A 141,454-nucleotide genomic window follows, 5' to 3' on the forward strand; every position below is an offset into this window, starting at 1 on the left:
ATCCCAGGCTCCCTGCTAGGTGGGGAGGAGTCTGCTTCTCCCTCTGCCTCTCCCCCTGCTTGTGCTCTTTCTCTCTCTGTCAAATAAAGAAAGAAATAAAAAGCTTTAAAAGAAAAAAAAAAAAAAGGAACAGAAACAGATCTTCAGCCACCGAGAAGTTTCCATGTGCCCCATCCCAGTCACAGCCTCCTTATTTCCTCCAAAATACACACTGACCATACATTTATAGTAATGACAAAAATTGGGCATAAATAAACTTCTTTATGTTCCTTTAAGGTTTTATCACCCAAATGTGCATTCCTAGTCCTACAGTTTAAACAGATTCATTTTTTTAGTATTTTCAAAAGTCTCTTTTAATATCCAGCTTTGAGGAAGCATTTTTTTTTTTTGAAGCATTTGTTTTGTGTGAGACACTCAGTGGGCACTGGAGGAATTACAAAAAGGAGTAAAGTCTGAGTCTTTAGACCGGTCTGGGGAAGGGCCAGCCTTGGCTCAAGAGTCGAGGTCAATTTAATGCCAAGCAGGGACATACGAAGTGTTGAGCGATTCAAAGAAAGCAGAAATCAGGCCTGTGGGGCATGCCTTCCTGTTTATCCTCACGCTGGTGCTGGTTAATACCCAGATCGAACAATCACCTGCTTCTTCACCAAGAGGGAATAGCAGGGACCAGAATTACCCTCCCATGTTTTGTGTTCATTTATTTTTCAAATGTGATCCTGCTCTCTCAGATATGTTGTAGAGAAAGCAGGGTTGAGAATCCCTGCTCTAGTATAAATTGTATCCACCTTACCTGAGTACGTTCTCAGTCCCCTTCCTACCTCCCCTCTTTCCTCCTTTCCTTCCTTCCAGCAAGCTCTCTGCCCAGTGGGGCCTGAACTCATGACCTTAAGAGTCACGTGCTCTGCCCACAGAGCCAGCCAGGTAGGTGCCCTCTGACTCTTATTTCCTCACCATCCTAGTTGCTACGATGTTTTCTTAGGATGGGGATTTTGTTCAGGGAGGGAGTATCTGAACTCTTCGTCTGCTGTTCAGTGTCAGGCATCTGTGGAGGCCAAAATGGGGAGTTCAGCCTTAGTGTTCAAGTTCAGATTTTTTTGTGAATAATTATTAATTTAAAAACTTTATAAAATTTAGCAAGTATGAGTAAAGTTTGGAGAATGGTATATCGTATATCCTTGTGTCCACTACTCAGGGTTATCAAATCTTAAAATTTTGTTATATGTATTTCAGATCTATCTATACATTCTATATATCATAATATCTATTATAAATATTATCTGTTATTTTATTTTATTTTTTTTTAGATTTTTATTTATTTATTTGACAGACAGAGATCACAAGCAGGCAGAGAGGCAGGCAGAGAGAGAGAGAGGGGAACGCAGGCTCCCCAGTGAGCAGAGAGCCTGATGCAGGGCTCGATCCCAGGGCCCCGGGATCATGACCTGTGCCGAAGGCAGAGGCTTTAACCCACTGAGCCACCCAGGCACCCCGATATCTGTTATTTTAATAATAGATATATATGTATATAAAATCTATCTATAATAGATATCCATGTATCCAACAGATATCATATCTAAAATAAATATAATAGATAATAGATTACTTATATGTAATTGTCTATACACGTATACACTAGATCAAACTGGTTGGTTATATTTGTGTTTTTCAGATCTGCTATATCTTTATTTTTTTCCCATTTGTCAATTACTGAGGTAATTTTTTTGAAATCTCCCTTTGACAGTGTATTTAAATTTTTTCCTTATAATTTTACCTATTTTCATTTTGTATTCTGAGACTATTATTATGTGTGTACCAGTTTAGAATTTTTATATGTTCTTAGTTGTATTGTATTGTTTTGTTCTAATGATGTGATCCACTTTTCCCCCAATAAATTCTTTCAGACTTACATGTTTTTACATCTTCAGTTTTAACATTTTTGTCTCTCTTAAGCAGCTTATACCTGCATTTTAACAAACCTGATGCTCTATCAATGAATTTCTTCCATTTATATTTATTGTGATTAATAACATATTTGGATATTTTCCCATTATTCTCTTTTGTGCTTTATATTTGCCATGTTTTTCCTTGCTCTTTCTGTTGTTTGTCACGCTTTTTCCCCCTGTGGTTTAAAATTTTTTTTCCTTTGGCATTGCATTAGTGTTAGGTGTACAACATAATGACTTGATATAAGTGTGTGTTGTGAAATGATCGCCACAGTAAGTTTAGTTAACATTCATCACCACATAATTACAAATATTTTTTTCTTGCGATGAGAAGTTTTACGATCTACTCTCTTAGCATCTTTCATATATAATTTGAAGTGTTATTAACTATAGTCACTATGCTGTACCTTACATCCCCAGGACTTGTTTATCTTATAACTGGAAATTTGTACCTCTTGACCACTTTCTTCCACTTTGCTCAATGTCCCTCCTACCTTGACTCTGGTAACTCCCAATCTGGCCTCTGTATCTATGAGCTTGTTTTTGTTGTTTTTTTCTTCAGATTGAACATACCCATTCTAACAAGCACGAGGTGACATATCATTGTGAGTTTTTTAAAGATTTTTTTAAAGTTATCTCTACACCCAGCATGGGCCTCAAAACTACAACCTGGAGATCAAGAGTTGCACACTCTACCAACTGACAGACTGCCAGGCACCCCAAAGATTTTATTTTTAAGTAAGCTCTACACCCAATGTGGGGCTCAAACTTACAACCCTGAGATGGAGAGTTGTATGCTCCGCTGACTGAGCCAGTCAGGCGCCCCTATCACTGTGGTTCTGATTTGCATTTTCCTAATGATTAGTGACATTGAGCACCTTTTCACATTCCTGTTGGCCATTTGTATGTCTTCTTTGGAAGTATGTCTGTTCAGGGCCTTTGCCTATTTTTAGTTGGATTATTTGTTTTTTTGTGTGTGTGCTATTGTGTTATATGAGTTCTTTATGTATTTTTGGTATTAACCCCTTGTTAGATATATGATTTACAAGTGTTTTTTTCCCCATGACATGGGTTGTCTTTTCATTTTTCTGATTGGGGGTTGGGGGTTGGTTTTTTTGTTTTTGTTTTTTGCTGTGCAGAAGCTTTTTAGTTTGATGTAGTCCCACTTGTTTATTTATTCTTGTTGTTGACTGTACTTTATGTTCATATTAAAAAAAAATCATTGCCAATAACCATGCAAAGGAGCTTTTTCCCTATGTTTTCTTCTAGGAGTTTCATGGTTTCAGGTCTGACATTCGGGTCTGACATGGTTACGGGTCCTCCTATTAGAGGAGCACCTGGGTGGCTCAGTTGGTTAAGCATCTGACTCATAGTTTTGGCTCAGGTTGTGATGCCAGTGTCATGGAATTGACTCCCATGTTGGGCTCCGTGTGCAGCACAGAGTCTACTGGAGATTTTCTTTCTCCCTCTTCCTCTATCCCTCCCCCTGCTTGCATGCACACTCTCTCTCACTCTCTTATATAAATAAATCTTTAAAAAAAAAATAGAAAAGAGGGATGCCTGGGTGGCTCAGTCCGTTAAGCATCTGCCTTTGGCTCAGGTCATGATCCCAGGGTTCTGGAATCGAGTCCCACATCAGGGTCCCTGCTCAGTGGGGAGCCTGCTTCTCCTTCTGCCTGCCGCTCACCCTGCTTATGCTCTCTCTCTCATTCTGACAAATAAATACATGAAATCTTTAAAAAAATAAAACAGAAAACTAAAAAAATTTTTTTTAATCCAATTCGAGTTAATTTTTGTGAGTGGTATAAAATAGGGATTTAGTTTCTTTTCTTTTTTTTTTTTACATGTGAATATCCAGTTTTCCCAGAACTGTTTATTGAAGACACTGTCTTTTAAAAAATTTGTTATTTTATTACTTTTTCTTTTTTTAAAGATTTTATTTATTTATTTGACAGACAGAGATCACAAGCAGGCAGAGAGGCCGGGAGAGAAGCAGGCTCCCTGCTGAGCAGAGAGCCTGATGCGGGGCTCGATCCTAGGACCCTGGGATCACCACTCGAGCCGAAGGCAGAGGCTTCAACCCACTGAGACACCCAGGCACCCCTATTTTATTACTTTTTAAAGATTTTATTTATTTATTTGGCAGAGAGAGAGAGAGAGAGACGGTGAGAGAGGGAACACAAGCAAGGGGGAGTGGGAGAGGGAGAAGCAGGCTTTCCGCGGAGCAGGGATCCCAATGCAGGGCTGGATCCCAGGACCCTGGGATTGTGACCTGAGCTGAAGGCAGACACTTAACAACGCAGCCACTCAGGCACCCCTCAAAATTTTTTGAATTGAAGTATAGTTGACCCACACTGTTACATCAGTGTCAGGCATACCACATAGTGATTAGACGAGTCTAGATGTATGTTCGGAAGTGTAGCCTCCCTCTGTCACCACACAGCGCTGTTACAGTACCATTGACTGTACTCCCTATGCTCTTCCTTTCATCCCCATGAATTCCTCCATAACTAGAAGACTCCCCTTCACTCATTTTGTCCACCCTCCTACCACCTTACCCTCTCAGCAACCATGTTTACTATCTTATTTAGGAATCTGTTTCTCTTTGATTGTGTGTGTTTTTTTTTTTTTGTATTTGTTTGTTTTAGATTCCACATATAAATGAAATCATACAGTGTATGTCTTTCTCTGTCTGACTTATTCCACTTAGCATAATGCCCTCTAGGTCCATCCATGTGGTCACGAGTGGCGAGATCTCATTCTTTTTTGTGGCTGAGTAAGAGCCCACTGTCTCTATACACCACATCTTCTTTATCCATTCTTGTATCAGTGGACACTTGGGTTGCTTCCATATCTTGGCTATTGTGAATAAAGCTGCAGTGAACTACAGGGGTGCTTCTGTCTTTCTAAATTAGTGTTTTCATTTTCTTCAGGTAAATACCCAGAAATGGAATTACTGGATCATATGATACCTCTATTTTTAGGGTTTGTGGTTTTTTAAGATTTTATTTATTTATTTGGGGGAGAGTGGGGGAGTGCACAAGCAGAGGGAGGAGCAGAGGAGAAGGGGATAGGAGGGGGAAAGAATCCCAAGCAGACTCTGAGCTTAGCATGGAGCCAGATGAGGGGCTTGATTTCATGACCCAGAGATCATGACCTGAGCTGAAACCATGAGTGAGACACATAAGTGGCTGAGCCACCCAGGCGCCCCTGACTGACTTATTTCTCTTAGCATAATACTCTCTAGCTCCTTCCACATTGTTGCAAATGGCAAGATTTCATTCTTTTTAAACATTTGATTTTTAAGTAATCTCTACACCCAGCGTGGGGCTTGAACTTACAACCCCCAGATCAAGAGTCTGCATGCTCTACTGACTGAACTAGCCCGGTGCCCCTATTTTTAGTTTTTCTAAAGGAACCTCCACACTGTTTTCTACAGTGTTTGCACCAATTTACATTCCCACCAACAGTGCGAGAGGGTTCTCTTTTCTCCACATCCTTGTCAACACTTGCTATTTTTTGTCTTTTTGAGACTAGCCATTCTGATAGGTATGGGGTGATATCTCATTGTGGTTTTGATTTGCATTTCCCTGGTGATTAGTGATGGTAAGTATCTTTTCATGTATCCATTGGTCATCTGTATGGAAGAAATTGTCTTTTCTTCACTGAATATCCTTGGCTCCCTTGTCAAATATTAGTTGGCCTTATATGCATGGGTTTTTTGTGCTCTTGATTCTGTTCCACTGGTTATGTGTCTGTTTTTATGCTGGTACCATACTGTTTTGATACTCTAGCTTTATAACATAGCTTGAAATCCGAAGGTGTGATGCTTCCCACTTTATTCTTCCTTCTCAGAATTGCTTTAGTTATTCAGGGTCTTTGTGGTTCTATATAAATTTAGGATTGTTCTACTTCTGTAAAAAATGTCATTGGAATCTTGATAAGGATTTCATTGAATCTACAGATGGCTTTGGGTACTATGGTACATTTTCTTGTACCTATTGGCTATTTGTATGTCTTTTTTGGAAAAATGTCTATTTAGATCCTCTGCCCATTTTTTTTTTTTAAAGATTTTATTTATTTATTTGACAGAGAGAGATTACAAGTAGTCAGGAGGCAGGCAGAGAGAGGAGGAAGCAGGCTCCCCGCTGAGCAGAGAGCCCGATGCGGGGCTCGATCCCAGGACCCTGAGACCATGACCCGAGCCGAAGGCAGAGGCTTTAACCCACTGAGCCACCCAGGCGCCCCATCCTCTGCCCATTTTTAAAGTGGACTGTACTTTTTTCCCCCCTGTCGAATTGTATGAGTCCTTTATGTATTTCAGATACTAACCCTTTAACAGATTTATGATTTGCAAGCATTTTTCTCCCATTCCATAACTTGCCTTCTCATTTTACTGGTTTCCTTTGTTGTTGAGCCTCACCTGTTTAACAAGCAAAAACCTGGGCAGGATCTATGAAACAAAGATGTTTAAACATTGGCCATCAGACAGTGTAGGACAGCGATCCCCCCACCCCCCAGACTGAAAACAGCCCGGGGAGCTTTTGTTTACCGCGCCCATATATTGCCTACAGGTTTTCTGGGTTTCCAGGCTGAGCCCAGCTGTCCTCTGGAGCTGAGGAGGCAGAGTGGGAAGTCCATGGAGGCCAAGGTAGCTGGTGTGTGGAACAGAGCACAGGACAGAAGAGAGAGCTTTGGAATCTTCAGAGTGATCTCTGTGAGGGTCAGCTGGGCACTGATCAGCACAGGTGTGTGAGGAAACTTGCTGTAACAGGAAATGAGCCACCTGAAAGCAGCAAAGTGAACAATTTCTATAGCTAACACAACAACGCAAAAAGTGCCTGTTCCCTCGAACCAATGTGGGAAAACCTCATAATTCATGGGGCATGAGGTAAAATATGCTGAAGTCTTTTGCCTCAGGGGTGGGGAAAATTATCCCTAGACTAGAAGCTATTAGGTTCCACCTAATAAAGCTTAACAAGTAAGCCTTAATGGATCAAACTGTTTCTGAGTAAATTAGTTGCATTCTAGAACAAACCTTAAGAATATTTGCTAAATTACAAAAATATTTTGTACAAACAAAAACACAAACCCAACAAAGTAAAATTCTCACTATTTGGCATCCAGTAAAAAAAATTATGGTATGGAAAGAAGCAGAGAAATATAACCCAGAGTGAGAAGAAAGATCAATTGAAAGTGGTCTAGAAAGTATTCAGATAATAAAATTTGTAGGCAGGTACATTAACATGGTTAGTATAAGTATTCTATATACTTAAGAAGTTAGAAGAAAAATCGAACATGAAAGATTTTTGAAAGACCCAGATTGTGGGGGCCTGGGTGGTGTAGTCATGTAAGCATCTGACTCTTGGTTTTGGCTCAGGTCATGATCTCGGGGCTGTGAGATCGAGCCCTATATCGGGCTCCACACCCAGTGTGGGGTCTGCCTGTGACTCTCCCTTTCTTCCACTGCCCCTCCCCTGGTTCATGCACACACACTCTCTCTCTCAAAAATAAATCAATCTTAAAAAAAAAAAAAAAGAAAGACACAGATTAAATTTCTAGAGATGTAAACTAGAATGAAAAATACATCAGATGGGATTAATACCAGCTCAGTTGCTCTAAAAGATAAAACTAATGAACTTGAATACTTATCAGTAGACACTATGTAAAACAAAACACAGTAAGAAAAAAAAGACTGGGGAGAAAAGGAACAAAGCATCGGTGAGCTGTGGAAAACTTCAAGTGGGTAATTGGAGTCTCTGAAGGAAAGGGAAGGCAGAAAAAATATTTGAGAAAATAATGGCTGAGATTTTTCCAAACTTGATGACAACTATAATTTCACAGCTATAAGAGCTCAACAAACCCTAAGCACAAGAAACATGGGGAAAAAAAAACAACAACACTACCTTCGGGAGCCTGAGTGCCTCAGTGGGTTAAGCCTCTGCCTTCAGCTCAGGTCATGATCTCAGGATCCTGGGATCAAGCCCCGCTCACTCCTCTCTGCTCAGCGGGGAGCCTGCTTCTCCCTCTCTCTCTGCCTGCTGCTCTGCCTGCTTGTGATCTCTCTCTCTGCGTCAGATAAATAAATAAAATCTTAAAAAAACAAAAAACAAAAACCAACAACCAACCAACCAAACAAAAACTATATCAACTCGGGGCTCCTGGGTGGCTCAGTGGGTTAAAGCCTCTGCCTTCAGCTCGGGTCATGATCTCAGGGTCCTGGGATCGAGTCCCACATCAGGCTCTCTGCTCCACAGGGAGCCTGCTTCCTCCTCTCTCTCTGCCTGCCTCTCTGCCTACTTGTGATCTCTGTATGTCTAAATAAATAAAATCTTAAAAAAAAAAAAAAACTATGTCAACTCACATCATACCCAAATAGCTTTAAAACTGGGATAGAGAGAAAATCTTTAAAGTATCCACAGGTGTAATGGATATTACATACAGAGAAACAAAGGTAAGGATAATTGCTGATTTTTCATCAGAAACAATACAAGCTAGAGTGACAATCTTGTGGTTCTGGGGGCAAAATTGTCAACCTAGTATTCCAACTCAGTACTCAGATCAGGCTGTGTTCTTCAGTGATTTCCTGTCGGAAGGTCTAGTTCCCCTGACATTGACTCTGAGATAGAGAGGATCATACAAGAAATTGACTGGAAAGTATTCTGAAGATCAACATCAGTAGAGGAGTGAAGAAAGCAGGACTATTGAAGATGCAGCCTCAATAGGAGTCCCGGCTGACCGTAGCAGGAGTTTTGAAAATGGATGTCCCTTCAGAAATATCCCGAGTTGGGGTGAGGAGGCCAGACCTTTGTCCTCACAGGCTGATGATTATTGGTTGGATATAGATCGTGCCAGAAAAGGTTCATGATGTTGAGTAGGGCAGTATCCTTGGCCAGGGGCAATTTCCAGAGAGGGAGTCAGCTCAGAGCACTCAGACTTCAGCACCCAAGGCAGCTAAAGGAATGAGTATCTAAATTCTGGAGGGGGATCTGGATGGCTCGTGACATTTTCCATTACACTTCCAAAAACCAAGTGTAGAAAATCCAGTCTTCTTAGCATGGCTCCAGGGCCCTATGTAATCTTGAGTATGCCCACCCCCAGCTCACCTCATGCCCTCTTCTCAGCTTGGAAGTCTCTCCCACCTTCTGGCCTGGCCCCTCTTGACTGTTGCAAAACTCCTAATCCTTCAACTTACGGTGGAATTTACCTCCTCTGAGTGGTCTTGCTGACTCAGTGGTCCTTCCTCCCAGCATTGTGGTTAGGAGCATGGACTGTGAAGCCAGAGTTCGAACCCCAGTTCTGACACTTGCTAGCTGTGTAACCCAAGGCAAATTACTCAACCTTTCTGTACCTCAGTTTCCTCCTCTATAAAATGGGTGTAACATTAGTACTGCTGCACCTTAAGGTTGTTATGAGGATTAAATGAGTTAATAGGTGTAAAGTTAGAACAGTGTCTGGCAAGAATAAATGGTTGCCATTTGTCATTGCTAATGGAGGCCTCTATGCATTTGTGGAAGGCACAAAGGATGAGAGAGACAAAGTGTAAAGTACGTTCAGAGAATGTTGAGTAATTAAACTGGTCAAAAGGGAAGAATTTTTAATGTAACAGTAAAGAGTGTGCATTTTGAGCGCCTGGGTAGTTCAGTTGGTTAAGCATCTGCCTTTGGCTCAGGTCATGATCCCACGGTCCTGGTATGGAGTCCTGCATCAGGCTCCCTGCTCAGTGGGCAGTCTGCATCCCCCTCTCCCTCTGCCCCTCCTCCCCACCCCACCCCTGCTTGTACTCTCTGCTTTCTCTCATGCTCTCTCATGAGACATTATACATTATTTATGTATAAATACATAAATAAAATCTTGTTTAAAAAGAGTGTATCTTGGGACGCCTGGGTGACTCACCTGGTAAGGCGTCTGCCTTTGGCTCAGGTCATGATCTCCAGGTTCTGGGATCAAGACCCATGTCTCCCTCCCTGCTCAGTGGGCAGTCTGCCTGTCCCTCTGCCCCTCCCTCTGCTGCCCCTCTCCCTGCTCCTGTGCGCAAGCACGTGCTCTCTCTTGTTCTGAAATAAATAAATAAATAAATAAATAAAATCTTGTAAAAAATAAAAATAAAAAGAGTGCATCTTATTTGTAATCAGTAAGAAACAATGACAAAATTTGCCAATAGATGGAAAGAAGGGCCAAAGACAGGAAGAGGTTGAACCAGGAGGTAAGGCCTCTGTGTGGGGAGGTGAGTTCTAGGCAAGGGATGTGTGAGAAGGAATAGGGGACGGAGGGACGCCTGGGTGGCCCAGTCGTTAAGCGTCAGTCTCGGCTCAGGGCATGATCCCTAGGGTCTTGGGATGGAGCCCCACATTGGGCTCCCGGTACCACGGGAAGCCTGCTTCTCCCTCTCCCACTCCCCCTGCTTGTGTTCCTTCTCTTGCTGGGTCTCTCTCTGTCAACTAAATAAACAAAATCTTTAAGAAAACAGAAACAAACAAACAACAACAACAACAACAACAAAACCCTCCTTTCCCCATGTGAGGGGAAAGGAGTTTAGAGGAAAGTAGTATGAGCGCATGGAAGGTGCAGTGGGGCAATCATTTCAGGCTGATAGAGACAGATAAGGAGTGACAGGGACATGCTGGGAGGGAAGAAGATAAGGGATGATCAAGACAGATGAGGTTTGTGGGGACAGGTAAGGAGGGATGGGGTCCTGCCGGAGTGAGAGGTGGCGGTCAAGTGAATGGCAGAAACCAGCGAGGAGAACCGAAGAGCTGGAGTGGGACCATCTGAAGGAGACCCCTAAGGCTGCAGGCGTGGAGAGAGGAGCGGAGTGGAATGTGATGTCAGAGAAAGGGCGGTGATGTAAGAGCCGGGCGGTGGGGCGGTGATGTCAGGGTTGGTGCTGATGCTGGCGGCGCAGTGCATTGTGGGCAGCTCCCCGCTCCGCCGCTGCCTCCGCCGTCGCCCGAGGAGGATCGGGGCCGGGCCGGGCCGGGCGGGGATGATCCCGGGCGGGAGGCCGCCGCCGCCGCCACCGCCGCCGGAGGGAGCGGGCCGCCCCGCGCCGCACTGAGCCGCCCCCGCCCCCGCCCCGCCCCGGCCCCGGGGGATGCGCCGCCCCGAGCCGCTGCCTCCGCCGCCGCAGCCGCAGCCGCAGCGGGCACAGAGCAGGTGAGGCGGGGCGGGGCCGGCGGCGGGCCGGCGGGGTCGGGGCGGGGGCTCCCCTGCGGGCTCCGCGGGCCTCGGGCCCGGCTCGCCTCCCAGCGCAGCCTTCCCCAGCTCCCCCTCCCTGGGCCGTGTCCGCCGGAGCCGGGACGCCCGCCGCTGGCCTACACAGCCTGGGCCGCATCCCGAGGCCTGGAACGGCTCCCTGCCCCCCGTCCCCCACCCCCCAGCCCCAGCACACACACTCGCCCTCGCCAGCCAGTCCCCCACGGCCTCTGCCCCTCGCTTCTCACCGCTGCCCCCGTCCCCACGGCTTCACCCTGCTGTCACCCTGACAAGCCTTCCCAGCTGCCTCCATAACCTCTCTCCCTCGTCCTCACTCCCTCCGTCCCTGAGGCCGGTTGCCTTACCTACTTCCTCACCCCTTCAGCAGTGCCCAGAAGCCCCTCCCGGGGGCTTGCCGCTCCCTCACCTGTCATCAGGATCGCTGCTCATCGCCTGCTTCTGTCTTACCCAACCCCCTCCACGGATCCTGTCACCACCACCCCCCATCCTTCCCTTGGCCTGTGCCTCCTTCCTCATCTCTTTTCACCTGTTCCCACTATCCCTCACTGGGTTCCTTCACCTCTCCTTACCTGCGCTCCCAGATTCCCACAGACACCTGGCTCACACCTTGCATAGTTACACATCAACACCTCTACTCACACACCATGATGAGCTCCCTCCCTCGCTGTGTCTCCCGTCTCCCCCCCCCCACAATTGGCCCCACACTGTCTGACAGATACTTATAAAAACCTCTTCCACAAGCCCCCTCCCATGGCACACCCATACCTCCACATACCCAGAGGGTCAGCTAAGTTCCTTGTGGTCTCTCGTCCAGCCTAGTCTAAGCTGAGGGCAGTCCTCGGAGGCAGAGAGTGAGGATGGTGGACAGGAAGAGGCCGGGAACCCCCATTTGGCCTCTGGCCGCCGCTCTCTTTCCCCACCCCACCTGTTCCTTCTAGGCTTGTCCATCTCGAAACTGGTTGCTACATCCCAAATTTCCACACCAACCTATAGAATCTACCATCACGGGACTGGAAGGCCCACCAGGGGTCACCAGCTGCTCCAGGCTCTCTCCCAACTGGTTCAGTGTCTTCTTCGGTCTCGTCCTCAACCTGTTTCCACTTTTAGTCCAGAACCCCCGCACCCCCTGCCTCTCCCTTTACCCTGTCATTGCCCTCACTGCCCTCTGGATTCCTCATGTCCCACATGCCACTTTGGCAGAAGGTGGGCAGCGGCCTATTTGATTGACATCCCCATGGTTCTGAATCTCTGAAGTTGGGTGGCTTGGAGAAAGAGTCAGCTGAGTCACTTGAAGAAAGATAGGACAAGAGCGACAGTGTCCCTCTGCACGAAGACCTCTTCTCCACATGTCCCTCATGGCCCTCTATGACCTGTTGAAGGTGGTTTTTATGCCTTTACTACCCCATACTGCCCCCTTGTATGAGGATGACTAGACACAGGAGCCTGGGGGAGCTATCCCCACCCCAAGGAAAGACAGGTTTATGGAGTTTTTGTCCCATCCATGCATACCTTGGTCACTATCTTCCTCCCCATCTCCATTCCACCCCACCTCGTCCTCAGCTAGAGCGACTGCTTTCCCACTGTGACTCTCCAGGTCGCTATGAGGGCACAGTAGTGTGCTTATCCAAAGCGCAGGGGGAAGAGGGGGAAGAAAGAGAGGAAATGGCCTTGGTTCAAATCCTGCACGGGGTTGACAGAAATCTCAAAAAGCGGCCCGCTGTCTGTACACATGCACATCACAGACAGACACAACAACATGCATAAGCACCTGTGGACAGATGGACAGGAGCAGACACAAAGACACACGGACACACAAAGACACACACATACTCATGGAAGGACACATGCACAGATACACACACAGACACATACATTTATGCACACACATTTGTTTCCCTGGATAACACTGGTGGGCTTTCCAAAGCCTCACACATAGGACACTCTCTTGGACATCCAACTTCTACCTCTGCGGCCTTCTTGTTCCGGAGCAGACAGAAAGGTGTGGTCAGAGCTCTCAGTGCACGCCCACAGCGACCTGCTGCTCCTTGGCGTTCCTCCGGCCTCTCACACCTATCCCACACCCTGTTGTCCCCAAGACCCTCCCCCCCCCCACCATCCGCCCAGTTCAGCCTGTCTCTCTCTGTGGGAGTGGCTGCAGGTCTGTGGTCCCTTTGAAATCCATGTGCTGAGTCCATCACCTTTGTTCATCCCATGGATCACATCCTCCTTGCTTCTGAACCCCATGGTTGTCAGTGAGTTGGACTCACCCCTGAGAATGGTGTGTGCCTCACACAACAGCAGCCTCCTCACTTGGCACCATCCCCAAGGGGATGCTGTGCAGCTCCTTTCCTTGATTATCCCACCCCCTGTGGTGGATGAGCAGGTCTGCATCACTCCTGGGCGGCTCTCCCACGGGTCACCCCTCGGTCAGCAGGACTCCCTATTTTAGTAAGCTTCAGATGCTCAGCTCCATGGACATTTGGTGTCATCTCTTCATAGGAATGTGTGGGTGCGGGGGGGCTCCCATCAAGTCACTCAGACAGGTCCTTTTCAGCCCAAGTGTCCCCTACGCAAGCATGGGTGGGGGGTAGCAAGTGTCCCCCACATTAGCATCTCTCTCTTTGGGAAACGCTGCCCCCCCTAGCCTGCTCACACAGCATTTTCCTCTCCTTTTTTCAACATGTGTGTCCTGTTGCTGGGTTTCCCATCCCCAGTTCCTAGTTTGTGTCTCCCTTCCCGTGGATAGTATTTCTGTCTTCTCTTGTGACCTCCACCAGGGCGTTTACACAGTGCTTCCCCCAGTAACCCCTGGAGCATCTGCCCAGCGGGCCCGGGGAGGATGCCTGCCAGGAGAATGGCGCTCCCCTCCTCCCCTTCCTCCGTATCTGCAGGAGGGTCCTGGGTCCTTTGCTTGCCCCACTCACGGCCCCTCCCCACTCCCCCAGGTAGATGGCCCCCCCAGGGCAGGCCCTGCGGACACCCCTCCCTCCGGCTGGCGGATGCAGTGCCTAGCGGCTGCTCTTAAGGACGAAACCAACATGAGTGGGGGAGGGGAGCAGGCCGACATACTGCCGGCCAACTACGTGGTCAAGGATCGCTGGAAGGTGGTGAGTGACCCGGCGGGGCCAAGGGAGGGGTGGGGAGAGGAGGGGAGGAGAGGAGCAGAGAGGACCAGAGACCTGTTAAAACAGTTGCCCCCAACTCCTCTCCCCTAAGAGGGAGGTGCCCCCAAGTTCATCTGCATACTGCTTGAGGTCACTATTTTGGCGTACACTTGTGGACAATCGCTTTCTCCCAGCGCCCTCTCTCACCCCTTTCCCTGCTGGGTCACGTTGCTCGGGCCCAGCCTGAAACAACTCCTGGTTGGACGTCGGAGCAGGAGCTGCAGAGCTCTGTGGGGGAGGCGGGCGAGGTGGGGGAGGGGGCTCTTTCGTTGCCGGGCCTGGGAGAAGGGCAGTGAGTGAGCATGTGTCCCTCCGCTTCCGCAGAGGACGGAAAGGCCTGACTTCGGGGAAAGAGGCCCTGCGGGCTGCTCCCACCGCAGCCGCACTCCATCTTCTCCTTCCACCCTCCTCCCTTCACTGGTTCCTGCGGCAGGTGCAAGACGCCGAGACTCCATGTCCCAGCGTGCCTTGCTCGTCCAGCCCAGGACTTCGGGCTGTTCGGCCTGCTGGGAGTTGTAGTCCGAGCCTCCTCGGGGTTCGGGCCTGGACGGGAGGGGGACCTGTGAGGGGTTGGGGGAAAGGCAGTGTCTGGGGAGTGGGACCTATCGTGAATCAATCCCTGTCCACCCCCTTTTCCTTCTGTCGCTTAAGAACTCTCTGTTGTCCTCTTATTATTGCGGGGGCAGGATGGTGTAGGGCTGATTGCAGGGTGATGTTGTGTGAGCTTGTGGGGATCCTGGAGGAGAGGAGGGAGAAGAGAGCAGTCCTACACTGAGGCTCTGTGTGGGGGTGTGTGGGAGTTGAGGGGAGAGGCTCAGCTCACCTGGGCTGCAAGGTTGAGGAGAGAGTGGGACCTGGGTGCTAGCTGGTATCCATGGCAACAACCACCCCTCCAGCAGGTTCCCTAAAGGCCCAGGGATAGGGGCAAAGGTGGCAGTGTTGTCTGAGATGTCTGAATCTCTGGGACTGGGAGAGGTGGTGGCACTTGGAGGGCCAGAGAGCTGAGGGAAGGGGCCATTTAAGTCCCAGAGAGGACTTCCTGAGAGGGAGAGTGACAGGACAGAAATTGGGGAGGAGGAGCCAGGGCAGTGATCAAGGGAATGAGGGTCTGGCAGAATGAGGAGTGTTCCTTCAAAAACACTCTGGGTCCCCTGACAGGAGAGCTTAGTTTCTGACAGATTAGAGGCAGAAGGACATTTGCCCTGGAGAGGTGAGAAAGAGATGGTGTTCACACCATACTGAGTTTGGATTAGAACTTTTTACTGCTTTTTGAGGGAGGGGGTGGGAGATGAGTAGGGAGAGAAATGGCGGTGGGGGAGGGGTTGTTGGGGGAAAGGGAAAGTGTTTAATCTCTGCCAGGCTGACATCTCTTAACCATCACTCCTTCCCTGGCTCCTGGAGAGGTAGAGAGGGTGGGGTACCAGATGCCTCCCCTCAGCCATCTCCCTGTGAGGGGCGGGGGACAGAGACAGGAGGCAGAGCTCAGGAACTGAAGAGAAAATGAACCAGCCAGGATGAAGGGAGGGGTGGTGGCACTAGTTGGAGTATTTACAAATAAGAACCTTTGACCCTTCTTGAGGGGTGCTTCTCAGAATCAGAATAGAAAACACCACCACCACTAATAAAAACAGCATTCGTTTTGAGCACTTATAGTTTCCAGACACTGTGCAAAATGCCTTACCTACATTATTTCACCAAACAATGGAATAGATATTATTACCCCCTTTTCACAGGTGTGGAAACAGGTACAGAGAATGACTCACCTCCCACGTTCTCAGGACGGCTGGGTGGAACCAGGTCTATCTGACGGCTGGGTCACCGGCCACTAAGCGGTACTGCTTTCCAAGCATTAGCCCACCCAAGAATCAAGAGAACAGAGATGAAGGAGTCTTTGTGACCAGTTCTAGAATAACTTTTTCATTTTACAGAGGAGGAAACGTGGAGGAAAAAACTTAAGAAACTCACTCCAGGTGACCCAGAGCTGGGCCAAGAAACCAGATTTCCCTTTTCCTAAGTGAATGATGGTCTTATTTATCATATTTGCCCTTCAGTAGCCCTCCTTTGACAGGGGACGGGATCCTGAAAAAAATTAGGAGGGAAGGAATAGGGTCTGACAAAAAGAGGTTAAGAGAACATTCTGGTTACCTGGCTTGGACAGGGCTGCATTATGACTTTCATGGGCCCTGGGAGCTTTTGCCTTCACGGACCCCTTTCTCTCTAATAAAGTACTAAAAGCTATATTTTATGACTGCATTGGTATAAAGAGGAATGAATTAACATAATATATTAAAATGTTTTGATCCAGGAGGTCATTTGTTTTCCTTGTGATTTAAAAATATTGAAACATTTTTATGGCCCCCTAAAAGTATTATGGGCCACTGTGCCTGCTATGCCCGATGGGTGAGTGGCGTCTGTAGGGCCTGGGGAGGAGGGGTGTTAGGTGAGTGGGTGGGTGCAGACCCCCAGCTTGCTGCCTCAGGGAGGTTCGGTAATGGGTGTGGCAGGGTATGGAGGGGGTTAAGGGAGGAGAAACAGCTTCTGTTTGGAAGTGAAGATGACAGAGAAATACCATTGGCCACCCTCGGAAATTGGGGAGCAGCTATTGGAAATGTCTTGGTGCCCTGAGCCCTCCTTACCACCTCTTAGGAGGGTTTCGGAGCTTGGCAGATTCGGGCTTGAATCTCAGCACTCACACCTTTAAGCCCTGTGCTGTCACCAGTTGCTGTGAGATTGTGGTTAAGAGTGTGGGCTCTGAATCAGAGTGCCTGGGTTTAAGGGAAACTTGGTGTTGCTGCTTACTAGCAAGTGTGACCTGGGGCAGAGTACTTAATTCCCTGCGCCTTAGTTTTCCTTCTGTGCAAAATGGTGACCCTTATGACCTTCTGCACCTGTGTTGTCAGGAACCTTAGGGGATGAGCTGAGATGATGTCTGTGAGTCTGGAGCACAGAACCCGAGATGGGGCTTTTGTTCTCTCCCTTGCCCCCTTTCTTTTATGCTGGCACACAACAAACCATAAAGGATTCTAGAAGATACTAGACTCTCCCCTGAGTTTAAAGTTCCCCAGAGGGAGACATGCCCTTTCTTCCCTTGAGTCTGCATCTATCGCCTCTGGATTCTGAAATTCTTCGAGGAGGGGCGCCTGGGTGGCTCTGTTGGTTAAGTGTCTGTCTTTGGCTCAGGTCATGATCCCAGGGCCCTGGCATCATTGCCCCCCTCCCCCCCAAAATTGGGCTCCCTGCTCAGCAGGCGGCCTGCTTCTACCTCTCCAGCTCCCCCAGCTTGTGCTCTCTCCTTCTTTCTCTGTCAAATAAATAAATAAGTCTTTAAAAAAAATTTTTTTAAATGAAATTCTTCTAGGAGGGGCGCCTGGGTGGCTCAGTGGGTTAAGCCTCTGCCTTCGGCTCAGGTCATGATCTCAGGGTTCTGGGATCGAGTCCCACATCGGGCTCTCTGCTCGGCGGGGAGCCTGCTTCCTCCTCTCTCTCTGCTTGCCTCTGCCTACTTGTGATATCTCTCTGTCAAATAAATAAATAAAATCTTTAAAAAAAAAAAAGAAATTCTTCTAGGAGTCTGACTTAACTTTTGTCTCAAGTACAGAGAGACTCTGGTTTCACATTGTCTTTCCTCCTTTCTCTTTCCCTGTCTCCTTCCTGGGCACAAGAGCCTTCAGGACACAGCCAGAGGTGCACTTCTGTCTAAATCTTCCTTTCATCCTCTGTCTCTTCCTGGAGTGGTGTCAGCTGTCACCCGCTGGGAGCTCCCAGCCCTGGGCTCTGGCCTGCCCCCTTCCCCAATCCATCCCCATGCTTCAGCCACCATTAAACATTTAATGGGACCTGAGTGCTGAAGAAGTGCTAAGGGGCGGGCTTAGAGATGCATGGGGCTCAGAGTCCCTTTACAGGCTGGCTGATCAGAGCAGCCTCCGCCCAATCGCCAGCGCGCCCAGCTGTGCTGGTGAGTTAACAAGCCAACGGGAGGCGAGTGAGCTTTCTGGAAGATGTTCAGCGAGGGCAGGCCACCCGTGAGGTGAGCCGTACATCTTTTTTAACCAACTGAGTCCGGGCTTAGAACTCAGCGTCTTTTCCTTGTCCCTCATCATTGCCAGCAGCACACTCACGGCGCCTCTGACTTGAAATGATTTTAATCCCTCCCCATCACTCAGCTTTGCTCATCTCCCCTGGCTGGCTCTTCCTCCAACTCAGTTCTACCCTCTGCCTTTTCTCACTGCCTGCCCTGGGACGCTGGAGGAGGAGGGCCTAGAGGGTCAGGTCTGTACCGCCTCGCCCCCTGGGGGGGAATAGACGGACTCTCCAAACCTGCATTCCCACCAGGGTCCCCGCACGCGCCCCTGGCCCCCAGAGGAGGCTCACCCTGGTTTAGGGCATCTGACTAGGGGTCTAGTCAGTGAGCTTCAGCAGCAGGCATGGGCAGTGAATACCCTTTGGTGAGAGTCCTCCCCAAATACCCCCTCCCCCCATCACTCTCTCCCTTTAATAACACCTGTACTGCCCACCTGAGGAAGGGCCCGCTTCTCTGGAAGATCCACTTTGAAGCTGGGAGGTTCTGGAAATTCGTTTTCCTTCTGGATGGTGGTGGTTTAGTCTAGTCGAGGAGTACGGGAACGGTGGTATTTCTTGTCCTTCCAGAGAAGAAAAGTTTCACGATGGCCCATGATCTCTTTAGAACCCTACAAGGCTCGTCTCCATGTCTCTATGGAGTAGAGGTCTCATACCCTCTCCCACCTCCCACTCTGACATCTAGCCGTGTGTGTGTGTGTGTGCACGCGCGTGTGCGCACGGATGCCCATGGGCTGAGCTGTCTCTGGCACTAGGAAAGGAGGTGGAGGCCCTGGCGGGTGGGGCAAGGAAGACAGACACAGGGTCCTCCTGTTCAAGGGTAGCCCTACCCCCACCAAGGAAGGGCTAGCAATGGATGGGACGCAGAGCTGCTGAGCCTGATCCCTGTGTTTCCTGTCCTCTTCTTCCATCTATGTAGCTGAAAAAGATCGGAGGCGGGGGCTTTGGTGAGATCTACGAGGCCATGGACCTGCTGACCAGGGAGAATGTGGCCCTCAAGGTGGAGTCAGCCCAGCAGCCCAAGCAGGTTCTCAAGATGGAGGTGGCTGTGCTCAAAAAGCTGCAAGGTGTGGGTCAAGGGCAGGAGGATGGGCAGAGAGGTGAAGGTTGGGATCTGGGGTCTGGGGCTAAGGGAGAGCTGATGGGGGATACGGAGACAGGGCGGAGTCTAAGGGCGGTGGTGGGGAGAGGGGCAGGCAGAGGGAGTGGGAGAAGTCATGGGACCAGGAATCAAGGACTCACTGGAGACCCCTGAGGATTGGAAAGGAGGAAGAAGGGGTGGGAGTTGGGAGACCCCTTTCTGTGTCCCTCAGGGAAAAGCCACGTGTGCAGGTTCATTGGCTGTGGCCGGAATGAGAAGTTTAATTACGTAGTGATGCAGCTCCAGGTGAGTCCCCTTGGGGTCCTCCCTCTACTCTCCCACAAAAGCTTGGGTTGTGACCATGGGCGTGGGGAGTGGGCACAAACCTTTGCGGATGAGGCTGGGCGGAATGTCAAGTGGTGCCTCAGGGAAGGGGGCAGGGCAGCCAAGCCTAGCCAGCCCCCACCACCACCCCCAGGGCCGGAACCTGGCCGACCTGCGCCGCAGCCAACCGCGAGGCACCTTCACGCTGAGCACCACGCTGCGGCTGGGCAAGCAGATCTTGGAGTCCATCGAGGCCATCCACTCCGTGGGCTTCCTGCACCGGGACATCAAGCCGGTGAGGGTTGCCCTCCCTGGCCCCTCCTCCAAAGCGCACCCCCACCACTTCTCCCTCTCCAGGTCCCATGGTTTCTCCTCCAGAGCTGTGGTTGGGGCAGGAATAGCCTCTTCTACCTGTTCCTTCCTCCTGCTCTCTGCCCCAAGCCCTCCTCCTCCTCTCCCCTGCCTGCCAAGAGCACACACCCCTGCCTGTCCCTGGCCCACATCTCTCCTCTATTCTTCTCTTCTTCTCCCTTACCCCTGCCCTGGGTAGTCCTTGAACTTTGAAAGGTGCAGGGGCTGGGGAAGCACGGAGGAATCTAAAGCGAAAGGGACTGAGGGGCTGGGCTTGGTAAGGAATTCCCAGTAGCTGATTGTGTGGCGTCTTGGATCCTGGTGTTGGAAGAACCTCCAATTCAAATAAGGACTGACAACTGAGTCCAGAAAGATTGGCTGAATGGCCCAAGGCCACACAGCAAGAACAATGCAGGTCTGCTGCTGCCTCAGAGCAGGACAGGGTCACTAAGCCACTCGGCCCTGCTGGGGCGTCCCAAGGATTGAGGGCTGGATGCATACCTCGGTTCAACCCCCAGCTGGGTCATCATCTGCTGTGTGATCTTGGAGAAGCCCCATAAGCCCTTTGACCTTGGGGATGCTCAGCTCTCAGATAAGGGGGATCCCACCTGTCTCTCAGATGGGATGTGATGACCTGCGGTCCAAGGTGGTGTTTACACTTAACCATGGTTCTTGGCGCCCCTTGATGTGGGCCGGGTGGGGTTGGAGCCCTGCGGTCACAGCTACTGTCTTCCCCAGTCAAACTTTGCCATGGGCAGGCTGCCCTCCACCTACAGAAAGTGCTACATGTTGGACTTCGGACTGGCACGGCAGTACACCAACACCACGGGGGACGTCCGGCCCGTGAGTACCACTGCTCGCGGGGACCCCCGGCCGCCCCACCTGGCTCCCCGACCCGGGCACCCTTCGCCAATTCTTCCTGCAGCTGCCTAAGTAGGCCCGGCCTGGGATTCAGTAGGAGCAGCACCCAGCTCGGTCTACACTCGGCTCGTCCCCCTGCTCCCGGAGCTCTTGTAGATGCATTAGCCTCACCCTGTGATCCGCACCCTGTGATCTGGCTGCCCACCTGGGTCAGGGATGGACACAGGGGCAATGAGCAGGGTCAGGAGGCGGGGGTAGGACTGGGGTTGATGTGTCAGGCATGGGGGAGGAGGGAGGCAGTCCTGGTTAAAGTAGGCAGAGTTAGGCTTAGTAAGCAGGATGGAGATGCTGCCAAAGTCAGGGGCGGCGGGTGAGGGCCCTGCTATGTGTTCTCCTTTTTGCAGCCCCGGAATGTGGCCGGGTTTCGAGGGACTGTTCGTTATGCCTCAGTCAATGCCCACAAGAACCGGGTGAGTGGCAGAGCTGGGCCTGAGGAGGTGGGGGCAGTGGGGCCCAGGTCAGGGGCGGAGTGTGCAGCTCAGGAAGAGGGACAGACGGGCAGCCATCGCGGTGGGGACAGAAGTATGAGGCAGGGGCTGGGAGCTGCCACACCAGAGACCACGCCTAGAAGAAGGCTCCGCTGCCATCTCCCTGTGACTTCACCTTCGTCCTTGTTTTTGGAGATTCCCTCCTCTCTGCTCACACCATCTACCTAGGGGGAAGAAGCATGGATGGAAGTTTTGATGTTGGGATTCTATGTGTCTTGGAAGGTCAGGGAAAAAGCCATGGTTTCAGGGAGACCTCAGCTCTGCTTGCGGGAATTTGGGTGTCTGACCTCCCTGAGGCCAGGCCCCCTCAGGAAGGGTCAGTCCTAGGGAAAGACCCGAGAGCTGTGGGTGACTCCCCTCACTGCCCCCCCCCGACCCCCCCAGGAGATGGGCCGCCATGATGACCTGTGGTCCCTTTTCTACATGCTGGTGGAGTTTGCAGTGGGCCAGTTGCCCTGGAGGAAGATCAAGGACAAGGTAAGCCCTGTGGGGCTGGGTCTGAGGAGGTTGAGGGGACCTGGGGGCACAGGGGCTCCGTCACCCTGTGCCCTCTTGCCTCCAGGAGCAGGTAGGGATGATCAAGGAGAAGTATGAGCACCGAATGCTGCTGAAGCACATGCCCTCCGAGTTCCACCTCTTCCTGGACCACATCGCCAGCCTCGACTACTTCACCAAGCCTGATTACCAGGTGGGAGCCTGCCACCTGGCCCCCGCATCCCTGGACGTCTCCATGGGGGCGACCATCCCCGGCGGCACCCACACTGCCCGGACCCCACTCCCCTGCTGGCTGAGCCCTGGGCATCTTCCCTGGTCTTCCAACTGCATGACACTGTACTGTGCTCTTGTAAACGGTATTCATAGCTACGAGTTTTCAACAGCTGACCCTCTTCTCGGTACTTTTCATGCATTAACTCATTTAAACTTCAAAACAAGTCTTTGGTGATAATGTGTGTTCCTTATGTGATTATTCTAACACTCAACAATTAATGAAGCCAAATGCTTTCAAATATTTCACACCAGAATTCTGCGTTACCCCCATTTCACAGATGAGGAAACTAGGACCGGATAGCATGGCAGGGTGCAGGGCTGGGCCCAGGCACATCTCCTGACTCCCAGATCCAGAGCTTTTTCCAGGGTGCCGCCATCACACTCCTAGGGGACTCACTTAGATCCTGACAGGAGAGGGGGGATGCATTAGCAGTGTCCTGCCCAGGACCCACAATGTGCCAGGCACAAGTCTCCACACCCCAGAGCACAGCGACAGGCACACAGGGGGCCCTCAGTAAAGTGGGTCCTGCCAGCAGAGAGACCCTGCCCTGCATTCTGGAGAGAGCTAAGTCAGAGTTGGAATGGTCTGTGGGCCTCTGATGGGCTGCGGGTGTCCACCACATCCTGAGCCTGGAGCCCTGGTGGTTGGCACAGATGACTCACTTGAGTAATAGAAGGCCCTTCCCCCCCAGTTCTCCTCCTGGGGTTCCCCAGACCAGACAGCTGCAAGCAAGTGAACATACAGAGTGCTATGCTAGGAACAGAGAGCTGCGGATCAAGGAGTGTGTGGGCGGGGGAATCAGGGAAGGCTTCGCGGAGGAGAGGACGGGTGGGTTAGGCAGTGCCGCTAGAGGCAGCGGTCTGTGCAGAGAGTGACCCCAGGTGGTGGCTTTGGGAAACTACCAGAGCTCCGGGGCTGCTGAGATGGTGGGAACGGCAGACCAGGCTGGGTGGGGATGGTAAGCTGGGTGGGGACGGATCCCAGAGGGTTTGGTGTCCAGCCAGTGGGGCTCAAACCAAGATGGTGATTTGCATGCTGATTTGCATATCATGTGCATGTTTTCATTTAAAATCAATGTGCCCTTCTCCTTCCAGTGCCCCCTCTCAGCCCATCCCTGTCCTGGAAGGTCCCTCTCTTCCCCCTGCAATCCCAGCAACTGCCCCCTCCTCCTGGCTAGCCCCAGGGTCACCTCTCTGTCCTCCCACCACCCCCACCCCTGCAGTTGATCATGTCGGTGTTTGAGAACAGCATGAAGGAACGGGGCATCGCTGAGAACGAGGCCTTTGACTGGGAGAAGGCGGGCACCGATGCCCTCCTGTCCACGAGCACCTCCACTCCACCCCAGCAGAACACCCGGCAGACGGCAGCCATGTTTGGGTGAGTCTTGGGAGGGATGATGGGCCAGTGGGGGGCCAGGACTGTCACCCAGAAAGTCAGCTTTCTCCTCCTCTTCCTACGTGGACACACCTGACTGTCTTTCCTATTCTTGGTGCTCAACCGCTGGGTTCTTGAGCTCCAGGCAGTTCTGCCACCTCTCTACCTTCAATGTGGGGACACTGCGGGTGTTCTCCTTTGGAGTTTTTGACCTTACTGGGGAGTGGGAAGCCCCGAGGGAAATTACCTGAGCCCCACACTTTGTTTCTGTTGTTCACACACATTCCTTTAGGCAACATGTCCTGAGCCTGTGTCCAGGGCTGGTGGGGTCAGAGAAAAAACTTGCAGCCCCTGCCCTCAGAGTGCTCTTGGGTCTGGGGTATTTGTCATGGACTGGTCCGTGATATCTGAGCCCGGAGACCGGCACAAAGACAGAGGCACGGGGCGGGGGGGCGCAACGTGAGGCAGGGCCCCTCACCCTGCCCCAGGGAGGAGCCAGGGAGAGACAGGGGCAGGGCCTCCAGGAAAGAGACTCCTCAGGGCCTGGTGGCACATCGTGGTGCCGCATTCTGCAAAGATACCGCTCGAGGAGTTCCCAAGTGATTCTTCTCTTTAGACCCCTTCCTGGTCTAAACGAGGCCAGCCAGCAAACTGCACTGGAAATCTGGCGGGGCGGGGAAAGTAACAGGTCTCCTAAAATGATAGGGTGACATGGCAGTCACATCTCCCTGCGGCCCCCGGGGCAAGCTTGGTGAGCCGGGGATGGTGAGGGGCCCAGGGACGCCCCCACCCCTGCCAAGGCCTCTCCTGTGCCTGCTCCCGGGATGGCAGTGACCCACGGGGCCTGCGCTGGGAGGAGAGAGAACCCCTGTCAGCCTTGCCCATGGTCCCTCCCGGCCTCTCCAGGGTGGTCAACGTGACGCCGGTTCCCGGGGACCTGCTCCGGGAGAACACTGAGGACGTGCTGCAGGGCGAGCACCTGAGCGACCAGGAGAATGCACCTCCAATCTTGCCTGGGCGGCCCTCTGAGGGGCTAGGTCCCAGCCCCCACCTGGCCCCCCACCCTGGGGGTCCTGAGGCTGAAGTCTGGGAGGAGACGGATGTCAACCGGAACAAACTCCGGATCAACATCGGCAAAGTAACTGCAGCCAGAGAGAAGGACGTGGGTGGCCTTCCCCCGCTCCCACCCTGGTTCCCAGCCCACGGCCCCCTTCCCGTTCCTCCTGTGTGCCCTCTCCCCAGCCATCCGCCCTCGGGCCCTGCCTCCGTGGCCTCGCCCCATGTCAGGATCACCAGCGTCGACCTCCCTCTGTCTCCTTCACCCTGGGAAAAGCACTTGGCCCACAGCCACCCTGTCGGCCCCCGTTCATGGGACTCCCCTCTCCTGCAGACCCCTTGTGTGGTGGAAGAGGAGCAGAGCCGAGGTGTGGGGGTCCCTAGCTCCCCGGTGCGTGCCCCTCCAGACTCACCGACAACCCCAGTCCGTTCTCTTCGCTACCGGAGGGTCAACAGCCCTGAGTCTGAGAGGCTTTCCACAGCGGATGGGCGGGTGGAACTGCATGAGAGAAGGTAGGTCTGGGGCTGGGCGCATGGCCAGGGGTCCCCTGGTCCCTTCAGCCTTCACATGGTTGCTCTGCAGGAAAGAGCAGATGCAGCGTGGAGGTGGGCAGGGACCCTGGGAATGTTGAGGGGGTGTCCTTGGGCTTGGGGTCGACCTTGGTTAGTCAGTGACAAGGCCTGGAGAGGGGGTAGGGGGTACCGAGGTCCCAGCTCACGTCGTCACGAAGGGATGGAGGGGGGAGGCGGGCTGTTGGAGGGGGAGGCTGGGTCCCTGGGCCCAGGAGGAGGCAAGGGGTGAGCCGGTAGGTGGGTGTGCTTCTAGAACCTCTCCTTAGAGACTAATTACTGATGCCTCCAAGCAGCTGACTAGGCTCTTTTCAGCTTTGGGGGAGGGGCCTGGGAGGAGAGACCAGGAAATGGTCCGCTCCAAGAGGCGGTGGATCAAGTTTTAGGGATCGGGGCGCAGGGATCTGAATGTCACGGGGTTACCTGGTTGGTGGGACAGAGAGTTTAGAGCCAAAATGTGAGGGTGGCCCTTGGCCATCAGAGACCAGAGTCAGAACCTCCCTGAGGCCTCTGAGAGATGCCCCCACCCTCGTGTGGCTCTGAGTGGACCTTCACCACACAGCAGGGCTACGGTCTTCTCTGCACCAGAAAAGGGGCCTTTCAGGAGGCTGGATTGCTTCTTCCCATCCACGTGCCTCCTCTTCCCCACCCACGGCCCCTCCTCTGGATTCTGCTCCAAACTGCACCCTGCCTCTGGGGTGGGACACGGTGCCCTTTGCAGTGTGGCAGTGCTCAAGACAGGAGAAGCCTGTGCCAGTCCCTGCGGCAACCCCAGGACAGGGGGACACGGGCCCAGTGCCCAGGTTGCCAACAACCCTCCCACTCACAGTCACACTCACACGGGTTGGCCTCCCTGGGACTGAAGACCACATCTGCATCCATGGTAGCCCAGCCCAGAGGGCTGAGGAAACAAGGAGAGCCAAGGAAGAGCAGTGTGGAAGGGGTGTCAGTGGAGAAGAGAGATGGGAAGGCCCCAAACGGACAGTCCTGAAGAGCAGACTGGATACTTGACCCGGAGTGAACCCTTGTTTCAGGGCTAATGGGAAGAGGAGACGGCTGAGGAGAGACTTTCTGGAAGGGAAGGTTCAGGATTTTGTAGGGCAGGGCAGAGGGTTTGGGTGGGTTCTGGGGCTCTTGGGAGCAGGAAAAAGTACGAAGCCGCTGGGATTGGATGCCCACCTTCCTCCTTTCCTTCACCTCCCTTTCCCCCACCTTCAGCCCCTCTCTTCCTTGGGCGCCCTCTCCTTTATGTCCATCAAAACAAACCATGTGCTCAGGAAAGGAAGCCACATCAGCCATTTTCATGGCAGGCCCTGAATCTCCCCCCTCAGGGATGTGTGTATTTTAAGCCTTATTAAATCAGTAACAATCTCATGGAGAGGAAGGAGGTAAGTCCCACAGACCAGGGCGGAAGGACGTTGAGAAAGCCCCACAGTGGCTCCGAGCTGCACCCCTTTCTGTTACAGGCTCAAGGCTGGGGGAGAATGAAAGTTAGCCCCCTGCCCACAGCCCGAGTGGGAGGGTGTGCACAGCCCAAGGCAGCTAAGCCTCCCTGGATCTCATTGAGGGGGTGCCCTTCCTACAACCAGCAACACCTTCACCTCAGGGCTGGTACCCAGCCCCCTCCTAGGCTGGGAGCCTCTGGAGGTAATGTGAGGTTCCCCGCAGAGTGAAAGAGATGTCCTCCAGCAGGGTCACTGGCCCAGCGTGAAAAGTCAGGTGGGGCCCAGGCCCTGCCAGGGGAGCTCACAGCCTCTGGGGAAGACTGATATGTAAACACACGTGCTCCACTCTGTGGTGAGAGGGGAACACAGCGCTGGGAAGGCACACTTGCCCGGCCCCCAGCAGAGCAGGATGGAAAGGCTCCCCAAGGAGGTGACATCCTTGCGGGGTGGGACAGCAAAGGGTGTGCAGAGAGTGACAGGCGTAATGGCACCGAAGTAAGAGCATGCGGGCAGTTCGGGGAAAAGCCAGTGACAGAGATGAGTCTGCCTTGGAGGATGGTGAACCTGGGACTTGGCCTGGCCACCTGAGTGCCCAACTAAGGAATTTGGACTTTGTTCTCCAGGCTGGGAGCCACTGGAGTTTGTTGGGGGTGGTGACACCAGCTAGGCAGGCCTGGAGGGTGGTGGTAGAAGAAGCTAGAAAAACCATCTGCCCCCTTGAGGGCCAGGTGGGTGCGTTTGCCTTGATGGCAGTGGGAGGGAGCCTCCAACAGGGTATGAGCACCAGACGGGGAACATAGGGTTGGCTTTTGGGAGATTAGGTTTCCTGGGTGGTCCAGAAGACAGCGTTCCTTGGGCACGGGAGCGAGGTTTCATTTTCTGCTTGTTTGTATTCCTGGAAGGCAGTAAGCATCCAAATCCGTGCGTTGAATGAATGAATGAATGAATGAATGGGATCTCTATGGGGAGTGGGGTGGGAGGGGGTTGGTAAGCCAGGTGGTGACCAGGCCTGGCCCTGGGTGACAGAGCTGCTCTGGCCAGTGGGTTCCAGGAGGCACGGTCCACCAGGCCACCTTCTCGAGTCCCTTGGAGAGATGGAGAGGCTGGGCACTGAGCCTCACTCGGGGTGGCTTTGCAGGTCACGGATGGATCTGCCCGGCTCCCCTTCGCGCCAGGCCTGCTCCTCGCAGCCGGCCCAGATGCTGTCAGTGGACACGGGCCACCCCGACCGGCAGGCCAGCGGCCGCATGGACGTGTCAGCCTCCGTGGAACAGGAGGCCCTCAGCAACGCCTTCCGCTCTGTGCCACTGGCCGAGGAGGAGGACTTTGACAGCAAGGAGTGGGTCATCATTGACAAGGAGACGGAGCTCAAGGACTTCCCCCCAGGGGCTGAGCCCAGCACGTCGGGTACCACGGACGAGGAGCCTGAGGAGCTGCGGCCACTGCCTGAGGAGGGCGAGGAGCGGCGGCGGCCAGGGACAGAGCCAACGGTCAGGCCCCGGGGCCGAGGCGTGCACACCCTGGCTGAGGAGGATCCTCGGCAGACTCCATTCCAGCCCCCACCACCCCAGCCGAGCCAGGCAGAAGGCCGGTCAGAGACGTCGCAGCCCCCCACGCCCGGCAGCCCTTCCCACTCGCCACTGCACTCGGGACCCCGCCCTCGACGGAGAGAGTCGGATCCCACGGGCCCGCAGAGACAGGTAAGGTTGGGCTTGCACCCCACTCCCCGCCCCTGGATGCCCACGGTTTTTGCCTGGAGTGTTCCCTGTGGACTCCCCATGGGCTCCTTGGGGGCTGCTGACTAGCACCCACCAGTTGCAGGCTTTGTTGAAGGTAGACAGGTTTAAGGGTCCAAAACCATGCCTGGGGGATGGTCAGAGCTTCCCAGAGGAAGTGCCCTCCATGTTCTGAGTTGAGTCTTGCGAGATGAGCAGCCTCAGCCAGGTGACAAAGCAGGAGAAAGGCCTCTGGGGCCAAGGGGACCACGCGTGCAAAGGCTGGGGGGCGGCAGTCAGAAAGTGCTGCCGTGATGGCATGTTGCAGAACAGGTGAGGCTGCGAGGCAGGTCCCCCAGTCCTGGCCCGGAGGGCCTCAGGGTGAAGCTAAAGGGTTAGGGTTTGATTCTGAAGGCTCGGTGAGCCACCCAAGGCTTTTAAACAGGGGTGTGTCATGATCCCCTCAGTGCTCTTGAATGATCCTTCTGGTTGCTAGGTGAAAACGGATGAAAGGGCCCAGAACTACAAGCAGGAAGGCCCCACGGCAGGCGCCAGCAGGAGAGCGGCCTGGTGGCTTGAACCAGGACCAGGGCTCTGGATGTGGGGCAGGGTGGATGGAACCAAGAGGTGTCGGGGAAAGAACTGAGGGGCTCTGAACGGGGGTGGTTCTTGGCTGGTGCCCAGAGTTCTGTGTGGAAAGCAGTGCCATCACTGAGTGGTTTTGAAGGGAGCATGGCTCCTCAGAGGGGCTAGGGAGAGCCAAGGAGGTGATGCTGGAGGGCTCCAGGGCTGTTCTGTGTTCCAGTCAATCACCCCATGTCAGGGCCCTGCGCCAGGTGGCTCTGGAAAGTGCCAGGGTTCAGGGCCAGGGTCAGATCAATCCACTGCATGCGCCGATTGGGAGGCCTGGCCTGGGAGCACGCAGGAGCCTGGGAGAAGGGCAGCCCCAGGCAGGGCTGTGTTCAGGGCCCACTCCCTTGTCTAGAAAAGAGGGCCTTCGAGCTGAAATCTTCGGGGGTGTGCATCCTCACCATGCTGTGGACTCTGGGAATCTAGGGGCTCAGAAAGTAGAAACTCTGGGCCCCCACCCAGAGTGCTCCTAGCCAACCTGAGTTGGAGGCTCAGGCAGGGCAGGGTGTGGGCCAGCATGACTGGGTTGGGAACCTTGTTCCCACCAGGGCCAGCACTGGAGAGAGAGCAAGATCTGTCTGGCTCCCCTCTCATTTTCTCCTGCATTCATTCATCCATTTGGCAGCGATAGTCTTCCTGAGCACCTCACCTGTCCCGGGCACCAGAGACATCAGAGGTCATGTGCACGCACGGGAAGTTCAGAGTCGAGGAGGGGAGAGTGACAGGGGTGGTGTAGGGTAGAGAGACAGTCCAGAATCAAAGTCAGGAGGCTGAGGCTCTGGACCCGGGCCCTCTGTTTGTCCCTTCCTAGTGATTGCAGGCCAGGTGGGTCTCAGAGAGGGAGGTAAGCTATCTGGGAGGTTTTCCTCACCTTCCGATTCCTCCTGGGTGTGGGGAACAATCCTTGCAGGGGGGATCTGCAGCCAAGGGGGTGAGGGGAGAGAGTTGGGAAGGTGGGTACGGGCCTCTTGTACAGTCTCAGTGTTGGGCTCAGGTCCTGCTGGTGCCATGAGCTGTATGTGTCTGGAGGGCGTGTTCGGTGTTTGCGGGCCTCGGTTTCCCCCCAGCGCACTGCAGCGAAGTTGGTTAGCCTTCTGCCGCTGTGATCGCATGCGCTTCCGTGTTCGCGTAGCTCAGGAGGGCACATGGCTGTGGGTCTGCGCACACAGCGGCGTGTCTATGCAGCATGCCCTGGGTCTGCAGGAGCGCAGAGAACCCCGGAGGCCAGGCTGGGGATGGCAAAGCTGAAGGGCTGGGAACCATCAGAGCAGTAATTCCACTGACGGTAACCAGAGCTGCACTCTCTCAGTGCCTCCCTAGGGCATGTGTGTCTTCCTTCCAATAGTGACGTGATAAGGCAAACCCGCCCTTTAAAAGATAAGGAAACCGAGGCTGGCAAGATGCTGGGTCACCGGGTGGTGGGTGTGGGGGGGCTGTGGGCAGAGGTAGAGCTGCGTGAGTGCTGTCTGAGGCCCATGTGTTTAGGAGAGGAGCAAACACAGGACAGAGAGAGCCCGAGTGCGGGGTGGGGGTGGGGGGCCCTTGTCAGCAGGTGTGCCTTAGGCACAGCAGTGTGCACGGCGGCCTGTGTGTGTGTGTGAGCACATGGCGGGTGGGGTGACATGGTTTACTGAGCGTTTCGGTATAGCCCAGTACTGGCGAAGCAGAGACCTTCCTTGTCAAGGGCAGAGGAGGATGGGGGGGTGGGGGTGGGGCGGGGACTGGCGCATTTGTTCCTTCTTTCTTTGGTCTGGAGGGAGTCCTGATCTTAGATCTCAGGCTACATGGGGGCTCCCAAGCTTGGCTGACCTTAGAATCACCGTTTGCGGACTCCCCACCCTGCCACCTTTCTGCAGGGATCCCCTCCTAGATCTTGCTCTCTCTGCTAAGTGTCTGATGTGTGAACTTCTTCATGACAGTGATCCTTAAAGATAAGAGCCCTTGCACTGCTGTCGTCCCCACCCCACCCCCTCCACTCCACGCCCCTGACCAAGATAATGTGGAACCGGGCATCTGTTGTTCTTTGGTGTGAATGCCATGATGCCTTCAACTTTTTCTTTACATGCTCCTCACCTTCTCCCCCAGGGAACTGAAGGTGCGGATTAGAAGGGGCTAGAGAGCTAGGCAGAGGGGAAGGCAGCGGACAGAGGGTGTGATTTGGGGGAGGGATGTTTGCCATCCTTTGCCGGCTGTCTCTGGCTGATAACACCGCAGGTCAGCGTTCTCTGAGCAGGTGGACATCCGCCTGGCAGCCATGAGAGCATTTCTCTGCCACGTGCCAGGAGGTGTGCTGGGGGCAGGGGGACACAGATGAACAAGGCTCTGCAGTCCTGCCCTTTTGGAGTTCATGATCTAGAGAGGTGGGGTGAGGATGCCAAGGTGTGGACGTGAAGGTTTATTGGCAAGGGCCATAAGGTAGATAACAGAGAACGCTTCTTTGCTAGAATAGGGAGCCTGCCTGGGAAGCAGGGTGGTCTCGCAAAGGCGGTACTTCAGCTGGGCGTGGGGGGTAAGTGAAGGGGCAGGAGCATGCTGGGATCGAGTACCCCCCCCCCGAAGCTGACCAAACTCTGGCTGGGGTGTTAAGCTCAAGCCACGCACATGCGCCGTGGGAGGAACTGTGGGAGGCTGCTGGTATGCCTTTCTTTTGGACAGAGGGCCTCAGGCCCCTAATCCTCAGCGCAGCTGGGACCAGGATCCTATGCTTGGCTAAAAAGAAGGCGAAGGGAAAGCAGGGTGAGGGCAGTGACAGTCCTATCAGAATATTCTCTCTCCTCCTCTCTATTTGGAGGTCTACATTGGGTCCCTCTGCCCCCATTTGACATCCACAAGGGAACACTGAGTGTCCTGGGCCCCCTCCTCTTCAGCTCTCTGGCAGCTGTCCCAAGCCATCCTCAGCACCCCCCTCCCCCCAAAAGCTATTTATACTGGCTTCAGTCACAGGAAGAGCTAGGGGTCAGGGTGGGACAGGTCTGGCGACACCCAAGCCACCATTTCCATCTCCACAGGCCTGAAACACACAGGTCCACTTTCCCTTTTCCCTCTGAGGGTACGAGGGCAGGAGGACACAGACAGGATTCTTCCTGATGTCTGTGTTGTGGCCAAGGCCCTCCCAGCAGCTGCCTTGTGGCTGGGCTGGGAGAGGACAGGGAAAAAGCCACTTTGGAGAAATGGTTTCAGTCTGCTCCTCCCTCTCACCCTCTCTATTCCTCTCCTCATTCTTAAGAGTGACGTAAAGGATAATCAGACAGCTCACATGACATAGCATTTACGCCAGGGCAATCCTAAGTGCTGTGCCTGTCATAACATCTAATCCTTATAACAACCCTATGAGCTGGGAAACATGGTCAGCCCCATTTTACAAGTGAGGAAGCTGAGGCACGAGAAGTGACTTGCTTGTGTTCTTGAGGTAGTAAGCGGTGGAGCTGGGGTGCAGACATGAGTAGCTGGACTCTAGAGTCCTACCGGTCTGCTACATTTTGCTGTGGAGTCCTTGCCATCCCCCCCACCCCGTGATAGGGGCTGAGGGCGTGCAAGGAATGTTCTCCCGACCTCCTGAGGAGTCAGGAAAACAGCTGGGGAGACAGATGGCAGGTAGCAGTTGCAGAAGGGTCTTCCTGCCGGGGAGGATTCCTCAGCCCCGAGGGAACTCTGAACTAGGAAGGGCTAAGGCAGGAAGGCTGCCCCCGGGAGGCGAGTGACCAAGGTCTCTGCAAGGAGACCACGGTGTGAGGAGTGCCAAAGAGGAGGAGGACTGGGAAGGGATTTGGCCGCCAGAGTCTAGGTGCTGGGGCAGAATGGGGCTGCGTGCACGCCCTCCGCCTGCCGGACCCTGCCCGGGACGCCAGCGCCGCAGGGGCTGTGAGCGGTGGGCGGCCCCCCGAGACGGAGCTGTCGAGTCTGTGCCTGACACCTCTTTTCCCTCCACTCTCTTGGTCTCTTTCAGTTGGAGGAGGACAGACTCTCGGGGCACTCCCTCCCGCGGTACAGCCCTCTGCGACGACTGGCGTCCTCCGTGTTCTCCTCCTCCACGCTGGAGACCGAGCATTACCCTCACCCTGGCGGCGGCGGCTCCTCCGGTTCCCTCATTCAGCGCAGCCGCTCGGCGGAGAGCAGCCCCGTGCGGGCGCCCCACCGGCGCCACGCGCCCCTCGCCGCCGGCAACCACAGACTCGTGCCCTCGGTGCTCCGCATCTCGCGGTCCCAGCTGCAGCAGGTGTGGGCCCGCTTCACCCACAAGACCTAGGCTGGGCTCCCCCCCCTCCTGGAGGGGGCAGGTGGGGGGGGGTGGGGAGCAGGCAGAGACCATGGTTCCTTCCCAGGACGCAATAATCACACACTCACATACCCCATCCCACCCCATCATGCAATACAGCCCCCTGTAACGTTGGCCCAAGGTACTGTAGTGACCAACCCCCCTCCCCCACGTCTCCCTTTGCTTGGTGCCAGCCAAATGGTGCAGGGGGAGGTGGGGCTGTCGGTGCAGCTTCAGGAACAGGACAGAGACACTGGGCTGGAACCACCAGTGGGGTCCAGAGTCCGGTGGAAAGCAAGGTATCAGGGAGACAAGGCATGCTGGGTCAGAGTCAGTCTGGCACGGAGGTGATTCTGTTTAATCTGTGATTTCCTGGCATGTCAGGGCCTGGTTTGCCCCCAAGGAGGGTGGCAGAAGACGGACACCCTCCTGGGGTGTGTTTGTCTGTCTGCATGGGGCAAGACATGTGCCCCTGTGTATGAGACGCGGGCCTAGTCAGCCAGGTTTGGGGTTTGGTAGGAAGGGCCTCCATAGTCAGGATGCGGGGGCGGGGGGGAGGGCAGTCCTGTGGCCCAATGGGCCTACCACATGCCACTGTCACAGAGGACAGAGCTCCTGCCTCCCTCATCTGACTGAGGAGGCCTGGAGCTCAGTCCACTCTAGGCTGCCCTTTACCCAAGGGATATATGCCATCAGCCCCTGCTGGATTTGGTGGTTTAGCCCAGCCCCTTAGGATCTGAGGATGGATGACTGGGGGCCTGGCATCTGCCCTTCAGAGCCTTGGGGTGAGGGCACCCATCCTAGAAGCACTGGCAGAGAAGCTAGGTTATTAAGGATGAGGTAGCCCCTGTGAGTTCAGGACAAATCCCAGACAGCAGCAGCCCCACCAGTGTCCCTCTCAGTGAGTGACTCCTTCCTGTAGGTGCTCAGCCGAGCCAGTGGGCCCCCAGGGGGCATGGTTAAGACAGAGAACAGGGTAGGCAGATCTGCCGGGGGATATGCAGATGCAGGGGGTGGGGCGGGTCAGGATGCCAGATCACTATGTCCTTTCTCATCATTTCTCAGCCCCCAACCTGTCACTGCAGGGACCGCCAAGTTTCCTTTTCCTCATTCCTGTCCCTGTCAGCCAGCACCTCTGTTTCCCTAAGCAATGGAGTAGTGGTGAAGAGGGGTGCCAGGAAGGGTAGCCTATACAGAAAGGGAAGGAGAGGTTGAGACCTGAAGGTTTGCAAAATATTTATTGCAGTGAGACCGTATCTGTGTATATGCTTGTGTGCATGCATGAATACTTGTGAGTATGAGTGTCCTTATACATAAGCATTTGTGCATGTGGCAGGCCTGCCATGGATAGATGCTCAGGCTGTGCACTGCACAATTCCAGGGAGTACCGTTTACGTTGACCGCAGTGCGAATGACACCACTGAATTTGCAGTGCCGCAGTCCTATGTGTATGGGTGTGTGTGAAGCTGTACTTGTGTGTGTCAGGGAGTCAGAAAAATATTTGTGCAGTCCTTGGTAGTTTCCTATGTACCTACTCTCATCTTGACTCCTCTCTCTACTGCCTTCTCCCTTTGACTCTTCCTTCCCAACTCAACTCCCTTCAACTCCCCAGCTATCTCTGGTTGGAGTAGAGGCCTCAGGGTCCTTGCCCCAGCTTGGGGATGTCATAGGAAGGTGGGCAGTGCTGTTTGGCTAAAATGTCCTCGTGGCTGGTTGGCACTGTGTATAGCTCACTCACATGAGCTATGCCCACACTCACTACATTCTTTTCTTCAAAATCTGTTCTTTTTGGAGGATGTCTAGGCCAAGAGCACCGTCCTCATCTAGGAATGAAAGCCAGATTCGTGCCCTAGTACTGGTGCCCCACCCCCACCTTATCCCAGCTGCTTACTTCTGAATGTCCCCAAGGTCAAGCCTCTGTTGCTCTCCAGTCTTTCTTGGGTGGTGCTGTATCTGGCTCTGGCAGAGGGTAGAGGAGAGGTCAGGGTAGACCCTTTGAAAAGAAAGGACAGAAAACACAAAGCACAAAGGTTAGGGGGTGGGATGAACAGTAGCCCCACTCCCGCCTTCCACATTCCGCCACTGCCCCCTTGGCTACCCCCTTCCTCTCTGGCCCTCTTTCCATCCACCCCAGTGAGTGGCAGGGGGTGAAGTGAAGGGGAGTCTGTCCACCAGCAGCTCCAAAAGTCAGCAGCCATGCGGCGGGGGGGTGGGTGGGGGGGGCAGGGCCCATGCTATCTGGGGTTAGCTGAGACCAAGCACTCAGTTATCCGGCATTCCCTTCCAGAGGGTTCCACTACCTGAGCATGGCTCCCACTCAGTGACCAGAACCCTGAGGTACTCTAAGATCCCAAAGTGCCTTGTGACTTATCAAAGATGATGGCACTAGCTTCAGCCTCGTTTTAGCATTAAGTACATATTTCTGTTTCCAAAGCCATTGGAGATGGGGAATCCTGTTAAGCATTCCAAAGGCGGCTGAATTTTCACACAGACACAGACATAGACACAGACACACACACACCCCAAAACTGATACCTGTGGGACAGGGTGTGTCCTTTAAAGTAAGATCATGATTCAAATATTTTGTCCTTTGAGGGACATCCTTTTGCATACCCTCGTTGGTAGTGGGAGAGCATCTTGTTGGCCATAAAGCTCTAAGCCAACAAGAGAGCATCTTGATAACATGATTATCCTTTGAGGGTGGCTCCGATTTCTGGAATTAGAGAAGGCCATGTGAAGCCACATGAGTTGGGTCAAGTTCACGTGCAGCTCGGCAGAGCCATGCATAGTTTGGACTTGAGTTCCTTGTTTTTAGGGCCCAGGCTGGGTAGGGAAGCTGTGCGTCTGCAGTGTTGTCAGGCTCTTTTTCTCCAGAAGGGTTCCCCAAGGAGGAGGTCAGAATGTTTCAAGAAATGATTCCCCGCTGGGGGAAAATACACAGCCTCCTCAGGGTCAGCTGTGAAAAGAGGTAGCACTCTTTGCTGTACTTGGAAATGGTGTTTTTGTACTTTATAGTCACCCTCTGCATATAGTGGTGGCTTCCAATTATTAATTTTTTATTTTATTAAACAGTCACTGGCAGTAGTGCTTATTACGTGCCAGGCAGTGATCTAAGCACTTTACAAAATTAACTCATTTAATCCTCATAATAGCTTATGAGGTTGATCCCAGTATTATTTGCATTTAATGGATTAATCAGATTATTTAACTTACAAAAACATAAAAACACCCGCCAATGCCGAATAACTGAGGTCTTGTTGGATAGAAGTTTTAGAGTGTTTTTCTGTGTAGTGATCTATTTACTGTCCTTCCTGCTTGGCCCGTCCTCACTCTATCTAAAAGGAAGGGAGTTGTCTCGGAGCCAGACTCTCCTTCCTTTTCCATTTCCACCTGATGGTGTCCCGGGGGGTGTGGAATGGCATAGGGCGGGAGGGGTCACTCCAGAGTACCAGGGTTGGTTGAAAAGACCCACTCTGTCTCTCCAGAGACCCCGCCCTCTCCATCCCACAACCCCAAGCAGCTCTGGAGATTCAGTGGGTGGGGTAAGAGCTACAGTGAGAAGGGAGTGCTCAGAACCATGACCTTGAGGTACTGGGGTGGGGGGTCCTGGGCTTCCGGCTCACAGATAGGGCAGGTACTGGCATTGGTGAGCCAAGAGTCACCAACTCACACCTCAACAGGGGCTAAGCCATGTCAAACAGTAGCAGGTTTGGGGACTGTGGTAAGTGGGAGATGCACTCCCCCTGTTGTCAGCTCAGCCAACTGTTGCCACTATCTTCCAATTTTTATGTGAAATCTCCCAATTTTTAATTATTGGCATCAAATTAAAAAAAAACACTGCTTTTTAAAGAAAAATCACTGTGAGCCAAACAAAACTGGTTTAAGGGCAGAGACTTTGAACTCAGTTTGCAATCTCTGTGAGCCTGAGGACTCCCCACTCCCTTCTTCTGTCCAAGGCTGCGGCACTTCAAGGGGGATGGTGTTCTTCCTGGGACCTCAAGTTAGGTGGGCTTCTTAGAGGAGGCAGCTCACAGTCAGTGGAGATGTGTGGTGTTGGTGTATGCTGTGTGTACATGTCAGTGACCTCGTGGTTTGTGTGCCTGAATGCGTGTGTCGGCCAGTGGACTTGTTTGTGGTAAATGGGGTCCTCATGGTAGGACCAGTATTTTCTCTGACGGCACAGGACCCTGGGTCAGTGAAAAATGCTCTAGTGAATTCTCAGTAATGAATAGACATCCCCACGCACTCAAGGCAGCTTGGGTCACAGCAATAACCACTCAACACTCATCCCAACGACTAGTATCCTGAACCCATCAATCTCCCTCTGCATTTCCAGTTTTAGGGAAAATGGGCACAGCCTTGCCCAGCACATGGGGGAATGATGGCACCTTTGAGCCATGCTGGCATATTAATCCTTGCTTCCCCAGCCAAGAGGGGTGGGCAGACCCCTTCAATCCCAGGGAAGTAGGGGTCCTCTCTGTAGAGGGTCCCAGGACCCTCCTTTTCTCTCCTCTGCCCTGCCTAGGTCCCTTTTTCTGGGGAGGGGTGGTGCTGTCTGCCCAGGCAGTGGTGGGGGGAGCTTGGGCCACTGGATGGCCGGGGAGCTGTGGCAAATGTGTCTGTACTGAGTGGCCGGGGAGACCATGCTTAGGAGTGTGTGGGGACCTCTGGCTGTGGGAGGATGGAATATTCTCTGCTGTCTTTGGGTTGCTTTGGTACCTGAGGAAGGAAGCATGACCCCTAAGGAAGGCCTGAATGTCACCCCACCCTACCCTAAACCCCACTGAGATTCCAACCCAAAGGGCAGGAATCAGCCCACCCCCAGAGGCAGTCCTTGATAACAAGGAGTGTGGCAAATCACTCTCCTTAAATTGGGGGGCATGTCCCCAAAATTTGCATTATTCCTATTCGGGCCAGAGGTGTCCCCTAGGACTAGTGGGTCAGTCTCTGAAAATTTTAAAGCATCCTTCTCCCTAAGGGAGAGGCTCCCAGCCTGAGGACCACATCCCTCAAATATCCCCAATGGTTCCCCCATAGCACCCAGTGGGCTCTCCAGCTCAGGGCGCCCCGGAGCCTGAGTGGGCCCCTTCCCCCAAGTAAAGAGTTGAGAAGTAGTGGGGGAGGAGGGGCAATGAAGCCCAAAGGCCTGTGGGAACTTTTCTAGACCCTCCTTCCATTTGGCTCCGCCGTCAGTCCCACCACTTTACCCTCCCTTCTACCTGCACAGGCTTTGCGGGTGCAGGGGGGTGGGGTTCACCTTGCCGCGACTAACTGGCCCTCACACATATACACGCACACGCACACTCCATAGCTGCGCGCACATTTCATCCACTCTCCGGACAGCAAACTAACAGCCCCCGGCTGGGAGAGCACAAAGGCCGCGTTTCCGGGCACCTCTCGCAGGTTTCTAACTCTACTGTAACAGGACCCCAACCACCACTTCCCGCCCCCTGGACCCGCCCCCACATGCCTGCCCCCGCGGCCCGCGCGCCACGAATGTACGGTCGGTCGTCTTAACTAGCTGCTACGCGCGAGACCAGGGTACCGGCCGGCCTCCGAGGCCCGCCCCCGCCCCGCCCCTGCGCGCGCCCCCGCCGAGCTGCCTGCTGCTAAAGTCCCCAGTTCCCGGGTGAGCCCCCTTGCCGCCCCGCCCTCGCGCCAACTTTGTGTTTGCTTCCCCCTCCCCGGGTTCGCGGCCGCTGGGCCCCCGACCCCGGGGCACGGGCTCGCCCCTCAGTGCTTCCAGGGCCGGGGTGCAGACGAGGGGCTGGGCGGGGGAGCTGGCCAGTTCCCCAGGCTCGAAGGGCCCCCGTCACCCCACCCCATCCCTGTTACCTCACCGCCCGCAGCCTCCCCCTGCTCCCATAATTGGCCTTGCAATTGGATGCCAAAGAGCCCAGAGTTGAGGGGGAGCCAAGCTTTGAGCCTAGGTCTCTCAGAGCCACCCAACACCCCCTTTTTGCCCACGCCTCTACGTCTGTCTCTCCTGCCCGACCCCACTCCACGACTGAGGGCCCTGGGGGCCCCCAAACACGCCCCCACTTCCAGCTCTTCTCCCTCCCCACCCCCCGAAAATAAAACTCAGGGACCAACATCTGCTTCCTTTGCACTTGCTCCGTCGACCCCTCCCCCCACCCCCCACTGGAGGGGCTTCCGTGGGGGAGCAGGCGGGGTTGGGGGCCCTAATGTTTGACAGTATTTCGCAAGGAGAGGGCTGGCCCCTGCCCCCTGAGAGGTAGGACTGGTGAGAAGGAGGGAAGCTCAGCCCCGGGCCCAGCTGAGCCTCTTCCAGGGACCCCAGAATCCCCTCCCAGCATGGGGAGATGCTTCCTAATCGTGGTGGGGAGGGGAGCGAGGGATGGGAAGGGGTTGGGGAGAGGACCCTTCCGGAAGTCCCGAATTCCAGCCAGTTTATTCCTAAGTCTCCCCCTCCCATCATTCCCCCCACCCCTTTTTGTACTGCAATAATACTGTATTATAAGCTTGCACTATTCCCCGACCCGGCCAGCGTAAGCATGCACGAAAAACTCAAACACACACGCACACGCACACACACACACACACACACACTACACACACACACAGATGGGACGCTTTTTTCTTCTTCTTCTTCTTCTTCTTCCTCTCTCTCCGGGGTGCGTCCTCAGTGTACATAGCGGCGTCGGGGGTGGGGGGGCCTGGGCCCGGGTGGAAAAGCATGCACTGAGCCCCCACCCCTAGACTGCGAGTACTGTACAAATCCAACACTTGAAACCGACACGCACACGCGCGGCGCCGCCACGGGGGTGGGACACGGACACGCACCCATGCGCACACGGCCGCGCACGGGCGGGGGTGGGGGTCGCCCCGCCGTCTCGCGTCGTTGTGCGAGGGATCTTGTGCCTTTTTTAGTCCCTGTATGTTAATGCAGACAATCCGGAGAGCTTGTGTACTACCAAATCCTGATTAAAGACGCCTTCCAGGAACCTGCGACTCGCCTTCTTTCTTTTCATCTTTCTCCTTCCTAACCCACCATCCAACGGGCACAGGGCAGGGGCTAGTCTTGCTGATTCTGGGATCCGGTCCGGGGGCAAATTCCAGATAAATGGATCCAGCCCCACAGTCCCTAAGACAAGGATGGGGAGGGGAAGGGGGAATCCTGAGAGGTCTCCCCCGAGGTGGACTCCAGGAGCCCTTGCCCTGCTGGCAGTCTCCTTTCATCAGGAGGAAGGTGATAGGGATGGACCCTGGTCTCTGGGGCTGGACTCCTAATTACCAACTTGCTGGAGGAGGGATGGGAAGTAGAGGGGTGGGCACCTAGATCTGTTCTCTGTGGATCAATCTACTGAAGCTGTGTGTGTGTGTGTGTGTGTGTGTGTGTGTGTAAGGAAGCCAGAGAGCCCTGTTGAGGGACCCTGGGAGTCTTTCCCTGACCCTCTGCTCTGATGGGGGAACTGAGACAGCTCTGGCGTGGGGGAGAATGGTCTGTCCAGGGGGGTCAGTGAGAGAGTGGATTGTGCAGAGCTCGGGGATGGAGTGCTCTCACCGGGTCACACTTTACTCCTTGGGGCCTAGAGCAAGTGTCGGGGCAGAAGAAGGGCAAGCTACAGCTGCATTTCTTGAGCTAGAATGTTCCCACGCTGTCAGCTCCTTGCCCGGGGCAGGTTTGGATGGGCTGGAGACACCAAGATCTGGGAGTCAAGTGTGCGAGGATCTGTAGAGACCTAGGGTAGGCAGCCACCATCTTGGGTCATCTTAGCCCTTCCACCTAGATGACTGTCAATGGCCAGTGTGCCAGGGTGGGTGGCACCCCTGGGTGTGGGGTGGAGGAGCAGAGGGAGGGCTGGAGGGGTCCTGGTTTGGCAGATGTGGTTTGAGTGTGCAGACCCAGACAGACAGACAGGTGAGAAATCTGGGGAAGCTGGTGGTGGGCAAAGGGTACTGCACTGCCGACGTCTCCGGTTTTCAGGTGGGGAAATTATGGCAATTGGGGGCTCCCCTGGGGAGGAGAGATGGGAAGGGTGCCGGGGTGGCTGCTGAGGGAGAAGGAAGGGGAACACTGCTGTGAGAGGCTTGCTGGGGAGGGGGAAAGGGTCATGGTCCATCCTCCGGCTTTGGTCACTCAACAGTCCCCCTTCTTTGACCTTGGGACTGTGGGCTGAAGTGCAGTGTGCTGTGTCTGGGCTTGGCCAGGGTCCAAGCAGGAAAGCTGCTCTCTGTACTCTGTCTGGGGAATGGGGGTATGTGGACAAACCCATCCCTGGGGGTGTCGCTGGTGTCAGGCAAGTCAAGGCTGAGGAGAGACCAGTTTTGGTGGCAGGGAAAGATCAGAGGCAGGTCCATCCACCTCCCTCCACTTTTCCTGCTGACTGGAGTAAACATGGACTTGGCTGGGCTCTGAAGTTGGTGAAGCCGAAGTCTTTGGGTCTGGACTCCGTGGAGGCAAGGGGAGGGCTAGGGTTTTCATTCTCTCTGAAGGTCTTGGCTCCAGCAGCCTGCCTCCCCTCCTCCATGACTCACCCTTACCGTATCTGCCATTCCCTCAGAATCATCAGGGAGCTTTAAAAGATTTTTGGGCCTCATCTTGGACCTGAATCTGGGGGCAAGGGGAGTGGGACTCAGGGCTCTGTAGGTTTAAAAAGCGCCCCTAGATTATGCTGTACCAAGCCAAGCTGGAGAACCACAAATATAATTAGAATCATAAAGGATTGCTGCTCTGGAGACGGAGTAGGAAGACGTGAGTTCCCCCAGGCCCTGATTTTCCCTTGCTGAAATGCAGTACGCTTGCTGCCCCCTGAGCTGGAATGGGAGAGCGTCACTGGTATCCCCCTCCCGTGGTGTCTGCGAGACTTCTGGACCAAGCACACAGAGGCTGGCTAAGGATCGAGGCTGAATGAATGAGCACAGGATGGCATGGGCAAATGCATGAATAGTCACTGGGCACGGGCATTCAGGAGAGGCTGGGCAGGGTGAAGGAGGACTTCCCCCTCTCTGAGGAGGGAGGAATTTGAGCCCAGGCCTGCCTTCCCCAACAAGGAGCCGCATGGGGAGGTGTGGAGGGATCCTGAATTGGGAAACACAGCAGGTCCAGATGTCAGCTGGCCAGTGAGCTTGTCAGTGATCCTTAGGGCAAAGCTGTCCCCACTCTGAGATTCATGGCTCTTCTTGCTAAAGGGCATAGGATACCACACTTCCCTGCATGGGAGGGTGGGAGGCCAGTGAGGTGATGGAAAGAATTTGGGGTTCTGAGCCACCTTGGTTGATGTGCTTTGTGAAGTGGGCGTGCCAGTGGCTCTCTCTAGGCCTGTGTCCTATTCTGACCTTGTCACTACTGCCTGATTTCAGTTCTTATTCCCCCTCCTTCCCGTGAAGTGGAAGCGGAGGGCTTTGAGATGGAAGGGAGAAGGTTCGAGCTATGATGATCTAACACAGACACTGTGAGTGGAGGGTCTGTCCTACAGATGGGATTTTCTAAAGAGATCCAGGTCCTGGCCAGAAGGATGCTCAAAGTGTCAGAGACAGGACAGAGAAAACAGGCAGAGACGCTGGGTGGGACGCATCTGGTGTTGGGTGGGTGAGTTCTGAGCTGGACAGGAGGGAGACGTGATCAGAGCTGTGTCTCTCTATAGGTCCTTGGCACCTACACCACAGTCACGACTCACCCAGGATCTCACAGCACCCCTCCACCTCTGCCCAGTCACCTTTAGCCTTACTGTTGGTAACTGAGCATGGCAGAGGGCCGCAGCACACGGCCTGGCACAGAACCAGGGCTTAATGTTTGTTGAATAAATGAATGAATGAATGAATAATGGGAATGGTGTAGAGAAAGAAAACAATTGCCAGGGACTTCCGGCCTGGATGTGAAGAAGACTGAGCTCCGAGGAAGTCCCCTGCCTGGCTCAGACAGGGTGGGCAAGTGTCCTGCTGGGGTCTGAGGCTACCCCATCTTGCCTTACCCTTCCTCAACTGCCATGATCTTTCTCATAGTCAGACCACCATTATCAGTCCTCATAGATGGCCTGACCATGAGAAAGATTATGGCAGTTGAGGAAGGGAGAAGTCACAGCCTTGGGCAGAGCCTCAGCTTGGGGGATTCCCACCTTCCCCTCCGCCTGCCTTCTGGCTGCTTGCTCAGAGACCTCAGCTGGGAGACCCCTCCTTTTCTCACCACTCTCTCTCCCATGGGTGCGGCATCCGGGCATTGCTGGGGTTGGAGAGGGAGGCAGTGATCTCGACCAGGCAGCAGGGCAGAGGGCAGGAGGCAGGCTGGGAAGGAGCTGACATTTATTGAGTATCTGAGTATTGAGCTATATGCCAGACCCATTGCTTATCTGACCTCATTTATGATCACAATCTCTGTGGAGTGTGCATTATCCCAATTTCACCCCCCCCTTTTTTTTGGTCAAATGTAGTTTTAAAAAAATTTTAAATTAAATTAATTAACATAGAGTGTATTTTGGGTTTCAGAGGTAGAGGTTAGTGATTCATCAGTCTTACAGAACACCCAGTGCTCATTCCATCCCATGCCCTCCTTAATGCCCATCACCCAGTTACCCCATCCTCCACCCCCTTTCCCTCCAGCAACTCTCAGTTTGTTTTCTATGATTGAGTCTCTTATGGTTGGTTTGTCTCTCTCTCTGATTTCGTCTTACTTTACCTGTCTCTCCCTTCTCCTATGATTCTTGTTTTGTTTCTTAAATTCTGCATAGCAGTGAGATCATGTGATATTTGTCTTTCTCTAATTGACTAATTTCACTTAGCCTAACACCCTCAAGCTCCATCCATGTTGTTGCAAACCCATATTATTTCCTAATAGAGAGACTGCGCACTCTGCGAAAACAAGGAACCACATCTGTCTCGTTCAGTATGTGATTCACGGATTCATGGCCTCTACCATCTTGGCCAGGACAATAGACATTCCAGGACTTCTTCTAGAAAGAAAGAAAAAGAGAAAGGAAGAACGAGAGAGAGAAAGAGAGAGAGAGAAAGAAAAGCCAGGTCAGGCCCTAAAAGGGCGCGGTGAAGTGTCTCTAGGGGGGTGTGAGAAAACAAGTAGAAAAGGGGGGTGATGACGCCTGCTTGGTGGGTGGACAGGAAGGTTTTCTGAAAGATTTGTTGAGCTCAGTCCTGGAGGAAGGACAGGTGTTTGTCATGTGAGTAGAGGGAGTGACAGGATCCCCAGGCCTCGGGGACCACCAGAGGGAAAGATAGCGGTGTGAGAAGCGACTAGCACTTAGGGAACTGCTGGTGGCATCTGCAGGCAAGCACATAGGGCAAGGATCCCAGGGCGCCGCTCGGAGTGAGCTCAGAGCAGAAGGGGAGGAGCCAGGCCATGGGGGCGGGGCAGCGTTGCCAAGTGCCCAGCCTAGAATTGGAACTGTCCCCTGAGGACTGTGGGGGCTATTGTAGGTTTCTGCAAGTTGGAAGCAGAGAGATAGGATCAGATTTCAGTTTCAGGAAGATCCCTCTAGCAGCTGTAGGGAGGATGGTTGGGTGGGCGGGATAGAACAAGCCCGTGGCTGGGGAACTGCCCCCCACCCCCCCTAATAGGGCTGTGCCCCTACAGCTGAGGCAGCAGACGCAGAGGTTGAAGAATACTCAGCAGGACTCCCTGCAAGTCTGGATGGCACCTGGAGGTGTTGGAGATGTCCGATCTCTGGGGCTTCTGATCTGGAGGGGCTGTGTTTAGGAAGACAGGGCCCAGCATGTTCAAAAAGGCTGACAAAGCACTGGATGCTGTCAGCCCCAACCCTACCTGAAACTAAGCTATGTCAGCCCCGATGGGGCCTGGTGCACTGGGGGTGCCGGAGATGCATGCGTGAGTGTGCGTGTGCGTGTGCGTGTGTTGACTAGATCAGAGCTGGAGAAGATGCAAGGCTGAGGTCCTGACAGGGTGATCAGGCCTTTCTAGTCTGAAAGGATCCTTAGTCTGGAAGGCTAAGGGGAGATGTAGCAGGAGTCCAGAAAACCAAGAATATAGGCCATCACATTGCCAAGGGCTCTGCCCAAAGCTTCAAAAGGGAAAACTAAATCAAGTGGAGAGAAACTGCCTTTTGTAAGCTAGCTGCAAATTCCTGGAGGAACTGTGGTCTCAACACACAGCTGGGGAGGGCTGGAGAATTCCTGAGCAACAGGCCAGGAAAGGGCAGGAGGAAAGAGGGCGCTGGAGCTCTAACGGCGCCCAGCCTGCATTTTGGGGTGTGGAGGACAGCTGAACTTTGCCCTGCTCCTGCACAGGCTCTGATGGCCCTGGTCGCCAGCTCCTTGGCTGCAGAGAAATCCTGTCCTGTAAGGAGGCAGCAAGGGCTGACCCAGACGCTTGCCACTCCTCTCTGGACCTGGTTTCGTCCTCTGTCAAAGGGAGACTTGATCCACACCATGCCTCTGATGCCTTGCCACTGTCATTGTCTTCTATTGATTGAACTAAAGCTGGCTCTGGGTGTCAGAGGCAGGGAGGAGAGTGAAGGAGGTGGGAGATGGGAGACAGAGGAACTGCCAGCATCAGGACCAGGGGCCTCGGGGGAGCTGGAGCATGCACACAATCCTTCCTCAGAGACTTTCTGAGCACTCACTAGGTGCCAGGGATCCTTCTAGGCCTTGGGGGATAGAGCAATGAACAAGACAGACCCAGTGCTCAGCCTCAGGGAGCACACTCTCTGGCGCATGCACCTGGGCACGTGGGCCTCCTAGCTTGTGGGCGCAGTGCTGGTGTCATCGGGCCCTGCAGGGCAGGTGACATCAGCGAATTCCTGTGTGTGCCCCTTGCAGGTGTTCTCCGTGGCGCCCCCATTTGAGGTCAATGGTCTCCCTCGAGCTGTGCCTCTGAGCCTGCCCTACCAGGACTTCAAGAAAGATCTCTCTGATTACCGAGAACGGGCTCGGTTGCTCAACAGGGTCCGGAGGGTGGGCTTCTCCCACATGCTGCTCACCACCCCCCAGGTACCACTGGCTCCTGTTCAGCCTCAAGCTAATGGGAAGGACGAAGAGGAAGAGGAGGAAGAAGAGGAGGAGGAAGAGGAGGAAGAGGAGGAGGAAGACGAGGAGGAGGAGGAGGAAGACGAGGAGGAGGAGGAGGAGGAAGACGAGGAGGAGGAGGAGGAGGAAGATGAGGAGGAGGAGGAGGCAGTGGCTCTAGGGGAGGTGCTGGGGCCTCGCAGTGGCTCTAGCAGCGAGGGGAGTGAAAGGAGCACGGACCGGAGTCAGGAGGGTGCCCCATCCACGCTGCTGGCTGATGACCAGAAGGAGTCCAGGGGCCGGGCCTCCATGGCTGACGGGGACCTGGAGCCCGAGGAGGGTTCCAAAACGCTGGTGCTCGTCTCCCCTGGTGACATGAAGAAGTCGCCCGTCACTGCCGACCTGGCCCCCGACCCTGACCTGGGCACTCTGGCTGCCCTCACTCCTCAGCAAGAGCGGCCCCAGCCCACCGGCAGCCAGCTGGACGTGTCTGAGCCGGGCACCCTGTCCTCTGTCCTCAAGTCTGAGCCCAAGCCCCCTGGACCTGGGACGGGGCCGGGGGCCGGGGCAGTGACCACAGGGGCGGGAGGGGTGGCCGTCACCTCCTCACCCTTCACCAAAGTTGAGAGGACCTTTGTGCACATTGCGGAGAAAACCCACCTCAACGTCATGTCTTCCGGTGGACAAGCGTCCCGGCCTGAGGAGCTGGGCGCTGGGGGTGAACTGGGCCTGGAGGCGCCCTCTGATGGGAGGGCTGTGGAGGAGGGGGCTTCCCTGCCCCTAGAGAATGGCATTGCCCAGTCAGGGCTGGAGAGCTGTGCTCTGGCTGGCCCTCCCGGGGACAACCCCCCGGAGGTGGCCACAGACTCACTGCCCAATGGCCCAGCCCTTGCCAACGGGCTGACTCCAGTGTCCCCGCTGGAGCCAGGCCCCGAGAAACTGGCCACCATCTCCCCCAGCCGCCACGCCATAGCAGGCGCTCGCCCCAGGAGCCGGATCCCCGTCCTGCTATCTGAGGAGGACACAGGCTCGGAGCCCTCAGGCTCCCTGTCGGCCAAAGAACGGTGGGGCAAGAGGGCTCGGCCACAGCAGGACCTGGCGCGGCTGGTGATGGAGAAGAGGCAGGGCCGCCTGCTCTTGCGGCTGGCCTCCGGGGCCTCGTCCTCCTCCAGTGAGGAGCAGCGACGGGCTTCAGAGACGCTCTCTGGCACCGGCTCCGAGGAGGACACGCCTGCCTCGGAACCTGCTGCCCCCAGGAAGGCCGGGCGGGCAGCCGCCACCCGGAGCCGGATTCCCCGCCCCATCAGCATCCGCATGCCCACGCCCGCCGCAGCCCAGCAGCCTTCTGCTGCCAGCAGACCCCATGGCGCTGCCCCCACCTCCGACACAGCCATCACCAGCAGGTGAGAAACCACAGCTGGCCTTACGGTGGCCAGACAGTGACCGCAGAAGGCCTCCAACCGAGGGAGCTTCCCCAGAGCCAAGGTCAGGGCCTAGCAAGGATGCAGGAGAAGGACACTTCCTGTTCTCCACCTCCCCAACTACGTGTCTCCTCCCAATCAGGTTCCAGCCCTGTCACTGGGCTCAAGGGAGTGGCTACAGTGAACATGTCTAGAGGGGTCGTCAGGGACGCCAAGCTTGGAGAAGGTGAATGGGGGCCAGTGCGGCTCACACACCTCCTCTGGTGTGCCATGAGGCATTTGAAGCCAAAGGATAAAGACCAGAGTAGTTGGGAGAAAACATTATTCATACCGATGTAAACACGGGTAGGTGGTAGAGTAGAATGTAAAATCCATGAGAATTTTAAAGATGAAACAGAGAGGCCAGGTAGCAGTCCCAGGAGCCTGTGGCCCCTGGAGGTTCTGCCCGGGAGGACGGAGCACCAGTCCTGGTTTATCCACCTGTGCCGTGGTCTCCACAGCCTCACCCAGGTCTGAAGCCGCAGGGCTCCAGGGCTCAGTGCTGAGCGATTTTTTAAAAAAAGATTTTTATTTCTTTATTTTGACAGAGAGGGAGCACAAGTGGGCAGAGCAGCAGGCAGGGGGAGAGGGAGAAGCAGGCTCCCCGCTGAGTGTTCAGCGATTCTGAAAATGTCTCTCCCTTTTTGTTTCTTTGCCCTTCTCTTTTCTCTTGTCTTCTGCCCCGTCCCCTCGTCCCGCAGGCTCCAGCTGCAGAAGCCTCCAGGGTCGGCCGTCGCTGCTGATCTCCGCCCCAAACAGCCCCCTGGCCGGGGCCCGGGGCCCGGGAGAGCCCCAGCCGGCACCAGGCCCCCTGCCCCGCGCAGTCCAGGCCCCTCCGCCTCTGCCGCGCCGCGCCACCCCAGCGCGTCCCCCCGGAGCCAGTCCCTGTCCCGCAAGGAGAGCTCCTCCCCCTCGCACCAGGCCCGGCCCACGGGGCCCCCGCCTCGGGGCGCCCCGCAGGCCCGGGCCCAGCCTGATGGCACCCCCTCCCCGGGGGGAGCCAAGAAAGGACCCAGAGGGAAACTCCAGACTCAGCGCGCAGCAACCAAAGGCCGGGCGGGGGTCGCGGAGGGCCGGGCCGGGGCCAGATAATGACGCGCGCGGCTCTCCGCGGCCCCCCACCCTCACCCCGGCCCCCCACCCGCAGCCGGCCACACTGAAACAGCTCCCAGCACAGCCTTACGCGCCTGACGCGCGCCACCCGCGGCCCCAGCTTCCCGCCTGCACCCGCGAGGACGCGCGCCAGCACTCGCCGCGCCCGCCCGCCGGCCGGGCCGGAGGGGGACGCCGCGCCACGGGGGGAGGGCCTGGCCCCCGTCCTCCGCCCCTTCTCCGTGACCCCTGCCCTCCCCCTGCCGCCCTTCGGGTGGGGCAGGCTCACCCTTGGCCCCGGGGAAGGCTCAGACACTTTTTCACCGAGGACTCCAGTAATGGGGACGCCCTCCCCCACCCCTTCGCCCACCCGCCAGGCCTCTGCTGCTCTCCGTGCTCCTCCAGGGACCTCTGCTTACACCTCCTGCAGCGCCTTCCCCTCTTCCCGGCCTTCTTCCAGCCCAAGCCCACCTGCACGGAAAGGCAGCCTCAAATTCCAGAAGTGGAAGTTCCAGCCAACCCCACAATCTCCTGGGAGCTGTGGTGGTCCCCTTAGCTACCAGGCTGGGGTTGGGGAGCTGGGACCTAGGGACCAATGGTCTACTCAGGTGTGAGGGGGCAGGTCTGACCAGCCCAAATTCAGCTCCATCCTGGACACCCCTGTGGGAGGTAGTGGGCAGGTGATTGGGGGGCTGCTCTCCTGCACCCCCAGGGTGCAAAGTTCTCCTCCCCATAAATTTGGGTGGGTCCTCAGTGGGAACCGTAGAGTGTGTGTGTGGGCTGCCTTCCTGGGCACATGTTTCCCAATGGGAAGTTGGAGGGGGGCTTTAAAAAAGGTTTCACCCTCTCCCTTGGCCTCCTGATCTAGTGCTCAGGACCCCTCACCATCAGGAATTCCTTCTTGCCATCTAACCTCAACCCTGCCTGCTGCAGTTTCAGCCAACCTCCCTCTCTCTTGAGTTCAGTGGAGGTGGAGAATGGCTGGTTTTCATCTTCTCTGCACTGGCCATTTAGAGATTCAGGGACTCAGTTCTGGCCGGGTCACACTTTCTGTCCTCCTGGGGATGGGGAGGGGGCTGGATCAGACCATCATCTTCCCCAGTGGGCAGAGAAAGCAGAAACAGGCAGGTAGACAGCTGGCCCCTGGACTCAAGGTGGAAAGGCCTTTCTAACGTCCAGATTGTGTGCTTGTGTGATGGGTCCGGCCCAGGTCCCCTTCTCCCCCAGCTAACCCTTCAGCCTGTCCCTTCTTGTACTAACCCCAGCCCATGCAGCTGAGCTGTCCCTGCAGAGGGTGAGGGCTGTGGTGTTCCATGAATGGATATGGGGCTTCCTTCTGGGTCTGGCTCCTGCATAGCTCACCCCACCTCATCACGCGCCTCAACGGCCTCTGTCTGGGCCAAGCAGCACCCTGGCTGCGGAAGGGACAGCCAAACTGTCTATCTGGGACAGGTCCCCTGCAGGCCTCCTCAGTCCTCAGCACCCTCAGCCTCTGTCCCCTGGCCTGGCCCCTCTGTTCTTCTCTGGGTCCCAGAAACAAGGCAAGGCAACCAGGGGAAGAGGAAGAAAGACCCTGACATGCCCCAGCTGTCTGGCAGCATCCAGCCACCATCACTTAGAAGGACGCCCGTGAGGAAGTTTGCTCTGGAAGCAGCCTGGTGGTTGCTGAAGCCTCTCTTGGAGAGTCAGCAGGCTTGGGCAGCTCTTCCCACACCAAGGTGGTGGCTTCTCTGCAAACGAGACCAGGGGAGGACTCCAGGTTGGACAAGGTCCATCTCATGCTGACGCAGAAGCTCCCAGAACACTCAGGAAACCTCTCCGGACAGAGCCCTCTTTGTCAACCCGAGACCCTCCCAAGGCCTCTACTGCCCTCTTGGGTCCAGCAGAGGGGGTGGAAGAGGGGCCACTCCCTCCCACCTAGAGCTTCTCCGAATGACAATCAGCTCGTGCCAGGTGGGGACCAGGGCATGACCCCCAGTGCCCAGGTCCTGGGCCTGCTCCTTGCCACCAACCGAACCGTGAATGTAGGGCCCCCAGCTTCACCCCTGCCCAAGGACCAACAACACCCTGGTTTGGTGTTGGAAGGAAAAGGGGGCGGCCTGAGAGAGCCCCAGGCCCATCTCACCCCCAGCTTCACCCAGCACTAGAGCTGGGCAGAGACGCAAAACCCTGTCTGCTCTTGGGATTCCAGACCTCCCTAGGGCTCCCATCTATCTTCGGGCCTCTGCGTCATTGAATGTCACCGAGGGAAGGAGGGGAAGGGGCGACTGTGGAGGGGACCAGGGGACTGTCTCTGCTCCTCTCCCCAGGAAGGATCCAGGGCAGAGGAAACCACACCTCCCAGTGTCCCCACCCCCCAGCAGCAGCCTCTTTCCCCTCAAGCACTCATCCCCTCCACCCAGCACCTATCCCCTCCACCAAGCTGTCCTGGTCCCGAACCCCTTCCCTGTAAAAGAGTGTCACACCCCACCCCCACCATCACCTCACCCCTCTAGCACTTCCCCATTCCCACAACCTGTGTCATTGGCTCAGATGCAGGTCTGCTCACCCCAGAACATGCCCCCCCCCAAGCCACACTGTGTACGAAGCAGGTGCAGAAGGGCCGTGCCCCAGGCACATGGGCTCCCCCTTTCCCAGCCCCTTACTGGGGCCTGGCTCAGTCTTCACAGCTCTGGGGATCAGCCCTGGCGGGCATGGAGTGGGGGGGTGGCAGGGAGATGCCCTCCCCCTCCCCCAGGGAAGCCACTGAAGAATGTTTACACGCCAAACAGAATGTAACACCCTTCCCCACCTCTTCCCAGTCACTGCATGGCCTCTGCCCGCCCTGCACCAGTCCACCCCCACCCCGACACCCTGGAAGCCGCTGTCATGATTAGATCGGGTCTTGGAAGGGAAGTAGCCATCACACCATTAAAAAGCCTGTGGACCTTTCGTTTTGTTGGCTTGGACTCTTCTTCCTTTGGGGAGGAGGGCAAAGCCCAGGTCCTGGGGCTAGGGGTGGGCAGTGGGGAAGAGTGCAGGTTGGTGGACAAGTAGGGAGGAACCATCGTGGAAGCAGATTGTCTCCACAGAGCTGGAGACAGACGCTAAGGACAGGACAGATACAGGGTCACACTGGGCCACCCTCTGTCTCTGACTGCAGAACCTGCCGCGCTCAGCTCCCCTGGCTGTCTCTCCAAGGGCCAGAGACTGAGTCCCGCTTTGTGCCAGCCAGCGGAGAGGGAGGGAGGAGGAATTTTCATTGCCCCGAAGTTAACAGACACAAGGGAGTGTTTGGAAAACCACAAAGCTAAGCAGCTCCCAGGCAAAGAGAAACCATGGCCATTATTCTAGCAACATCTGTAGAAATTATAAATGAATGTAGCCTGTGACCTAGCATCTCCACTTCTAGACACGCGTCCTTTAGAGGGCTGGGTAGACTTGCCAAATTCCATGTGTGCGAAGTTACTCACCGCGGTATCCTACATGGAACTCCACAAAGCCTCAGCCGTGATCTCACACTCAAAACGTCTGGAAATGGGAGCTTTCTTGTTAAACTGGCACAGACTCATCTGCTATCTTGATCTCGGGGTTGTGGGATCAGGCCCTATGTTGGGCGTGGAGCCTTCTTTTAAAAACGTTCAGAAGCAGTCTAAACGTCCCCTGATTGGGGCTGATCCGTACAGCGTGGCCTCCCAGAGGGTGGGGGCCCCCTCGCAGGGTACTGTGAGGCTCCACGGTGGAGGGGGTGCATGTGCTTTGTACACGCCTAAGGACTGGCCTCCGAGAATGAGAGTACATGGGAGAGCCAAGTGTATGGTGTGCGGCTGTTTACTCGAGTGAGAGGAGTCTGGTTCGCTTCAGGGAGGGGGACTGGGGTGGGGGAGGGGGGCTTTCCTGCAGGGTACTTGCTGTATCTTTGGCCTTTTGGACCCTATGTTCAGCGGGTTTGAAATTTTCACCGAGGCCATACACAGACAGTTTCCGTCCCAGGACACACTCCTGGCTGTGCCTGGGGTCAGAGGGAAAGGGGCCAAACTCTGAAGTTCTGCTTTCCCTCCAAGAAAACCACGCCCATGTAGCTCTGATGTTCCAGAACATGTGTAACTGTCTCCCGTTCTTGCTCTTGCCCCCTGGGGTCCTCTTGCTTCTGACACACGTGCCGGGGGCTCTAGGTCCTAATTTGCCAGACTTCAGAGGGGTTGTCACATGCTTTCAGCTTCCTTCTTGTTTAAAAATGTCAAAAGCAGGGGTGCCTGGGTAGCTCAGTGGTTTGGGGCCTCTGCCTTTGGCTCGGGTCGTGGTCTTGGGGTCCTGGGATCGGGAGGCGTCGGGCTCTCTGCTCCGGGGGTGGGGGGGCCTGCTTCCTCCTCTCTCTCTGCCTGCCTCTCCGCCCGCTTGTGGTCTCTGTCTGTCAAATAAATACATAAAATCTTTAAAAAAAAATGTCAAAAGCAGAGGCGCCTGGGTGGCTTAGTCAATTAAGTGGCTGACTCTTGGTTTCCATGCAGCTGGTGAGCTCAGGGCCTTGACCTCAGGGTCTTAGGATCAAGCTCCAAGTCAGACTCTGTGCTCGCAGGGGATCTGCTCAAGACTCTCTCTCTTCCTCTACCCCTCTTACCGCCCCCTGAGAGAGCATGGGCTCTCTCTCTCTCTCTCAAGTAAATAAATAAATCTTGAAAAAATATAGTCAAGGGGCGCCTGGGTGGCTCAGTCATTGTTAAGCATCTGCCTTCAGCTCAGGTTATGATCCCAGGGTCCTGGGATTGAGCACCGCCTCGGGCTTCCTGCTTGGTGGGAGCCTGCTTCTCCCTCTCCCTCTGCCTGCTGCTCCCCCTGCCTGCGCTCTCTGTCAAGTGAATGAATAAAATCTTAAAAAAAAAAAGTAAAAAAACAGATCATATTTATAGTATAAAGGCAAATGTAAACAGCATATAAAATAAAATAGTAAAGCCCCCCCATCCATGAATCTGATCATCTAGAGGTAACTCCTATGAATGGCTTCTTCTTCTCTCTCTTTTTTAAAGATTTTATTTTGTTTTCTTTTGAGATTTTTTTATTTATTTGAGAGAGAGACAGAGAGTGCTCTCGAGCGTGTGTGCAAGTAGAGGGAGGGGCAGAGGGAGAGAATCCTCAAGTGGGTGCCCTGCTGATTATGGAGCTGGACTAGGGGAACAGGGGACTCAACGCGGGGCTCAGTTGATCCCACCAACAAAGAGATCACGACTGGGACGGAAACCAAGCGTCGGATGTCCAAGCGACTGAGTCACCCACACGCCCCTGAAAGATTTTATTTTTTAAGTAATCTCTACACCCAACGTGGGGCTCAAACTCATAAGCCCAAGATCAAGTCACATGCTCTACCAACTGAGCCAGCCAGAAGCCTCAATGACTTCTTTGTTATGTTTATAATACCTCTCTCCCAGGGCACCTGGGTGGCTCAGTCAGTTAAGCATCTGCCTTCAGCTTTGGTCATGATCTTGGGGTCCTGGAATTGAGCCCCACATTGGACTTCCTGCTCAGCGGAGAGCCTGCTTCTCCCTTTCCCTCTGCCTGCCGCTGCCCCTGCTTGTGCGTGCTCTCTCTCTCTGTCAAATAAATAATACAATCTTAAAAAAATAAATAATCATAGCTCTCTCCCTCCCTCTTTCCCTGTCCCCCCCATAAATAGAAAAGCATGTTATACTTGCTATTCCGAAACATAATTTTGATGCCCAACGATATGTCTTAAAATACAGCTTGTGGTATATAATTAGAGTTGTGCAACCGTCACTGCAATCAATTTTAGAACATTTTTATCACCCCCAAAAGAAACTCCTTATCCATTAGCAGTCACTCCCAGTTCTCCCCAATCCCTCCAGCCCTAGGCAGCCACTAATCTACTTTCTGTTTCTGTATAGATTTGCCTTTTTGGACATTTCATATACTATGTGAAATGGATTTCATAAAATATATGAGCCTACCCGATGCTCCATGGGTGAGGACTTGCCCAGGTCCTGGTCGACCTTCTCCCTACTTCCCGAGAAAGAGAGTTCTCTTTTCTGTCCTATGGCCCAGAGAGCTCTAAGGGCAGGGACCCAGAGAAATAAGTGACTTCATCAAGGTTTCTCAGTCAGGGGCTAGAGAGGAGCCATAAGATCAAGGACATTGGAGGGGGCTTTGTTAGTAGAGAGAGACCCTTGGGGATTACCCTGGAGAAGAGAGACAGGTAGGAGTGTGGAGACTGTGCCTCTGATCATCAGACACAGGGGCCTGCTGAGATTTTCCCACTGGCTAATCAGGAGTCAAGGCCAGAATAAGAGCCGACACTAACCCAAGATTGAAGAATGGTCAGGATGATCTTCTAAGTCCCTAGCAGATCATGGTGATGAGGTGATGGGGGAGGGGAGGCTGCATGGTCATGGGAAAGTGGCCATAGGTCAGAGGGACACATGATACAAGCCCATTTTCACCAACTCCAGGTGGCATCTTCTGCATTTCTTCTCATCCATGTACCCTTAAACCCAAAGTGTCATAATATCGCCCATTACCATACCACCACCATCAACATTCGCTACCTGTATGTCCATTACCCAACTCTAACTCTATTACTGGCACCATAATTACTCAAATCACAGGTCCCCTTCTCCCAAACTAGGCTCCATTACCACCACCACCACCACCACCATCAACACTACAAGCCTCTGATGACATAATGATTAACAAGAGAGAAAAGATTCTTGCTCTCAAGGAACTTACACATCTTCGTCCACTGGTAGAACATGGTGGTCCACCACCACCACCACCATCATTATCATCTACCACATGATCCTTGTCATCACCACTGCCTTATAACCAGATCACTATTACCACTGTCCTAGACCCATGCCCCTTATCCCTACTCCAATCACACCCATCACCATCGGTTTATCATCCGTATTCTCATTCGATCACAATTACATCATCCCATCACCACACTTTTCACTACAACCGATACCATCAGTTGGAATTAATTCCACCACCATTGCCACCATCATCATTGCAGGAAATAAGTACACGGGTTGTAGCAATGGTTAATGGTCAGTGAAGCCCCAGCTAAGATGGGGAGGTCATTTGAAGTCACTCAATGTGGAGAGGGACAAAAGGGTAAGAAGTCCTGAAGCGTAAGAAGTCCATATTGGAAGCAATCCCATATAGGGAAATGTTTATCCTAAGAACTTATTCTTCCCCAAACCCTCCAACAGTTTTAGCAATAATTTCAACTAAGGAGTTGTAATTTTTTTCCAGTGCACAAGGCTCTCCTTCTCCTGTAGTCGAGTATGAATGAATGCTTCTCCCAGCTTGGCCTCTGAGCTCAGGTTTGGATTTCCAGGTTGGAGAGGAATGAGGATGGTTAAATATTTAATCAAAATCAGCTCTTAACTGGTGATTTAGAGCTGATCTGCCCTCTGGCTAGACCCTAGGTATTTCAAACCTTGCCTGCCTAGTTCTATCATCTGTCTCCAGACATCATGGCCACTGTCACCCCCACTCCTTGATAACATGAGAGAGGAGAGAGGCCATATAGGCTGGGGGCCTATACCTATAGCCAGGAGTACAGTTAATACCAAATCATTCTCTGCAGAAAGGGGCTAAGATTCAGATCTGAGTTTCTTAGGAGCCAATGCATAAGGGGAAAGGTAACCACCATCTGACTATCAGCTCTCTCTCTCTTTCTTTCTTTTTTTTTTTTTAAAGATTTTATTTATTTATTTGACAGACAGAGACCACAAGCAGGCAGAGCAGCAGGCAGAGAGAGAGAGGAGGAAGCAGGCTCCCTGCTGAGCAGAGAGCCCGATGCGGGACTTGATTCCAGGACCCTGGGATCATGATCTGAGCTGAAGGCAGTGGCTTTAACCCACTGAGCCACCCAGGCGCCCCTATCAGCTCTTTCTCTTGCTAAGGTAGGAGAGACATTCCCATCGTGGTGGTGGCAGGGGGAAGGCACCACAGCCAATGCCCAGACTTGGCCTCACTGGCAGTTTCCCTGGCTGTGAAAACTTCAGAGTGAGCTACTGGATGGACCACGGAGGTAAGATGTCGGCAAAAGTTAGTTCTCCAAGATGCGAAGGGTTGTGGTATTTTATTTGTTTGTTTGTTCATATTTATTTATTTATATTTATTTATTAGTTTTTTAAGTAGGCTCCATGCCCAGCATGGGGCTTGAACTCCAGACCCTAAGATCAAGAGTTGCATGTTCTACCAATGGAGCCAACCAGGTTCCCTGGTATTTTATATTCTTACATAAATAATATGATTATATAGTATTAAATGAGGGAGGAACCCACAGTGTAGAGGTCACATATTGGTGGGAGCAAGAGGGGCAGCTTCGGTGTCCACCCCGTGAACAAGAGGGAGTATTGACTGGGGGACCGCGCAAGGGTGGGAGGAGTCGGCAGGCTGGTGTGTTTGGGGACATGGAGGGACAGGGGATGCCAGGGAAGGGCCAGGAGGAAATAGAGGGAGGCGCTGAGCTTGGGGGGAATCGTGTGGGCTCAAGGAAGGAGCTGGACTTTCACCCTCCAGCAGTGGGAGGGCTTTGCCCTGAGCCACTGCCATGTCAGCTTTGTGTTTTAAAAATGTCCTCTGTGGGCACCTGGGTGGCTCAGTGGGTTAAGCCTCTGCCTTGGGCTCAGGTCATGATCTCAGGGTCCTGGGATGGAGCCCGGCATCGGGCTCTCTGCTCAGCGGGGAGCCTGCCCCCCTCCCCTCCTCTCTGCCTGTCTCTCTGCCTACTTGTGATCCCTCTCTCTCTGTCAAATAAATAAATAAATCTTTAAAAAAAAAAAAAGTCCTCTGTGGCAGGTATGTGGCGAGTGAGCTGAGAGGAGTGAGACCGGAGGCTAGAAGGTGCATTCACCTGGTTCTGAACCTCCTGATAGACGGAGCGCTCACGGAGGGCAGGGGCTGCGTCTGAGCCAGCTGGGCACTCTGCAGAATGCTTGTGTCATCTTTCTATTATCACCTCCTGCTGCTGCCCTTGCCCCCAAGTTATTAGCACCACCCTTACCACACACCATGTCACTGACTGAGTTCCCTTCCAGAACCATCTCAGGGAGCCCAGCAGCTTAGGTCAAAGGCCTGGGCCAGAGGCAGGGATCCTGGTCCTCTCTCCAGTTATGCTGCTGAGTCCCAGAGTGGCCCCAGCCAGCACACCCCCTCCGCCCCATTTCTTTAGCTGTTCGAAGTGAGGGTTAGATTAGACTAGTGGTTTTTAAACTTTTTTTTAGGTTTACAAGTCAATTTGCTTAGAAATCTGGAGTCCTTGGGACCCGTGGGTGGCCTGGTCGATTGGGCGTATGCTTCTGATTCAGGTCACGACCCCAGGGTCCTGGGATTGATTCCTGCAGCAGGCTCCTTGCTCAGTGGGGAATCTGCTTCTTCCTCTGCCTCTGCCCCTCCCCCTGCTTGTGCGCTCTCGTGCTCTCTCTCTCTCTCTCTCTCTCTGACAAATAAATAAATAAAAATCCTTAAAAAGAAAAAGAAATCTGGAGCTTTTGGAAAAAATCTGATGACCTCCCACCTCTGCCAACCCAGAGTTTGGAGAAGCAGATCAGAATGAAGCCGGTAGTGCTGGTCTGTGCTGTGCTTTTGCTGCAGAGGTTGTGAATGAGAACTGATTGTGGGAGGCCAGACAGATCCTGAGTCTTAGGCATTGCTGGTAGGCATGGCAGGACCTTGGCAAGCCCTCTCTTTCCCTACTTAGCCAATCCCTCAAGGGGAAGCTCCAAAAATAGGGGTAGGGGGCAGGCAGGAGGCACTGTGTGTATGGAAGTGGGAGAGTGATGGGTCTGGGATCCCCCAGAGTGGCCAGGCTTTCCAGTCAGTTCCAGGTGTGTCTCAAGCCGTGGCATCAGCTCCAGGTGGGGGCCTAAGGGTTTACAGAGGGTTTGTGGCTCAGCAGAAAGAACTCTTCACCTGGTTACGGCCTGGCCCTCAGTCTTTTTTTTTTTTTTTTTTTTTTTTAATTTTCTTTCTTTTCTCCTTCCTTCCCTCCTTCCTTCCTTCCTTCCTTTCCCTCTTTTTTAAATTTATTTGAGAGAGAGCATAAGCGGGGGTGGGCAGCAGGCAGAGGGAGAGGAAGAAGCAAGCAGGCTCCCCACTGAGCTTGGAGTCCAAGTCAGAGCCCAATCCCAGGGTGCCGGATCATGACCCAAGCCGAAGGCAGAGGGTCAACCACCACCCCTCCTCCTTTTTAAAAAGATTTATTTATTTATTTGAGAGAGAGAGAGAGAGAGAGAGAGAGCAAGGGGAGGGGCAGAGGGAGAGAAGCAGACTCCCCGCTGAACGACCCATGAGATCATGACCTGAGCCGAAATCACCTGTTGGATGCTTCACCAACTGAGCCTCCCAGGCAGCCCCTGGCCCTCAGTCTTGAATCTTGGTGGCCCAGCAGAGCTGTGGCTTCATTAGGTAAGGCTGACCTAAATCTTCCATGGAACAAAGGGCATCCCAGGAAAGTTGTCACCATGCCCTGGAGGACTCCTCTTCTTAGGGACTCTTGGAGCTCTGTTGATCAAGGGGTCAGGGGCTCACTTCCCACACATCCCAGCTACCCCATCATGGCAACCCGAGACTAGTCCACTTGGTCCCTGAGCACCGATCTGTAAGTCCCAGAGCCACAGAGTCAGTGACCTCCCAATGGATGGCAGCCCCTCCCCCAGGCTCTGGGCCAAACAGGCTGGGATCGCTGAAGACCTGGTGACCAGGGAGGGCCCAGTGCTGGCCCAGCCCCTGGGCTGGATTCCCACTGCAGGCTCTCTGCTCTTCAGACTAACTGGTCCCGCCTCCAGAGTCCAAGGGTCCAAGTGGTGAGTGGGCCATGCTGCCCTGAGCACTGTAGAGGAAGGTGGCACTGAGAACCGTTGGGTGGACGGCATGAGATTCGAGGAGCTGCTAGAGCAGGTGGGCGGCTTTGGGCCCTTCCAGCTGTGCAATGTGGCCCTGCTGGCCCTTCCCCGAGTGCTGCTGCCCATGCATTTCCTCCTGCCCATCTTCCTGGCGGCCGTACCTGCCCACCGCTGTGCGCTGCCTGGTGCCCCTGCCAACTTCAGCCACGAGGACGCATGGCTGGAGGCCCACCTGCCCCGGGAGCCTGACGGCACCCTCAGCTCCTGCCTCTACTTCACCCACTCCCAGGCCCTCCCCAACACCACGTTTTGGGGAGCGGGTCAAAGCCCTGGGCAGCTGGAGGGTGAGCCCTCCACAGCGCCCTGCCCTCAGGGCTGGGACTACGACCGCTCCGAGTTCTCCTCCACCATTGCAACCGAGGTACCCGTGTGTGAGACTGGGGGACACGTGAGTGGGATGGGCCTGCCACTGTCTTGGGTGATTACTGTGTGGGCAGGAGATGCATTACCTTACTTTTTAGAGTCTCAGTTTACCTATCTGTAGATGGGATCTATGAATTTAAAGCAGTGAGCATCGTTCCTGGCCTATAGTAAGGAGCCCTTATGGGGAGCTGCTGGTGTCAGCTGGGAGGTGATTAAGGCAGGGAAGGGCTAAGATGGCTTCAGGGAACTGGGAGAGAGAGTTGAGAAAGGCGTTTCTACAGTAGTAGGCCAAGAAACAATACAAGCCTCCTTCTTTCTCTTCTTCTTTTTGGTCCCAGGTCTGGGATTTATATAATCCATCTAGAGGTGAACGCAGACGGGGGCATTCTGTCCGGAGAGGAGCAGACCTGTTGTCAAAGTGAAGGCCCTCCATGGAAAGAAACTGACGCTGCAGGATTGGGGGGGTGCAAAGTCTCTTACCCCTTAAGTTGGGGTGAATAGTTGAAGGTTTCTTATCTGACATGGAGGTGCCAGGATAGGACCTCAGAAGGCCCTGGAGTCTAGAGAGGAAGGGTCGGTGCTAGCTGGAGAGGGCCTGTACCCATGGGAGACCCCTCCCTGTTTGTTCCTGCAGTGGGACCTCGTGTGCGAGCAGAAAGGCCTGAACAAAGCCACTTCCACTTTCTTTTTTGCTGGTGTGCTGGTGGGGGCTGTGGCCTTCGGATACCTGTCTGACAGGTGGGGTGCAGTGGGGGCTGGGCAGGGGAGTGGGTGGGGAACCCTCTCCCACTAGCTGGGGTTATGGGCCTGTTCTACCTCTGTCGTGAGACCTCCCCTCTTCAGGGGGATCTGACCCCGCGTGACCCCTGTGCAGGTTCGGGCGACGCCGTCTGCTGCTGGTGGCCTATGTGAGTTCCCTGGTGCTAGGCCTGGCTTCTGCAGCCTCGGTCAGCTACATCATGTTCATCATCACCCGCACCCTCACTGGCGCAGCTCTGGCTGGCTTCACCATCATCGTGATGCCACTGGGTAAGGCAGGCAAAGGAGGGGCAGGGCCTAGGAGATTGGAGGGAGGCAGTTGTCAAGGGTGAGATTAAACCCATCTGGTCCTTGCTAACTTTCTTCCTGTCTCTGGCCCTTGCCCTGGGCCCAGAAATGGAATGGCTGGACGTGGGGCACCGCACCGTGGCAGGTGTCCTGAGCGGCACCTTCTGGACAGTGGGCGTGATGCTCTTGGCACTGGTCGGGTACCTGATACGGGACTGGCGATGGCTTCTGCTGGCTGTCACTCTGCCTTGTGCCCCAGGCATCCTCAGCCTCTGGTGAGGACTGTGGGCAGCTTGGGAGTGGGAGATAGAGGAAGTCCGAGATAGAATTATTATTATTATTTTTTAAAGATTTTATTTATTTATTTGAGGGAGAGAGAGAGAGAGACAGAGTGAGAGAGCATGAGAGGGGAGGTCAGAGGGAGAAGCAGACTCCTCATGGAGCTGGGAGCCTGATGTGGGACTCGATCCCAGGACTCCGGGATCATGATCTGAGCCGAAGGCAGTCGCTTAATCAACTGAGCCACCCAGGCGCCCACCGAGATAGAACTAATCAGAGGCTGAGATTCGAATACAGAATGACTGAGAGATGAAGAGAAAGTCAGTGACCGAGAAATGGAAAAAGAGAGAAAGAGAAACCGACCAGTACAAAGAAGATGGCACTGGACATGAGAAGCAGAGAAACACAGGACAACATACAGAGAGATTGTGGAGAGACAGAGACAGAGTCAGTGAGAGATAGAAAGTGTCAGAGGCCAGGACTGAAAGGCAGATTCAGAGGGACAGATAGAGATGGTCAGAGGAGTGATAAGAGAGACAGGGATGGAGAGATAGGGCCAGCACAGGGATAGGGAGTCCAAGCAGGAGGGTAGGAGGCCAGGCAGGGTGGGCATTTCATTGCCTCCCCAAAATGAACTGGCTTTTGATGCCCCTCGGGGATTTCTGTGTGTCTGTCTCTCCTTCATCCTATCACCTGTGCGAGAAGTGGGCGGCTGATGCTGGGGGTTGAGGTCTCAGGAATGAAACCAATCCAGCTGGAGAGAAGGGAATCCTAGGCTGTGGCGGATCCAGGCCTGGGCAAGGAAGTGTGGGAGGAGGTGGCTTTTAAGTTGGGCCTTAAAGGATGAATTAAAGTCCGTCAGGTGAGGAGGGTTTGGGCCATGTTGAGAGACTGCATGGGCAAGAGTCTGGAGGTTGACAGGCTGTGGTATGTGCAGGAGGGAGATGTGGCTGTGGGTGCTGACTTTGCCTGAAGGGCCTCCTGCTGTCTGTCCCCCAGGTGGGTGCCCGAGTCTGCACGCTGGCTTCTGACCCAGGGCCGTGTGGAGGAGGCCCACAGGTACCTGCTCCGCTGTGCCAGGCTCAATGGGCAGCTCGTGGGTGAAGACGGCCTGAGCCAGGAGGTGAGGGAGAATGTGTGTGTGGGAGTGCATGCGCGTGCTTGTGAGGGACGTGCATGTGTGTGTGTGTGAGGCCTATGTCAAGTGCCCCCTTCCTGGGGCCCAGTGTGTGTATGCAGGAAAAGTTTCTGGCCTCCAGTGGAGAGTTCCAAACTCTTCAAAATGTCCCACCTGGCTCCGGTGGGCCACATCCTTGACTCAGGGCCCACCCTACTCAGCTTGCAAGTGCATCCCCACCCCCGCTGCTGAAGAAGGAAGAGTAGAGACCCAGGAAGATCAATGTGCCTAGCTAAGCCATGTGCCTAGGCCAACTCTGATGTCACAAACTCTCCTTCTCTCCCACCAGGCCCTGAACAAAGTGGCCACTCGGGAGCGAGTGGTTCAAAAACCCTCCTACCTAGACCTGTTCCGGACCCCACGGCTCCGACACATCTCACTGTGCTGCATGGTGATGTGGTAAGGAGGGGGCCTGGCCTGGGCCTGGCAGGGTGGGCACAGGTGACAGAGGGGCGGCAGACTCCAGGATGGTGCTGAGTGTGAGAGGAAGATGTACAAGTGAACTGTAACTGTGTGGAGCAGGACGACCAGCCCCTGGGGGCATGGGGCTCTGGAAAGTCACAAGCTGGAGCAGTCATCAGAGGCTCAGATGCAGGTTCTGCCACTTCCTTGCTGTGAGACCTTGGACAGGTCATAACACCGAGCCTCAGAGCCCCTTCTGCAAAACAGGACACTGTTAGTTCCTACCTCAAGGCTTGCTGTGAAGATTAGGTAAAGACGCTTTGGCCATTGGCACGTGCTGCACACTCCCAGGGGGTTATGGGGACAGGGAAGGTGGTGGGCAGTGGGCTCTGGAGGTGGGGGAGGTGGTCCTTCTAAAAAGCCAAGCTTCCCTAAAAAGAGAGGACAAGGAGTCGGCGTGAAAAGGAGGGTGGCACCCTGAGTGGCATCCTGACCCCTTTCAGGTTTGGAGTGAATTTCTCCTATTATGGCCTGAGCCTGGACGTGTCGGGGCTGGGGCTGAACGTGTACCAAACGCAGCTGCTGTTCGGGGCTGTTGAGCTGCCCTCCAAGCTGCTGGTCTACCTGTTGGTGCGCCACGTGGGACGCCGTCTCACGCAAGCCGGAATGCTCCTGGGCACGGCCCTTGCTTTGGGTATCAGTCTGCTGATTCCCTCTGGTGAGCCCCACCCGCTGCCCAGAGGCCCCGCCTCCTGGCCAAGAAGGCCCGCCCTTGCCCGGAAGCGCCTGCTCAAAGTCCAGCACTCGGGGAACCTCCCATAGCGGGAACTCTGGGTCTCCCACAAGGCCTGCTCACTACCCGAACCCCTTTTCCTCCAGAGATGGGCACATGGAGCATCGCCCTGGCTGTGATAGGGAAAGGTTTTTCTGAAGCTGCCTTCACCACTGCCTACCTGTTCACATCGGAGTTGTACCCTACAGTGCTTAGGTGAGGGGGGCCTGGGTTCCAGGCAACCCACCTGGGGGAGGGCTTGTAGTCACATCTTTTTACCAGCACCACACACACACACACACACACACACACACACACACACACACACACACACACACACTCACACACACACTGCCACCCAGATGGCTTGTAGTCACATCTTTTTACCAACACCATACACACTGCAGCCCAGTTCCTCCTACCCGTTCCTTACACCGAACCCAGAATATAAGAACTAATCAGAGCTGTCTGTGCTTGCTTAAATCTGGTAGAGGGCAGAGCACATTTTATTGTCACTAAGTGACCCTGAGTGAGGTCACACTTCTCTTTAAAAGAAAAGTCACAAAAAGCGCTATCTGCCCTTCCCTTCCCATTCACTACAGCCTCAGGCAGTGCTGCCTACGGGGTTGTCTTTAGACTTAAGGCCTGCCCTCCGCACCCCCTTTCTTTTTTACCTTTTTAAAGACTGTATTCATTTTAGAGAGAGAGAGAGAACATGAAGTGGGGAGAGGGGCAGACAGGGAGAGGGAAAGGGAGAGAATCTCAAGCAGACTCCCACAGAGCTGAGGTGGGGCTTCATCCCTTGACCCCCAGATCATGACCTGAACCAAAAGCCAGAGTGGCCATGCCCAACGAATTTAGCCACCCAGGCACTCCTTAGTATCCTTTCAACTAGCTATTGGCAGGTAGGGAGCTGGGTAAATTTAGAAAGCCTTGTTCCTCCTCTACCAACATGGCAGGGTCTCTAGGAGCTGGGACCTTCTTCCTTCCACACTACGCTTTCCCTACCCCCTTTCTGATGACTTTTCTTTTCCTTCAGCAGTACCTGATTGATTCTGTCAGAATGGGGGTCCCATCCTCTGGTGAATACTGGCTTGGGGTCCTTGGCCTGGGGACAGATGGGAAGACCACCTGGAAGAAGCCTCAGCTTTCTTAGCCATCTAGGGAGAAGGGGGCTCAGGACATGCCAGCCCAGGATGGGAGCCCTCTGAGGCATGACCCTAAGTAGATGTGAACACCCACCCGTTCCCCCATCCTCTCTCCGAACAGACAGACAGGGATGGGGCTGACTTCACTGGTGGGCCGGCTGGGGGGCTCTCTGGCCCCACTGGCAGCTTTGCTGGATGGAGTATGGCTCTCACTGCCCAAGCTCGCTTATGGGGGGATCGCCCTGCTGGCTGCCTGCACTGCCCTCCTGCTACCAGAGACGAGGCAAGCACAGCTGCCAGAGACCATCCAGGACGTGGAGAGGAGGTGTGCACAGAACGACTGTTTGTGTGAGCACATGCATGTGGGAATGAGTGCTCAAGTACCTGGCGCCTTAGGTAGGATGCAGAGAGGACGTGTCTGCATTTTGTGTATCTGGTGCTTCTATGCAAGTGTGCAAGGGCATATGATTTGAGGTATGTAAAAGTACACATGAGTCCATATGTATGTGTACATGGATATCCAAGATTGTCCAGGAACAGATGGATGTGTGCACACTCAGGTATGCCTGTCCATCAGGGATGTGTGCAAGCATGTGTGGGAGTCACCTGCGGGAGTACCCATGTTTGTATACTAGCAATTGGGGGGAGGTGTAGGCCAGCCCTGATGGGGCAGGCTCGGGTGGGAGGCCCAGGGGCTAAACCCCACCACTGCTCATGACTCCTTCCTTCCCAGTGCCCCATCCAGCCTTCAGGAGGAAGAGATGCCCATGAAGCAGGTCCAGGACTGAGTGGTATCGGGGCAGGCTCTCCACAGAAGTTCTGCAGCAGGGGCTGGAAGACCAGAAGGGCAGGCCCCGTGACTGGGGCTGGGGGCATCAAGCCCCTTCCCCAGGGCTGGGGTGGCCAACAGTGCCCCCTCTCTGTGCTCATTCAGCCTCGACTATTTGGCCTCCAGCAGCTGGGTGACTTCCTAGAATGCAGTTGGCTGCTGAATAATTCTGGTACCCTTGTCATGACTGGGGGGAGTTCTAGAAATGAAGGCGCCCCAAGGGTTTGGGGCAGCATGGATGAGCCCTGGATGGGAAGCCAGTCTGCCCCTGCGATCTGATCCCAACTTTGCCACTGATTTGCTGTGACCTTCGGCATGTGGCTTTCCCTCTCAAGGCTTCAGTCTGTTCATCTCTTGAATGGATAATGAAGGCTCTTAGTAGACCTCACCACAGGATCTATCTTTTGTCAGGCTCAAATGAAATGCCGAATAATGTGCTTCCTCTAGAGACAATGCTAAAGAAGGGACTGCCCTATAATGACTTCTGGCACCAATAGGCTTGTGGGCATGCTGTCCACTGTGTGGTACTGGGAGCTTCCCGGGTCGAGGGTAACCAGGAGAACAGAGCTCTTTGTTCCCATGATTGGCCCTATACCTCCCAGGCACTTTGCAGGGTGATGCATCCCCCACCCCATACCTCCCATGTTCCACCCCACTGTTTAGGCCTTATGCCCAAAGAAGAGTTGAAGGCATGGGAGCCAACATTTTATTGGAGAAGCCAGAATAAACACATTTCTTAAGTACCTTGAAGTTACAGAATTTGCTAGGGAAAGGGACTGGGAAGGCCAGGAGGCCACCCTTTAAAATGTGGTGGTCTATGTCCTCCTGGCCAGATAGGAACGAGAAGGGAGGAATTAGCAAGGTCTAGGCTCCCTGGTCTACCATGGAGCCTAGACCCAGGCCACTGGAAGACCATCTAACCTCTGTGGAAATGGAGAATTCTGTAGCTCCCACTCAACCATGGAGGGGATGGTATGAGGCCCGAGTTAGAGTGACCTCTCCTGTGAGCGTCTCATTTGGATTTTATCTCCACGGGGTCATAGATGTAGCAGCCCACATCACCAATGTTCACACCTGAGGGAGAGAGCCCCATCACCAAGGGCCTTGGGGCTGGGGTTTGTTGGGCTTAGGGATGAAGGGAGTCGGGAGGGGCCTGGGTGTGTTTGACTACAGGGGAAGTTGTCCACACATCCCCACATGCCATACTTTAGGCCTGCTGTCTGGGGTGGGGCTGCCCACCTTTGGGGCCAAACAGGTAGCCGTAGCAGGGGATGTGGCAGTAGGGGACGCCGTCATGCTGGGACATAGAGAGAAAAGAGAGCCATCTCAGCTTGGCTCTCTTCCCATCTCCAGCCTACCTCCTCCCGACATAAGTACCCATCCCTGCCCCGTTCACCTCAGCATGACTCCCAGCAGTCAGGGTCTTCCGGCAGCGCTGGCACCTCAGACAGGGTCGGTGCCAGTTTCTACCCAAAGACATCACCTTCTCAGCTGGTGGTGGAGAGAACTGGTAATTCTAGGGCAGGGCAATGAGACCTACCTGCTTTGCACCACCTCCCTACATTTTGATGCCCATCCTCTTCCCCCCTCCCCAAGCTTTCCATTGTCACTTACCAAAATAGACAGGTTCCTCACAGCCAGGGCACAGTGAAGTCTCCCCAGTGAATGTCTTCATGTGGGGAGGGCCTTTAAGGGGAAGAGGCCCTGGCTAGGGCTGAGGTGGGGGCCAGGCCTAAGCAGGGCCCATCAGCACCAGCCTGCACATGGCTTCTTCAAAAAGCCATGCTCATCCTGGAGCCCTCTCCACCCAGCTCACCATGGATCTGCTTTCTTGGGCAGAGCTGAGTCTCCTATGACCCCCACCTCCTGTCCCCAACCTTTCTGCAGAATGGACCCCCTGCTTCCTTCTCCTCCCAGGGATTCAGGTGCCCACTAGCTCAACCCTGGTCAGCAACTCAATCCTCAGGAAACCTGAGCTGATACAGGAGCAGGCCAGGGCATGGGTGTCAGGTGTTGGGGAGCATGGCGTCATTGCCCACTCTAGGGGATGGGAGGAAGGTACAGGGAGAGGAGAGAAGTGGAAGAATAAGAGGGGCTGACCCTGTCTCAATGACCTCTCACTCCTAGGTCATTCCTTCCATGGCCTTGGCTTGGGAGAGGCCTGAATTCCAGGCCAGCTTTGCCTGACTCGCTGTGTGACTGCACAATGCCACTTGCTCTCTCCGAACCTTGGTTTCCTCACCTGTAAAATGCAGGTGATAATGCCATCTACCCAATTTACCTCTTAACTCAACAGCTGACATCAGAGAACCCCTCCCAAAAAGGGCCACGAGTAAGAGAAGTCTTTGCCACAAACGAAGTTGTAGGAATGTGAAGCAGAGGACTAGGTGGGAGACCTGTTCCAGCCTGGGGATGAGGAGTAGCTGGGGCCCAACTTCACTTACTTTTCTTGCCCTGGGGAAGGCCAGTCCTGGGCCTGGGGGGGCTGAAACTGCTGGGGCTGAGGGGAGTGGTGCTGGCTGGGGTGGGAGTGGGAGGGTTGTAGAGGTAGGAGCCTACACCACCAATGTTCACCCCTGCAGAGAAAATAGGGGCTGTCAGGCTTGAACCTCCAGTTCCCGGCCACAAAGAGGGTCCTGCTGTCCCCTGGCATCTTCTAGGCTGGTACTTACCCCTGGGTCCGAAGAGAGCCCCATAGCATGGCTTGTGGCAATACGGCCTCCCGTTGTGCTAGGCACAAGCAGAGGAAAGAGGGCTGCTCAGGGCTAAAGGCCTGGGGTGGGTTGGGGGTGTCTCCTGTGTCCCACAGGACTTCTCTCAGGACAGACTGCCAGGTGTGTCTGTCCATTGGCCTGGGCTGGTGGGGCTGGGAGAGGTGTAGGGTGAGCATGTCACTATTGCCACTGTGGTCAGGAGAATGAGCAAGAGCAGGTCAGAAAACCGTGGCTTCCCTCCCTTCCCCACCAAAAGGCATGGGGTCCACCAGCACAACTCAGGTATCCCAAATCCTGGCTGGTGTGGGGCCCTCCGAATAGGTGGTCCTAGTATTTGCTGAGGTTGCCTTTAGTGAACCTCCTGAGTCGAAACGGGGCTGGTGCTTAGGGGACAGTGACAGACACAGGGCTGTGCGCCCTGGCCAGGCCTCACCTCTGCATGCCCTCCTGGGGACAGGACGCTGTGGCAGCGCTCACATTTCAGGCAGAAGCGGTGCCAGTTCTTGCCCAGGGAGCTCACCTTCTCCGCTGTGGGGGACAAGGTGGAACCGGGCTGTGGGGAGCCAGGCCACGCAGCTGGGGGCCCCCTTTCCCCTCTTCAGCCCCGCCCGCCTGCTTCCTAGAGACGGTGGGGGTGTCCCGGGAAGTTCAGCTCGAACCCGCCCGAGTGCCCTGCGCCCCAGAGGTGGAGAGAGGGTCTGAGGCCACACTGTCGTCAGCTCCTCCAACGCCCCGGCTCACACTCGCCCCATCTCCCCCTCCTCAGCCCGGGCCTCACCGAAGAAAACGGGTTGCTGGCAACGCGGGCAGGTCCAGCTCATGGCTCCGCTCAGCGCAGCAGGCGCCTCACACAGTAGGCACAACGGTGGGGGGCTCCGTCCCGCCCCCTCCGCCGGCCCCGCCCATGGCTCCGCTGGGAGCCTCATTGGGCTGAAACCGTAGCTCCTCGCCGCCTATTGGCCGTCAGAAATTTAGACCAATTCCACCTAGGGGACGCCGGCGATTTCGCAGTTACTTCCAAAAGCTAAAGCCTCCGACCCGTGGAGATGACAGAGGGACTTGTAGCCAGACGGGAAAAGAAGAGAGCAGTGAAGACGCCGGGGGTGGGGGGGGGGGTGGGTGGGGCACTAGTTTCTGTCTTCGTACAAAGAGGAAAACTGTCCAGAGGGCGGACGGCATGAAAACACTGTAATTTCCTCAAAGCTAAGGGTCGGCCTTCTTTGAAATGGCTTAACTCCGCCTTGACCGTCTCAGGAGGTTAAGAGCGTCGGAATCTGGAGCGCATCTCCGCCACTTACTCTCTGGCTTCAGGCAAATTTCCTCTGCATCCATTTTGTTTGTACAATGAGTATGATAATTAATCTCTACCTCATAGGATTGTTGTGGGAATGAAGCTAGTACGTGTAAAGGGCCCAGTGCTTGGCACATAGCTGCTATAAAAGCGATAGCTATCATTAAGATGGATCCCATAATGAACTCAAAAGACTCTTTGGTAGCCTCAAAGTGTGGTCTGGATACAATGGTTTTCTTGTGAAATTACAAAGCGTATTAAATTTAAATATATAACTCATTTATAAATTTATAACTATATAAATATATAACTCAGACACAATTACATATTCCTATGTTTTAAGGTTTTAGTATTTGTTACAAGTAGCCCAAGAGTGCTTCAAAGGACACTTCAAGAAAACCCACAGAGAAAGGAAGAAAATATTTGCAAACATAGTATCTGATAAGGATCTAGTAATAAGAATATATAAAGGACTCTTACACGTCAACAAAGACAATCCAATTTAAAAACAGGCAAAGAATTTGAATAGACATTTTTCAAATGAAGATATACACATGGCCAACAAGCACATGAAAAGGTGCTCAACATCATTAGTCATTTAGGGAAAAGGAAAATCAGGATCACAATGAGATACCATTTTAGACATATTAGAGTGGCTATAATAAAAAAAAGATGAGTAATAACAAGTATTAGGATGTGTCAAAATTGGATTCCTCATATGCTGTTGATGAGAATGTAAACTAGTGCAGCCCTTTGAAAAACATCCTGGTAATTCCTCAAAAGGTTAAAAAGAGTTACCGTATGATCCAGCAATTGCAATCCTGGGTATATACCCAACAGAAATGAAAGCATATGTTCACATGAAAACTTGCACATGAATGTTCATAGTACTGCTATTCACAACAGCGGAAAGTCCATCAGCTGATAAACAGATGAGCAACGTGGCTTATCTGTGCTAGAACAGGACTCAGCCATAAAAAGGAATGGAGTACTGATGCACATTACAACCTGAATGAGCCATAAAAACATGCTAAATGAAAGAAGCCAGACATACAACACCACATCTGTAGGATTCCATTTATATGAAATGTCCAGAAAAGGGAAATCCATAAAGACAGAAAAGTGGATTAGTCATTCCTAGGGGTGTGGAGGAGGGGCAACTGGGCATATCTGTTGAGGGGGTATTAAATCTCTTTGTGGGGAGAAGAGAATGGTCTGGAATGAGTGATGATAGTTGGACAACCTCATGAATATACCAAAAATTAATGAATTATGTATCTTAGAAGGGTGAATTTTATATGTGAATAATTCCACAATAACAATAATAATAATAATGGCCGAAGATAATTTATTTTTTTAAAAAGGCAGCTCAGGAAATGAGGGGCAGGGAAGAGAGCTGATTACTGTGTGCCGGTGCCCCAGCAGAGAAAACAATCCCTTGATGAAGTATTAGGTGGCGAAATGAAGAATTTTCTGGGGTAAATTCCTTTGTTTTGTCATATCAGCCCAGAAACAGCTCAAGGGGGCGTGGGTGCTGAGCTTAGCCTTCAGCTGCAGTGCTGTGTCCTGCTGGGTGAAAGGGGTCCTGTCTGTGTCTCAGGAGTTCGAGAGCCGCTCTGGAATTCGGTTCCCTCTCTGGGCAATGGGATAGGACTGGTGTCTATGAATTTCCACTCAACATTCCTGTTTCCTCAGTTGTCTCCATCCATACTTTCTCCTTATAACACTTGTTTTATCCTCCTTGTTGACCTCTAAAGGTAGAAGCCTGCATACCATAAAACAAACTTGTCTATATTTCCTCATTATCTGTTTCTCGTTTTGGGAATTATTTCAAGATCCTTAGTTTTATACCTGTTTCTTGATGGGCTTCTTCTTCTTTTTTTTTTTTTTAAAAGATTTTATTTATTTATTTGACAGAGAGAGATCACAAGTAGGCAGAGAAGCAGGCAGAGAGAGAGAGAGAGAGGAGGAAGCAGGCTCCCCGCTGAGCAGAGAGCCCGATGCGGGGCTCGATCCCAAGACCCTGGGATCATGACCTCAGCCGAAGGCAGAGGCTTTAACCCACTGAGCCACCCAGGTGCTCCTTGATGGGCTTTTTTTGAACAAACTTGAAAAACATTAGTCTCAGTCTCCACCAATATTTTACTTTTGTGTTTCTGCCTCTCTCGTTCATTTCTTCTTCCAGAAGGCAGCTTGAGTTTCACTGTTTTTCACTCTCTATGGCTCTCACAGAGATCTTACTTCAGGAGGTTGGAAGGACTTCATTGTCGTCATTCATAGACACTGTATTTATTGTCCTTTAGGAAGGTTAGCTTCATTGGCCCACAGAACTATCCTTAGAATTTCTGGGGCCTATCAAATAATCTTTTGCTGAGGCTCTGCAGCTCTTTCTGTGTTGGGTCACCTTGGACACATACCTCAGCCCGTAGAGAGGTCATCTTTACCAGAGCATCCAGCACAGGACCCCACATAAAGAAACAGGTGTCGGAGTGTGAGCACCATGCTGCCTTCACACAACTTGCACTGAGTCAGTGGGGCAAGTGCTTTACTGCTCCTGTCTTCTGGGGCCTTCCTGCATTGCATGGCCATGACAAACACAGTATGCCTTGTCTCTTCTCTTTCTGTGCTTAGGAAAGGCTAGTTGAGGCTCCTCCTTTCCAAATATTGGCCATTTATTTGGAAGTACAGCAAATCACAGTATTCCACTCTTCCTTGCCTGGCTTCTATTATTCTGTCTCTAAATGAGGCTTTGTAAAGATTGCTAACAGGGAAAATGAACACTTCTTGTAGGAATGCACTTGCAGTTACTGATGGTGGCTGTTCTGAACACTTTGTGTGACTAAAGCTTCTAACATGATAGTTTAATGAATACCACAAATGGTTAAGTTCGGTAGAGTGCACATAACACCTAATCAGCTGTCAGGGTGGAGTTTATGTCATCTGAGAGGCAGATCCCTCTTTCATAAAGATGATTATTCCCTTGGTGCCCCTCATATACCCCCTACTTTTTCCTGCACAGACCTGTCACAGTATCTGTATAGTTGTGTTAAACTTACTTACTTGTCCTCCTTTCTTCAACCAACATGACCGATTCTTATCTGTGTACCTACAGCACCAAGTACAGTGGGGGTGCTCAGTATGATACTTATTATTATTTTTTAAAGACTTTTATTTCTGGGGCACCAGGGTGGCTCAGTGGGTTAAAGCCTCTGCCTTCGGCTCAGGTCATGATCCCAGGGTCCTGGGATCGAGCCCCGCATCGGGCTCTCTGCTCAGCATGGAGCCTGCTTTCCCCTCTCTCTCTGCCTGCCTTTCTGCCTACTTATGATCTTTGTTAAATAGATAAAATCTTTAAAAAAAAAATAAAGACTTTTATTTTTAGGTAATTCGTATACCCAACATGGGGCTCAAACTCACAACCCTGAGATCAAGAGTCACTTGCTCCACTGACTGAGCCAGCTGGGTGCCCCTATTTTTTTTAATTATTAAAATCCATCCCTAACCCTTTTTCTTCATGTTTTTAGGCTCTATTGTTAGGTACATTTGTTTTCAGACTGTTGGTAGTTTTTGATGAATTGACCCTTTTATTGTCATGAAGCTGAAGAAACAAGCTTTCCAACAAGATGAGTGGTGGTGAAGATAATGGCCCCAAACACCTGAGGGCTGTCACATGGACAAGGCATTAGGGCACTACTGAGACCCCTGGAAAGAGGTCACAGAGAAGCAGATTGGGATTGTCCAAGGAGAGAACGTTCTTATAGAGCCCAAACACGGGGTGGCTCCTTCAGATAGTAGGAGCTTCCTATCTCTGGATGTCATAAATAACATTGGAGAACAAACCAACCAATCACTAGTGTTGCCGAAGGGATGCAAGCATCATACACAGACAGATCTTTGAGTTTTCTTCACAATTTGGCAGTATATGATTCTGTGATTCTATTACCGAAGAAGAGTTTCAAATTTGTGTTAGCAAGAGAGCACTGTTAGAACAGTGACAGCTAGGGGCGCCTGGGTGGCTCAGTGGGTTGAGCCTCTGCCTTCTGCCCAGGTCATGGTCTCAGGGTCCTGGGATCAAGCCCCGCATCCTCCTCTCTGCTCAGCAGAGCTTCCTTCCCCCCCTGCCTCCCTCTCTACCTACTTGTGATCTCTGTCAGATAATAAATAAAATCTTAAAAAAAAAAAAGTGACAGCTACCACCCATGGAGCACCAGTCACAGGCATTGTACTTGTTATTTCTGATTCTATAACACCCTGGTGAGGGGTTTAAATGCTACATTATCGGGGCGCCTGGGTAGCTCAGTTGGTTAAGTGTCTGCTTTGGCTCAGGTCATGATCCTGGCTCAGCAGGGGAGTCTGCTTTTCCCTCTCTCTCTGCCCCTGCTTGTGTGCTCTCTCTCAAATAAATAAATAAATAAATGAAAAATGCTACATCATCAATTGTACATAAAAGCAAACTGGCTTGGAGAGGTTAAGAGATTTGCCCAAATCATAGAGACTCAGGATTCTCAAGTTCATACTCTTTCCACTCCCTGCTCCTAAGCATGGTTTCTGCTAAGCTGCCCATATGTTTGAGTCTGAAAGGATACTATCCTTGTCTACACAGCACCTCTGTGCCCAAAGGTAAGAGGACCTCTCCAGGTAAATAATGAATGGGTTGCAAGAGACGGGAATGTCATTAAAGCTTTTCCATGGCTTCTCAGTGCCCTCAAGGTAAGGTTTTTAACTTGGCTCTAAGTACCTCACCTTTCCAGTTCTAGCCATTCCTCCTGTTTCTCCCTCCAACCACTAAATGAGCTTCTTAAACCTGCCAAATCCTTTTCTGCCTCAGGACCTTTGCAAATGCCATCTCCTTTCTGGGAACTTGCTTCCTGAATATCTTCACCTCACTAATTCCTGCCTAACTTCAGGTCCCCCTCACCCACTCAATATCAGGCTATTGGGCCCAGGCATTCTCTCCCATAGCATCCTGTGCTGGAGGGCCAAGGGGGTACAATCAATGACAACTGTTTTTTCCCTACTTGACAGCTCAACCGAACAAGGGGAAAAAGGCAAATGGAGACTCATGATAAAGGCTACATTTGTAGCTTAGTGGGAGAATAAAAGAGGTCTGCCAACTTCCTGCCCTGCCTGCTCCTACCCAGGAACCTAGGCTTTATCTACCCCATTAGTCTGTGAGCTCCATGAGGGCAGGGACCAGGAATGCTTTGCCAAACACTGTGTATGCTTCCAATGCCTTGCTTAATCTCAGATACATAGTGCTCAAGAAATACTTATTGGAGAAAGAATGTTAAATGTTATACACAAGTCTCCCTCAAATGTGAGTAGATGAGGGCTAGTGAGGAGATGTGGAGTTAGGAGGGGACTGGTAGGAGTTGAGAGTATCATTACAACAAAAGCCCTGGAGTAAGGGAAGCTTAGGTGCCTAGGAGTAAGAACACAGGAATTCATTTCTTCATACCCATGAGGATCAGCATGTATGAAGCAAACCAGAATATGACTTAAACTGATCCTGATAAATACTAGATAATAAAAAGAGTACTGAAAATCTGCTTTGGCAGCAAACCAGTTCCACTAATTGCAGTCATTCACAAGAACTTACTAATTAAGCTTAATTAGCATGTGGCACAATTATGTCTATCATTAAATATACGGCAAATGAGAGAATGTGGGAAGGTGTTATGTAAACGTAAAGCACCTTACAAATATGACTGCTATAATGTGTCAGGTTAGCACTGAGTTTTGATTACAACTATAAAGTCCACTTATTTTTAACTTTGTAGACTTGTTCAAATTTATGGGCATATGCTTAAACTTTTAAGGCATTACCAAAAACTTTGTTCCTTAATGGCTCTTGAAAGGTTTCACTAAGTTCTGGTATGTTAATGAAAAATTAGTCTTACCTCTTGATCACTGTGTCACTTAATCTTTACTACCCATAACCTGTGTGCTTTCTCATTCCATCTTCTGAGTATCTCCTCTAACTAGAATGCTTTACTTTCTACCGCTTATGTTACTTAAAACAATAAATATAGAAACATACACACAAGACAAAAACAGACTGAAATGTTTTCTTAAAACCACACTAGCAAGTCTGTTTGACTTTTTCCCTTGTTTTCCAGCATCTGCTTGCTGCCGTTACATGAACCTGCTGAGAGCATTCTGTGTATAGCTACTTGTGGTTAGCTAGCTGCTTGGGGTTATTGACTGGGCTATATTTTGTGACTGAGTGGCATCAGCTGGGCTAATTCAGAATCAAGACTGCAGGAAATGACACTCTGATCCCTCACCGTGGTTGCCTTCAACGCACACTCATGAAGAAATCAACAACAGCTTTAAATAGTGGTTTTCCATACAAAGATGGGCTTGGTTTCTCAAATATCACTTGGAAATGTGTATTTTATCTAAAAATATATGAAAATAACTACATCCAGATAATTTGCAGCATGAAAAATGTATCCATATGCTGCTGGAAACTGAGAAGAAAACAAGAGGAGTGAAACTTGGTGGTCAGCTTGCTTGTAGATCTGACAGATGGTGACAATACTCCGTGATGTGAACTGTCAGCAACTTCCTCATCCCATTTTTTATAATATAAAAGAATAGTCCTTCCAGGTCATGAGACTATGTTAAGGAAAGCTAAAACAGTTTAATTTTATGAATTCAGAAAAATGCAAAACTTTACCTTTTATAGAGGAGTTTCTGAAACTCAAAATCACAGAACCAGGAGTCAAGTTCCAGGCTCTTTCCAACTCCAAAATGACTGGGCTTTTTCTCTTCTCTGGAGCTTTTGGAAGAGGCAGAGCTATAATGTCTTTACTCATAATCTCTTACTACCACCCCACCACGACCACCAAAAACAGGGCATCAATTACCAGTATCTTGTGGAGACAAGAACTTATGCATCCATGTTGTGATAAAAAGCCACAAAGAGGAAGGCTATAAAAACCAAGGTGGCACTGAATCTTTGCAGCTCTATAGGAGACATTTTGTTTTTTTTACTTAGAAGCATTTCCTTTGAAGAACCTCATCTTCCCCCATTATAGATTGTTCAGTAGGGTAGATCTTGTTCTTCCATGATGAGCTTCTGACCAGGGCCTGGTCTGAGTACTTTATCCACCTGGCCACAGGAATTGTTTAGGGATAGAAGTGTGGCTCAAATCACACTCATCCTTTTGCCTGAGACTTTTCCATAAGACTTTTTGGTGTTATCAGGAAAAATACTCTCTCATTTCCTAGACAGAAACCTTGTAAGGACCATAGCAGGCTCAAGACTGCAGGGGCTATTTTGCCCCTGAGTGAAGAGAAAATGAGGCCAAGCAAAGCTGAGAGAAGTAGGAAAGGAGGGTCCTAATGACATCTCTGACCTCCAGGATCTAACTCTGTCCCAGTTTCCCAGTATCAAGCAATAAATTATCCCCTATCCATTTTTTCTTAAGCTTGTTTGAGTTAGATTTCTGTTAGAACCAAGAGTCCTAAATAATACAACGTGCATCTTTATACAGTTCTTGTGCTTCTTCTTGTATTTAAGAATTACATCATGGTGTATAAAGTTCTGACACTGTAAATTGCTTCAAATATGTATTTTCTTAATGCATGATTTTTAGGATAACCATGTAAGAAAAAAGACTAGAAAATGATATGTAAAAAATTGGATAAACAAGTTATAAATAACAGGCAAAGAATTTGGATAGTTTTCCAAATATCCAATAAGCACATGAAAAACATGCTTGACGTCATTAGTCATTAAAGAAATATAATATTAAATATTAAATATTAAAGAAATATAATAATTAGTCATTAAAGAAATATAATCAAAACCAGAAGGACATACTATACTATTTTACATCCACTAGGATGGCTATAATCAAAAAAGAAAAAGAGAAAATAACAAGCCTTGGAAAAGATGTGGAGAAAATGAAACCCTCATATTTCTGGTAGGAGGGTAAAGTGATGCAACTTCTGTGGAAAACAGTTTGACAGTTCCTCAAAAAGTTAAATATATTGTGATTTCACAGAAATGGCAGAGTTACAAGAATCAGTCCTCCACTGAAGCTATCATTAAGCTGGCAAAAACGGATAGAAGGAACTTTTTCAGTTCAGTTTCTAATAAAACTTAGAGTGGAGTCCAACCAGTGGTGTGCTTAATAAAAAAAGTAGCTGTTAAATGTTACGGCATTTTTGTTTACCTGTCTACCATCCCCCATTTCCCAGTTTGGTGGTGGTTGTGGGACAGTAGTCCACATTCCTCGTGTGGCTTGCTAGTGCCAGGGGAAGAGAGATGCACCCTATTCACAAAAGACTGTGGCTGTCAATTGTGCCCTGTCTGGTGGTTCCCTGAGGGATGCATGCTGAGTCTGACTTTTTTTTTTCTGCCTCCCCAGCCTGGAGAGCTTTCCAAATAGCATCTGTTCAAATGTGCAACTGGTGACTGCCTAGAGCAAGAGACAGAGAACTGAACAAGCAGCAGAAGAATCTAAAAGCCTGGGAAGTAGAAGACTGAGGAGGAAGCTACATGGGGAAATAAGGACTCTGAAGGGCTACTGTGTGATTGGGGAAATCCATCATACAAAGTGCATGCCCAGGGACAGATGCATGTTCAGAAAAGACCTGAGAATATCCTAGACTTGCACCTTTAGCTGATCTTTGGGTTCCATGCAATCAGGAGGTGAAGGCTAAGGCAGAGTTTCAGGCAAACTGGCTTAGCATTGAAGAAGTGCCCCAGCTCAGAGCCAAGCTACAAAAGCCTGGAGAGGTGCTTGTGGTGTTTTTAGTCCAGCCACTTAAGGAAACCTCTGTCAGGTCACTGACTGACTGCTGAGATAATGGAACAGAGTTTCAGTGATCACGCACAACAAGAAATGCAGTCTTAACAAAAATAGTTTAGGAAAGTCAATGAACAAATGGATGACAATAGTCTTCAATAACCAGAAACAACAAATGGATGACAATAGTCTTCAATAATCAGGGGATCTGATTCCCAGACTGACACAGTTTAATATTTAAAATGTTCATTTTTAAATAAAAAATCACAAGATACATAAGGAATAAAGAAAGTATGGTTCATTCACAGAAAAAAAAGAGAAGTTTACAGAAATCATCACCAAGGAAACCCAAACATTGGACTTACTAGGCAAATATTTTATTTTTTTTTAAAGATTTTTTATTTTAAGTAATCTCTACACCCAACATGGGGTTCAAACTCACAACCCCGAGATCAAGAATTGCATGTTCTAACCACTAAGCCAGCCAGGCACCCCATTTGGCAAATATTTTATTTTATTTTATTTTTATTATTTTAAAGATTTTATTTATTTGACAGACAGAGACCACAAGTAGGTAGAGAGGCAGGCAGGGAGAGAGAGAGGAAAGGAAGCAGGCTCCCCGCTGAGCAGAGAGTCCGACGCAGGGCTCGATCCCAGGACCCTGGGATCATGACCTGAGCCGAAGGCAGCGGCTTTAACCCACTGAGTCACCCAGGCGGCCCCTTTGCAAATATTTTAAATCAAATGTCTTAAATGTGCTCAAAGAGCTAAAGAAAACAATAGACAAAAAAACTAAAGGAAACTAGGAGAATGAAGAAATGAACAAATGAAGAATATCCATAAAGATATATACATTATTTATTATTACATTTATATACATTTATTATTATAATATCACATAAGAACTAAATGAAAATTCTCCAGAATAGGTCATATGTTAGTCCACAAAACTCAATACATTTAAAAAGACTTAAATCATACAAAGTATCTTCTCCAACCACAGTAAAGTTAAAAATCACAAGAGAAGGAAAACTGGAAAATTCACAAAATGTGGAAATTAAACAACACGCTCTTAAGTAACCAAAGGGTCAAAAAAGAACTCAGAAGAAAATGATAAAATACTTTGAGATGGATGAAAATGAAAACACAACATATCAAAACACATGGGATGCAGTGAAAACAGTGCTAAGAGGGAAATTACAGCTATGAACATTTTGAAAAAGAAGATCTCAAATCAATAATCTAACCTTATACCTTGAGGAACTAGAAAAAAAAGAGCCAACTAAACTAAAAGATAGGAGGAGGAAAGAAATCATAAAGATTACAGCAGAGATGAATGAAGTAGGGAAAAGAACAACAGAATCAAAGCAACCAAGAGTTGATGCTTTGAAAAGACAAAATTGGCAAAACTTTAGCTGAATTAAAAAAAAAAGCTTTATCTAAATTTACTCAGAAAAAAAGAGAAGATGCAAGTAACTAAAATCAGAGATGAAAGTAGGGCATTACTACTGACCTTATGAAATAAAAAAGCATTATAAGATAATACTATGATTATGTATGATTAAGTATGATTAAGTAGGAACCAGACAAGGCTGTATGATTAAGTAGGAACCAGACAAGGATGTCACTTTTACTGCTGCTTTTAAACATTGTACTGGAAGTTCTAGCTAAAGCAATTAGGGAAGAAAAAGAAATAAAAGGTAACCAAATTGGGAAGGAGGAAGTAAAACTATCTCTATTCTCAAATGACATAATCTTATAATATACACTATACATATATTATATATTATATTAAAGAATCCACATACACATACAAAACTAGAAGAAATGAACAAGTTCAGCAAAGTTTCAGGGTATAAGATCAACACATTAAAGTACATTGTGTTTCTGTACACCTGCAATAAATAGTCCAAAAGGAAATTAAGAAACAATTCCATCTACAAAAGAATAAAATACATAGAATAAAATACATAAGAATAAATTTAGCCAGGACATAAAAGACATACACAAAAACTATAAAATACTGCTGAAAGATATTGAAGAAGACCTAATAAACAAAACAAAAACAAAAAGGTATCCCATCTATGTTCATGGATTGGAAGATCTAATATTGTCAAAATGGTAATGCTATCCAAAGTGATCTATAGATCTAAAACAATCCCTATCAAATTTCCAATGACCCTTTTTGCAGAAATGAAAAGCCAATCTTCAAATTCATATGAAACTGCAAGGTGGCCTGAACAGCAAAATAATCTTAAAGAACAACTAAGTTGGAAGTCTTACACTTCTCAATTTCAAAACTTGCTACAGAACTACAGTGATCGAAATAGAGTACTGGCATCAGGATAACATATAAACCAATGGAATAGAATTGAGACTCCAGAAATAAATCTATACATCTATAGCCAATCAATTTCCAACAAGAATGCCTAGACCATTCAAAGTAGAAAAAAAATAATCTCTTTAACAATCTGCTGGAATAACTGTATTTCCACATACAAAAGAATGCAGTTGGACCCTACCTCACACTATATACAAAAATTAACTCAAAACAGATCAACAACCTAAATGTAAGTGTGAAAACTAAAAAATTCTTAGAAGAAAACATGGGGTAAATCTTTGTGGTCTTGGACTTGGCAATGAATTTTTTTTTTTTTCACAGACAGAGATCACAAGTAGGCAGAGAGGCAGGCAGAGAGGCAGGCAGAGTGAGAGGGGAAAGCAGGCTCCCCGCCGAGCAGAAAGCCCGATGCGGGGCTCGATCCCAGGACTCTGGGATCATGACCCGAGCCGAAGGCAGAGGCTTTAACCCACTGAGCCACCCAGGTGCCCCTTGGCAATGAATTCTTCAATACTATGCGGGAACCACAAGTAATAAAAGAGAAAATGGATAAACTAGATTTGATCAAAATTAAAATCTTTTGTCATCAACAGGTATTATGAAGAAAGTGAAAAGACAACAGATAGCATGGGAGAAAATACCTGCAAATCATATATCTGATAAAGGTCTAGTATCCAGAATATATAAAGAATCCTTACAATTCTAGAACGAAGAGACAAACAACCCAATTTAAAAAATGGGCAAAGGACTTGAGTAGGCATTTCTCTAAAGAAGGTATATAAAAGGCCAAAAAACACATGAAAAGATGCTCAATATCATTAGTTATCAAGGAAAGGTAAATTAAACCACAATGAAACACTAGGATGGCTATAATATATATAAAAAAGAAATTAACAAGTGTTATCAATATGGAGAAATTAGAACCACATTCCTGAAAGGGATGTAAAATGATTCAGGTGCTATGGGAAAGTTTGGCAGTTCCTCAAAAAGTTAAACAAAATAATCACATGACTCACCAATCCACTTCTAGTCATATTCTGAAAAGAAGTGAAAACATGTACTCAAACACGTACTTATCCATGTGAAAACAGGTACTCAAACATATACTTATTCAGGAATGTTCACAGCGGTACTACTCACAATAGCTAAAAGGTGGAAACAATCCAAATGTCCATCAGTGAATGAATGGATAAACAAATTATGGTATACACATACAATGCAATATTATTCAGCCATAAAAGATAATGCACTACTGATACATGCTACAACATAGACTAACCTCAAAAACATTATGCTAAATGAAAGAAGCCAGACAGAGTAGGTCACATATCCCATGACTCCATTTTTGTGAAATAACCAGAATACGTACATCATAGTGACAGAAAGCAGATTGGTAATTACCAGGGGCTGCAGGGAGGTAGGAATGAGAACTAACTGCTTAATAGACACAAGGTTTTATTTTGGGGTGATGAAATGGTTTTGGAACTAGACAGAGGTGATGGTTATACAACATTGTGAAGGAACTAAATGCCACTTGTTTATTTTAAAGTGGGTATTTAGTTATGTGAATTTCACCTCCGTAAAACAAATAAACAAACATAATATCTGAGACAGCAGTCAGAAAAGTGGTTACATTTCAGAAAAGTAGTGACTGGAAGAGAACATGAGAGGGCTTCAGGGATGTTGGTCATATTTTATTTTTTGATTTGGGTGTTGGTTACCCAGTTGTGGTCATTATCTTAAAATTTTGGGGCTTAACAATTGTGATGTGTGTACTTTTGTTTTCTATGTGCATCTTGTACTTTAACATAAAACTTTAAAAAAAAAGTTAGAGTTACCATGACCCAGGATATACCCAAGAGAACTGAAAAACGTGTCCACACAAACACTTGTATACAAATGTTCACTTTCATAGCAGCATTATTCATAATAGCCCCCAAATGGAAATAACTCAAAATCCCATCAACTAGTAGAGACACAAAATGTGGTATATTCATGCAGAATATTATTCAACTATAAAATACAGTGAAGTACTGACACATGGTACAACATGATGAATGAACCTTGAAAACATGTTAAACGAAAGAAGCCAGACACAAAAGAGCACACACTTTATGACTCCCTTTACACGAATTGCCCAGAAGAGGTAAATCCACGGAGATGGAAAGCAGATTGGTGACTGCCAACAGCTTTGGGGCAGGGAATAATTGGGAGTGTCTGTTCATGGGTATGTTTCTTTAGGAGGGGTGGTAGATACGTTCTGGAATTGGATAGTGGTGATAGCTGCATGATTTTTTTTCTTTTAAGATTTTATTTATTTGACAGAATGAGAGAGAGAGAGAGAGTGTGTGTGTGTTTGTGTGTGTGTGTGTGTGTGTGTGTGTGTGTGTACAAGCAGGGGGAGTGGCAGGGCGAGGGAGAAGCAGGCTCCCACAGAGTAGGAAGCCTGATGTAGGGCTCCATCCCAGGACCCTGGGATCATGACCTGAGCTGAAGGCAGATGCTTAACTGACTGAGCCACCCAGGCGCCCCATAGTTGCATAATCTTGAAGATACTAAAAACCACTGGATTTTATACTTTTTTTAAAAAAAGATTTTATTTGAGAGAGTGAGCGAGAGAAAGAGAGCATGAGCAGGGGAGGGCCAGAGGGAGGAGAAGCATGCTCCCCACTGAGCAGGAAGCCCCATGTGGGACTCCAACCCAGAAAGCTGGGATCATGACCTGAGCTGAAGGCAGATGCTTAATTGACTGAGCCACCCAGGCGCCCTGGATTTGACACTGTAAAATGGTGAATCTTATGTTACAAGAGATTTAATGTTATATGAAATATATTTCAATAAAAAAGATCTTAAATATTTCACAATGTATGTGAACTCTAGCATATTAAAGAAAAGAAGTTCAAAGGGAAAATATTACTCTGGAAGTGTTCCCTTCCCCCTGCCCATTCTTCAGATCAGCACCTCTTAGAGGTGGACCTCAGATACCATTGGAGAATGGAGGTAGATCAGTTGCAGTTAGGAATAAAAACTGTGACCAAGAGCCCTGATTGTCCCTGAGCAGAGGAATGTGGTAGCTGATGTGAAACAGATCTTGGGCTGGAGCAAGGGAAAGAAAGTTAAAAGTGGTGGTGACAAAGTGTTGGCAGCCCTGGCACCAGAGCGTTTCCATTGCTCCATCCACAGGGTGGATGCCTTAGGAATGAGTAGTCCTTAACTGATTTCAGCGTCAACAGCCAGAGACCCTGAGATATTTTGTACCCCTTACTCCTTACTTCTTACTCTTTTGATGGCTCTGGTTGGATATTACACAGTTCTTTATACTTCTAGTTTTATGAATATTCCCCAAACCTACACAAACTATAGATTTATTTGGGTAGTAAACTAGACCTGTAGGATTCTAAAAATGCCGGAATTTACAAATCAGGAACAAAAGTAGGCTAACAGTTTAAGGGTAAATCTGGATCAGAGGCAGCTCAGATTTAAATGAATCTCAGAGTTTAAAGGACTTTGAGGTCAGCTAAATTTTATTTGCTTTTGGTTCTCATCCTCCACAGACCCGAAGTGCAAAAAGGAGAAAATGAATTACCTACTGGCATTTTAGATGGAGAGGAAGGGGTTTCCTTGGTAGTCTGAAATGATGCTTGCCTGCTTCTGTGTGCCAGAAGTTTCAATGTGTATAGGAGAGATAGTGAGACTGAATGGAAACTAGTTGACAGCTGTCCTGAAGTCTAAAATCCCAGGATTTTCCAAATACCACCTTTGTGATTTTCTCCCCATCCTCCCACCTCTTTTGTCTACACATACCCTACTCCTCTAAGGACATACCCAATTTTTACCTTGATTCTTAAGCGGACCAGTAATGAAGCTGAAATAGTAGATGTTCTACTTGCTAGGAACACTGGGACCCAGGCTCCAGGAGAGATGAGAAGATCTGAAAGCCACAGCTTTAACGTAAGTATCAGGGCACAAAATGAGAGATGGAAGTTAGGAGATAAATTGAGATGAGTGGCAAGTTTAAAATATGTATCTCTATGCCTCTTATCTTATTCCTCTTTGACAATGATACAGACATACATACACAACATATTTGCTCACCCAACTCACCATTTCCTGGCAGCTGAGGGCCTTCTCCACAACCCATGCCTGTCTCAGCAGTCATGCCTTCCAGAATGGCAACCTTACAGGTGACTGCTTACTGACCCGAACGGTGCTCATCATTTCTTTGGTCTCTGTGACTTCTATCCCTGCCTCTCTGAGGCAAAGATATCTTTTGGAGTTCTTCTTTCTAGAAATCTGGACTTTAGCAACTGCTCCTGAAAAGAAAGGAAGAGAGGTAGGCAAGAGTGAGTAAATGTCTTCATAATCAACCTCGTATGGGTAGGCTATAGGAGAGCTGGGTAGCAGTTTAGCAGGGACAGAACATCAGAGAGAAGATGAAAGAAATAATACCTCAGTATGCTTTTTTACCTCTTTGTAATCTTTCTCTGTACCCTCTATCATGTAACTGCCTCTACTTTCACCCTGCTTACTCACTTCCCTTAAACATGCTCATTTCCATCGCTTTCTACAAAATACTTCCTCTTCTGATCCTCCACAAGTGGAATGAACAAAAGCCTGTAAAGAGATTAATCTATACATCTAGATACAAATTATCTCCTATTCACTTGCATGCAACAAAGACTTTGTGATATATTTTTGTGTACCTGCATTACAGGTAAAGCTCTGTAAAGACAGGCAGTTTGATTTATAGAATTTCATGTCCAAATGCTTGTACACTTGGAAATGCATAACCAGCCAAACAGAAGTAGGAGCAAGAGAAAGGGAAGAGGAAGAGGAAAAAAAGAAAAGACTACTATTCTTCAAGAATGGAGATTGAATGAATGTTGCCCAGCCTTGAAGGGAATAGAGGAATTCAGGGAGTCTTGTGGGAAAAGCAGCAGGAAACTATTTGTAATGATAGAAAATTACTGAGAGGAATGACAACAGGGATGTACTGAGTAGGAGATACACACTTTAAAAACAAAACAAAACAAAACAAAACAGTTTTTTAATACATAAAAGTACACAAAAGGAAAAAAATTACCCCTGGTCTATAATTCCACAGTATCAAATAACCCTTACTGGCACAGAATTACATATTTTACATGTGTGTACCTATTTTATATGTGCATGAAATATTTGTATTTTACATAAAATGCATTTTATGGTCAGGATGTTGAAACAAAAAATATAGAATAAAAAAAGAAAGCATTCCTTCTCCTTCTACCAATGGCAACTGTTTTTGTTGTTGTTGTTGTTGTTTCCTTCCAGAAATCAAACTGGCACCTTGATTTTGGGTTCTGGTTCTGATGAGGTGACAAGAGGATGTTGGGCCAAACCAGAGATCTGGGGTTTGACTGACTGATTTCAACATGCCTATGAAATATGGCTGGAAGGAGAAAATCAGCCATCTGAATATCATTGTACCCAAAGCCTTTGACTGCTAACACTACGGTCAGTTTACCCCCATTCCCAACCTCAGTTTTTCTTCCAGGAGCTTGAGGGGCAATGTGTCCCCCTCCTGGCCTGACACCACTATTCCAGAATGCTGCTGAAATGAAGGCCACTGACAGCCTTGATATGCATTCATTGCCACAGACTCCTTTGTATACAAAGATCCAGGACAGAAGCAGGGTAGCTGGTTTCTGGAGTGCTAAGTACCCAACAAATACAAAAGCAGTTTGTAGCTTTCACCCACTTATAAATTGCTCAATATTTACAATCAGTTAATAAAAAATAGCTACTATTACCACATTGATTCTTTTAACAAATTTTTATTGAGTACTCTGTGTGTGTCAGGCAACTGTGCACTGGGAATACAATGGAAAAAAAGTAAGCAAAGGCAGACTTCCTGCTTAGGAGAGTTTATAAACATATAAATGTAAAATTAAAACCACATTGCTACAGTGAAAACGTACACAGTCCTTTGAAAGTGTATAAGGGTTATGGGCAAATCATTATGGCAGTGTTTTTTTTTTTAATGATAGATATTCATTATCAGTTCAATTGCTTGGCTTATATCAATGAACACTGTGAATGTATACATAATTTTTTTGGTTAAAATTATATATTATAAATAAAAAACTATCATAAAATTCAACTCTATAAAGAAATGTGTTCACAATCATAAACTCTTTTCATTTGTCCATGTTCTCACAAAACTGTTAATAGTTTAATTAATTAATTAATTAATTATCTAAGCAATAAATTGCTTGCCCCAGGGTTGGTAGGTATGTTTTGTTAATGTGAAACCCAAGGTTTAGGAAAATATATTAAGTAAGCTCTAGGCTCAACATGGGGCTTGAACTCATGACCCCGATATCAAGAGTCACATGCTCTACCAACTGAGCCAGCCAGGCACCCTAGGAATATAATTTTAAAAACCCATCTCACTTTCTTTGTAGGCTATCTCCTCTCTGAACCTGTCTCCACCTTCTTCTTTTTTAAAAATACACTTAATGTCCCTGTTGGATGCCTGTATCTCTATGTCCCCTCCCCGTCCAACACCTTACCATTCTTCTTTAGTCCCTGAACCTGGCAGCCTGATAAATGAACATATGGCCTGGAGTGCTTTGATACCAAAGCATTTAGCTAACTTTTTGACTTTTACATTTTTTTAGAGATGGAGCTTTATTAGGTACAATGGGAATACTTACCTGAAAGATTTAAGAGTCTTATATGCCCTGAAGCTAGCTGTAAATAGGAGAAAGATGGCTCATGAAGCAAGAGGTCTCCATTCACAAAGCCAAGGGGATTTCTGGGGGATTATTTATACAACTTAGGTAAAATTAGGTGTTTGCCCAAATTTAAACCTAACTGCTGATGATGTATTCTCACAGTCGAGGGAGTCTAATAAAAACTTTCTGGTGTCTGCAGAATTTTAAAGTGCTTATAGATGATACCATAAGCGACATGTAAAGATTAGCGCCCTCTCCTTGCATGTGCCTTTGTCTCCAAAGGTGAACATTTATTCAGTGCTGTCATAGTACCTAATAAAAAGAAGTAGGTCCTACCTTTAGGTTCTGGCAACTGGGTTAGAGTTCTGCCTTTCCTTTCACAGGGCTTCTCTGGATGGGCTACAAAACTAGATCCCAACGATCAAAGAGGAATCACACTTCTGGCCTAGACTAAAGGCTCTCCCTTTGCTAGTTCAAGGCAGATATGAAGACTGACATTGCTTCTTACAAGCAGGCATTCATTATTCTAGAAAAAGGTTGAAGTTATCAAAAGAATACAACAGTAATAGCTCAAAGTACTCCAGTCCCAGCTACTTGAATTAGTTCTGTACTTCGTAGATTTTGCCTCTCTTCTCTTCCCTACCTTACCCTTCCCATGAGTTCCCCTCCTAATCTAAAGAATAAGATTTTGATTTACCCCTCCCCACTCTAAACCCACCCATCTCTCCCCAAAGGGAGATGAACTTACGAAGTGAATAGGCCAGAAAATCAGTAACAACTGGCATTTTAACTTGTACGTTCTCTGAATTCCTGTAGATAGGCTGGTAGAATAGGGAGAGAGTAGTTTTCCAGAAAAACAAATATATTTCTGAAGCTCATCTGGGTTTACGTTTGTCTAAAGGGTACCTTCTGAGTCACTCTATGGTTTCTGGGCCAGAAAAGTGCCTAAATAGCAGGCCTAGGAGGACTACTCAGGATGGCATGACCCTGGACATATTTGGGGCTGAGATGGGTGACAATGATCCTCATTCTAAAGAAGGAAAAAAAAAATCCCGGTGGAACAGTGAGGTGAAGTAACTTGTCCAAAATCACAGCAAGGCAAATGGCTGAGGGACAATCATGGACTGGACTCTCCTGAATATGTGTTCTTTCCACAACATGATGAACAACAGAGGCTAGGACATCTTCTAAATAGACATTAGTCAAGAAAAACTAAATAGCCTCCCCAGAGTCAACATAGGATTTGCACCTTTGCATACAAGTTAACAGGGAAAAAAGCATTTTGAGGGGAAAAGGTCAAGTTTGCATTATTTTTGAGTGGGTAGAAGACAAGACTCTGATGCCTCTGTTGAGCCAGGTTATAAATTTCTGACAACAAGGATGTCAAAAGGAAATTGGGACAGAGATTTGGAAATCTGAGGACTAAGCTCTCTGGTCCCTAAGAATGCTCTCAGCAAGAACACGAATGTTCTTGGGGGAGTTCAGCTTCCAGAGTAGCATAGGGAGAGCCAACATAAGGGTATATGAAAAGCTTCACAATAGGGAGATGCCAAAACCAGACCACTGTTGCCTACTCACTACCCATCCAGGCAGCACTGGGGCATAGATTACATAACTTCACAATCTCACATGAAGAAAACAGCCCCAACAGGTGGGGAAAAAGAAACTGGGAGGGAGGAGATAGACAACAGGATAGCAGGAGTTCACTTTTCTAGTTTTCCTGTGGAGTTCAAATGTGTGTGGTTTCAAAACAAAAATCAAGAAAGAAACATGAGGTTAATGCATTTATTCCACGTAATTAACACGTTAAAAATAAAATTAAACTTGTCCAAGCCAACTCATAAATTCTTTAATCTTTTGAACAAAATGTACAACCCAAAACATCACACTATGGTGGAAATAACTTGGGAAAGGGAGAGGTAGAGGAAGGAATACATATGGATTGAGGAACAGAGAATGAGTCCAATCCCAAAACAAGTTTCAGCTCTTCTACCTCTTCAGAACAGAAATGGCTGCTAAACAATTTAACACAAAGTGTTACTGGATCACAATACAATGAACAACAGGCCATTTCAAAAATAAAAGTGACCCAAAAAGCATAACTGCACCTGGCATTCAGCCATGAATCAGCCTTACCGATTTGTCGTCTTCCAAAAGTGAACCTGCTAGATTTTCTTCCACGTTTATTGAGGCCATTTCCAAACAGGTTTGTGGGTTAGCAGGACCATCTCAAGCAAAGGCAACAGAATAAAGGAAGTATGGGGTTGACATGGCACAAGGAAGTAAACAGTAAACAAAAAAGCTACTCACGCTGCATTTCAAACAATGTTAAGGCAGGCCCATCCAAATGGAAGCCTAAGAGATGAACAATCCTTCCTTCATTAGTAGTTTTCCACTTCAGCAGGCTTTCTGGTGTTTCTCCCAGAGATCCATCAGCTGCCCAGGAAATTGGGTAGGAATACAACATAGCAATTGCAGAAGTCAGCTCTGTCTCCCTCCTCCCCCATATTCCAGAAATGGCAGAGTCAAAGCCAAAATACAATCAAAGCACACTGTGTGGTGAGCCAGACAGACATTTGATTTTAATGACAAAGTAGGAGAAAGTAAATTGGCAAAATAATAATAATAATAATAATAATAATAACAGAAAATACTTTTTTACAGATATGTATAGAAGTTATGATTGATTCATCTGGTATCTTAAGGAAAAAAAAAACAGAAAAGAGGTAAATTTTTTGGCTTCCATGAACATTTACTGTAAGATGCTGACTGCATCTCTTGGTGTAGATTCCAGATGAGACAGCCAACTAGTCCTGGATCATCTGGGCACCTGATATCTAGAAGCCAATTTGATTCATCCGCAAGAAGCTCTCGATGTGTATTCTTAGTCATGAACACTGGATGCTGTGTGGTCCTGGGTGGCAGCAACTGGAGCTTCTTGTGCGGGTATTTCCTGAGGGACCATATTGCCTCCAACTACTTGCTCCCTTGTAGGGGACCCTGAAGCCAGAGATTTTACCAAATTTAAAGGATGGTCACTGATGTCCTCATCCGCTTGAGGAATTGTTAGCTGTGTTATGGACACTTTCGGTATTTCTAGCTGTAGTGGACCCATCTCCAGGGAACTACACTCAGGAGTGTCACCTGGCTCAGACAGAGGAGAACATAACTTCTCTTTTTGAACTCCGGGTGTCCGTGTAACAAATTCAACAAGGTCTGGAAGGCAAGGAGACGGCCCAAGGCCTGCAGGATTAATTGGTTCTGATTCCAATCTGAGTGAATCTTGTTTCTCTAATTGAGAAGTTTCTTCTACTTCCTCAGGCATCATTCCTCCTGCTAACAGGTCAAGTGCTTGGTGTGTTCCCTCTAGGCTCCCTAAGCCAAGGTCAACTTTTTCTATAGGAAGTCCAGTTTTCAGAATGTTAGGAGTGATTCTTCCACTTCTAGGATTAGATGAATTTTGTTCACCCTCTGCTCCAAAGCTAAGCACCAGGGTTTTGGGAGAATCTAATGGAAACTCAGAGAAGGATGGGACTGGTTCCAAGTCACTGAGAGTGGAGGGATTACGTCCTATGGGTGACATAGAATTTTCTTCACGTAGTTTCTGAGACAGGGCAGTTGGGGATCTATGTGCTTGGTCTACCCCAGGATTGCAGAAATCAACACTTATATTCCCCAGGTTCCCCAGGGCAGCAAGCTCTTCTACTTTTAAGTCTGTAACTTCAAAGTCTTCTAAGGCCTTGCTTCCTCTTGTCACAGTCAATTCTGGATGGACATCTCGTAGCTCCAGAGCTTCTGTTTCTGGTTTCTCTGGGCTCTCCCAGGTCTCTGACTTCTTATTTTCATCCCAAACAGCCAGTTCATAAATCCTCTTACCTTGAATGTCTTTTGATCTTTCTCTCTTGAGTTTAAGGCTTCTGTAACAAGTTCTGGAAGCTGATTCTGCAGCTGAATTTTCTTGCCACTCTTCACTACCAGTTGAAACTCCTTGCTCCTGTGCACTATCTGTTAAACACATATCTGATCTGGCTGGGGACTGGAGAAGCAATTCTGGGGCAGAAATTTTCACATGTACATCTTGTGGGTTCTGGAGTAAAGATTTAGCTTCTGATGGAAATGAGTCTATTTTTGCCTTTGCGGAAGAAAGGGCCTGTGTACTCAAGTCGATCACTACTTTACCTTGAGTTTCACTTCTTGTCATCAATTTCTTGGACTGTTCAGGCTTTTTGTCAGTCATTTGTAACTTGGGCTGTTCTATTTCTCCCACCCATGCACATCTGTTCCCACGGTTCAAATTAGAATCCTCTATGCTATTGGGCCCAACACAGATACCTGTTCCCTCTCCTACCATCACCTCCGAAAGCTTTGGTCTCTTTTCTTTTAGTTCAATATTTCCCTCTACCTCACTTTCCCCACAACCTTTAGATTTGTGGAGCTCTTGGCTTTCCTCACCCTGGTTACCAGATTCCCTAAGGTGTGTTTCTACCAGCTTCTGAGATTCCATGATCTGACAGTGTGTATCTGACAATTGAGGGCCTGGCTCTACACCTGGTGGCCCTGGCTCTCCCAGGTTAAGTTCGATTTTTCCGCCTGGAGATATATCCCTATTAGCATCACTCTGGAAGGAGCTACAAGTCCACATGGCCAAAGTGTCTGTCTTTGGGGTAACAGTTTCATAAGGCCTGCTTTGGCACAACCTCGTCAGAGGTTGTAGGAAGCCATAGCTACTGCCTCTGCTCTTTGAGTCTGTGCGTTCTACCACTGACCATTTCCCTAGAGATACCAGAGGTTTTGGAACGGGCTTTTCAGGGTTGCTGACTAAAGGAGCAGAGATCAAACTTCTATCTGGAGGCAACTCCTCTTGGGATGCACTGTTGTTCAAAGTAGAAGTGGAAGAGGTATCTGAACTTTCCACTTTAGAGAGATGGCTGTTTTCCCCATTGGCCAATAGACCACCACTCAGCTTAGTCTCAGGTGTCCCCTTTCCACCACTACTGTAGAATATATCATACAGGTCCTTAGCATTGGCTGTGGCTAAGCATGAATTTCGTTTTTCCAATTTTTTGGCTTGTTCACTGAATACACTTGAGAGGGGAGGTGGAGGACGCACTAACACAGAGAAAAAGGTCTGGTCCCTGTCACTCTCACTCACCCCAGGAGCCGTCTCATCAGAAGGGATGGCAGCTGGCTGTGCTGAGGCCATGATGGCTATTGGCAACACAGGATTCAAAATGTTAGGACCCAGAAAGCCGGGGCTGAGAGTGTGAGATACAGGTGGGTTTGATTTGACCGGTGCCAAGATGGCATTTGTTTGAGTAGGAGATGGGGAAGCTAGATGAGGTATAACTGGGGGTGGCGGAGGGGGTGGTGGAGGGGGTGGTGGAGGAGGTGGCAGCATTTGTTCAGGTATATGGGATGGCTCATTCTTTTCAGCCAGTACCATTTTTTCCTCTGGAGACCCTTTCAGAATCACCTCTTCCCCTCCAAATGCTTTGGAGATGATGTCAGGAGGCAAGAGGAGATCAGCTGAAGACTCTTTAACCACTGGCAGAGGCTTAGCAGTAGTTCCAGAAGACTTGATGGATAGAAAGGTGTTAAGAGGCGCTGGCTTGCTCACTGTGGCTGAACCTGACTTGCGGAGTACTGTAGATGGGATGGGCAGGTTGGGTCGGATCTTAGTCTGGGTTGAAGTTGTAACAACAGGCATCCACGGGCTAGTGTGTGCGACAACCGTTTTCCCAGAGAGCTTGATTTTGATGGGCTTTGCCTTCCCAGCCTCAGCTTTGCCATCCTCTTTGTCCTTACTGTTTTCCATAACCTCTTCCTTGTGAATACTTGTGGCCATTGAGCCTTTTTCCTCCTCCTTCTCTGCCTTCTTCCAGCTGAATTTCCCAAAAGAGGAAGATGTTGGTGATTCTTTCTTTACCTCTTCTTTTAACTGGAGTTTGATGCTAGCTTTCCTTTTACTTTCAGCCTTTTCAGGGGAGTTCCCACCCTCAGAGAGTTGGTCCTCTAGTTCCTCAGAGACTTTGTCATCCTCTTTTACTTCCTTCATGATCTTTGCCTTTTTTTCTTTCTTCTCTTCCTTTGGTTTCTCACTAAGTTTACGCTTTAGTTCACTCTGTCGTCGCCGTTCTGTCTCCAGGACCACGGCTAAGCCAGCTTGGCGGTCCAGATTCCGCCGCTCCTCATACAATGGGTTTTCAACCACATATTTCTGGGAAGAGAAAAGATAGAGGCTCAACAACTGGTCAAAATACAGTTAGAAAGGAAATCTTGGCTCTGTTACTGTTGGAATTCAACTGGTAGAAACCCCTGGAGAAGAGTCATCTTCAAGGATACAGATGGTTCTACCAAGTCAGCATCTCTTAATAGGACTGAAGAAAACTTCCTAGTAATTACATGGAATTTAAAGTATTAATGACTTTTCCTGACTCTGAAGTTGTCTGACAAAGTCAAAAGGATTACTGTAGAAAGTGGGAAACTCCACAACTACTACAAAGACCAACCTTATATTTCTCATTGTGCTGGTGACCCTTCACATGTTGCTCTCCAGAAATTGGATCCCCCAAAAATTCCTCACAGAGCTGGCAGTAATATCCAGTGATGGGAATCAGAAACTCAGAACCTGGAAGAAGTAGAAGTCAAGAAAATAAGTCATTTCTACCCAGGATGTCGTTAAAGGAAATCTCACTTCCCCTTTGTAATAAAAAAGTTAATGGTATACAGGACCTTACCCACTTTCAAGTCAGAAGTACCATTTAGATGAATCCAAATGGCACAGTCTTTCCAATTTAAAGCTTGAACTCAGGACCTTTGGCCCTTCTTCCTCTTGGGAACACTAATTAGTTAATTCAGGGTTTTCTGTTTCAAATTCATTTCTGTTGTTGACGCCCCTCAAACTCCAACTACCACTAAGCATTGTAGGAAATTTAAAAACTATACTCCCAAACAGCTCAGTACCATTTGTATGAGGATCCCTCATGCTGGTATGAATTACTCAGGAATCCACCTTCTGTAGATTAGCACTGACTACTTATGAAGGTAAGAAACTGAGAAGTATGAAAACAAAGAAACTTTCTACTTTTCAACCTACCCCCAATAACAACTATTCAAAAATATTTTATAGCTCTCAGTTGAAAAAGCAGTTAAACTACTATACCTTTTACTGCTCTTTTACTTGGATTTCAAATAGTAAGATTTTGGTACATAAGTCAGTGGAAAAAAAAGTTACATGTGCATTAAAAAAAAATTTTTTTTTTAACGTAGGCTCCACGCCCAGTATGGGGCTTGAACTCATGACCCCAAAATCAAGAGTTGCATGCTCTGCCAGCTGGGCCAGCCAGGCACCCCTCAGTTATATTTTAAAGTAGGTATGTATATGTTTAACATTTGTTAGAATTTTGGCCATATGGGTAGAGATCATTTTTGTTGTATAGATCTCTTTATTTCTTCAGGCTCGGGCACACTATTTTGCACACAGAAGGCATCCTTACACCTTTGTTAACGGCTATGTCTCACCCTATGCTGCTTCCTAGCACCTTCATTCAGGGACACCTCTTATTTGGCTAAATATAAGAAAACTACAGAGGAGGCAGGGGGGAACATACCTTTTGCAGGAACAGTTATCTTGTCAGTACGCTTTACAGCATCTTGCTTGGCCTCACTCTGGGTCTTTGAAGCCCAAGGTCTGTTGTAGGGATCCAGTGTCTATTTGCAAGAGGCAGAGGCGCTCACACAACAGCACTAAAATTCAATGACCCACTTTTCTCTTTTTCTCCCCCACACCAGGGGGACCAGAAGCCCCCCGCTACCCACCCCCACCCTCTCTGCCAACTGTTTAAACGGAAATCACCTGTGGAAAAGGTAAACACATGTTAGAGCAAGTACTAGCAATGGATAAAATGAAACAAATAATCAGGTACTCAAGGAATCAAAAGAGGCAGAAGCCTCACTTACACTTGTCATGGTGTTTAGTTACAGGCAGGTCCCCTGGACTGAGCCCTGGGGATGATGTCTCCTTTGATGGTATCTCTTGGCTCTTCAGATTGGGGCTCCTGCCCATATGAGAATGTTTCATTTTCCAGCTTTGTAATGCAGATGGGGGTGCAGAAGTTTGAAGGGAAGGAGGGCAAGAATGGAAATAATAGCGGGCAAGATACCTACCTGTGTGTGCTTCTTATTGTGCATATGAGTGAAGAAGTCAAACATGGTTCCACAGATGGTGTTGCAGTCTTTGCACCAATGATTGCCAGCATCGTAATACTCATAGGCAGCAATAGGCTGATCAGACTGCTTAGCAGCTGGCTGGGGGCTCTCGGCAGGCTTGGGGCTCTTAGTATGGGAATTCTCACTGTTTACCTTTGATTCCTAGAGGGAAAACACCTGCACTCAGAAGGAATTCTAGATCTGTCTTTTCTTAGAAAAAGCAGGTAGCTTACCGCAGTAATTGATACAGGGCCACATGACCATATTTCCAGCGCCTAAAGCTATATAAACTGGGGAAAACCTCATGAGAAATCTGTCTACAAGGCTCAAACAGAACTAGACTCCATAGTGCTACCTTATCATGGAGAATACATCATAATGGCAACATATTTACTTATATATCTTAAAATAGAAAAATACTCAAGATTATGACTATAATGGCGGCCTCTGGAGGGGGAAGCTGAGAACAAGGATGGACAGGAGTCTTTTTACTATACACCCTTTGGTAGATGTTGAATGTGTTCCCTATGCAATTAAATACATTAGTTAAATTTAAAAATCATAACGACACCCAAGAAGAAAAGACAAGACAATATGGAAGAGGTAACTGACAGGTTAAGCAAATACAGAAAACATGTAATAGTGAACCTACTTATCATAGACACATCCTGGTATACAAAACTGGAGAGCAAGGCTGGTGTTGTGCATAGATAAAGCAGACAGGTACCTATGTGGAATGACTTTAAAGAATCTGGGTAAAATATTTGGAGCTGCCTAAAATACCATCATTAGAATTTAACACCTTTGAGTTAACAAGAATCCTCTTTTAAAATATATCAACTCAGGGGTGCCTGGGTGGCTCAATGGGTTAAGCCTCTGCCTTCGGCTCAGGTCATGATCTCAGGGTCCTGGGATCAAGCCCCACATTGGGCTCTCTGCTCCGCGGGGAGCCTGCTTCTCTGTCTCTCTCTCTGCCTGCCTCTCTGCCTACTTGTGATCTCTCTCTGTCAAATAAATAAATAAAATCTTTAAAAATAAATAAATAAAATATATCAACTCAAAAAAAACCCCCATATCAACTCCTCATACTAAGTTATTAACAAAAATACTTTAATATGAATTCATTTGTCAGCAAGCTGGGAACAAGGTATTTAGGAAGTGAGAATTTTGCTACTGTTGAGGAGGGAGGCACAGAAAACAAATAATTTGGAACAGAGGAATGAACAGTATGAATGAAGAGAAAAGATCAGAGAACTGGGCACAGAGGCTGGTGGGAAGAGGAAGACAGGCTGGAGAAAGAGAAATAATTTAGAACTTCAAAGATACTCTTTCCTTACTAGGGTCTTGTTCAAAAGTCACTAAAGAAATCACACCCAGCAGAAAAGGGATGGGCACATGTATACACTGTTGGCAAATATTAACTGGCACCACATTTCTGCAAGATAATCTAGGAATACATACTATACACCTCAAAATTCTTTATGCCCTGACCTAGCAATTCCACTCCTTGACATTTATCTGAAGTAAATTATTATGTCAAAGAGGAGATGATCTGACTGGTTAAATAAATGTCGGTATTTGTGTGACAAAAAACAAGGTCATTAAAAATGATGTTACAGAAATCTATTAACATGGTAAAATGTTCATGATATACTGAAAAAAGCAAATAACTAAATACATTTGAATAATCAATAAAGATATGTAAATAGGCATAGAATATCAAGTGTCACCTTATCCAAATAACTTTCTGTAACTACCCTATATCCCTTACCCCATTTTCTTTTTTCAGACACTTGTCATTACCTAACCTGTACTTGTTTATTATTTTATTTTCTCCCACATTTCACAAGAGTTAGAACCTCTGTTTAGTCCCCTACTATACTTCCCCACTATCTAAAATAGTGCCTGTCACTTTTTTAGAGATCAATAAATATTTGTTTAATATATAATCTTCTGTTTAATAAACAAAAGATGAGTAGCTGGAATAATATATACCAAGATATTAATGACAGTAGTCTATAGACAGATGAATTGTGGAACTGTGTATATGTGTGTTTATTTTTAGGAAATGAATAGAAAAAGAAAGAAAACCTTAAACCAGTGATGCATTTTAAAGAGAGGCAAAGAAAGAAGATATACCAATCAGGTAGGAAAGAGGTTGTAGACACAACATTCCTTACTATTGAAATGAATACTGAGTTGTAACACATCCATGTTGGCCTCAGAGAATGTGAAGCCTCATTCAAATCAAGGTGACTGGTCATTATGGGGCTGGTGCACAAATGGACCCCAAACAATGTGTAAGTCAACTATAAAGGGCCAGAACTTTCAAGCTTTTTTCCATCAAAGGCCCTGAACTCACTGCCCTGGTATAAAAAAGAGTATAGTCCTACCAGATTGAAAAAGACAACTCTCTCAGAAAAAATGGAAAAATTAGAGCGTTGTTGATAGGGAATACAGAATATCCTCTTCTCTATCTCCCCAACATTAAGTGAGCATCTACTATGTAATAGACAAAGTGGGTGCCACTGGAAACACAAAGATAAATGAGTTCTATTCTTTTATTATCAAGGAGTTCTTACTTAGTGGAAGAGATGGGCATGAGAACAGACATGATCTTAATCAAGTTTTTTTTTAAGATTTTATTTGACAGAGAGCGCAAAAGAGAGAGAGAAAGCACACACAAGCAGGGGTAGCAGCAGAGGGAGAGGGAGAAGCAGATATCCCTCTGAGCATGAAGCCCAATGTAGGGGCTCGATCCAAGAACCCTGGGATCATGACCTGCCTGAGCTGAAGGCAGACACTTAACTGACTGAGCCACCCAGGCCACCCCCATAATCAAGTTTTAAATAAGACAGAATGAAATAAATCTTATAAAGAAACCATAATATATTACAGGAGGGCTCACTATATATGAATATATTCTTTAATATATTAAAGAAGGGCCGATTAATTGGGGTAGAATTCAGGAATTTTTCATGGAGTAGGATGGTATTCAAATTGGGCCTTAGGGGTGAGTAGGGATGGAAGAAAGATAATGATAAGAGGATTATTAATGGAAAATCAGAGAGGCATAATAGCATATTGCACATTTGGAAAAGTGCAAGCATTCTGAGGTGACAGGAGTATAAGAGGTAGTGCAATATTTCTTAAACACTACTCATTTACTATGTGCCAGGCACTGAGCTATGAATTGAGGACTATATTGGAGAATGAGATGGATATTTTCTTTAACCCTTTCAACCTTAAAATCCAACTGAGGGAACCCATGTAATTATATAATTACAACTGTTAGAAATGCTAAGAAGGTAAATGACACATTATTACGAGAGTGTCTATCAGGCAAATATAACAGGCTGGGAAATCAAGGGAGAGAGGCAGGGTAATAATCTAAGCTACCCTCTGAAGGATGAACATAAGTTAGGAGAGAAGACAGATCTGCACAGTAACCAGAAAGAAAGAAGATCTACAGACATTAGAGGGGGTGATGTATTTGAGGAATGAAAAAGCCAGTAATCGGGATGCCTGGGTGGCTTTGTTGGTTGAGCATCTCCCTTCAGCTCTGGTCATGGTCTCAGGGTCCTGGTATCATGTCCTGTCCCTGAACTGGGCTCCCTGCTAAGCAGGGAGCCTGTTTCTCCCTCTGCCTGCCACTCCCCCTGCTTGTGCTTGCATGCCCTCTCTAACAAATAAATAAAAACTTCAAAAAAAAAAAAAAAAAAAAGGCCAGTAGTGAGGGGTGCCTGGCTAGCTCAGATGGTAGAGCATGCAACTTGTTTTTTTTGTTTGTTTTAAAGATTTTATTTATTTATTTGACAGAGAGAGATCACAAGTAGGCAGAGAGGCAGGTGGGCGGGGCGCGGTCGGCGGGGGGTGAGGGGGGTGGGGTGGGGGGGTGAGTGGGGGAGCAGGCTCCCTGCTGAGCAGAGTGCCTGATGTGGGGCTCGACCCCAGGACCCTGGGATCATGACCTGAGCTGAAGGCAGACACTTAACGACTGAGCCACCCAGGCGCCCCTAGAGATTACTTTTAAAATAAATAAATAAATAAATAAAAAAGGAAGGTAGAAGAAAAGGCCAATAATGAAATTATAATGAGCAAGGGGGAAAAGAAGCATGAAATGAGGCTGAAGAGGCAGGCAAGGGAATACTGCAATCACTGGCTATATGTGGAGAAAGGATTAAGAGTGTAGTCATAGGGCACCTGGGTGGCTCAGTGGGTTAAAGCCGCTGCCTTTGGCTCAGGTTATGATCTCAGGGTCCTGGGATCAACCCCTGCATCGGGCTCTCTGCTCAGCGGGTAGCCTGCTCCTCCTTTCTCTCTCTGCCTGCCTCTCTGCCTACTTGTGATCTGTCAAATAAATAAATAAAATCTTTAAAAAAAAAAAGAGTGTAGTCATACAAGCAGGAATTGTAGGTGGCTTGAACTTGGAGGGCAATAAAGATGGTGAGACGGATGAAACCAAGATTTACGTCAGAGGGAGAACTGAAAGAATCCGTCATTGATTCAGTATGGAGCAGTTAGGGAGAGGGAAGCACTGATAAAGCTTTTCAGGTTGTTGGCATGAAAACTGTTGGGACAGTGGGGCCACTGAGATGGAGAACATTGACGGCAGGAAAGAGGGAGGATGCTCAATTATTTAGATTAGGATATGTTGATTTTATTTTTTTAAAAAGATTTTATTTATTTATTTGACAGAGAGGGAGAGACAGGTAGAGCGGGAATACAAATGGGGAGTGGGAGAGGGAGAAGCAGGCTCCCCTCTGAGCAGGGAGCCCAATGCAGGGGTCGATCCCAGGACCCTGAGATCATAACCTGAGCCAAAGGCAGATGCTCAACCCACTGAGCCACCCAGATGCCCCAGGCTATGTTGATTTTAAAGTGTCTATGAAACAATGAAATGGAAATGGTGAATAAAATGTTGGACACTCAAATTTGGACCTCACCAGACTCATTTGAGCTAGAGTACAAAACCGGAAGTAGTCAGTATGGTAATAGACCTGGATGAAATGACCTAGGGAGAGAGCATAATTCTGGAGAACTGGGTTAAGACTAAGTCCTGCAGAACTAAAATATTTAAAGATTAGGTATAAGACAACAGGCAGTAAAGGAGACTAAGGAGCAGCAGCCAGCATACTAGGAGGGAAAGAAATGTGAGAGAAGCCAAGAGAAGAAAGCATTTTCAGGAAACCGTGGTTTCCTGTATCAAATACTGATTTGAGAACTTAAATGTATTCACTGGCCATGCAGCATGGCGGTGACTCTGTTGCTAACTGTGAATGCATAAAATGGTATATAGAAGTTAAGAAGATTAGAAAACCACGCTGGTGTGGGTTAAGGAGTAAAGGCTAGAACAAAAACATGGGAGGCCTTGAATGCTAAGGATTTGGGATTCTACTCTGGGGACAATGGGAACTACTAAAATTCTGAAGTAGAGTCCTATGATCTGATCTGTGCTTTACAAAAATAACTCTAATATGAGTTAGGAACAGGTTGGAAAAGAAAACTAAGGAAATGCTTAGTTAGAAGGCTTCTTTAGGAGTCCATGGAAATAAGATATAATAGAAATGGAAAAGCTGAGTTGTTACCTTGCTGGTGGAAGAGGAGTTTGAGGATGAGGACACTTTTTCTGGGCTCCTAGATTTTTCCGCTTTTCCAGGCTTCTCTGTAGTCTCTTTACAGTCATTTGAAGACTTTTGGGATTTATCCAAAATGTTAATTCCCAAGATCTGAGCCACTTTGTCCAGTTCAGACTGCTTCTTTTCGGCCTCTTCTGCCTCTTGTCGAAGTTCTGCAATGTCCTTCATAATATTATCTTGAAGCCGACTCACCTCCACCAGGAGCGGGTCTTTGTGGCCATCCTTCTCCCTTCGTTTCTTGCGTAGCATTTCCCCTGAGTCGTCAAATGTCAGAAGAAACAAACACAAGGAAAGTAAATTAAGACAAGTCATTTTTCTGTTGTAAGTAGTAATCTCCCAAGAGTTTATAGTGACAAAATCTTTGGCGTTAAAACATTCCTTCCTAAAAGCAAGAGAGACTCTCTTTCCACATGGGCTAGTTTAGGTGAAGTTTCTTTTCTTCTTTTTTTTTCTTTTAAAATTTTATTTATGAGAGAGAGAGAGAGAGTGTGAGCAGGGGGAGGGGCAGAGGGAGAGAGAGAAGCAGACTCTCCTCTGAGGAGGGAGCCTGACTCGGGGCTCCACCCCAGGACCCCAGGATCATGACTTAAGCCAAAGGCAGACATTTAACCAAGTGAGCTAGTCAGGCACCCCTAGGTCAAGTTTCTATGGAGGTAAAGGATGAGTGACTACATTCTCTCTTATGTAGGAGTTATTAGCTAAGGATCTACAGGCAGGCTTCAAGAACTCCATGAATCCCCAAAATGGTATATAAAAGTTTGCATGCATTTGTCCTTAGGTTGTTAACTATGAATCCAGGGACACCTGGGTGAGTTAGTTGGTTAAGTGTCTGGCTCTTGGTTTCGGTTGGGTCATGATCTCAGGGTCCTGGGATCAAGCCCTGCATTGGGCTTCCTGCTCAGTCTGCGGTCTGCTTCAACACCTCTCTCCCACTTCCCTTGCCTCTCCCTGGCATGCTCTCACTTCCTCTAAAATAAATAAATCACCCTTAAAAAAAAAACCAAAACCCAAACTATGAATCCAGTGGCAGTCTTCTTCAGAAAATCAAAGTATTATTCAGAGGCCAAAAAACATTCAGTCACATCTTTGACTTTATGTGATTTAAGGACCCTTCACCAGTACTTACATTGAGGATTGGGTTTTGCCTCAGGTTTACCTCATGTTATCTCCTATTCCAAACTGCAGGTCCTCATGAAATCATCCTCACCAGATCACTAACTAAATTTCTCATCCTGAAACAGTCTAAACCCACATAGAAGAAACCGTATCTTTTCCCTCTGTTCTGCAATGCTATCATCAAACTGTAATATTTAGAAGCCTTGTTATGTTCTTTCCTCAGTGTGTATGTGAATTTCTAAAAGAACAGATGAAGAGATGGCATCAACGAGGCATCATGGAACATCTTTTTGTGCCAAAGGAAGTACTCAGAAATGATGGGGACATATCAAAGGACACAGAAGTCAACTCAAAGGGGCTCCCATTGGCCAAAGCTGGGACAATTTGGGCATGAAAATGAATGACAGTAAATTATTTTAACTTGTTGAATGAAGAGTCCATGCATTCACACCAACATAAATGGATCAATGAATGGGAGAAGAGGGATGGGCAGGAAGCTCTTCATAACGGTAGAAAACCAACTTACGAAAGCAGAAGGAATGATGAAATTAGGAAATCACTATTTAACAACCATAACAATAACTGATTCAGGCAACAATCACCAAAAAATGCTAAAACTAGTCAGAGGAAATCTGAGGAGTAACTGAATATTTATTCCTATAAATATCTCTCCCATAAGTTACTTACTAATTATAGAGGATAAAATAATAACTTTCCAGTGAAGACACCTTTGAAGACACCACCTTAACCAAATGATCAAAGTTGACCTCAGCAGTAATGGGACTGAAATCAACACCTGATACGAACACACCATCACTTCTGTGATGTTCCTGTCAAAAATGCATAACCTAAATTTAATCGTAAGGAAACATGACGCAAACCAAAATTAAAGGACATTCTACAAAGATGTGACTTTTCTTCTAAAATGTCAATGTCATGAAACAAAGATTCAGGAACTGTTACAGAAAAAGGAGAGTAAAAGAACATGACAACTGAAAGCTGTGCATAATCTTGCATTTTCTTTTGCTTTAGGGCATTATTAGGAGAACCAGTGAAATAGAAGTAAGATCAATAGACTAGTACTACATTATGGTTAATTTCCTAATTTAGGAAAGTGTACTATGGTTATGCAGGTGAATTCTTTGTTGTTAGGAGTATGTTCACTTCATCTTCACAATGAAGTATTTAGGAGTAAAGGAGTATCGTATGTAAAACTTATTCTTAAGGAATTCAGGAAAAATCACATGCACACACCCCCCCCCCCCAACACACAAAGATTGAACGGGAAAAAGGGATGGAGCTTTTGGTATGGTAAAATATGGTATATTGGTATGGTAACTATGGTAAATATGCTGATAATCATAGAGACTACCTGAGAATTCCTCACACTATTATTGCAACATTTTATTGCAACTTCTCTATAAGTCCAATTAAGTCAAAATTTTTTAAAAATTAAGGCTTCAGGTCACTGAACCTGAGAGTCTTCACAGCTCAACTGGGTTTCCTACTCAAGTTACTCCAAAAAGGGCAGTCACGCATAGGAGTGTCTGATACCTTGTTGTTTATGAAGCCGCTCCAATTCAGTCCTGAGGTAGTACATCTTCTTCTGGCGAGCTTCCCGGTCACTCTTTAGCTTTTCCCTCTCTTCAATAACCTGCAAAGTACAACATCCTTCAGCCTCCAACAGTCTCCCTTTTCTATTGCTCTCCTCCATCAGCCTTTACGCTAGATGGTATCAGAATCCAAGGATCCAAATGTCTGCACACAAAAGTTCTGACTTTATATCAAAGGTGATATTTCATTCTGACCCAAATTCCAGAATAAAATTATCCTTTTCAGAGCTACATTGCCCAGAAAGGGTTATTTTTATGCACAAAGCACTATTTATTTTTTTTCCTGGGGTGAGGGGGTCAGATGGAGAGGTGGAGACAGAGAATCTCAAGCAGGCTCCACAGCATGGATCCCAACAAGGGGCTCAATCCCACCACCTGAGATCATGACCTGGCCCAAAACCAAGAGTCAGATGCTCAACCGGCTGAGCCATCCAGGCACTCCAGGAACACTATACTATTGATAGTAACCTAAAGCTACTGACAGCAACTATTCGACAGGGGTTCTGAACTCAAAGGGAACCATCAAGAAGGGAGCTAATAAGTGTTATAGGGGATACACTGTGTTAGTTGCATTACATGTATCTTCTTTAATCCTCATGACATTATCTCTGTTTTACAGTAAGAAAACTAAGGTTGTGAAAGATTAAGTAACATACCCAAGGTCATACAGTAAGAAAATGTAAAATCCAGGGCACCTGAGTGGCTCACTTGTCCAAGTGTCTGCCTTCGACTCAGGTCATGATCCTAGGGTCCTGGAATTGAGTCCCACATCGGGCTTCCTGCTCAGCGGGGAGTTTGCTTCTCCCTCTGCCTCTGCCCCTCCTCCCTGCTTGTGGTCTCTCTCTCTCTCTCTCAAATAAATAATTTTTAAAGAAAAATTTAAAATCCAGGTATATAAATCAAATCAAGTCAAATCAAATCCAGGTACATATAGCCAAAAGCCCACAATGTTTCAACTGTATTACTACTACTTGATGGAAAAAACAAATATAGCTTGTCTATAATGGATTAGTGTGGAAAACCTATGTATTATTAGCCCTGACTTAGTGCTACGTTCTTGAAGGAGTAGTAAAGGGAAAAAAGCATTCAGTCTACAAACAGTGTCTGTGCAGTCTCAGGTTTTGTCTGTATTGAACCTATCCTCCTCTTTCTGGAGTTTAGAGTATCAAGAATTAATTTCTGTCTTCCCAAGAATTAGTTACATTTCTTTTAAACCAGAAAAAAAATGACTGGCCCTTCATTTTTTTCCCTTTCTTTTTTTTTCCTCCTCAGGTTTTCATTACTTTATTAGCAAAACAAATTTATACCTATTATATTTTTATGTTCCTAAACAAAGTGAGTTATTAGTTACTAAGGGAATGCATTAATTTTTCCATTTGAATTTCTGCTATTCTGTATTCCTCATCCCTACATAATTTTTACCTACTATTTTCAAACACCTAGAATTGTTACATCATTACCCCAGCCACTGCTCCCTTCCTATACCTGAGAACACAATGAACTTTGTAGTATAAAGACTATTTTTTTAAAGTGTCATAAAAAATGTGGTGTTATTCCTGGACTCTAAAACAAATCAGAACAAGCAAAACTTATTTCTTGGGTTTAATTACCAAGCAACAACCAGGTATTAGCTTTTAACCTGCATAATCACTATAGGAAAAAGATCCAAAACTCACTAAGGTGAAAACAGGTTTACTGGTTCTCCTTCATCCAATCCAATTTTGGTTCCTCGCTCCCTGATGAGGTCATATTGAAAACTTCAAGGCTCTCAAGTCCTACCCATAGGATCCTAAGGCCAGTAATTTTGATAGAGACAATTAAAAAAAAAAAAAAAAGGAAGTCAAGAAATCACAGTGGGACCTAGGGCCAGAATTCAGTTTAGTCCTAATGAGAAAAACGGGAGGGGAGAGGTGGGTATATGCATTACTTAGAGGACAGCAGCCTCCAAAAACTTCAAGGACCTTACTCCCTCTAAAAGACAAATACCAATTTACATTAAAATAGGAAGGCCCAGGCACAGGTTGCCAAAGCTAATATTCACCTTCTGTTTCTGGGAAGCACGGTTCTTCTCATCAGAGATCTTCTCTGGATTGTATCTTATAAGTGATGGGATGGACACCTGGACAGGCACTTGAGCAGTAGGAATTGAGCTTAGCACTGACTCCTCCTGTTTGGGCTCATCAGGAGTCACAGTGGGGATCACACGGAGATTGGGACGGCTACGAGTAGCTTGTTTGGTAACAGGTATTACCCTGTGTGGTTCAGGTAGAGAGTGGTTGGATGGCTGAGAGGCAGGGTACATGGGCCACCTAGAGGCTGCATATGCCATGTAATGCCTATAGGCATCGAAGGAAGCAGGGGGAATGGCAGGTCCCTGGTAGTTTGGAGGTATCCGAGCTGCAGCAAACTGAGATGCCCTTGGCATATGAAACTGAGATAATGAAGCAGGATGTGGAAGTCTAATTGGGGCAGATGGGGCTGATGGTAACATGCATCTGACGGCCACAGATGACTGAAAACCACTGCCAACTACCTCTGGCCCTGCAATATGACCCACTGAATGGTCAGACTTTAGAAACGGGGGGCTGTTTTTTGTGAGCAGGTAAGGATCTACAGGGGAGACTGGATGTGGATGGGACACCTCTGGGGAGTGGGTATTGCTATGGTGTGCCTCCCTGCTCTCCAGTCTGTGAGGATCTGAGGAGTGCCGATCAGCTGAGAAACGGTGGTCAACTGAGGGACAGTGGTCTGCTGAAAAGTGCTGGTCAACTGATGAACGGCGGTCGGCTGATGAACGTGATGGTTTCTTGCCATGAAGTCGTTCCTGGGTGCGGGCAGCCAGTTTACTAATCTCTGCTACCCCAATATCCAGCCCTATGGTCTTAAGCAAGTCATGAATTTTGGCGTATTCTGGATTGGTCTCTTCTATTGATTCTAGTTTTACAGCTGGAGCCGAAGAGGGCAGGGAGCTTGCCTTCTGTCTCAAGACTTCACTCTCAGAGCCCCCAAGGGGCTTTGGTGGAGATTCGGCCTTTAAATCCTCTTCTTCATCCCCATAGAGAAATTTCTCCTCATCCTCAATATCAGGGAAACTACGGCGCCTTTTTTCCTGTGTACTGGTAGAGTCTGCCAACATGCTCAAAATGCGGGAAAAACCACTGCCATCCTGGCTAGCCCTCTCATGGGGCAGCAAGAAGTCTGTGTGTCGCTCAGGCCCCTCAGCCTTCATATTCAATTTCTCCTTGTGGCACAGAAAACTTCCAAACTTTTCTCTGAGAGGACTGTTGTCTTTGGGTATCCCAGGGAGAGGACCCCATTGGTAGAGGTTGCCCTGAGGTTCCTTTAGGGTAGTCTCTACCATAGCCCCCTTGTTTTCAATCTCAGAGGCAAAAGCAGCAATAGCACCACTTAGTGGAAGAGATGGGTGACCAGAGTAGACAGGGTGATCCTGGCTGGAGCTGGTACTGCTGGAAAAACTCTCAAGCTGCAAAGACAAGCATAAGTGATTTAGCCTCTATGCAGAATCTCAGAAAACTAATAATTGAAATAAATACTTAAATACTTTGTTCTTCTTGAATTAATAGGGGAATGATAAGTATGAATGAAAGAGAGGTACAGTATGCTTAGGCAGGTTCAAGATTCGGGTCTCCATCTCTCCAGATGCTTCTGCTGAAGCAAGGGGAAATAAGAAGTAAGGCAGACTAGCATGAATCCTCACTTTTGCCCATTTGTTGTAATCCTTATCAAAGAATATGAATTCCTATTCATATTTCCTCAAAGAGGAAAAAAAGACATATAAAAATGGAGCTGCTTTGGTTCAAGTGGGATCAGGAAACTGTGAAACCCTAACTGATCAGCCTTCCCTTGCTTCCTTATGCCCCCTTAGGTACTTCTTCAGAAACCTCTGACTCCTAAGAGAATAGCTAAGAACTAGTGCTCATGCCTGATCATCTTTTCACAGATGAAAAAAAAATAACAAGGCCCAGAACGGTGAGGTGACTTGCCTAAAAATCGCAAAGAAAGTTGGCAGCAGTGGGACCAGAATCAGAATCCCCTGGTTTCTGGTCTAGTGTCCTACCACTCATAAATCTTGTCTTCTCTCTAAAGAGCAATGAGGAAAATTCAGATCATCTCCTATCTTTGCCCTTTAAACTTAATTTTGAAGATATCCACATTCAAAGATTCCTACAGGGCTATCCAATTTAGAGAAAAAACTTACAATAAATACCCAAAAATGTTTATTTAGAAAGCCTAATATATGACAATAGAAGCCCTCTACTGATGCACTGTTAGGACTACAGTTTCCTTTGGAGAATCCTGGAAGATACAGCTCATAAGACTAACAAGGTTGTTCCAGGATATATTACAAAGATACCATTAGAAACATACACCCCTGAGAAAGTAACCAAGTTTTAAGATATTAGAGGGACTAGCAAGAGACCCTAGAAATGCAGCAGAGACCTGAATGGAAGGCTCCATGTCCACCTCAATCCGTTTCTTCAGAATTGATTTCTTGGGCATCACAGATACTTCCTCAGGCCGATGTAAAGAATATCCTGGCTCCGATGCTGTTAGGACACCTGATAGTCCAGGAATGGGACAGCTATTGTCACCACCATCAACTCCAACCAGCTCCTGACTCAAGCTCCTACTTCGTTCTTCCTCTTCCTCTCGTTTTCGCCTGGCAAGGTCCAGCTCTCGAAACTCAGGATCTAGAAACCTAGGGCTTGGGCTTCGTCTACGCTGTCGATAGTTGCGGGTCCCTGATGTAAAACCTGAGTGATCACCTCCCATGCTGTGTATCTTCTCTGTGTCATCATAACGGGGCCGTTTGGCCTCCCGACTCCTTTCCTCGGGTCTTATGGAGTAGGAGCCTTTGAGTTTATCTCTATTCCTTTCTGTTCCCCGCAACAGCTCATCATGACAACCGATATGGGGACTATAATCAGAACGATGCAGGAAAGTTTCTCTTGTCCGGTAGTCCTCATCAAGTTGTCCTAAGAATGGACTAAGAGGTCCCTCCTCCCGGGAAATATATCGTTCAAGACCTCGAGAGCATTGGGAACTTCGAGTGAAGACAGAATCATCAGTCAGGTCATCCCTGAGGAAAGAGACAAGCATCACTGAATACAATGGACTTGGAAACAGCAAGACCAGGCAAGACTAAGAGCCTGACATTCAACCAAGGGGCTACAGAATACTCAAGACAAAACACAATAATCATGAAGTCCAAGAACAAACCCCGCAACACTTCTTCTTCCTTTCTCCAGGACACAAGCAACTTTAGCCTCTAACCAAGGGGAGACAGTACTAGTCTGTCTGGACAGAGCTCGTAGGCTAATATCTTTGAGTAGACTATCACACTAGGGTTTGGGAGATCTGAAAATACCACTACCAGACTACAGAAAGCCCTGGATTACACAACTCCACACTAGCTTAAATTCTAGCTCTTTGTTACCAAAATTGTGGTGTGAATCAGCAGCATCTGTATTATCCAGGAACTTTTTAGAAATGTGGACTCTCAGGCTCCATCCAGGCCTACTGAACCAGAATCTGCATTTTAATAGGATCTTCAGGTAATAGGTATGCACTTTAAAATCTGAGGAACACCAGGCCAGATCAATGATTTTCAAGCTATGTTCTACAGAGATTCTGAAGACTGCTCAGGAGCTGCCTAAAAGAAAGACATGCTAAGAAAGCACACCTTGGCAGCACCTGGGTGGCTCAGTCAGTTAAGTGTGTGACTTCAGCTCAGGGTTCTGGGATGGAGCCCTACATTGGGCTCCATGCTCAGAAGGGAGTCTGCTTCTCACCCTTGCCCTCTTCCCCTCCCCTTGCTGGGGCTCACTCTAATAAATAAATAAAATCTTAAAAAAAGAAAGAAAAAAAGCAAAGCCTGCACAGCTCTGGGTCTTCCACCTCACTGAAACTGTACTAGCTCTAATTTTATCTGTTTATGAGATAAAATTCTATATATCATTTGGAAAAGAAGTGTTTCACTGTAGGGAAAATTTTTTTTTAACTACTGAGCTACCTAACTGGCTTTATTTTCTCATAAGTTTTAGGAGGTTCTCCAATGCTTTGTTTCGCTAGTTCACATATTAAAAGCCATAAAATTCCTTCACAGCCTGTTTAATTCCCTCTTTTCTACTTTGCTTGGATATCCACAAGCACCCTGCTAGTCCTGCGTCTGGAAAAAGTATGTGATCATTTGGCTCACTATATATTTTTATTTCATAAAAATAATACAGTCTTGGACCTTTGTGGCATGAAGATAAAAATATAGGCTGTTACACCTGTCCATTCAGAGCTCTGTACTACACACAACAGTCCTAATCTTTTTGGGTACTGTAGTCACAGAGCTTCTACTGCCCCCCAAAACAATCTCTGATTTAATCACAGGTGGAAATAAAGATCCTCCAGCACTTTGAGCATGCAACTTTCAAATAATCTGAATGAAAAACTTACAGGTCACTCACATTCCATTCACACTGGTGTTTTCTACAGTTTCCAGTACCTACCTTTATTTTTTGGAAGTTTCTAAGAATTAGCTTTTCTTTCATTTTGTTTGATTTTTTAGTTGCTTTCTCTGGGACTGAGTTAGCAGAACATCAAAGAGTGGCCTTTTCTTATTCACCAGTCCTGCCTTCGTTTTAGACCAGGGTAACAGCTATAAATAACTTTATGAAAGACTACTGAAGATAAACTTTATCACGTCCACTAAAAGAATGCCACCCATTGGGAATCCATGTTCCTATAACTCACCTGCTCCCCAAGAATCAGGAGAATTTTGAGGTTTCAAGATAGCATAAAATAGGGAAAAAAATGGGATTGAACAAAGGACGAACTCTGAAATCAAACCAGAGTAAAACATTTTGCTCTATAGGTTTGTTGGCCATGAACATACCTATTTCCAGGGAAGAATGTCCATGAGTTGCTCCATTGCTACCATCTACCATAGAAAACTCTGATTGTATTAGTTTAGGGGGGAAAGATACAGGCTCCACAGGTAATGGCAAATTCATCCATACTTCCATGTTCAGCTCCACACTAAAACTATTACATATTATCAAATGACATACCAGCTCAAGATCTAATCCAGCCCTATATATTAAGAAGCCAGAAATAATGAGATGACTCCTCCCAGAGTCTCAGTCCAGACTTATAATCTCCAGCAAAAGGAGGCAAACAAAAACAAAAACAAAAACAAAAAAAACCCCAAAACAAAAAAAAACCCCACAATGAAAAAATGTACATTAACAGTTTAAAGAATGAGTTATCATGTAAACACAGGGCAGAAATTAAGTTGCTTATTAGAAGCCCATGTCCTCCTTTCCCAGGTCTCCCAAAGGATAAGAGAAAGCACTAGCTGCAGTAAAAGTAAGCCCTAAAAAGGTAACCATACCCTGTAGATCAGAATAGTCCAGGGACCCACTCTCTCTGAAAGCTTTAGTTAAATCCAACTCTTTTCTAAAATAAGGTCTATCTATTTAAAAAATTGACTGTTGGATGTAGGTGATGAGTACATGAGGGCTCACTGTCCTATTCCACTTTTTTTTAAAAAGATTTAATTAGCATTATTAAGCTATTCATGAATTGGGCAGCATCTCATCTAGCAAGTAGAGGGGAGCTCCCTCTCTGTACTTTTGTATTTATGAATTGCATTACATCAGTCAAAAGAAATATAACATATATCCATAAAAAAGTTTATACACCAATTGTTCATAGCAGCATTATTCACAATAGCCAAATCATGGAAACAACCCAAATTTATCCATCCATTCATCACTGATAAATGGATAAACAAAACACACACAATGAAACATTACTGGCAGTAAAAAGGAAAGAAGTACTATTATATGCTACAACATGAGTGAGTCTTGAAAAATATTATGCTGGGGCGCCTGGGCGGTTCAGTAGGTTAAAGCCTCTGCCTTCGGCTCAGGTCATGATCCCAGGGTTCTGGGATCGAGCCCCGCATCAGGATCTCTGCTCAGCAGGGAGCCTGCTTCCTCCTTTCTCTCTGCCTGCCTTTCTGCCTACTTGTGATCTCACTCTCTGTCAAATAAATAAATAAAATCTTAAAAAAAAAAAAAAGAAAAATATTATGCTAAGTGAAAGAGGCAAGTCACATATGAAATGTCCAGAATAGGCAAATCTATAGAGACAGAAAGTAGATTAGTGATAAGCTAGGGCAGATGGTGGGGTTAACTAATAAATAGCTAAGAGCAGAGGTAATAAAACTATTCTAAAATTGATCATAGTAGTGAATTCACAACTCTAAGAATATACTAAAACTCACTGAACTATACAACTTTAAATGGGTGTATTTTATGGTATGTGAATGATGGCTCAATAAAGCTATTAAAAATATATATATGATAAAAAAAGAGAAAAGATCCTCCAGAGCCCAAACAGCCCATTCTTTTCCTCTGCCGATTCCCCAAAATGCTGGAAGAAAACTGTGTGCTTCTGTTTTTTCCCTATGGCAAACTGGAGGGAAAAAATCCTGCTCCTTCAACCTATGTTAGGACGAGAAGGGTTAAGAATTCCATGAATGGAACACACAATGTGTGTGCAGAGTACTTTGTTAACACAGGAAACTGACCTCACCTCCACAAATCTTCAAAAGCTGACTGTTTTCTTTTTTTTTTTTTTTAAAGATTTTATTTATTTATTTATTTGACAGAGAGAGATCACAAGTAGACAGAGAGGCAGGCAGAGAGAGAGAGAGAGAGAGAAGCAGGCTCCCTGCTGAGCAGAGAGCCCGATGCAGGACTCGATCCCCAGACCCTGAGATCATGATCTGAGCCGAAGGCAGCAGCTTAACCCACTGAGCCACCCAGGCACCCCAAAAGCTGACTGTTTTCATACAACCTATTCATGTTCCCTTTCCAGAGTAAGTTACATTAATACACACAGAGATGCCAAGGTGAGAACACAGACAACTCTGGCAATTTGGCTGTAATCCAAACTGGATATAAAGTTTAATATGTTCAATAAGGGAAGAGAAAGAATACCAAGGTCCCAGGAAAATGTTTATTTATTTATTTTTAAAGATTTTATTTTTGGATGCCTGGGTGGCTCAGTCGGTTAAACGTCTGCCTTTGGCTCAGGTCATGATCCCAAGGTCCTTGGATGGAGTCCCGCATCGGGCTCCTTGCTCAGTAGGGAGACTGCCTCTGCCTCTGCCTGCTGCTCTCCCTGCTTGTGCTTGCTCTCTTGTTCTCTCTCTGACAAATAAATAAATAAAATCTTAAAAAAAAAAATTTTAAAGATTTTATTTTTGGGTAATCTCTATACTCCACATTGGGCTTGAACTTACAACCTCAAGAACAAGAGTCAAATGCCCTACTGACTGAGCCAGCCAGATGTGCCCAGGAAAAAATGTAAAACACCTACATACAAAGTACAAAAATGGCCTGGACCTAGAAATGGTCAGGCTGAAGACTAGACATGCTGTCAGGAGACATCCTGAGAATGTCAATGGTCCTATGACCCAGTTTTAGTAGACTGTAATTATCCACACAAACCATACTGAGCAAAAGTACACAGAACAAACATCAAAATAATGGACTGGTACCTCCTTCTATTCTTCTTCCTTAAATAATCTTTACATCTAACATGGGGCTCAAACTCATAACCGTGAGATCAAGAGATGAATGCTCTACCAACTGCCCCAGCCACGTGCCCCACTGGTAGCTCCTTTTAGAACCTTAATCTCATTTTCTCTAAAATAGACTTGCCTCTCTGAAACACATGATTCTGGAAAGAAAACTACTGTCCCAAACTCCCTAAAAGGAAAATTTTAATTTTTACAACTTAAAAAAAGACAATTAGCTCTCTGAAGCACACGTGCATAACGAAGCTTATGGAAAGGGGAGGTGACAGCCTAGACCTGACAAGAGGAAATGCTAAAGTTACCTCAAAACCTTAACAAGGAAGGAAGAGAGTCACACCATGCACCACCTACTCAATCATCTCCCAAAATAGAAGCAGTCAGAAGGGCAAGGGCTTTTGTCTCAATTAAGGGACACAGTCACATACCTTGAAGCCCTATCTTCAGAAGCTTATGTTGTATGACCTAGAACTGTCCCGCCTTGCTTTGCCACATCAAATTGCCACTACGGCTTTGAAGAAAATATTACCAAAGGGTAGCACTGGTCTTCAGACTTCCTGCCCAGTTGTCCCCCACCTGTCTTCCTATGCTCAGTGTACCACTGCATGAACAGTCTCAGTTTGTAAGACTATCACATTGATTTGTTGCTACTGCTAATCATTGTGAAAACTCCCAGTATACTGGGCAGAGACTGTAAGAGACATGGCTCTCAGCTCTCAGAAAGAGTGCTTTCCCTGTACTCCCATTCTTATTTATTTACTTTCCTGAGGTGAGACACACCTAATGCAATTACTTCCCATATATAGTTAAGTTCCTAACACCTGGGACCTATTACACCCTGTGAAGTGTGTTTGTCCTTCCTCAGCATTCCAACAATTGTAAAGTAGTAACAAAAATTAAACATTTTTGAAGACCTTTAACTTTCCATTAATGCTTAATATTTAGATACATACATTAGACATAAATTTATCTAAGCCCTTTCTGAACCTCTATTTCAACCTGCTCAAGCTGAAAAACAACATCACTAAAAGATTTCCTATTTTGTCCAGAACTTTCCTTCATAGAAAGGATCCTAGTTCCAGTATCTTAGAATCCTTATCATCTCAACTGTTTTTAATCTGGGGAACTCTGCTTATGTCCCTTCAGCTTTCCAGATGGACTAGGATGACATTCTGAAATCTTCTACATAACTCTTTCAGCAACAGAGTCTACATCAATATACTATCCCCATTCAGAAAGCCTTTTCCAATGCAGTACTTTGTACTGGATATAGGACATAACTTCAGTGCTGGCACCACTCTTTCAAATACATCATGCAGAAAAGAGCAACTTTTCTACCTTCCTACCTTCCTCAAATGAAGCCTACCTGTCCACGTCCTCCAGATTATCCACTGGTGACCCCAGTCGATCACTAAGCCGCCGCCGTTCTGGTATGCCAACACAGAAATGGTCATTGCCAACAGTGATCCTTAAGCTCTGTTCCAAAGAAGAGTCAGTACGCAGACCAGGAGAGCGCCTCTACAAAAGTAAAAGATAATGTAATAGTCCATAGGATCAAGACATCCCTATACCCAAAAATGTACTCCTCCTTAGTTATAAAGTAGCCCAACATGGAGAGAAATGGCTATGGTAAGATCCTACCCCCAAAATAAAGCACATTTTAAAAAATCTTTTTTTTTTTAAGATTTTTAAAATGTGACATAGAGACACAGCAAGAGAGGGAACACAAGCAGGAGGAATGGGGAAAGGGATAAGAAGCTTCCTGCTGAGCAGGGAGTTCTATGTGGGGCTTGATCCCAGGACCTTGAAATCATGACCCAAGCTTAAGGCGGATGCTTAAAAACTGAGCCACCCAGGTGCCCCAACAAATCATTTTCTTAGATGAAAGGCCACACTTCCAACCCTCCCCACCAGTGACCTTTCATTCTTTCATTTACTAGTACTGGGCATGGGACGAGAAGAGTAAATTGAGTTTCTTCTCAGAATCTCTACATACACTCACTCTGCATTACAGTGAAGCAAGCAAGCAAAAAACGGATTTTGTTTTTTTTAAGTACTTCTGATAGCGGAAAGTGCTATAAAATTATTAAAACATGATAACATGAAAGAGATTAGGGAAAAGGAGCTACTTCAGAGAGAATGGTTAAAGGCGGCTTTCCTGAGGTGATACTATTTAACCTCACACTTGAATGATGAGATGTCAGCCTTGCAAACAGATGGAGGGATGTTTCAGGCAAAAAGAACAAGCTCAGTAATATGCTTAGTGTGTTCTGGGTAACAGAAAGGCAGCTAGTGTGACTGCAGCAAAGTGACAGAAGACAGGCAGAAGCCTGTTAGGAAATTTGGATTTTATTCTTAGTGCAGTAAGAAGCCACAGAAAGATCTCCAGCACAAGAGTGATATGATCTGACTACATTCTTTCTCTAGATGCTTGCATTGCTCATACTCTCATCTACTTCAGGTCTTTGTTAAAGTCACCTTCCCAGGCCTTCCCTGGCTACCCTATTAAAAAGTATTAACTCCTTTCTCTGTTCTTGTTTGTTCTTAGTACTTAGTTCTACTTAACATGCCAAAATAATTTACTTCTCCATCTTATTTATTATCTGACTCCCTCGGATAGAATATAAGCTCTATGAGGGCAGGGGTTTTAGACTGTTCATGTTGTAACCCTGTAAGAGTGGGTTAGCATAAGCACAGCCATCTTAGCTTGGGCAGCCATCCCAGGCCCAAGGGCTGAACTTTCCGCTACTTTACTTTAGTTCCGGGGACCCCCACCCTGCTTTAGATCCAAGAAAGTACCCCACCCTGCAACACCCCAGCTGCAGCTAATCAGCTTAAACCACCAGGATGGCTAGGTGGTTGCGCCATGGGGACCAGATGTTGAAAAGAGCTTATCTTACTAAACCACCAGGGGGGCGCAAGCCAAAAGTATGTATGGTCCCTGATGTGATGGAAAATTACTGTGAGTTGGATGTTTTAAAAAAAATCGCTATATAAACCCTTGGCTTTGAGTGCTCGGGGTCCTTGTAGAAACCCTCTGCGTCGGGCAGAAACTCGGACCCCAGCTAGCTGGAAAAAAACCTCGCTGTGTGACTTGCATTATCAAGAGTGTTCTCTGTCTAATTGAGGGGTGGTCGGCTCCGTACCCTAACAACCCCAGTGCCTAATAAATGCTAGACGTTAAATAAATACTTCTCAAATGTATAAAATGACAATTTAAAAAATTATTTTCATTGATGGGTGCAGAATAAACTGGGTGGTAACAAGAGTATAAAGGATCCTAACAGACAGGAGGTAATAGGACTTAGACTAGGGAGATGGTAGGAGGACAGTTTGGGGAATGTATCCAGGAGCGAGAGCTGACAAATTAGATGAAGTGACTGACAGCTTGCACTTGGAAAAGGGAGACAATCACTGTTTCTGGCTAAGCAATGGATGAGGTCTTTTACTGAGACAGAAAAGCCTGGAGCCTGGAGAAAAGAGAGGTTATGGAAACTAGTATTCAACTTTCTTTGCTTCCTCCGTAGAAATGCTTGATTCCTCAGACTACACCTGCTCAGCTACGAAAATCTTAGCATAGTGACAAGTCAATTCACCTATGAGCAGAGTACTTAGAGTACTCTGACTCCATTACTTTTAGAAAGCCACCCCACCCAAGAAAACAGAAACTCTGTCATTGGGTTTTTAAAAAAAGATTGATGAACTGAAAATAAAAACAAATTCCAAACACCAGCCCCAGGCCAGAGGTGGTTATGGGGAAAGGTTAATATTACATCTAAAATTTTTTTTAAAGATTTTATTTTGGGGGAGCACCTGGATGGCTCAGTTGATGGAGCACGTGACTCTTGATCTCATAGTCATGAGTTCAAGCCCCACACTGGGCATGGAGCCTACTTCTAAGAAAGGGAGGCAGGAAGAAAGACAGAAACACATAAAGAGGGAGAGAAAAACAGAAAGAAAGAAAGATTTCATGTTTTAAGTAATCTCTCCACCCAACCTGGGGCTTGAACTCACAACCCTGAGATCAAAAGTCACACAGTCTACCAACTTAAGCTGGACAGGCCCCTCTAAACTTCTTAACCTCATGTTCTGTTCCTTGAGCAGGAGAACAAAACCGTGAAAATCATGGGTGCGAGGAACCAAGTAGATATGGATTGAATCACAGCTACACCACTTCTTAGCCATGTGACATTAAGTTGCTCAAACCTCTCTGAATACCTCAGCTAGTCAATAACGCGATTTTCACTGCCTCGGCTCACAAGGCTGTGACTGTTCAAAGAGAATGTGTAAAGTGAAGGGCTAGGCATAATCCTGCCACATAGCTCAGTAAGTGGTGGCAGTTATTACAATGACTGTGGACGCACAGTTCATTTCGGAGAAGCACCTCCTGTTTGCTAAGAGTTTACACTCGAGGGGTCTATGCTGATGGGGTTTAGGCAACCCTAACGGGCCACAAAGACATTCCAGCTTCTTTTCCAAGACCTCTGGAGCAGCTCAGGTCTAAGGGGATACCAAACCACTGAACTCTGAGGAAACTGCACAAGTATCAGGCACACGGTTTGGAGGGCATTCCCCTCGCCCTGACAAACTTTTCCGCATCTCACCTAGAGTGAGAGAAACAGCCTATTCCTGAAACGGTGCACTGCCTCCCGACCAGGCGCCCGTTTGGGTCCCGAGCCCGTTATCGTGCAAAAAGGGATCCCGGGGCTGACAGGGAACCTCCAGGTTCGGGCGTCGCTGAAGGAGCCCGTGGGGGGGTGGAGGGCCCTCGATCCTGGGACTCTGGCCTGGAGGCCTCGGGGCGCCTGTGCCGCGGGCGTTTCTGGAGGCGGGAAGCCCGGGTGAGGGGGCTAGGGTATAGAGGGAGTCTCGGTCGAGGGGTGGGATTACCCGGCTGCCGCTGTCGCCTGGATGGTCTCCGCGGCCGTCCCGGGCGAAGTCGGCGCGGGACTCCCCCCGGCTGCTGCCTCGGAAACCGGCCGAGCCCGGCGGGAAGAGTCGTCGGCCCCGCGGCGGCGACGGGGAGCCACGACGGGCCCGCGGCGGGGAGGGGGAAACGCGACGACCCCGCGGCGGGGACGGCGAGGCCCGGCGGCCGCGGGGCGGGGACGGAGAGCCGCGGCGACCCCGCGGCGGGGACGGAGAGGCCCGGCGGCCGCGGTGCCCTGAAGGCGAGCGGGGCCGGCGAGCGGGGTTCCGCGACGAGGAGGAGCCGGAGGGCGGCGGCGAGGTGCGGCGAGCCGGGCCTGAGGAGGAGCCGGAGCTGCGGCCGGTGCGCGGGCCGCCTCCGCCGCTCTCTTTAGGCCGGTGCGAAGAGACGGAGGAGCGGGCGCCGCTGCGGTACATGGCTCCGGCAGCAGCGGCCACGGCGGCAGCTCCGACCCAGGGGCACCCTGGACGCGGGGCCCCAGCGCGCAGCTGCAGCTGCAGCCTCGGCCGCCACGGCCGCCACGCGCCGCCCCCGCAGCCGGAGCCGCCCCCTCCCCTCGGCCCCGCGCCGCCCCTAGGGCCCGGCCAAGCGCGCGGCCGCGGCTGGCGGTTGGACGCGCGAGCACGCGTCCGACACACCCCCCCGCCCTCCGGGGCTCCCCGCTCCTCCACTCAGGGAGCGGCCACAGAAGCCAGAAGTGGGGAGGAGCGCAGAAGCCGGAGCGAGGCAGGCCGAGGGGAGGGGAAGCGGAGCGCGCGACCTGCGTCCCGCACGCTCCGCCCCAAGGCGGCAAGATGGCGGCGGGAAGGCCGCCCACTTCCCCTCCCCCGGTGGCCACGTGACCTCGAGGGCCTCCGCGCGGGTAGGGCTTGGCGGAAGAGATGGGATTAGCGGGAGCTAAACGGGCTATTCCGGGGGTGCTCGAAGCCTGGGGACGTCGCGGGAGCATCTTCGCCCTGTCCCTGTCCCCTAAGCCTACTAATTTTCGTGGGGACAACAAGTGGTTATAAGTTACGGGATACAAATAACCCCCAAACATTAGTTATGGCGCAGGTATAGCAAGAATGACCATCAACGCCCCAGCCCCCAAAGGAGCCTCAGCCATCATTTTACTTTCAATTTCCCCTGAATTTTGGCGACTGAAATTGGGGACAGGATAATGCAGAATGGGTTTGGGTTGAGGGGCGAAGAGTCAAACCCAGAGCAGACATCAGAGTAAATTTTTGGCTCTCTCAACCAGAGTACTTCTGATCGTGGGGGAAGTCTCTCACTGCCAAAGGGTCTGTAGCATGACAGGAGGCCTAGAGAGTTTTTGTGAGCGATTCGGAACCTCCTGTCTATGACCAGAATTTCCCTGGATGTATTAGTCCCCAGTTTCAGCCTGCAAAAGTCAAGAAAAAGTCAACACACAAAAGAAGAAAAACAGTGGTCAAAAACATGAAAAAAAAGTTGACCCTAGGGGCGCCTGGGTGGCTCAGTGGGTTAAGCCGCTGCCTTCGGCTCAGGTCATGATCTCAGGGTCCTGGGATCGAGTCCCGCATCGGACTCTCTGCTCAGCAGAGAGCCTGCTCCCCTCTCCCTCTCTCTGCCTGCCTCTCTGTCTACTTGTGATCTCTGTCAAATAAATAAATAAAATCTTAAGAAAAAAAAAAAAGTTGACCCTAATCAAACTCTTCCAAACAAAACAGTGCCTTGATGATTTTCATCTCTCAACTAGAAACACAAAATTTGAAATTGGTAAGAAAATCAAGTTTCTAATTCCAAAGAAAAGGCAGAACAAATTTTTTTTAACCACAAAATTTCCATTTTCTAATTTATGTTTCTTTTCTTTTTTAAATTTCTATTTATTTGAGAGAGAGAGAGTGTGTGTGTGTGAGAGGGGAGGTCAGAGGGAGCAGCAGCCTCCTGGTGGAGCTGGGAGCCCCATGCAGGACTTGATCCTGGGGCTCTGGGATCATGACCTGAGCCGAAGGCAGTTGCCCCATCAACTGAGCCACCCAGGCACCCCATAATTTATGTTTCCATATTAAATCTAAAATATATCCAATATTACATGTTTGTATAATGACATTTGCTTATAACATAGCTCAGTAACAACAAAGTACATTTTTAAAAAATATATTTTCTCTATTTATCTGCCAGAGAGAGAGAGAGAGAAAAAGCACAAGTGGGGGGAGCAGCAGGCAGAGGGAGACGCTGACTCCCTGCTGAGCAAGAAGCCAGAGGCAGGACTGGATCCTAGGACCGGAAGATCATGACCTGAGCCAAAGGCAGACAACTAACTGACCCACCCAGGCACCCCCAGCATTTGCATTTTTGATCCCTGACTTTTGGGTTTCACATCTTAGGGTCTTCATCATGTCAAGATTATCAATATATCTATCTATCTATCTATCTATCTATATATATATATATCAATATATAATCTTGACATGTCAAGATTATCAATATATATCTATATATATCAATATATATCAATGATATATAATATATATCAATATATATATCAATATGTATCAATATATGTTTTAACACTTGAATGATTTTGTTTTCCCAGGTTAGTTTATCTGGAATTTTATGTGTGAATCATTACATAATCATTCTATTAAGTTAAAATCTAAAATCACTTTTCATGGATGGATAAATTTTGTTCAAACATGAATTGGTATTACCAGTATAGTGTATATTGCAACGGTGAGGGAATGAAAGAAACTTGGCAAATGCTCATCATTCACATCTCAGTCCACTTCTGTTGTTTTCTTTTAGTTGTGTAATTTAACAGTAAAGAGATTTTGTTGGGATGCCCGGGTGGTTCACTGGGTTAAGCCTCTGCCTTCTGCTCAGGTCATGATCTCAGGGTCCTGGGATCGAGCCCTGCATCAGGCTCTCTGCTCAGTGGGGAGCCTGCTTCCCCCTCTCTCTGTTTGCCTGCTTCTCTGCCTACTTGTGATCTCTGTCAAATAAATAAATAAATAAAATCTTTAAAAAAAAGAGATTTTGTTAATGGGATTTCTTTGTGAAAAAATAAAATACCAGTATCAATGATGGACATCAATCACCGATAAAGTGATGGCTCTTAACCAGAACATATGAGTTATATGTAAGGTTTCTGTATAGTTTAGAACATATTTCATAATGTGTGCTATGCAACAGAGACCTCCACTTGGCACACCAGCTAAATAACATAAAAGGCCTGTCAGAGTGAAATGGGGAAAACTCCTGGTCAGACCATCACCTAAGGCCCATTTTTTCAAACAATGAACTTTCTAACTGCCTGCTTCCAAACAGCAGGCAGCTCATGGAACACATCGTAAGGATGATGGACTGCTTCTATGAGGAAAGCTCCCTGAGGTACAAGTCACATGATAGTTGCTTCAGTTGTCAAGAACTTCTTACTGGGCCTGCGCAAATGTCCACAGGTGGCCTTCTGACGTGGAAGAGACTGAAATCTCCACCCTCTGATCATGTCAATACACCAGCTCTGAACGGACGACGAATGAAAAAGCATGACGATGCACTGCGCCTGCGTAGATCAACAATTCCTTGACCTTTAATCACCCTTTCTAACTTCCAATCCCATTCACCCATGCTCTCCCTAAAATCCAATAAATGCTCAAGACTCCTTCGCACAGGAAGGGAGCCTTGAGACTGGTTCTCCCATCTCCATGCTTGGCTGCCTTGCAAATAAATTCCTTTCTCTGCCATCTACTTGCAAGTCTCAGTTATTGGCTTGATGTACATGGGGCAAAATGAACCTGGTTAGGTAACTGTTGGGTCTGCGGCTCCAGGAATGCAGGAGGAACAATAAAATGGCCGCCCTCTTCCTTTATGACTCTTCCGCCAGAAGGACATATGCCGAGGACACGTCACCGTAAGTAAACCGATACCTATGCAAGGAACAGGAACCTCAGGACTCCCCGTACCCTCCAACCACCAAATACCTTACCATATATAGTTGTGAACCCACAGCCATATATGGCTGTGAACCTATGCCCTGTCTTAACCCAAATAACAGATCCACTCAACCCCTTCCCGGGCTTGACTTCCCCAACTCTCTTCTGAGTCGCGGAACCTCGCCCGAGGGTGCCTTTAATAAACCTTGCCTTGTGCCTATCTCACCTGGTGTGGTGTGTATCTCACCTGTAAAACTTTACAGTAACAATTAAAGGGTGACAGTGTATGTAAGCTGAGCTGCCATATAAAATAGTCTAGGGGTGCCTGCGTAGCACAGTTGGTTGAGCATCAGAATTTTGGGTTTTAGCTCAGGACGGTGAGATCCAGCCCAGCCTGGGGCTCTCTGCTCAGAGCAGAATCTGCCTAAGACTCCTTCTCCCCCTCCTTTTGCCCTTCCTGCTGCGCGCTCTCTCTCTCTCTCTCTCAAATAAATAAATAAATAAATAAATCCAATAAAATAAAATAAAATAGTCCAGATAAGATGATTTTAGTCATCTCTGGCTTAGTGAGATCAGGAGATCTGGGAATCTGGCAGACCTTAGCCGGGCACATTGACTTCCGTGTTTCCTCTCATTTCGGGCACAAAGAAGGCTACTCCATTCCCTCTATCAGAAAGGGGGCGATGTGACTATTTCTATCCACTACAGACTGAATGGAAGCACTTCCAGGCCCAATCAGGAAAGAACAGTTAAAAGATTTCCATGCTCTCTCCTCCCTTGCTGGGACAACTGAGGAAGCCACATGTTCCAGATGGTACAGCCTGTCAATTTGAGTCCCTGAGTGACTGCGTAGAGCAGAGTACCACACACTACCCTGTGTAGAACGTATACCATGAGCATGAAATAAAGCTTCATTGTATAAAACACTGAGATTTTGACGGATAATTTGCTACCATAGTAAAACCTCCCAAATGTGACTATTATGAAGGTGTTTTTTGGTGGTTTTGTTTTTCTCTCATTTGTATTTTCTGACTTTTGGGTTATTTATAGGACTTATATAAAATAAAAAACCCATTAAATTATTTTGATGAAAAAATAATTTAAAATATGGGGCACCTGGCTGGCTCATGCTACTCTTGATCACACTCCATGAGTTCAAGATCCATGTTGGGTGTAGAGATTACTTAAAAAATAAAATTTTAAAAAATAAAAAATCTGCCATAGGGGTATACCCTATCTTTATTAGCTTACATGTGAATTTTGGTTACCCATGCTGAAGAAAATGTTAATAGGTATTTACAGATACTTGGGGTCCATGCATTTAAATTTTTTTTAAAGTTTATTTATTTTTTAGTAATCTCTATATCCAATGTGGGGCTCAAATTCACAACCCCGAGATCAAGAGCTGAATGCGTGGGGCACCTGGGTGGTTCAGTCGGTTAAATGTCTGCCTTCGCTTCTGGTTGTGATCCCAGGGCTGGGCTTCCTACTCAGTGGGAAGCCTGCTTCTCCCTCTTCCTCTGCCTGCCGCTCCCCTTGCCTGTGCTCTCTCTCTGTCGAATAAGTAAATAAACTCTTAACAAAAAAGCCTCTCCTCTTCAATCCTTCTGTAATACGGAATAATGATTTTTATCAAGGTATTTGGCCTCCATCGGATAAAATTGGAAAACTTTCCGGATAAAATTGGAAAACTTTCCTGCTTCCCCTTCACATCTGCCTTCTGCGTAGTTCTTTCCATGCCCTGCATGAAACCTCTTGCAGATCCCTTCACTTGTTAAGTATTTTTCAGTCACAAGAGTAGTCTTATCGCAGTAGTGAAAATACCTTGTCCATGGTAACAAGTACAACTCTAAACTTCATTCAAGCTAAAGGTTCTCTCCTTCCCCAGCTCTTGCCTGCTGCAGATGTGAAACTTACTGTGCTGAAGGGAGATGTACCGGGCTTCTCCACATCCCAGCCTTTACTCCTCAGTGTATATTCGTCCTCTCTTGCTGGCCAGCTATTTCTGAACTGCCCTCCCCCAGCATGTGGTGCAGGAAAAGAAGGGATTAGTGGGAAAGGGCAGTCTTTCCTGGGTGATGCAGGATACTGTCATCTTCAAAAGTTGGTTCCCTATGGGCATGGAGGATACACAAATGTTGACTCTTTTGCTCCTATGTCACATTTGTGGGCTTTTTTATGACTCTTCTGCCGGGACCTAGATAATGTCTCTTCTCTAGCTGACTGCCTATTACTTTTCTACACCAAGCCCCTGGTCTTGTAGAGTCATCCCACATAAAACTCATTCTGCTGGAGTCCCTTTCCTCTCCAGGCATACATCATGGGAAGGCTTGATTGATCGATCAATCAATTTTAAGTTTTTATTTAAATTCCACTTAGTTAACCTACAGTATGATATTAGTTTCAGGCATACAATTTAGTGCTTCAGCATTTACATACAACACCTGGTGCTCATCACAATACATGCCCTCCTTAATCCTCATCACCTATTCCCCCCATCCCCCCCCCCCACCTTCCCTCTGGTAACCATCAGTTTGTTGTCTATAGTTAAGAGTCTGTTTCTTGGTTTGCCTCTCTCTCTTCTTCCCCCCTTTGCGTGTGTGTGTGTGTGTGTGTGTGTGTGTGTATTTGTCTGAGAGAGAGAGCAAGAGAGAGCTCAAGTGGAGGGAAGGGGCAGAGGGAAGGTGAGAAGCAGACTCCCTGCTGAGCAGGAGTCCAAGGTGGGGCTCAATCCCAGTACCCTGGGATCACGACACGAACCAAAGGCAGATGCTTAACTGACTGAGCCACCCAGGCACCCCGTTTGTTTTGTTTCTTAAATTCCACATATGAGTGAGATCATATGGTTGTCCTTCTCTGACTGATTTTGCTTGGCATAATACTCTCTAACTCCATCCACATTGTTGCAAATGGCAAGATTTCATTCTTTTTTATGGCTGAGTAATATTCCATTGTATATATTTGTATTCACACCACATCTTCTTTATCCATTCATCAGTCGATGGACATTTGGGCTGTTTCCATAATTTGGCTACTATTGCTAATGTTGCTATAAACATTGGGGTGCGTGTATCCCTTTGAATTAGTGTTTTTGTATTCTTTGAGTAAATACCTAGTAGTGCAATTGCTGGGTCATAGGGTAGCTCTATTTTTAACTTTCTGAGGAAACTCTGTACTCTTTTCCACAGTGGCTACACCAGTTTGCATTCCCACTAACAGTTCAAGAGGGTTCTCCTTTCTTCACATCCTTACTAACACCTGTTATTTCTCGTGTGGTTGACTTTAGCCATCCTGACAGGATCCTTTTAAAATGATTCTAGGTTGGGGGTGCCTGAGTGGCTCAGTGGGTTAAGGCCTCTACCTTCGGCTCAGGTCATGATCTCAGGGTCCTGGGATCGAGCCCCGCATCGGGCTCTCTGCTTGGCGGGGAGCCTGCTTCCTCCTCTCTCTCTGCCTGCCTCTCTGCCTACTTGTGATCTCTGTCTGTCAAATAAATAAAATAAAATAAAATCTTTAAAAAAAAATAAAATGATTCTAGGTTGGTTTCCTTCTAGGTGCACTTGGCCCACAGGACAACTTTTGCATCTTTGTCCTGCTGACAAGGGCAGTACAGCTCATTCTTCATACCACACACCTTACTTGCCATCCCAGGAAAGCCAGTCAGCCTGCATCCTGTTTTCATACTTCATCAGGTTGGAGTTAGGATATCACTCCCTATGGACTGCCAACCCCACCCCAGGAAATATAAGCCAAACATTCTGAGAGGTGCTAGTGGAGGCTTCTAACTCACCTGGCTTTAGGTAAAGGGAATAACCCCACTCCCTCCAGAAGAGAAAATTCAGAACATACACAACTCTCCAACACAATCCTCATTCTCTTATACAAACTGTAGAACATTAGTAAAGCTGGCACACTTGGTAACAATCTCTTCCCATCTCCCTTTGAGGTGGGGGTGAGGGGTATCTGGCATCTGTTGTGTTTCTTTCTGCTTTTGAGGCCTTTGCTGAAACTCAAAAGACAACAGGAAGAATCTAATTAACATCCTGTCACAATTGTTGTCTGTCATCAATTCAAGAAACTCTTACTAGACATTTTTTTTTTCTCAACTAGGCTCTAAGCCCAGTGTGGAGCCCAATGTGGGATATGAACTCATGACCCCGAGATCAAGAATTGAGCCAGACCAAGAGGTGGATGCTTAGCCAACTGAGCCACCCAGGTGCTCCTCTAACTTTACTTCTGATGAAAATGGTGAGATGGGTTTACACACACACACACACACACACACACACACACATACTGTAGCAGACAAATAGCAATGACAGAAAAAATTTGAAAAGGGAAGGGGCACCTGGTTGGCTCATTCAGTTAAGTGTCCAACTCTTGGTTTCCATTCAGGTCAGGATTCACGGTTGTGAGATTGAGTCCCCTATAGGGTTCTGTGTTCAGTGTGGAGTCTACTTAAGATTCTTTCTCGCCCTCAAAAAAAAAAAAAAAAAAAAAGACTCTCTCTCCCTCTGCCCCTCCCCCCCACCCTCTCTCAAATAAATAAATAATTTTTCAAAAATTGAAAAAGGAAAAGAGACCTAGGCTTTAAAACAAGATAAATCTGCCCTATGAGGCCCTAGGATTATGTGCCATTCCCACAGACCCCCTAGGCTTTGAGATAAGTCTAGAAGTAAAGGTAGCAGTCAGAGATTTCACTCCCATGTATGGAGATATAAGTGCCTCCTGGGAAGTGGAGGACCTGGGACAGGTTTTCAGCTCGAAGCCAAGGACAGTCCCACCCTGACATGCAAGCTGAATGCAACTATTATCCACTTTCTGCTTGGGTTTATAACTTTATCAGAAGCTGTGTGCAAAGTGGGTGCGAGGACAAATGTTGACAGTCCTTAGTTGAGAACTGAGCCTAGGCTCTCACTGCTCAGTGAATGGAATGGCAGGACCTTGGTATCACTACTTTCTATATATTAGCAATAGCTTATTAGAAAATACGATTTTGTGTTAAACATGGTGGATTCAATCCATGCTTTATCACTGTTAGGTCCCTAAACTCTTCTAAAATGACAGTAAAGGGTTTAACTTGTCTGATTTTTAAGGCATACCCTCATACATGCCACCTGTAAGTGTGAGGGAGATAATGCCCGGTGGGGTGGAATTTTGATCAGTGAAAGACAAGAGCCAATGAATAATTTTCTTCCACTTCTCCCATTACCTCACTTCTCCCAGGATGGTCTTGAGAAGCAATTTGTTTATTGAGGGCACAGTCCCCAGATCCAGCAATCACTTTGATTTAGTGGCCGAGTTGGTGAAACCATCCTCCTGTTGGTTGTCCTTTCTTTCCTGCGTCACTCTCCTTGTCCCTCACACCTGCTCCCTGGACTCCCTAATAATACAGTGAGGCTCTCGTTTCTAGGGAACCAGGCTAACACAACTGACAAGGAAAAGATTGATATATTTGACTTCACTGCCATTAAGAATTCTTGCTTCTCAAAAGACGTCATTAAGAGAATGGAATCAGAAAAGATATGCTGCACGTAAAAAGGACTCATAGCCACACTATATAAAAAACAATTGTAATATAAGGAAAAGACAGATAGTTTGATCAAAGTATGGACAAAATACTTGAGTAACTGATCAAAAGTGGAAATCCAAATGGCGAGTGAACATGAAAAAGCTCACAAATAATCATGAGAATGCAAAGTAAATCATAATAAAATACTTTACACTTTACACTTACTAACAGAGCTAAATTCCAGATGTTGGGGAGGATGTGGAACAAATGACATTCACATATGCTGCAGATAGAAGGGTAAGTTGGCACAGCCACTTTGGAAAACAGTTTGGCATTATCTACTAAAGTTGAAAATGACTATAAAATCCTTTTCCTAAGTATGTATCCTAAGAAATGCATATGCAGGTCTGTACTGGGAGATGTATACAAGAATGCTTATATAATGGGGCGCCTAGGTGGCTCAGTGGGATAAGTCTCTGCCTTCTGCTCAGATCATGGTCCCAGGGTCCTGGGATCGAGCCCCACATCGGGCTCTCTGCTCAGTGGGAGCCTGCTTCCCCCCCACCCCACCTCTCTCTCTTCTACCTGCCTCTCTACCTACTTGTGATCTCTGTCTGTCAAATAAATAAATAAAATCTTTTTTTGTTTTTTGTTTTTTTGTTTTTAAAGATTTTATTTATTCATTTGACAGACAGAGATCACATGTAGGCAGAGTGGCAGGCAGAGAGAGGAGGAAGCAAGATCCCCGCTGAGCAGAGAGCCCGATGCGGGGCTGGATCCCAGGAACCTGGGATCATGACCTGAGCTGAAGGCAGAGGCTTTAACCCACTGAGTCACCCAGGTGCCCCAATAAATAAAATCTTAAAAAAAAAAAAAGAATGCTCACATAAGGGGCACCTGGGGAGCTCAGTCAGTTGAGTGTCTGACTCTAGATTTTGGCTCAGGTCATGATCTCAGAGTTGTGGGATTGGGTTCCATGCTCAGTGGGGAATCTGCTTGGGATTTTCTCTCTCCCTCTGCCCCTGCACACTGCTTGCACATTCTCTCACTCTCTCTCAAATAAATAAATAAATACATCTTAAAAAATGCTCACAGAAACTTCATTTGTAATAGACAAACAGTCCACATATTCTTCAACAGTAAAATGGATACATTTTGGCATGTTTATAGTATGGCATACTGTACAGAGTTGAAAATTAACAAACTGCTTAATTCAATAACATAAGTAAATCTAAAGAACATAACACTGAGCCAAAGAAAATAGTTACAAAACTACTACATACTGCATGATTCCATTTATAAAACATTTTTAAACTGGCAAAACCCAACTGTAGTGACTAGGAGTACATTCTTAGGTGGTACATTATAAAGAAAAGCAACCTGAAAACCATAAAAATCAGCATGGTGGTCATCCTAAGTATGGTAGGGAGGGTGGTGTGATTCAGAATGGGGACGGGTTTCTGGGGTGTTCACATTGTTCCATATCTTTACTTGGGTGATTGTCCACAGATAACAGCTTTTTCATAACTTAGTAAACTGCACATTTATGTTTTAAGCACGTTTATGTATGGTATGAAAATTTTTACAATATAAAAGGGTTAAATTTTTATAATATGAGGGAAGACTATGAAATTTGAAATCCAGGTGGCATTATTTGTGTGCTAGCAAGCAATTTATGTTCCTAAAATATGGCAGCCAGCCCCCAAAATGGCCCCTATGATCTCTGTCTCTTGATATTCACACCTTTGTATAGTCCCTTCCTATATGGTGGCACGGTTGGTCTGTGTGACCAATAGAAAAGACTGCTTATATGAGAAAAAAAAAGACTGCTTATAAAATAATTTTTCAAAGACTTGATTTATTTATTTGCCAGAGAAAGAGAGATAGAAAGAAAGCGAGCACACAGCAGGGGGAACAGCAGGCAGAGGGAGAAGCAAGCTCTCTGCTGAGCAAGGAGCCCAATTTGGGACTCCATCCCAGGACTCTGAGATCATGACCTGAGCTGAAGGCAGACATTTAACCAATTGAGTCATCCAGGCACTCCTGCTTACAAAATAATTTAAAAACTAACACTAACAGGGGTACCTGGCTGGCTCAATCTGTAAAGCATGCAACTCTCAGTCTTGGGATTGTGAGCTCGAGACCCATGTTGGGTATATATATATATACATATATATATGTGTGTGTGTGTGTGTGTGTGTGTGTGTATATATATATATATATATATATATATATATATAGCAAGTCATTTCTAAAAAGATTTTTATTTATTTACTTGAGAGACAGAAACAGAGAGACAGAGATAGCAAGAGAGAGAGCATGCTCTTCCAACTGAGCCAGTCAGGTTCCCCTAAAGTTGACTTTTAATAATGTTAAGGAAACTGTAGTATCAGTAGTATTCTTATAGGAAAAATCATGAAGGTGCAATTCAAATACATAAGGATTGGGAGGGGTGCCTTGGTGGCTCAGTTGGTTGAGCATCTGCCTTCAGCTCAGGTCATGATCTCAGGGTCCTGGGATCAAGCCCCTGTTTGGCTCCCCACTCAGCAGAGAGTCTGCTTCTCCCACTCCCTCTCCCTCTGCCCCTTCCCCCAACTCATGCTGTCTCGCTCTCAAATAAATAAATAAATAAATAAAATCTTAAAAAACAAAACAAAACAGGGGTGCCTGGGTGGCTCAGTGGGTTAAAGCCTCGGCCTTTGGCTCAGGTCATGATCTCAGGGTCCTGGGATCAAGCCCCACATCGGGCTTTCTGCTCAGCGGGCAGCCTGCTTCCTCCTCCTCTCTCTCTCTCTCTGCCTGCCTCTCTGCCTACTTGTGATCTCTGTCTGTCAAATAAAATAAAATCTTTAAAAAAAAAAAAACAAGGATTGGGAAATACCAATCTGTAGTCACTGTGCTAGACTGAGTGAATAAAATGGTGAGCAAAATGTCATGGACAAAAAAATAATTCAAAAGAAAAGAATATACAAATAAATTATTTTAATACTAGTTGGATTTATCAAAGTCATTGAAAGCAAGGTCAATATACAAAAATCAGTTGTATTTCTATATACCTATGAAAAGAAAATTGGAAAAACAGGCCCATTTACAACAATATCAAAAAATGCTAAATACTTCAGAATAAATCTAATAAATGAAGTATAAAGTCTCTAAATAGAAAACTATAAAACATTAACAAAACTAATTAAGGAAGATCTAAGTAACTGGAGGGATATACCATACTCATGGACTGAAAGACTCAATATTGTAAAAATGTTAATTTTCCCCCAAATTGATCTATAGAGTCAATGTAATCCTAATGTGTTTTTTGATAGAAATCAACAACTTGATTCTAAAATGTGTATGGAAATGCAAAAGTCTAAGAATAGCAAAAGCACTCTGCAAGAAGAATGCTACCAGATATTAAGTCTTAATTGGAAATCTATGGGGGCACCAGAATGGCTCAGTCAGTAGAGCATGTGGGGTTGTGAGTTTGAGCCCCACATTGGATGTGGAGAATTACTAAAGGAGAGAAAGAGAGAGAGAAAGAAAGAAAGAAAGAAAGAAAGAAAGAAAGAAAAAGATTTATTAGAAAGCTATAAAGTAAAACTGTGTGACATTGGCACAATGAGACAAACAGACCAATGAGTACAATTCAGAGTCCAGGAACAAATCTATGCTTGATTTAAGACAAAAGTGGCACTGCAGTGCACAGGGGAACAGAAGATATTTTCAATAAATGGTGTGGGGTTTACTGGGCATATAACTACAGGGAAAAAAAATGAATCTTGACCTTTACCTAATACCATACACAAAAATTAATTCCAGATTGATTATCTACATATAAATTTTAGATTGTGAAAGATAAAAAATTAAGTTTCTGGAAGCTAACATAAGAGACAGTCTTCATACTTTCAGTAAGAAAGATTTCTTAAATAGGACACAAAAACACTAACTGTAAATGAAAGAACTGGTAAATAAGACTGTATTAATTAGAAACTTTGGGGGCACCTGGATGGCCCAGTTGGTTAAGTGGCTGACTCTTAATTTTGGCTCAGGTCATGATCTTGGAATCCTGGGATTGAGACCCATGTTGGGCTCCCCACTCAGGATTCTCTCTCTCTCTCTCTCTCCCTCTGCCCCTCCCTAACTCTCTAAAATAAATGAATACATATTATCTTCAAGATTAGAAGCTCTGATCTATCAAAAGACACCATTAAGGAGGTGAAAACATAATTCATGGAATGAGGGATGATATTTGCAAAACATTTAACCAACAAAGTGCTTGCACTAGAATATATAACTTGTACATCAATAAGAAAAATATAGGCAATCCAATTAAAAATGGGCAAAGGACTTGAACAGTCATTTAACAAAAGCAGCTATCCAATGACTATTAAATATGTGTAAAGTTATGGGATGCCTGGGTGGCTTAGTCAGTTAAGTGCTTAACTCTTGATTTGGGTTCTCAGGGTTATGAGATCGAGGCCATGTCTGGTTCTGCACTGGGCAAGGAGCCCGCTTAAGATTCTCCCTCTGCTCCTCCCCACCTTCTCCCGCTTTAAAAAAAAAAAAAAAAAAAAAAAAAAAAAAAAGCAAAAAGGTGCTAAACCACCTTTGTTATCACAGAAATGGAAAAAGATATACTACACTAAACATTTGCTAGAATAATTAAAAGACAAGGGTGCCTGGGTTGAGCTTCTGATCTCAGGTTGTGAGATGGAGCCCGAAGTTGGGCTCCGCATTGGGCACGGAGCCTACATGGTGTTCTCTCTCTCCCTCTCCCTCTGCCCCTCCTCTCTACCCTACCCCCCACCCCCCACTCTCCCCACCTCTGCTCACATGCACACACACACACACACACACACACACACACTCTCTGAAGGAGAAAGGGGGAAAAAAAGAATAATTAAAAGGTTAATAATACCAAGTGTAAACAAGGGCACAGACCCATGAGAACCCTCATATAGGGCTAGTGGGCATATAAATTGGTACAACCACTTTGGAAAACTGTTTGGCAGTATTCACTGAAGTTGAACATACACTATGACCCAGCCTTTCTGAGATATATGCCCATCAAAAATAAGCACATATGTTCATCAAAAAGACATGTACAGAAAAAGTTCTGGAAATGGATGGTGGTTATAGTTGCACAACAATGTGAGTATATTTAATGTCTCTGAATCCTACACTTAAAAATGGTTAAAAGGCTGGGTGCCTTGGTGGCTCAGCAGGTTAAACATCTGCCTTCGGCTCAGGTTACAATCCTGGGGTCCTGGGATCGAACCCCACATCAGGCTCCTACTTGGTGGGAAGGCTGATTCTCCCTCTCCCACTCCCCCTGCTTGTGTTCCCTCTCTTGCTGTGTCTCTCTCTGTCAAATGAATAAATAAAATCTTTTAAAAAATGGTTAAAAGGCTAAATATTCTGTTTTCCCACAATAAAAATGACGTACAAAGACATTCTTGGGGTGCCTGGGTGGCTCAGTGGGTTAAGCCTCTGACTTCAGCTCAGGTCACGATCTCAGGGTCCTGGGATCAAGCCCCGCATCGGGCTCTTTGTTCAGCAGGGAGCCTGCTTCCCCCTCTCTCTCTGCCTGCCTCTCTGCCTACTTGTGATCTCTCTCTCTGTCAAATAAATAAATAAAATCTTTTAAAAAAATGGTTGTGGGATGCCTGGGTGGTTTAGTCATTCAGCATCTGCCCTTGGCTCAGGGAATGATCCCAGAGTCCTGGGATTGAGTCCCGCAACAGGCTTCCTGCTCAGCGGGAAGCCTGCCTCTCTCTCTCTCTCACTCCCTCTGCTTGTATTCCCTCTCTCACTGTAACTCTTTGTCAAATAAATAAATAAAATCTTTTAAAAAAATGGTTAGTTTGGGGGCACCTGGGTGACTCAGTTGGCTAAGCGTCTGCCTTTGGCTCAGGTCATGATCTCGGGATCTGGGGATCAAGCCCTGTGTTGGGCTCCCTGTTCAATGGGGAGTCTGCTTCTACCTCTCCCTCTGCCCCTCCACCCCACTCATGCTCTGTTTCTATCTAAATGAATAAAATCTTTAAAAAAATAAATAAAAATTAAATAAAATGGTTAATTTTTTGGTTATGTCAATGTTTTTTCAATTTAAAAAGAAAAAAAGATGATTAAGGAAAAAGGCAAATATTCAAGGACAAAGGAGGTAAGAGGAATGATGAGAACAGACAAGAGATGCTGACAAAATTCAGGAAAACAGAAAGTAAATGGTGATGCTTAACTGACTCAGCAAAGCAGAAACAGGCATGCAGGGAGGTAGCCAAAAAGAGACCAGATGATTCATACACAGAACTCTGATGAGCTCAGAGACCCCAGGTACCCTGACAGTGAGACTGGAGGTGATGTTGAAACAGTAGAATTGGGTTTTAACTTGGTATAAGGAGTAGTTGGACCCCTTGGCTTCTTCCTCTAGCCCATGTAACCAGATGACTGCCCCATTCCTTCCCCAACAGATGGGAAGTTATTTCTAGAGCAGTCTCCACAGCAGAGCATGGTGATGAGATATCATACTAAAAAACAGGACAACAGTCTGGCAAGACTGTCCAATCCTTTTTTTAACCTGCTTCTAGAATACAGGCAGGGAACCCTATATTCCTAGCCAGGAGACTGAAAGGACTCTCCCTTGAAGAAACAGAATTACCCCCCCAGAGAAAAGGTTTATAGACACCAACATTTGGGGAACTCTGCAATGACGCCCACTTGCCCACAAGCCCAAACCATGCACCTAGAGCTACTCAGCTTCCTAGTGCCTCTTTCTTAAATACAAGTAACAGCCAAGGATCACCAGCTGAGAACTGCCTGTAATCTGAACATCAGACATTTTTAAAATGGTGGGGGGGGGGGCGGTCACCTAGCTGGTTCAATCAGAAGAGTGTGCAACTCTTGATCTTGGGGGTCATGAGTTTGAGCCTCACATTGGGTGTTGAGATTACTTAAATAAATAAATACTTAAAAAGAAAAATAAAGGAAAAAGAAACTCAGAGAAACAAAGAAAGAAAGCCAAGATAACATTAAAACTAATAGTAATAATATTCTCAGGGCACCTGGGTGGCTCAGTCCATGAAACATCTGCCTTCAGCTCAGGTCATGACTCCAGGGTCCTGGGATTGAGCCCCTCATCAGGCTCCCTGCTCAGTGGGGAGTCTGCTTCTCCCTCTTCCTCTGCTGCTCCCCCTGCTTGTGCTCTGTTTCTCTCTCTCTTGAATAAGTAAATAAAATCTTTAAAAAATAAAAAATGAAAGTAAAAATATCTTCAAAAAGACATGAGATGGTATTTTGACCATGAAACAAGAGAAATAGGCTATAAAAATGAAATCAGAAAGGTTGCTTGGAAATTAGAACTATAATGGGCAATGGGGTGCCTGGGTGGCTCAGTTGGTTGAGCTTCTGAATCCTGGTTTTGCTCAGGTCATAATCTCAAGGCTGTGAATGAGATTGAGCCTCACACTGGGCTATGCTCAGCAGAGACTTTGTTTGAAGATTTTCTTCCTCTACTCTTCTCCCCACTCATGTGCATGCTCTTTCTCTCTCTGAAAAAGAAATAAAATAAACCTTTCAAAAAAAAAACCATAATGGGAAAAATAAAAATTTTAATTGAAGAGTGGAACTTAAGGAAATCTCTTAGAGAGTGAACAAATGCCAAAGAGATGGACATTGAGGAAAAAGAAAACTTTAAATGATTAGATGATCAGTTCAGGAAATCTTACATCTGACCAATAGGAATTCCAGAGACGTGAGAGATAGATGGGGGGGGGGGAGAAATTAGCAAAGAAATAAAATGATACATAAAAATTCCTGGATTCCTGGAACTGAAGGATAAGTCTTCGAATTGGAAGGCCTTCTGAGTTCCCAAAACATACAATGAATGAAAAAGACCCAGAAGTTTCAGAACACTGAAAACAAAAAGAATATCCTACAATCTTTCAGAGACAAAGAGAGGCCATGTACAGAGGGTTAGGGATCAGAGTTGGATTGGCTTCTCAGTGGGTACAATGCAGCAAAAATATTTTCAACTTAGACCTGATACCCAGCTAAACTATCCATGGCAGCTTTGTGAAGATGGCCCCCAATGATCTACAATTCTCAATAATTATACCCTTGTGTAGTCCCTTCCAACTCTGAATGCAGGTTAGTCTATGACTCACATTTACCAATAGAGTAGGGTGGAAATGACACTGGGCCAGTTCTGTTCCTGGCCTTTAAAAGGACTGGAAGTTTCCACTTCCTCCCTTTGGGAAAGCTTTTGCTTTGAGGAGTCTGAGGTGCTATGTGGAAAGTCCAGCACTCTGATGGAGAGCCAAAGGGAGTGGCTTCTCTGAGACTACAGAGAGAATGAGAGAAAGAGAGAGAGAGAGAGAGAAAGAAGAGACAGATTATAAGGAATTGGCTCACATAGTCGTGGCGGTGTAGAAGTCCCAAGATCTGTAGTCAGCAAGCTAGAGATCTAGGACAGGGTATGGTATAAGTTCTAGTCCAAAAGCCAGCAGGCCAATGTTTCAGTTGAGTACCTTCAGTTTCCTGAAAGTAGGAAAAAACTGATGTCACAGCTCAAAAAGTCATACAGTTGTTCTCTCTAACTTGCAGGAGGGACAGCCTTTTTGTCCTATTCAGGCCTTTGACTGATTAGATAAGGCCCACTCACATTAGGGACTGCAATCTGTTTTACTCAGTCTACTGATTCAAATATTATCTCATCCAAAAACACCCTTATATGAATATCTGGGTACTTCATGACCCAGTCAATTTGACACATGAAATTAATTGTCACAGACATTTTGTCATTAGTCAAAGTTTATCTGTCAGTCATTCTCTTCCCTTAGAATGATTTCTTTCCCAAGGATGGTCCCTAGACTAGTTTATCAGGCCCTTGCCACTGGTTCATCAGACCCATGGCTAGAGTGAATTTCCGAAGCAGACATAAGTTGGATCTTCTTTAGATTATTAGTTGTTGTGAGCTAAGTTCTGAGGAATCTAACAAAACCACAAAACCCTATGAACTTCTCAAAAATAGGGACCATGTTTCACTCATCATCGTGAACCAAAACCTAACAGTGTTCCTGGCAGCTATTATCATTATAGTTTTAAACAATTCGGGGATATTTAATTTTTTTTCTTTTTGCAAGTAACAGCACCAACTTGAGCTAGTTTAAACTAAAAATGGAATCAATTAGATGGTGTGATGGTTAATTTGATGTGTCAATCTGGCTCAGCCATTGTGCCCAGATATTTAGACAAACAATATTCTGGAGGCCTTTGTACAAGCGGGTTTTTTTTTTTTTTCCAGGTGAGATTTATATTTTAAATTTGTGAATTTTGAGTAAAACAGATTAATTCCATAATGTGGGTGGGCCTCATGCAATCAGTCAAAGGACCTAGTAGAGCAGAAGTGAGAGCCCCAAGCAAGAAGAAATTCTGCCAGGAGACAGCCTTCAGACTTGAAGTGCAGCTTTTCCCTGGGTCTTCCCTGCTGGCTTACCCAGCAGACTTTGGACTTGCCAAGCCATCACAACTGCATGAGCCAATTCCTTAAAATAAATCTCTATATATATCCACATCCTGTTGGTTCTGCTTCTCTGGAGAATCCTGACTAATACAGAAGGTTATTAGGTTATTGTGTGTAGTATGAAATATATTTGGCCTTTTCCCCCAGTTTCTAGCACCAAATCCCTAAAAACCTTGGAATTTCCTGATAGGAATGTCTTCGTTTATTCTTAAGGATCCCCTAATAAGTACACTTGAGTTAATGATAATAAGGTGACTTAGGATGGGAACTCAGATAGCCTTAAAATAGGGCTGACCAAGTGATTAGAAAGTCGGAAACTCTCAGCCCCACCCATCGACCTCCAGAAAGGGGAAGGAGAAGGGCTGCAGATTAAATCCTACATTTTTAAAATCTTTTAAGGATTTTACTTGTTTGGACGCCTGGGAGGGCTCAGTCAGTTAAAGATCTACATTTGACTCAAGTGGTGATCCCAGGACCCTGGGATTGAGTCCTAAATGGGGCTCCCTGATCCCCCTAGAGTCTGCTTCTCCCTCTACCCCTCCCCCCTGCTCATGACCAATTGCTCTATCTCTCAGATAAATAAAATCTTAGAAAAAAAACAGAGAGAGATTTTATGTATTCATTGTAGCCGGGGCGCAGGGGTGCAAGAGCACCTGGCTCCGGGGGTCCCAAACTGACCAGTTTTGCCACTCGCTGCGACAAAATCCAAACACAGAGAGATAAGTGGTGATGAAACAAGAAAAGAACGTATTTCAGTGAGGCCATGGGGGAGACCATGGACTAGCATCTCAGAGACTGTCTTCAGAGTGCCAAAAATATTTCCAGGTTTATATAAGGAAAATGTGGGACAAAGGTCAGTGGGTACCTGCATGTGGGCAGGAAAGGGCAGGTCAGTCACTGTCTTGGAGTCAATCATGCAGCATCTCACTGGCTCGGGGCCGTCCTTATTGCATCGGGGTTGCTTTGCCTCCAGAAGATGTCACCATGTGGGTATTTGTAGTCCTCTTGAGATACAATAAAAAATACATATATCAAGAGGTGGTGCATCCTTGAGTCCAAATGTCACAAACAAGAGTCTGTGTAGGGAGAACTCTTTGAGGTCTGGGCTGGTCAAAGGCCATACTCCTTTGTCTTGAGAAAAGGTTACATTGCAGTGTTCTTGGTGATTCTCTGGCCACCCAAGAGACAATCCCCACCCAGCCCCCCTGCTGATGCTGGATTTTTAGAAAGGAGCAGGCAAAGACGAATTTGGAAAGCCCGCTTGGCATCAGCCTGGTAAGAGCCTTGCATCTCAGAGTAAGGAGTCTAGAATTTTCCTTGTCAGTAGTGGGGAAGACTTTGGAGGCTTCTGCATGACAAAATAATGTGATTTTACCCTTCCTTTCTTTCAGGAAGAGGGCACTGATAGGTGTGAAGAGAGAGGAGGAGGGATAAGGCAGGCTGGGAAGCTGTGTCAATCAGGGTTTTTAGGTATAAGTAAGACATCTCAACTCTGCCTAACTTAAGTTGAAAATAAAATAAAACTCTGCCTGCTACTCCCACTGCTTGGATTCGTGGGTGTGTGCACTCTCTTTCTCTCTCTCTGACAAATTAAAAAAAATTACTTTATTTTATTATTTTATTTATTTATTTTTTAAAAGATTTTATTTATTTATTTGACAGACAGAGATCACAAGTAGGCAGAGAGGCAGGCAGAGAGAGGAAGAGAAGCAGGCTCCCTGTCTCGCAGAGAGCCCGATGCGGGGCTCGATCCCAGGACCCTGGGATCATGACCTGAGCTGAAGGCAGAGGCTTTAACCCACTGAGCCACCCAGGCACCCCTATTTTATTTATTTTTAATCCTTTAAAAAAGAGATTTATTTGAGAGGGGGAGCGAGAGAGCGTGTGTGTGCACTCGAGCACAAGCTGGGGGAGGGACAGAGGACCAAGCAGACTCCCCACTGAGCAGGAAGCCCTACACAGGGCTCAATCCCAGGACCCCAAGATCATGTCCTGAGCTGAAGCCGGATGCTTAACTGACTGAACCACCCAGGTACCCCTAGATATTCTTTAAACAAATGAAATCATTCACTGCCTCCTCCCAAAAAGACCACCTCAGGTTTGAACAGTTGCTGCATCCCGTGCCAGGTCTAGTGTCTGCTGATGCCCGTTTCCCTCCTATTTCTGCCCAGGCTCATCCTGCTATCTCTGTAGACTAACCTGTAAAGTTATCAATCAATTATGGCATTCATGTTTTTCAAAAAGTGGGAAAAGAGCGGCACTTGGCTGGCTCAGTCTGAAGAGCGTGTGACTCTTAATCTTGGGGTCATGGGTTCGAGCCCCATGCTGGGCACAGAGATAATGAAAATAAGTAAACTATTTTAAAAGTGGGAAAGGAATTCAAGAAAAAGAGAAATCAGTTTAGATAGATGAGAACATATTTAGGAAAAATTGAGGAAGGAAATAGGGGTAGAAACTACCGTTCTCATTTCCACAACAGATGGTGTGAGGCTGTGGGTATTTATGACCTCTGCCCTCTCTAATTGGTCTGTGTTCTCTATGCCTTTAGTCAAGACTTCAGATGGTCCTGCTTATATAAGAGGTTGAAGGAGTCCTTCATTAGCTTCTAGTCCTGAGCACGGCTGTGTAAGGATGTACCCCTGGAGGCCTTCTGGGCCTCCATATGTTTCTTGACCCCACCATGTAGTCACAAACTTATTTCACCTTGAAAATTAGGACTAATGATTCTAGTCAACGCTGGAACTTTTATTTTTCCCTGTTGACCCACTGCAATGAGGAGTCCAAAACGGCCAAGTGGTGATCTGCTCCTCTCTTATTGTGCCAGTTTGGTCAAACCTTTCCTACTAGCCGAGCACAGAGTCAATGATGTGGTAGGCAGAATAATGGTCCCCAAATATGGCCATGCCTTAATCCCTAAAACTTGTGAATGTGTTAGGTTGCATGGCATGAGGAATTAAGGCTGCAGATGGATTTAAGATTATTAATCAGTTGACCTCGAGGTGGGGGGAGTGTCCTAGATTATCCAGGTGGGTCCAATGTACTCCCAAGTGTTTATCTTACAAATGAATGGGAGGCAGGAGATTCAATGTCACTGATGAAGCATGAAAAAGAGTTGACCAGCCGTTACTGACTTTAAAAATGGAAGGGGGTCACTTCCATAATTTGGCTATTGTAAATAATGCTGCTATAAATGTGTGCATGTAACCCTTTGAACTAGTGTTTTTGTATTTTGGGGGTAAATAGTAGTGTGATTACTGGATCATAGGGTAGTTCTATTTTTAACTTTTTGAAGAAACTCCATTGTTTTCCACAGTGGCTGCACCAGTTTGCATCCCCACCAACAGTGCAAGAGCGTTCCTTTTTCTCTGCATCCTTGCAACACTCGTTTCTTGTCTTTTTGATTTTGGCCATTCTGACAGGTGTGAGGGGATATCTCATTGTGGTTTCAATTTGCATTTCCGGGATGATGAGTGATGTTGAGCATCTTTTCATGTGTCTTTTGGACATCTGTAGGTCTTCTTTGGAGAAATATCTGTTCATATCTTCTGCCCATTTTTTTCTTTTTCTTTTTCTTTAAATTTTTAAAAATTTTTTGATTATGTATTTATTTATTTGACAGAGATCACAAGTAGGCAGAGAGGCAGGCAGAGAGAGAGAAGAGGAAGCAGGCTTCCCACTGAGCAGAGAGCCCGATGCGGGCCTCGATCCCAAGACCCTGGGATGATGGCCTGAGATGAAGGCAGAGGCTTTAACCCACTGAGCCACCCAGGTGCCCCATCTTCTGCCCATTTTTAATTGGAT

The 141,454-nt window shown here is 48.0% G+C and overlaps 4 protein-coding genes across 11 annotated transcripts; 2 read left to right on the plus strand and 2 right to left on the minus strand.

The window, feature by feature from the left end:
* Positions 1-14,143: 14,143 nt before the first annotated feature.
* TTBK1 (tau tubulin kinase 1) lies at positions 14,144-51,790 on the plus strand. The gene is made up of 14 exons (XM_080806515.1): positions 14,144-14,266; positions 19,320-19,467; positions 19,714-19,787; positions 19,960-20,100; positions 20,895-20,999; positions 21,422-21,487; positions 21,950-22,042; positions 22,128-22,253; positions 23,557-23,711; positions 24,615-24,846; positions 25,099-25,277; positions 27,918-28,479; positions 46,127-47,715; positions 48,474-51,790. Exons 1-14 carry the CDS (start codon positions 14,159-14,161, stop codon positions 48,862-48,864), a joined length of 3,969 nt encoding a protein of 1,322 aa, XP_080662641.1. The 5' UTR covers positions 14,144-14,158; the 3' UTR covers positions 48,865-51,790.
* Positions 51,791-59,645: 7,855 nt separating this feature from the next.
* On the plus strand, positions 59,646-66,531 carry SLC22A7 (solute carrier family 22 member 7). Of its 3 annotated transcripts, none has more exons than XM_080805617.1 (10): positions 59,646-59,766; positions 60,769-60,872; positions 61,009-61,163; positions 61,288-61,456; positions 62,460-62,583; positions 62,927-63,036; positions 63,543-63,757; positions 63,919-64,027; positions 65,081-65,284; positions 65,693-66,531. In XM_080805617.1, exons 1-10 carry the CDS (start codon positions 59,740-59,742, stop codon positions 65,745-65,747), a joined length of 1,272 nt encoding a protein of 423 aa, XP_080661743.1. In that variant the 5' UTR covers positions 59,646-59,739; the 3' UTR covers positions 65,748-66,531. The 3 variants fall into 3 exon arrangements, 2 of the variants coding, with proteins under 2 accessions (XP_080661743.1, XP_080661742.1); XR_013966965.1 differs by having other exon boundaries at positions 59,652-60,132; positions 64,854-65,284; positions 65,693-66,176; XM_080805616.1 differs by having other exon boundaries at positions 59,652-60,132.
* CRIP3 (cysteine rich protein 3) lies at positions 66,474-69,436 on the minus strand. Of its 4 annotated transcripts, XM_080805626.1 has the most exons (8): positions 69,281-69,364; positions 68,936-69,030; positions 68,461-68,518; positions 68,233-68,364; positions 67,403-67,474; positions 67,185-67,279; positions 67,028-67,085; positions 66,474-66,862 (listed from the first exon to the last, which is right to left on the minus strand). In XM_080805626.1, the coding sequence occupies exons 1-8, from the start codon at positions 69,321-69,323 to the stop codon at positions 66,801-66,803; spliced, it is 615 nt and encodes a 204-aa protein (XP_080661752.1). In that variant the 5' UTR covers positions 69,324-69,364; the 3' UTR covers positions 66,474-66,800. The 4 variants fall into 4 exon arrangements, 3 of the variants coding, with proteins under 3 accessions (XP_080661752.1, XP_080661753.1, XP_080661754.1); XR_013966966.1 differs by having other exon boundaries at positions 66,804-66,862; positions 67,028-67,279; positions 69,281-69,436; XM_080805627.1 differs by lacking the exon at positions 66,474-66,862 and having other exon boundaries at positions 66,864-67,085; positions 69,281-69,436.
* Positions 69,437-89,383: 19,947 nt separating this feature from the next.
* ZNF318 (zinc finger protein 318) lies at positions 89,384-119,153 on the minus strand (the record flags this gene model as incomplete). Of its 3 annotated transcripts, XM_080805175.1 has the most annotated exons (10): positions 89,384-93,829; positions 94,122-94,240; positions 95,223-95,322; positions 95,779-95,982; positions 101,409-101,713; positions 104,130-104,229; positions 106,230-107,672; positions 108,650-109,289; positions 115,174-115,325; positions 118,698-119,153. In XM_080805175.1, 10 exons carry the CDS (start codon positions 119,151-119,153, stop codon positions 90,497-90,499), a joined length of 6,852 nt encoding a protein of 2,283 aa, XP_080661301.1. In that variant the 3' UTR covers positions 89,384-90,496. The 3 variants fall into 3 exon arrangements, with proteins under 3 accessions (XP_080661301.1, XP_080661303.1, XP_080661302.1); XM_080805177.1 differs by lacking the exons at positions 89,384-93,829; positions 94,122-94,240; positions 95,223-95,322 and adding an exon at positions 95,471-95,669; XM_080805176.1 differs by lacking the exons at positions 89,384-93,829; positions 94,122-94,240; positions 95,223-95,322 and having other exon boundaries at positions 95,545-95,982.
* Between the last annotated feature and the right edge of the window lie 22,301 nt (positions 119,154-141,454).

This window comes from Martes martes, assembly GCF_963455335.1.
Source record: "Martes martes genome assembly, chromosome: 6".
Taxonomy (NCBI): Eukaryota; Metazoa; Chordata; class Mammalia; order Carnivora; family Mustelidae; genus Martes; species Martes martes.

Bases quoted from the DNA above. Each gene is read 5' to 3' on its own strand.
- TTBK1 (XM_080806515.1), top strand. From the start codon at position 14,159: ATGCAGTGCCTAGCGGCTGCTCTTAAGGACGAAACCAACATGAGTGGG. The intron at 19,468-19,713 runs GTGTGGGTCAAG...TGTGTCCCTCAG, and splicing joins TGTGCTCAAAAAGCTGCAAG to GGAAAAGCCACGTGTGCAGG. The intron at 24,847-25,098 runs GTAACTGCAGCC...CCTCTCCTGCAG, and splicing joins TCCGGATCAACATCGGCAAA to ACCCCTTGTGTGGTGGAAGA.
- SLC22A7 (XM_080805616.1), top strand. From the start codon at position 59,740: ATGAGATTCGAGGAGCTGCTAGAGCAGGTGGGCGGCTTTGGGCCCTTC. The intron at 60,133-60,768 runs GTACCCGTGTGT...TTGTTCCTGCAG, and splicing joins CCTCCACCATTGCAACCGAG to TGGGACCTCGTGTGCGAGCA. The intron at 63,037-63,542 runs GTAAGGAGGGGG...GACCCCTTTCAG, and splicing joins CTGTGCTGCATGGTGATGTG to GTTTGGAGTGAATTTCTCCT.
- CRIP3 (XM_080805627.1), bottom strand. From the start codon at position 69,428: ATGAGGCTCCCAGCGGAGCCATGGGCGGGGCCGGCGGAGGGGGCGGGA. The intron at 67,475-68,232 runs GTAAGTGAAGTT...TTCCCCTTAAAG, and splicing joins CCTTCCCCAGGGCAAGAAAA to GCCCTCCCCACATGAAGACA. The intron at 67,086-67,184 runs GTGAACGGGGCA...TCTATGTCCCAG, and splicing joins CTGCTGGGAGTCATGCTGAG to CATGACGGCGTCCCCTACTG.